Below are 131,912 nucleotides of genomic sequence, written 5' to 3' on the forward strand. Positions count from 1 at the left end.
TTGGACAGTATACAGACAGCATCTTTTTTTTTTTTTTTTTAAACCAGGACTGCCTTTTAGGCTAATTAATTTTTCTATTCATGCACATTTTTTTTGGTTTAAATGCTTTGTTTTCCATTTTGTGTTGTTAAAAGATAAAGTGTGTGTTATTCTTATTGTTCTTTTTGGTCATTGTAGTTTTTAGCAAACGTTACTCAAACAGGAGGACATACTGCATGTACTGGGGACTATTTTCAGCAGTGGAGTAATCCACTTATAGTGCTCTAGTGAGTATTTCCAGCTGCAGAATGGTGAATGTGGGATTGAGTCAAAATAAACTACAGGGTTCATGGTAATGAAGGAACATGTTACCCAGCGCAACAGTGAGGCTCATTGATGTGTTTTAATAGTTTTTGGACAACAATGGAGCTTTATGGCACAGAGGAAGAAGATATATCAGGCTTTGATAAACACACAACACTTGTTAGTAGATACATTCATTATTGGATCTGAACATGGGATTTGTTGTCAATAAGAAAGAAATACAGTATATCACCGATTTGTCTTTCAAAAAATGCGCTCAAAATAATCAACCCATCAGCTCATTAACAGCTGTACCGTTAGAATTTTTTAACACTATTTTGCACAATGTCTCAAAGAAATCCAAGCTCTTTCTTTCCTTTTTTGGGGGGCCTTTTCATATCTAACCAAATCTGATGTCCAGGCTTCTCTCTTGTTGCTGCATAAGTCATGTGTATCTACAAACCTGAAAAAGTATTTTAACAAGGTAAAAAAACTCCAAACAACTTCTTGCAAGCCCATTTCTTTATGCCAAATATGCAACATCCTTTGGTTGTATCAGACTTTTTTATTGTGTCTTCAGGGAATCTGTTTGGGGGATATTTGGAAGTATTTCACTCTATTTCCCATTTGAAAAATAAAAAAACAAAAACATTGCAAGTACCAATACAAGAATATGTGACTTGTTCAGTAAGATATTTTTGCGGTGACACAGCTGTGATAGGATACGGGAAGAGAAACACACAAGAGATGTTAGCGGTTACATCAGCCACAAAGGGGTTACATAATTGTGTTTAACAAAATTCTCTAACCTCTCACCATTTACTGTATATACAGTACATCTCTATAAATATATGTGCAGCTTTTTCTGTACAAGATATATCATTTTTGAACAGTTGGCATTCACATGAACAAAAAACATAGTCTCATTTACACATAGTTTATATAGCATAATGTTCTTGCCAACACTTCATCATTGAATCCTGACACTTTATTTTGCATTACTCATGCATCTTATCACTAAACTCTTACGTTTCTTTACTATTATCTCACAGTAGTGGAATTATGTCATTAGATTACAAAAATATAATATATCCATTGTAAATAGAATCTGACCAAAATACGTTTTTGAAAGCATGTACTACTATTGTCTCAATTTGGATTACTTGGCTCCACTGTATTACTTTGGGGTCGTGGTTATAGATATGAAAAGAAGAGTTACTAAAATATTTCTCGGCCTTATCGAACAAGCAAACATTTTTGAAGGAACAGACCGAATAAAAGCCACATATACGGCTGACTGTTCTTTTTGACAGTAGAGGTTTTCAACCAGTGTGGTTCATAACACTCTGCTGTTGGCAACAACCGGCTTATGGTGAATCAGCTGTAGTGCATTTATTTGGGTAGTTGAAAATTGATTGTGAAATAAATTCATGCTGTCGAAACAATTGGTTTGACCCATTCCTTCAAATTGTAGCGGCAGAGACTAAAAGTCTACACGTCCTGATTGGCCTGCTATGTCTATGCAAATTTCAGTGGGTGATGCGTGCGCTTGAGTATTACCCACAGAGTCCAGTGGAGGGTGGAGCCTGCGTGAGTTCGAACCTGAGTTTTAGTCCTTAGTATTGGTAAAGCTCCAAAATGGAAGTGGTTATTTAACCTGCATGGTAAACTTCACCTCTGCAGTTTCTAACACTTTTTTGTTGTCATAAATTTGTAGTCTCCCAGCCCAAGCCAAGATAACAAATGATGACATCACTATGACATCATGGTCATTTTCTCAGACTTGACAAAGCTTCTTCAGAGCCACATTATACAAGACATTATACAACTGTTTTCACAGTCTCCCTGTGACTCATTGATAGCATTTTATGCGTAAAATCATTGGAGCGCCCCTTTAACTGTAATCGATCTTTTCCTTTATACTACTGCAATACTGCAGACACATACACCAATCAGTGTTTTACATCCACATCAACAAATCTTTGCACTCCAGTTTTCAAGAGTGGTTTGTCTTTGCATTCATTGTGAGTGCAAATACTGTAGCTTCAGCTCTAAAAACAAATCTACAAAGCAATGCTGCAACTTAAACCCTTTTTATTGGGACTGCCACTAAAAACATTTCTACCTCAACAAGTCAATTTGTTATTTTCTTGAAACACATAAAAGGTCTGCCAATGGAATGAGATTATTTCACCCAATTCCAAAACAAGTCAACGTGTACCAGGAAATTTCCACAATCAAATGACATTTTCTTGATTCTAGTGGAATGATCCATCTTATTTCACAATGCAGAAACTCCTTTTAACAAAACTTCTATTACGAACAGAATTGTTCACCCCACTGACAGACCTTTTAGGAAAACATGTTTTCAACCCTTATTATGAAACCTAATAACTTCTTAAAACAGATGTTATTTTTACAGTGTGGAGTCATTGTGATTGGATATAATAGATAGTGAATAATCTAAACATCCCTTCATTAATTATCTCATAATACAATTTGGGTTAGTTGGTACTGTGTTAGTGAACTAGCACAATCTCAGTCTAAATGGCCACAAAAACTATTAAAACTAATGCAGTCTGATACAACAGCTCTTAAACCCTTTACCTTCAGTAGGTTCACTTTGTGTTGAAACTGTTTCAGAGAGTTGTTGATTCAACTTCATGTTCATTTTGGGGGTTGCAGTTTGGGCTGCTGCTGAATGTATTGGGTAATATATAAGAGATGTTTCTAATATTTAAGTCTACCCTTCCTCATATACTGTAAATGTGACACACCAACGTCTTATCGTTTCTTTAAGAGCAGCCAGAGTTGCCATTGTCCCTAGTAGCTGTATGCGTATCAGTTCTTATTTGCAGCGGTGGAATGCAACTAAGTACTCAAGTACTGTACTTAAGGACAAATTTGAGGTATTTGTACTCTGCTTGAGTATTTCTATTATATGCTACTTTATACTTCTACACCACTATATATATATATATATATACATCTCAGAGGGTAATATTTACCTTTTAATAATTTTTTTTATTTATTTGAAAGCTTTAGTAGCTAGTTACTATTCAGATTAAACATTTCCATACCCTTTTTGTCCAGTAAAAACCATGTATCTCCAAATTTCGTGAATGTGAAAGTGTTCCTTTATGGGTTCTTAAGCTAAATAAAGTATTTAAAAAGCTTCACGGGTCAGTTGGAAAATGCATCAGAGATGAAAACAGGGCTGTTTTTTCTGAGCTCATGAAAAGTTGACTTTTTCGAGATACGTGGTTCTCACAGGACAGCAACGCTACAAACATATGATGATCTTAACGAATATTATGTATTGCAACTTGGGATGCACTGATACCAATACCGGATCGGATATCAGGCCAATACGGACTCAAATACGGGTCTGATCTATTCAATACAATTCTATGTTTGTATAATATATACATGAAATACTGTAATTTGAATCCTTGTTTAAAGGTCCCATATTGTAAAAAGTTACATTTGCATGGCTTTTATATCATAAAGTAGGTTTAAGTGATATATAAATACTGTGAAAGTATCGAAACACTCAATCCACAGAGAAATACACACAACCCGTATTCAGAAACTGAGCTTTTGAAACAAGCCGTTAGGATTTCTGTCCATTTGTGATGTCACAAATCTACAATATTTAGACCATTTCATAGTTTTAAACGTAAACATTCTAAATGTGTCCCAGTTTACTTCCTGTTGCAGTGTATGTGAATGACATCAACTGACAGGAAGTAAACAAGGACCCAAGCTATTGCCTAGCAACGCAATTCTGTTGCAATTTCGTTGCAATTCCATTGAAATGTACTAAAACGGAGCGTTTCAGACAGAGGGTAAATGCATGTGTATTCAGGCAGACAGTATGAGGAAAATAAAGGGTTTTTTAAACATTAAAGCATGTAAACATGTTCTAGTAGAAACACAAAATACAAGTATGAACCTGAAAATGAGCACGATATGGGACCTTTAAGTTTTGACAATTTTTTTGCTGTATTAAAACCGAGTTGCTGGTGCACAGATTATTAATTTAATAGTAACAATTTAGTAAATTTATATCTATGTATTTATTTGTTACATTTTGTTTTACAAAGTTAAGAGAGCAATGTTTAATCCACTTAAAAGAATGATCACTTCCACACAGTGAGGCATACAGCTTATTAATTCAACACTGGTATCGGATCGGTATTCGGCATTGAACGATACCCAAAGCCCAGGTATTGGTATTGGGACTGAAAGTCAGCTCGGTGCATCCCTAATTGCAACTACCCAACAGTATATAAAGGAGATAAAATTAGCACAATGCCTTGGTTTTCATTGGTCTCTTGCAATCATCTACCTACACGTATGAGTATGTTGTCATGTTTAACTGCTTGTATTGATTATCTGCATATCATGTTTTGTTTTGTATTGACTACATTGAACATTTTCTACAATGTAACTTGCTTATTTTACATGTTGTCTGCTTCATTGCTATTTTAATGAATAGATTGACCTGGCCAAGGGTCCACAATTGGAAATTAACACTGGAAAAAAAATAAAGGTAGGATTTACTGCAGGGTTGTTATATTACAGTAAGCTGCATTAGTTTTAGTCAGGGAGACCTAATAAACTGGCTAGTCAGTTTAATTTTTATATGACCACAATGGGCACCCAACAGTTGTATATATATATATATATATATATATATATATATATATATCTTTATCTTTATCTATATCTATATATATATATATATATATACCAGATCTGTTAAGACAGTGGATAGTATGGCTTTCTGAGTCGTTCATGTCTTCTGCATAAATCTGAATGAGGGCCTGACTTCCTAACACCTAATTAATTATGACAGGATACTTCAATCTGATCAGTGTTTCCTGTACAGTGCATAAGCACCTCACTGATTCATTACTGAGTCTCAGTCCTCATCAGCATCCCACAGAGCGCAGGATATGCTCATCCATAGAGGACCTCCATTGACCTCCACCATGTAGGTGTTTGAACGTGGTTTCACATAGAACATGGCAACATCCTGCACTTCAAGCTATTTGAGGAAGACAGGACATGGAAATATGAGTGATTTGAAGTAGTATTCTAATCTTAGGGAATATTACATTCTACTGTAAACTATTTGATAGTATAAAAAGTTATGTAGTCATTTCAATCTACACTATATACAAACTATCACACCTTTAACGTTAGTGTTGTAGCTATTGAAGTGCATATGGCAATCTTGCTAAAATACTGAAGAGATGTTACAAAATGGACAAATTGAAACTTATTATGATGATTAAACATGTATATGCTCTGAAGAGAAAAGCACCAGTTTGGTCAATGTTAAGGAGCTGCTAATGTATAGATCTGTCTGATGTTTTTTTTGTTTAATTAGCTGATAAGTTAGTAGTCGAATAAAGAATCAAAGGCATCAATTGAATCCTCTGAATAAACTCTTATTTTAAGGCTGAATAATGGGTCATTTTGTTCTAATTCCCTCTGCCAGTTGAGGTCAAATTTGTTTCAAAAAAATTCTGTTTTATGACAACTTTGGCTTCATCAATCATTTTATGATAACATTTACACCAAATTAATTGCTGACATATCAAAATATGGTGACATAGTGTGACAGGTCAAGAAACATGAAACCATAACCATAAAAAAACAAAACAGTTCAGCTAGATTATCTACCAATTTATTTGGAGGTAAAACTTACAGTGAACATACCCAGAATGTCAGTAGTGTGCACAACTGTTTCCAGTGCAAGGACTGATTTCTATCGTTGTTTTGGGTGTGCTCACTTTAGGTGTTACCTCCAAATGAAGTAGTAGCTAATCAGGCTAAACTCATTGTTTTCAATGTGTCTCGTCGAGTTTGTTGCCCTGTCTGTCTCCATGTTCAGAGATCACAGTATTTAAACTGGGGAAACACAGTTTATCCTTTAAGAGCCATGTCTGCCTCCAGAGCAGCTCTTCCTCCCCAGATATTGTCTCAAGAACAAGAAATACAAGACACTTGAAGACTGACTTTACTGACTGTAATATAATTGGCTGTTTTTAATATAATTTGGTGTGACAACCACACTATCAGTGCTATTCCAGTCCTCCTGGTGAAACATACAATAACATTCAGGGTTTGAAAACTAATGAAACAGAAGCAAAAAGCATTTAATTCACATATGACTGTTATGGCAATTATTAATGTAGTATCCTTTACTAAATTTGAATTGTGCAAATCTTTGTAGAGTGCAATAAACAAATGTCTTTCCAACAATCCTTTCCCTGAAATTAAAATGAGGGCCATGATTATTGGACAACATCATGTGGAGCTGATACGGTTCCCTCAAAGCAGTGAAACAGTGTCTTTCTTCTTCGTGCAAAGTCCTCATACTAGAGTCCTGGCTCAAAAACCAGGAAGTCAATGTGGTCCTTCTCTTTGGTCTTGAAGGCTTCGGCAATGATCTGGGCAGCATCCTTGTGTTCCCGACCTCTCAGGGAAATGCCATTGACCTCCAGGATGACCTGACCCACCTTCAGCTGACCACAGTTATGAGCCGAGCCTCCTTTCTGTCAACGGGGACATGAAGGGAAGGGAGGGGGGGAAGGCAAACGGTAATTTGATATATTTAGGAAGAGAGCTCCATTCAATGACAGATGAGTGATGAGTCAGTAGAAAGCCAGTGTGTTTGCTGTTATATTTACAGTACAAGGCAACTTTCCTACAGTTTGATACAAACTAGGGTTGAGGGTTTTCCAAATGATTTTAAAATTATTACTTCTCGGGAAATATATAATTCTTCCCTTTTGTTCTTGGACATTTATAATTTATTTTAAATTTTTTGCTTTAGAAGTATGATTTGGGTATTTTTTACAGCCAATATTGTTAAATTAGGCCAAGGTACTGTAAATTAGGCAGAGCTATATGGAGCTATTTACTGGGAAAGGGTGCAGTAAACGTGGGGGGGTGAGGGGCTTGTGGATTGGACTACTTCCCCCGTCGCACCGCAGTGCTGATTAGACTGAGCTATAAATGAGCCCGACGTAAGGCTTTCATTTCAAATAATTTGAAAAGTATACAGCTATTAAGAAAACTAGTCAGTAAGATTTAGATATTCACAAAGCATATTTATTATTATTACAATAAAAATGGTCATATCAAAGAGGCATAGCCTGTGTCATACATGCTCATATACCAATCATGAAACCTTTATAAAATCCTTTGATAAAAAGTGCAAAATCAGAAGTCATCATAGGCCCTTGAAAGTATAAATATGTGTAGCCTACTTGAACAAGAGTCCACTTCTGAATGGAGGCTGGCTATTCCATATAGTCATAATTCTCAGAAATAAATTGCGTGAAACAGAACATGATCATGTCCATATCCAGCACCTTGGAGAGCATCGCGACGCACATTCCTGACGGTAGTATTGCTGTCAGAATGCAGTGAGGATAGATGGATAAAGTCCCTTCTCTGTATTATGTGATTTACATTCTTTTGCACTTTCATAGAGTTATGGAAATTTACTGAAATGGTTTCAGGTGGATTTTTCTTTATCAAACAAAGTGTGAAGCGAAGCTGTCGATAACAGTGTTGTAGTCAAAACCACCTAAACCGAGACCAAGTCATGACCAAGACCAGAGTGTATTGAGACCGAGACAAGACCAAGACTTTTAGGTGCTGAGACCAAGTCAAGACCAACACCAAGGCTGGGCGAGACCGAGTCAAGACCAAGATCAGACTAATGCGAATCCCACAGTGCATGACAAACTTACATGCAAACCATAGACACTCCTTAAATTGATCTGAAAGATCCACAGTCCCATAAAAACAGCCATTGAGAACTATTGCCTTGTGTGGGAATTTTCCTTTGTTTTCTATGAGCAAACAAATTTGGTTTCACTACCCCACAAATTTCACAATTATCAACCTTGTTTTCAGCGAAAAAGCAATTCAATATTCACTACTCATTACCAGATAGTGCCAGATATTTTACTCAGGAGTTGGTGGAGACCAAACCAGAGTTAAAAGAGAGTGAATGTTGGACTTATATTCATCAGGTGGACACAAACACAACTCCAAATGAATGTTAATGTTGCTCTGTGCTGGATGTATAAATAGGCATTTGTTTGCTAACACATTAAAACTTTATACGGTGATAATATGTCAGTGTTGTGTTTTCAGCTTGTTTCACTGCCACCAATTAGCCAAAACAAATCAATAAATACAGCCTTAAAATACTGAAATTTCCAATATTCACAAATCCCAATCCTTTCTAGTTCCTACTTGAAAATTACATTATTTGAATTCCTGTGCTTCAGATGCATTTAGAAAGTCAACTAGTTCAGCTAGTGAGCTGCTTTCATACTTGACATTTAGAAATGTTAGTCAGCTACTGAAGAAAGTGAAAGATCTGAGTCAATCACTGAGATGAGTCATCTGTCAGTCGAGTCTTTGTGTGTGTGTCTCTGTGTGTTTGTTTGTTCTTTTTCTAATATGCAGCCTAACAAAACCACATGGGTTAATCAATCCATCCATTCATTGATCCTTCCCCCACTCAGGGACAAACAGGACAACTGCCAAAACTGCCTGATTGAATTTAGCGCTATGTTTATTTGCTGTGACATTCAATAACAAAGGAGCAGCTGAAAGCATCACTGCAGGGCATACAGGCCAATCACAATGAATTTGAATTCTGACGACCGGCCAAGAACCTGAGTAGGGTAATGAATCAGACACACTTACAGCTGCTTCTACAACCATCACTAATATGCCTATGAGCAAGGTATTAACCCTGAGCTGCTTCAATGCAGGACCTCCCACAAGACAAGGCTGAGGTCATAACCAGCAGCTCCTCTTGTAAATCCCCGACACATTAAAGGGTTTCAAGCACCCCAATAGGCAACATCAGCATTGAGTTTATTACAACAGTTCAGTTACGCTAATACTTGACATTTCTGACATATTTCAAAGGAATGACAGGAAGAAAAAGACTGGTCAGCTCTTAAGGATAGACAGATATCTGAGATTTGATGAGTTATTTGTCAGAAGAATGTGTGTACATGTGCAGGAAAACTGTAGCAAATTTTGATGCCAAACATATTTGATTTCCAAACACAGCCATTGTTTTCTACTGCCAGCTAGACACTGACACTTTTTAGTCAAGCATCAATCTACCTATCAACGCTGAGGATGTAGACAGAACTGACCAGCTGTTCCAGCCAAGCTAGTCTAAATCACTAGATGTAGTAGACTGTGGGTATAAGCCTGTCATTGGCCGCCTTTTTCAGTCAGCATTCTCCTCCCTTCCTTTGCAAGGGCACCGTCACCTCATCCTACGCTTAGCGCCGCCCAAGATGATTGTGATTGGTTTAAAGAAATACAAAGAAGCTAGAGCGTTTTTTTCCCCCAAAAGCAGAATGATAATGTGTGGAGCCAGAATGTTTTAATGATATATTTTTTAGGCTATGTGAGACTATAGCAAAGCAAAACCAGGCCTGACTGCACACCATAAACAAGGTTGTTAAGTAAGCATACATATTTTCTGTGTTGTGTTTATTGTTGTCATATTCACTCAAAATAAGAACAAATTGGCTTCCCCACTTTATGGGTGAAGCCACTGAGTGGGTGGGCCAGCATATGTGTTTGATTGACAGCTGAGCCAAGAGGGGCACAGAGACACACTGTAAACAAACCTACACTGTTAAAGCTGCAGTAGGTAGAAATGGAGCTAATATGATTAAAAAAAGATATTTTTATAAAACGATCGCTATATCCTGACAGTAGTGCATGAGACAGGTAATCTGAAAAAAATCATGTGCCTCTGTGTCCTCCGGTGCTCCTAATGGCATCTGCAAGATTTCACAGACCGGAGGAAAACAAGCAGTAAGAGCTGATCTGGAGTCTGCCGTTCAGCTTCCGTCTATGAGAGCCGGCTGTCAATCACTCACCAACTCCGATCAGTCAAACTAGGCAGCGCTGATCAGATATGAATCAATATTCTGTTACTGTAATGCCTATTTCTCTCCTCAGATGTTTTCAGAATCATCTTGTAGTGCACGGTTTAGCTGTAAAATGAGAATGTTTGTGGCCCGGCAGCCATGTTGAGATCTTTTGAGGAAATACCAAGCACCGCCCACCAGCACAGCCAATAAGCACGATCTCAATGAAATGACCTGTGATTGGTCAAAGTCTCCCGTCACGGGCTAGATTTTTTAAAGCCTGAAAACAGAGCCATGAGGAGGTGCAGAAGTCTAGTTATCTCTCAGAACACTTGAATTACAATATGCTGAAAGGTTATGTGGAATGTTTTTGCCCAATGAGGCCAAAACATTTGTTGCCTACTGAAGCTTTAACTGTAGCTTACAAGCCTAGAGCAGACAGCCGTGTTAGCAGTTGTGTTAAAGAACAAGAACCACAACATGTTGCATCTAAACTGACTGATGCCAACATTAGGAGCTTTTAAGCAGTTTAATGTGCTGACTGACAGCTATTGCATTGAGCTAACGTATTATGACCGACTATGACTCTTGCACACTGGCTAATCTGTTAGCGGTTAGCTTGCTAGCTACAGTAGTATAGTTAGTTCACCAGCTAGCCCTACTACTAGCCCACTACTTCACACAAACTTCTAGCACCATACATTTAGCATTAGATACTTTACTGTGCCACTTTCTTGGCTATATGCAAATAAGTTTAAAATGAAGTGATTTGATTGACTATATGCAAAGACTTTCTCTGTCTCCATCGGTTTTACCCATCAACGTCTGTTTACAGGTGTTGGGGAGCACTTCTGCATATGTGAAAAACATTGTATAAAGCCTTTTGTGTCTCCAAAGGTGTCACATTCTGCCTCTTTACCCCTCCCTCCGGCCACATTCCCACTTCCCCAAACCCATTCATTGCTTTTCTCAACCAGTCCACTAGATGCCCACAGACTTTTCCACCTGCTCACTTGTTTCCACTTTCCCTCATCTGTCCATCTATCCATTCTCTTCCAGAGCTGAGTAATGCACAAGTCCTTCTCCCTAGGAACGTTTTCCAGCTCTTCCTGGTACCCTGAGGCGTTCCCTGGCCAGACGAGATATATAATCTCTCCAGCCCACATCACTGCTGACGCCGCACCAAACCACCTGTCCATCTCACGCTCCATTTTACCCTCACTCGTGAACAAGACCTCAAGATACTTGAACTCCCTTGCTTGGGGCAGTGACTCATTCCCAACCCGGAGGGTGCAATCCATCATTTTCAGTGACCTCCAGCACTTAGGGAACCGCCCTATGCTCGAACATGGTGTTTCTCTATCATTGCTCACGTGAGCGTTGAAGTCCCCCAGCAGAACTATAGAGTACCCGGTCTGTGTCTTTTCCAGGACGCCACCCAGAGAGCCATCCAGCTTCTTTGAGCTTCTGTTCAGTGAATAAGCACAAACAACTATCAGAGATCTGCTCCCAGCGACTCCCAGTCGCATAGAGGCGATGCTCTCAGTCCCTGGGGAGAACTGGGGCGCCCAAAGTTACACTTTCTGGCCAGAATTGTGCTAGTTAAGTGGTTCTCAAACCTTTTACATCACGTACCACCTCAGAAAATATTTGGCTCTCCAAGTACCACCATTATGACCGATGTTAAAATACAGTAGCGTAGGCCTACCCTAGTCAGCAATGCACAGTTCACTCAGGAGGCAAATTTATTCCTAATAATAATATTACTTAATGTTGACTTTTGTCAGCCACAGTGGTCATTTCACGTGTTTTGGCCAATCACCGATTAGCATGAAAAAAAAGAACACATTGAATTGATAGAGGAGGTTCCACCTCAAGGGTGGACAGTAGGACCCTGTCCTTCTCTCACCCCACCACCACCACTTTCTTGTCTGCCCTGCACGTATCGCTGTTGAAGCATTTTAATCAGAATTTCAATAATGTTTTATTTCTCCAAAGAAGAGACAAAATATTTCATAAATGATACTGAGATTTGTTAATAGTTTATTTCAACCAATTACTGTTTTTAATATTTTGATCTCCCCTCTTGCCTCTCAAAAATAAGAGGAGGAGCAACCTCCTCTGCCTCTATGGACCAGCGTCCTCTGTTCAACACCAACAATGATTCCAATGACTGTGTGCAACCTTTAAGAACGGAGCCAAGTGAGCGTTATTAGATTACAGCCCCTTGATATCACAGGAATATAATTGGCTAAATGTGCATGTGCAATGTCACGCTGATTATAAAGGACAGTGTGTTTGACAAGCTGCTAAATGACTGTGAGGGTCATCACTGAAGTTCAAAGTCATCCACTGTCCTGAGATTCACAGAGACGGGTGAAAGGAGCCATTGTTATGGAAATCACTCCACAGACATGAAAACTCCTCAAGGATGTCCTGCTCATAAAATGGTATAAATCACTTCTGTTATAGAAATTGGGTTTTTTGTACACTGTTGGACTTAACAGAATATGAAAGGTGTCAGAAAGAAATATCAAGAGGAGGATTTATATTTGCAGATTGCTTTAGAATGTTGTCTGTGCAAAACAAATGCAGGCAAATAATCAGATGGTGAATGAAGACAGATTTTCTATTGAAGCAGAAAGGGAAATGTTAATGCACTGGAGTGGATATTTTCTCTGCATAATTTTCTTTTCAATTCATAAAGGCTAGTTTTTAAAGACAAGACTCTGAACATTGGCACAAAACAGTGGCTTCGAACCATAAATCAGCCAAACACTCTTGTATCACTGCCTCACCTGAATGGTGACTATGCGCGGCAAAGGTTGGCGTGTGTTGGCTCCTCCCTCTATAGCGATACCAAGGGTGTTGGCATTTTTCACCACTCGTACCAAGGTAGCAGTGGGCACTGGGACCGGTGAGCCAGTCTGCTGGAACACAAAGTGAAGAGGGGTCAGAATTGAGAAACAATTGAGAGCAAGGTTGAACCTTATATTGTCACCTTTGCAAAATGATGTAGATGTAGATCAGACCTGCAAACTCGTCACCTTTTGGCAAAATTCTGATGTCGGAATTGGGGAGTTACCTCCATGCAAGCCCACTTCACACAATGATTGGTCAGTGTGTAGATGTAGATGTAGGAAAGGTTTGAGCTTCATTCCTCACACAACTATTTCTGTCACCTTGTACAATTGAGTGCAACACCATGAAAGCCTTTGAGTTAAAAACTGTCCAAAAGTGTGTGCTGTTATCCTCATTTGTACAATTCATTGCGCCTCACCCCTTGTGATGACAGAAGGCTTTTTCGCCCTGCCTTTGAGTGTGGCCATTCAGAAGTGGTTAAATGAAATCTTGTGCAAACTTGTTTGGCCAACAGTGAAACCTAATTGTGATGCAGGATTCTGCTTAGCCACCCCTTTTGATACTCAGCAAGTGATGCAAACTGATGTAAGCCTTTGTTTGTCTTCAGCTGCGGTTACTTGAAATGTTGCTGTTAAAACTAAGACACAGTAACCTCTATTAATCCAGATTAACTGAATGTTGAAGTGAGCTGACTTTAGCTTTTGTTTGGCCCAGCGACAGCAGCGTCTGAACATGGTTCAAAGCAAAGTTTGCCACAATTCATTTTTTTTATAGAACGCAAGCGATTGGATCCTCAAGGCATCGTAGCGGGCAATGTATTATACACATAAAAACATAGGCCTTGTTCCCACCTGGTGTTAACATGCGTCCTCAGTGATCCGATCACAAGTGGACAGCGTTAAGTACAGGTGTGAACACACTCAAGACGCATTGAAGACGCATTGAGATTGGATCTTTCAGACCACATTCAGAGGTGGTCTGGGCCATATATGACCACATTCTTTTAGCACTGTGTATGCGAATGCGTCCTGGGCCACATTAAGGACCGCCTACTCATATGATGTCCAGCTGGGCTCCGCGGGATCACCGCGCCCCTCAGGTGAATAAACAGGCAGACACGGGCGCTTGTCAGCCAGGAAACGGCCTCTGTGCTCTACTGTATGTAGACTGGGCCGCAAGGTGCATTATTATCATACTGTCGGAGATGTGTCGGTGTTTTTGTTCCGCTGTTTTGCGCGGAGCTGACACTCGACCGCCCACCTGTTCTCTGTCCTCCCCGGCTCTCTGGAGTAAAAAGTAGTAAAAAGGAGCTAGTATGATATATACTAAGTGGCTAATTATAAAATAAGGAGAAGGTGCACAGATGGGTGTAGAAGGTCAGGTGACTGGGAAAGGTAGCAACACTGGGGGGACATCTGGTGGGCAGGTGAGAAATGAGAGGGTAGAGGGGATTTTATTAATACAAGGAAGAGAGTCATTGATGCTGGAGAGGGAGAGTCTGAGGCTAAGAGGGTAAAATCCAACACCAGCTGTGTCTTGATGCATGCCAACTCTTCAGGAAAGCAGCAATTTGATCCTATTTGCTACCCGGATTAGCACCTTTGCCTGCATGGCGTATGCTACAGGTGTAAAATGATGACACACTTTTGCAAGACATCAGTGTTTATGCACTAAAATGATGATGTGCAGCAGAGAGAAGGAGAGAAGTGGCTGAGGGAGGAAAGAGTAGGAAGAAAGAGGCTAATCCACCACAAAAAAACACTGTATAATACAGTTGGACTGAATTACTCAGTCTGTGTCCCAACAACAAATACACACTAATTGTCATGTCATTGTCATAACCTGGTCATCTTATTATTACTATAATTCAATTAATATTATATTATATATATATTAATAATTATAACTTGCCAAAAATTATTTTCAAATTATGCAGAGTTCTATATTGTGGATAAACAGTGCTGGGTTCAGAAATGAGAGCACCCACACAGTGAGGCTTCTTACTTGCAGGTTTACTGTGCAATTGTTTGTGCATGAAATGTGGGGCCAAGTAACTTAAACATCTGTACCATGCATCTGTTTTATAATCTAAATTAATCGTTTTGAGTTTGTACCAACTTCTTCTCTTAATTTTTTATTGCAGCTTGCATGCTGTAATTGGATCAAGATTATCCCAGATATAATCACTCATGGAAACTCATTTGCATTGGAAGCAATTTTTTATTTTTTCTCAATTTGCTTTTTGTTCCAGTTCAATTTATTTTATAAATTCCCATTTTATTTTACATGACTGTAGTACTGTAGTACTGTAGTACTTTGGTGGCCAACAGGACAATTTAGGTTTCTAAATTACAACAGTAGACCCTGCTCTATTAAAAACTAAAAATCTTATTACAATTTGATAATGAATTGAATATATTTAAACTATTGTCAAATTCTTGACGTCTTTGTGTTACTTTGATGTGACTGATTTTCCACGACACAATCTTCTCTTTGTATGCAAATGAGTTGAGAGAGTGTACTTCATGTTTGTCTCTTCATCTGATCGTTTGATTGGATGAGTGGACTGAATGAAAGCAACAGAAGAAGTGTTCCAGAGAGCTGAAGTCACAAACTGATGAGTAATTGGGTTTACACAGTAAGACACATTGGGAGAAGACAATCTGAACTTGGTAAGAATAAACTACGAGCGACGGTGAATCTAATGACTAATTGTTGGAGTGGTTATTTATGACAGTGTGAAGCCCTCACTTGTCTCCTCCCTGGAGGAGCTCCATGGGTCCCTGGCTGTTCCAGATGGCCCTTCTGGTTCTTGCTGGGTCGAGGGCTGCCGTCCTTACTGAGGCCTCCTGCCTCGGCTATATCCACCCCGCTGTCCTCACTCAGAGTCTGGCCACTGTCTGACAGCTGGGACAGGGTGGCCCCTGGAAGAGACATTTTAATGTTAATATACATACAGCAGTTTAGTTTTATACAGTACAGTTTATTTTAGAGACAGGCATATCTCATGTCCCCTCTGAACATATATTTAATCACATTTCAATATGATTATGTCATATTGTAGTGTGATAATTTACATCGTGGACGGCATGGTGATACAGCGGTTAGCACTGCCGCCTCACAGCAAAAGGGTCGCAGGTTCAAACCCGGCTTGGGGTCCTTCTGTGTGGACTTTATATGTTCTCCCCGTGTTAGCTTGGGTTTTCCACTGTTTGAGGATCTGCTCTTGTGGCTGTTGATGATATTTATTGTTAAACCCGCAGTAGGCAGAATGTTTTCTCCTCATGACTCTGTTTTCAGGTTTTAAAAAAGACGGTTGACTTTGGCCAATCACAGGTCATTTCAGAGAAAGCGTTCCTATTGGCTGTTCATTCAACCGAGGCAGCTGTCAATCACTCGTGAATTCCGACCAAATGGTCAAACCAGGCAGCGCTGATCAAATATGAATCAATATTCTGTTACTGTAATGTCTATTTCTCTCCTCAGATGTTTTCAGAAACATCTTGTAGTGTACTGTTTAGCTCTCTATTTATCTCTCTATTTTATTTCCTATTGTATTTGTACTTATTTCATTCAAAACTTTATGTGATCTTACCATTCAACCTGTCACTGTGTAGTCTAACTAAATAACTAGAATGTTATATATATAAATTTATATATATATATATATATATGTATAGGCAGAATTTATTATGTGAGCATCCCACATGTTTTTAGGGCCTTTATTAGGGTCTAGACTTTAAATTCTAATATCTTTATAATTTTAGACTTTGAATATGTGACTTTTCTTTTGAGAATTTACACCAGCAGTAAATGAAGAACTCAGCAGCCAGATGGCTTTTTTATTTCATACCACCAGAGATATGTTACTTCATTTAATCACAATTAAGGCAATGTTGTTATGGGTATTGGTGACAAATTATAATTATGCCCAATAAATGTATTTAATGTTGAGGCATACATGAGATTTATTTATGCACAGAGAGACAACACACACAGTCACACACACACACACACACACACACAGACACAGACTTGTGTACCTCTTTGCTGTGGTCTGGAGTCTGCAGACAACCGGTTCATGTCTGTTATGATGAGTCTCTGGGTGAGGGCAGGTGAGCAGGGCCGGTCAGGACTACAAGGTGGAGCAGCAGGTGTTATGAGAGAGGGGCAGGGGGAGGGGCAGGGGGAGGGACGGGGCGAGGGACGGGGTGATGGATGAGGGGACGGCATGGGAGATGGCGCTTTGGAAGAGGACGCAGACTTTGACAAGTAAGAGGACTTCTCATAGGAGCTGGATCTGGAAGCGAGCTTGACAGATGCCTCTAGTTTCATAGAGTTGGAGGAGTCCCGATGTTGCAGGAAGCCTGGGCAGGTGTGGTGTCCTGAACTGGGCCGGCTGTGGTGGGCAGCGTGGTGGTGGAAGTGATGAGCAAAGTGGGGGTGGTTGTGGTGTTCAGAGTCAGTGTGTTGAAGGGAACTCTGGCAGGTGTGATGGAGCGCATTGAGGGAAGTGTGGTGGCTGGCACCAGTGCAGGTGTGGTGGGCCGAGGCTGGTGAAGGCTGGTGGTTGGTGGGGAGGGATTTGAGCGACTTGTGGAGGCAGTCCTGGAGGAGCCGGGTGGGGCCGGTGAAGAGCAGGCTGGAGCCGGGCTGCCCCCGCCGGGCTGGAGGCTTCCGGCTGACCTCCATCTCCTTGGATGGCCTGTTCTGAGCCTGAAGGGGGGCGGCCCTGAAGAATGGAGGAGATTCACCTGAAGCCTGCCTTTCATCCTGTCAATGAAAATAAGGCATTAGTATACATGAGTCCCAGATGAAGGGTGCAGCTCCTCTCTCTGAGCCTAATTGGCCAGTGAGCACAGTCCTGGAAGACACACGTAGGTCATTCTCATGTGAGAGGCACACAGAGAGGGCCGGTGAGAGACAGACGGGGCTGGACGTAAGGGGGAGGAAAATACAAATAAAATGAGAACCCTCAGTTAGCTAATGCAACCAGTTGGGCTAGCTACAGCTAACTAGCTAACCAACTACAAAGACAAACTGACAGACAGATAAACAGATTTATCGGTTTGCAGCTGCTCAGACTCAAGCGAGCATGAGTGCGCCTGCACAAACTTGGAGGATGACTTGCAGCTTCCACTAAAGTCATACCTCATATTCCCATTTTACCAATAACCTTTTTTTCACTTTGAAAATTAAGTTATTTGTCAAAAATAAAATTGGCAACCAGTGTGGCTAATCAACTGTGTCAGGAAATGACTCCAATAAATATGATATATCATAAAAATGTCAAAAAACACTGGAGGGGGGCTTTAAAGATGGACAAACATGGAAACCCATTTACAGACAACACAGTTATCCCTGCATATCTATCTTTTTATGGCAGATAACACAACGAATGACACATACCAGTGCAATGTTTTGTAAGGCATTAGTGTTTCCCTCCTGGTCTTTTTCTGTCCAGCCACCAACAGATCCGTCAGTCTGAAAGAAACAGTATGAAGCATTGTAGTACTGCAGGGCTAAATCTGTTAGAAAAACTTAGTATGGTTTACTTTAGCCTACTTAATAGCAGATGCCAGATGGATGGGATTTGCCCCACATGGTAACATAATGAGTCCAAGAAAGTTTAGAAAGAACAAAGTGATAAACAGTTTTTTTTTTCTGTAACAGCTGAATCATTTTGGGGCATGTGAGGCTGGAGGCTCTATCCTTTCCTTCCTACAGAGTAGTGGTTTCAAAAGTGGGCTTCAGGGAGCAGGAGTCCTTTAAGCAAGATGAGGAATATCATAATTTCACTATTTCATCCACTATAAATTAACCCCAAAAAAAGTCTTCAGTAAAGAAAACATAGCTCTGGAAATCTGTTTGGACCTTTACTGCTCTTCATTTCACAGAGCAATTTACTTAAAGGGGACATATCGTGCCCATTTTCAGGTTCATACTTGTATTCTGTGTTTCTACTAGAACATGTTTACATGCTTTAATGTTTAAAAAACACCTTTATTTTCCTCATACTGTCTGCTTGAATATACCTGTATTTACCCTCTGTCTGAAACGCTCCGTTTTAGTGCATTTCAATGGAATTGCAACAGAATTGCATTGCTAGGCAACAGCTTGGGTTCATGTTTACTTCCTGTCAGCTGATGTCATTCACATACACTGCAACAGGAAATAAACTGAGACACATTTAGAATGTTTACGTTTAAAACTTTGAAATGGTCTAAATATTGTAGATATGTGACATCACAAATGGACAGAAATCCTGACGGCTTGTTTCAAAAGCTCAGTTACTGAATACGGGCTGTGTGTATTTCTCTGTGGATTAAGCGTTGCGATACTTTCACAGTATTTATATAGCACTTAAACCTGCTTGATAATATAAAAGACATGAAAATGTCACGTTTTATAATATGGGACCTTGAAAGGTTCACTTTCAAATGGAAACGCCCACTCAGTCGTTTGCAAAAAAGCAGTGACGTAGGTTACAGCAGCAAGCTTATCAATAAGGTTATGAATAATGTGAACGCTAGCACTAGGTGACTCAACGCTGAAAAGGATAGTTGCGATTTTCTGATGTGGGGTTGTAAAATGGTAAATGGACTTGCATTTATATAGCGCCTTTCTAGCCTTCCGATCCACTCAAAGTGCTGTACACTACATGTCAGCATTCACACATTCATACACTGATGGCAGAGGCTGCCAAACAGGTGCCAAACTGATCTGATCTAATGATCCTACACACACACAGTATCTTGCCCAAGGACACTTCGACATGTGGACTGTAAGAGCAGGGGATCGAACTGCCGATCTTCCGATTAGTTGACAACCCCCTCCTGCCACAGCCGTTGTATGAGGTACTTATCCATAGTCAGTGTATTACCCACTGTAGATGGCGGTCGAAAGCTATATTTAGAATATTTTCACCGCTTTACTTCGCTGTGAGACAGCGCTTTCCGACGGGGAACTGGATCCGTTTTTTCGCTTTCTTCGAAGCAACCTGACTCATTTAACTTCACAGAACACAGGAGTTGCTGGTTCATTGCTGCCTCGATCGGTTTGTTTGTGTGTGACTTTCGGATCCAAACTAACGTGGCGTCTGCAGCAGTTCATTGCTTAGCTTCCGTGTCGGTATGGTACTCCTCTCTGCGTCTTCAAACTGTGAGCGTGCCGACTGCCTTCTGAGTTATTGTAGGTAATACACTGACTATGGATAAGGATATATACATGTATATGTAGCAACGTCATCATGCAGAATGTCAGGTCACATGAGAAAACGTTTTTTGAAGGGCTTGGGAAATTGCATTTTGACACTAAAGCATAAGTAAACCAAAATTTGAATGTTTGGATTTGAAAACTAAGGAACACCACTGGGAAGCTGCAGATTGATATCAAAACCTAAAACAAATGGATAATGGATTTTATTTCAACATTTAAAACCCTGCACTATAAACTATTATCCAGCAGGGTCATTTTGCCTGTCTTCTATCTATTTAGTTATCACTGACATAATAAGCTTTTAAGCTTTAGTATGAAGGGCTCTAACTCTTCATGCACATCTCCAAATACCCCTTCCTTCTTTCCTTGGCAGCTATTGGCTATTCTAAATGACTATTTTGCAGCCAATCTGCATAGAAATATCTATCTATGACAATAGTGTGTCACTTTATGGTGTTGCTACAATGAATCTTACTGTTTCTCACTGAGTGACTAAGTGACTGTCAATTAAATACAATTGGCTTTTTATCAGGGGTTGTAATTTCACAACCACAATAATGAACGTGTCAGCCCAGGCAATTACACAGAAATATGGTGTGCTGCGGCAAGCTTTTAATAGCACCACCAAACAACTAACCCTGACAAGACATATGCACCCAAAAAGCACCTGGCTCTGGGCACGGAGAGTTCGGTCAGGGAGTGGGTTGGAATCATGAAGCAGAGAGAAATAATCCATGCTATGTTCAAACTAAAACCAAACAGTGTTGTCCAATTAAGTTGCAGTGTTGTGTCTTCTAGGGGCCAGACTGCTGGAGGAAGTAGATCAGAAGCAGACTGTACCCTGGCACAATGAGGTCTCTGTGGATTGATGTAGGCCACAGTGAAACATCAATACTACATAGTCGCTGAACTGCCACAAAGACGAGCTGCTCTGTGTCAAAGACTGATGTCAGAAGGCTGAGACTGAGGGACAGGGGAAAAATGATATGTGCAGTCGCACACACACACGCACACACACACAGTTTCAGTGATCTATGTGGATCCTCTGAATAGATTTAAAATAATGCAGTGCAAGATAAGAGCGAGGCTGAAACATAATGAGAATAGAACAGAGTCACTGTGCTCATGTCATTCCCTATTCCTCAGTTATCCATCATGACCATGTATAAGACTGTCTGTTTTGATCATATGAACACCTACTGCAAATTATGTGGTGGAGAAAAATCAAAAAGGTATATAATAATAATCACAATGTTTCCTCAGACATTTTTGATACACTGGCATCTAGTATCAATATTTCTTTTAAAACATACGAGCTCTCTAAATTGATTTATCTGTACTAAGCCAGTCACTACCCTAAAAAAGTTTTATAAAAGTAAAATGTTTACTTATGAATATATACAGTATATTAATGAAAATGTGATTATCTTAAAGTGGGAATATCTGTAAAGGGGGAGACTTGTGGGTACCCATAGAACCAATTTCCATTTCCCTCACATATCTTGAGGTCAGAGGTCAAGGGATCCCTTTGAAAATGGCAATGCTAGTTTTTCCTATTGAAAAATAGGAAAAAATGTAGCGTAACTTTGGAACGTCATTTAGACTTCTTCCCGACAAGCTAGTATGACATGGTTGGTAGCAATGGCCGGGTACCAATCTAGCTTTAAAACTGAGCCCAATACAACCTAAGAATCGCAAGTTGCGTTAATGCGTTAAAGAAATTAGTGGCAATAAAACAAATTTGCGTTAACACGTTATTATCGCATTGACAGCCCTAATATATCCACTTTATTGATGTGTGGTGAGATCTGTCAGTACAGTAAAAGCCAAAATCTAGGCAGCGTTATTATACAAGAGTAGTTGCCCAATGAAAAATAACTTTATCTTCAGACAAACCAGTTTGACAGCAACGAATATTCAAATTCAACTCTTGAGACCAAAGTTTATCTTCCAAAAGTTATTATATCTTGTGTTTAAAAATCTATGGAAACGACTGCTCACACAGCAGGTCCTCACATTTCTGAAACGTCTGAGTACATTTTCAAGTGGCCGTTGTTTTTTGATATCTGGACAAAATATTCAACAACAACAATTTAAATAGTTAATTTCTTGCCTATCAAAATTGTATTTGGTGACACAGTAACAGTTGTAGGACAAAAATGATAATATACAGTATAACTGGTATTTGCAAAATGCATGCTGGGATACTTGTCTACACCAAACTCACAAGTCAGCTATCCCCAATAAAACAGGCTGAGCAAGAAAACTTCCAGGCATTTGGATTAAATGTGGACTTTGAATTGCAAAACAGATTGAGAAAGCCCTCATTTAACAACTTTGTTAATTTGTGAGTGAGTATTCAATGAGCAACTATTTTCACCAAATCATTTTACATCAGTATTTTTTGTTGTATGATTTTGTTATGCTTGCCAAAGCAGCTATGTAACATGAAGGTGCCACTGGTGGTCATTAGTGCAAAATAACCTTTACATAGTTTAAAATTCCAGTATGAGATTTGCTTTGTCAGTGCTTATTTTGCTCTATTATGACTTATTTATTATACATCATTGAATAAGGTCACGTTAAAGTGGCAAAATGGAGCACGGCAAGAAAATAGAAGGCTTATACCACACAATTGGATGGACAATTGGTATAGTAGATAAGTGATCTACCGTAGCAGGGATGGTGTGTCCTACATCATGGATCACGGGCGCCGAGTGGTTGCAGTGGCCCTGTGGATGCAGCACCCCCAGGCCTCCATGCCAGGCCTGGTGGGCCCCCCTCTCATGGTGCAACACTAGCCTGTCGTAGAACTCCAGGTCCTGGTGAGCCACCAGACTCCTCACATCAGACAACATGGACAACTGGAGGAAAAGGAGAAGAGAAAACAAATCTGAGAAAAGATGCATGCATGAGGGAAAGAGCAGAGAGTTGCTGGGGTCAGGCAAGGCTGTTTTAAAGTTACTATTTGTAGGATTAATATGTGATTACAGCATCTTTCAAATTATTCAAATCCTACACATTGTGCTCTAGGTTGAATAAACCCACACAATGTAATTTGCAAAGAGCAAGGTTAGTCTTGGGTCTTAAATGTAAGTAAACCAACTGAAAACTATGTCAACAGAAAAGAAGATGAACTTGTTTGCCATTTAAAGAAGAAAATATTTGCTTAACTAGAAGTGCACTCGGAGAGTGCAGACCTCCACCAAGGCAGGTTTTATGACTTCAGGACTTTTGGAGTTATCCTCCAAACGGACAAACCAACAAACCAACGCCGGTGAAAACATAACCTCCTTCCTAGGCCTTCAGCCTTGTTGGAGGTAATCAAGATTCTGACATGAAAAGGAATTACATTGCTGCATACTTTTCACCTCTTCTACAAAATACAAGGTTAAGAGTGAATTGGAAACCAAATAACTCTTTTACACAAAAAGAAAATGGATCATAATTTCCTTTTTAAAATTGCCAAATATTATACAGTAATCGTGATAAAGCCTTTCTTGTTGTTTTTTTGTACCAGTTGGTTACAATGGCCTCATCCCTGAAATCGTAAGTAATGCACCTTAGTTCTGAGGTTTAAAGATCTTGACTGAATTTCTTTCTTCCCTTAAGTTCTGTACAAACATATCTAATAAAAGGGAAAGTTAAGGTTCCATCTGGTTTAAACTGACTTGATTTCACAACTCTTTAATGAAGCCACATGGTTTGTTGCCTGGTCCTTTAGGAATTAGTGTTTCATGACCATAGGTGAGGGTCGGAACATAGATGGATAGAGCTTTGCCCTCCTTCTTCACCACAACGGTCCGGTACAACGCCTGCATCACTGGTGATGCCGCACCAAACCGGTTGTCCATCTCATGAACAAGAACTCAGACCTAGACTCCTTCGCTTGGTGCAGCAACTCACTCCCAATCCAGAGGGGGCAATCCACCATTTTCCCGCAAAGAAACCATAGCCTCAGATTTGGAGGTACTGACTTTCATCCTGTGCTTCACACTCAGCTGTAAACTGTCCCAGTGTGTGCTGGGGGTCATGGTTTGAAGAAGCCAACAGAACCACATCATCTGCAAAGAGCAGAAATACAATTCTGAGGTCTCCAAACTGGACACTCTCCTCCCATAAAACAGAATCTGTGACAAGAGACAACGCTGGCAGAGTCCAACACCCACAGAAACGTGCTTGACTTTGTGCCGAGTATATGGACACAGCTCTCACTTTGGTCATAGGACCGGATGGCTTGTACCAACAACCCCGGTACCCCATATTTCCCCAAGACTCTCCTCAGGAGATGGTCCACTCATCTGTTCCATGGACGGAATACGTATTGCTCGTCCTGGATCTGAGCCCTCTTTCGGCGACCTGGAATAAACTTTCCCGGGGAGGCTGAGCAGCTTGGAGCACACTCTCCGATCTCCTCTTTTAAAAATGGGAACCACCACCCCGATCTTCCCAATCTCCACGCAACACTGAAGAGGCGTGTAAGCCAAGACAACCCAACAATATCCAGAGCCTTCAACATCTCAGGGCGAATCTCATTCACCCCTGGTGCCTTGCCACTGAGGAGCTTTTCGACTACCGCAGTGACTTCTGCCAGGGATATGGATAAGTCTTCCACAGAGATTTCAAACTGTACCTCCTCCACAGAGGACGTGTTGGTCGGGTTCAGGAGTTCGTCAAAGTGCTTCAACCACCGCTCGACAATTTCCCCAGTCTGGGTCAGCAGTTCTCCCCCCCCTGCTGAACATTCCACACCTGGGTTTTGGTGACCGCCGCAGTCCTCCTGGGCAACCGCTACCCGTCTGCTGCTTTAGGAGACCCCTGGGTCAACCAAGTCTGAAGGGCCTCCTTCTTCAGCTTGACCAACCTAAAAACATGTTGTGAACATGGCCCACTCAGATTCCTTGTCCCAAACCTGCCCCGTGAATCGGATGCACAAAACAATCTTCTGCAGGTGGGAGTTGAAGACTTCACGGACAGGGGCTTCAGGAAGATGGTCCCCAGTTTCACCCAGGTCTGTCCCGCAGCCTCCCCGCCACCTGATCCAACTCACCACCAGGTGGTGATCATTTGACAGCTCTGCTGTGTCCAATATGGCCACAGATCTGATGATACGGTTACAAAATTGATCATCAATCTTTGGCCTAGGCCCTAGGCTCGAACTTGGTGTTTGTTATGACCAATCCACCAAGGAGTGTTTTCCACAACCTGGCAACCCATAATACCTTATACCTATCATAAGAATGAGTGGAAATACTTTAAGCAGAGAAGTACATTCATACATACAATTTGGAAATCCCCCGTTGCTGCATTTTGGGAAAAAATAGAGAGATTTGTGCCACTGGAAAAACACAACCTCTCCGCAAATACAATAAAAGAGTGGATGGCCTTAATGGCAGACATTGCCTCATATGAATGTATGTTAGCTAGGCTTAAAGGTGTTCATGTGAGTTTTTTTAAGCTCTGGAACCATTTCTTTCACATCTTTGATATTATTATGGAGGTTTCATGGTGATTTGTTTTGGACCCAGATCATCTAATTTAATGGCTGTAAATGAATAATGACTTTGAATTGATCTGATGTTTTCTTTTTAAATCAATAATAATATATCAATTAAATATTCTGATGATGATATAACTGATGTTTATTAACCATTAATAAAGCTATTCATTACAGCTTAAACCATTATTATGTATAGTTGGTCTTATTATCAGGCTATATATTCCCACATTCTGATACATTTAAGCTTGTTTTTACAATGTAACTTCTGAACATTATTTCACAAGCTCCAAACATATAGATCTTTTTTAGACCCCACACAGACCAGCTGTAGAGTCACCCAGCCGGTGCTGCAGGCTGCTGTACCTTTGCATGTGTGTTAAAGAGCTCAAACAGAGCCATGGTCAGTGGCTCCACTCCTATGTGTCCGTCCTGGTACTCCTGCAGGTAGTAGGCCATGGTCTGCCTCTCTGGCTCCGTCAGCAGCATGTAGGCCTGCTGCTCCAGAGACACCTGAGCTCCTGGCGGGCCTACGCCTCTGTATACTGCTGGCTGGACAAACAGATAGGTCGAAAGATCAGAAGAAAAATTAATGGGAAAGTGAGAAGAAAGAAAAAAATAAGGGTCACACACACATAGGATAAGAAGAGCTATCTAATTCTACAAGCCAAGTAGCATGCAGATAGAAAGTCTTCAGATGTGTGCCAACCTTCCGTCCCCCTTCAACTCATCCTGTGACTGAGCTCAGGGAAAAAGGCACCACTTCAAAGCTGCGGGGCAAGTCAGTAAGAACTTGCTTGCCTTTAGGACTCAATCATTGTTATCTTTCTAAGCTGCACGACTTGGAGACAGCTCTTCTCACTGTTGGTAGATTGAGTTTCAGCAAGGTTCCTTGGCTTTACGCCAACTGTGAAAACCTTTGTATGAAATAAATAGAATAAATAGGACCCTGCAAGAAAAGCTGCTGGGATTTTCCCTCCCACAAAGTTTTAGCTGTGAATGGAGCAAAACAAATAAACAGTTCATTAGATGGTGGAAATGGAATGTTTAAAAGCTTCTGCAAGATGCGCTTCAATGTTGAGACTTAAACAGTTCTGTGATGCTGAAGCTCAAGTCAAATATGGCAAAATAAATAAGACTGCAAAACACCATTAATGAGAAAGCTATTCTCTGTACTTAGGTTCAAATATATGCAGAAATGAAGGCTGTGATGCTTAGAGGCAACCCATGAGAGAGAGAGAGAGAGAGAGAGAGAGAGAGAGAGAGAGAGAGAGAGAGAGAGGACAGAAACAGAAACAAAATGAAGGCAATACAGGGATGAAGAGAAGCTTACTGTAGTTTGTTGGATTGAAAAGTCAATATTTTATAAGAATCCGTAGATTGAATTTGACCTTGAGCCTCCCTCTGTCAAGTTATAAGATTGGCTTTATGTGGACTGACACGATAAAAGAGGAAACAGATCACTTTTAAGCTCAGGGTTAGAGGGAATAAACACTTTGATGTCTCTGAGGGAGACCTACTATGATTGTATCTGATGGGAGGGGCCCGTAGCCGGGGACAAAATTGGATGAAGTCAAGTCGATCGACTAATGTAATTCCTCAAGACAACGAGGAGACAGTGTATCCAAATGCTTTTTGTTGAGGGCCATTGTGTCACCATTTACAGTTTTCCTCAATCGCTTTGGCTCATTATTCAAAACAGTCTTAACATTCTCTAAAATGCAATTGTCACAACTGTTTGATGGGACATCACAACTGTATTGCATGTTTGCAAAAAGCAGTAACTCACCCAGAACATTTCATTCATGCTTCAAAACCTCATTATTGGGTCAGTAAATTGGCCAGTGGCATCAAAATGAAAAGTTGTTTAGTCATCCTGTGAGCTGCACTGTTCAAAATGGTTAGACGTTTTTTTTTACCATGATAGTCAACCCTGGAAATATTTCTTTTGTACTAATCTCTGTATAGTTCTACTTTTTGTTGACTGACTACTAGTTTTTTTCTAGCTGAATGCTGTTGTGTATTGCACAGAGCTTTTTAGATTCCCATTTCAACAGTAGGTCAACGTTTACTGTAGAAAAGTCAATACTGTACAATACTGTAGTACACAGAAAAGGATATGCACATTTGTATACTGTAAATATATTTGTGTAGTAATATGTTACATGTATTATAAATAGAAAACTCACTTTTGATCTTTCATGTAAAGTCATAGAGAACTGAATATTTGCCACAAAATGACATCCATGCCAAAAAACAAACCCTTCAACAATGAAAAAAACTTACAGTAGCTCAGTAAAAAACAACAAACTGTACCTCCTCACAGTACGTAACACCATGTCATAGATATTTATGGAATATACATGTTTCAACACGGACATGTATGTCTGACAGATTTTGATAATTGAATGGATCATTTTGTATGTGATGGGTCAAACGACGAAGGAATGTTTAGAAGTTTTGAAGAGGACGACAGTTTCACTGAGATTCAACTCATCAGTTTTGATCAGCAAGACGTGTGTAAGTGGTTGTTGTGCATGTAGATGTGCAATTGTACTTAATATTTTGCACATATGCCAAAACATGTGCAATTTGCTTGAATGAATGAGAAATTCGAATCTGTTGTAAACAACAAATTGTTCAGAGATTTGAGCTCATTGTTCTGAAAAAAATAATTTGCATTCTGGAATTGAGTCAAAGCGAATGAGAAGAACTGTATTATAAAAATGTATGGGTGTAAAGAGCATGTACAGTATGATAAAACATTAAAGGTCCCATATCATGCTCATTTTCAGGTTCATACTTGTATTTTGTTTTTCTACTAGAACATGTTTACATGCTGTAATGTTAAAATAAAAACTTTATTTTCCTCATACTGTCTGCCTGAATATACCTGTATTTACCCTCTGTAAGAAACACTCTGTTTTAGCTCATTTCAACAAAATTGCGTTGCTAGGCAACAGTTTGTGTCCATGTTTACTTCCTGTCAGCTGATATTATTTACATATACTGCAACCGGAAATAAACTGGGACACATTAAGAATGTTTACGTTTAAAACCCGTTTAATGGTCTAAATATTGTATATTTGTGACATCACAAATGGACAGAAATCCTAACGGCTTGTTTCAAACGCACAATTTCTGAATACGGGCTGTGTGTATTTCTCTGTGGATTGAACGTTTCAATACTTTCACAGTATTTATATAGCACTTAAACCTGCTTTTAACTATAACAGACATGAAAATCTTACTTTTTACAATATGGGACCTTTAACTAAAGGAGGATAACCTGGAGAAATTCTACAATCTGTGGTCCAAATATTTCCAGTCTGTCTTCATCTTGTTTGATGTAATGTCTCCTTAGTAACCTTAATGAACGCAATTTTATCAACTGTATCAAGTTAGAATAACAGGTATGACATTCAAAGCTTCCGAGCATCTATCAGTCAATAGAAAGAGGTACAGGCACAGACTACTGGCTGCAACAAGTCCTCCAAACTAAAGGACACAATATGTTGTTTGTGATTACCTTTAAAGTCACATTGAAATGACAGTTAGAGAAGCTTTAGCTTCTGTACTGTGACAGTACTTAAGAGTGAAACGGAATATGCAGGCAACGTGTCATTTCAAGAGGGATTTGACCAAATCTTTCTGGGGTTTGAATGGTTTGCTAAAAAAGTGGCAGAGGCTTAGTATGGTAGACATTTACAAGACATGATGTATGATTTGTGCATTATCATGGTTTAGTATTTTGAGAGGCATCAGTTCTTCACACTTGACATGCTTTATGTGAGGAGGCTCTGGGTTACCGGAGGTAAAAATAAGATGAAAACCTTGCAGACGTTCCGACTACCTTGATAAACATGGGTGAGAAACAGTTTTAACCGAGGGTTACACATTGTTTGGCCTCCTCCCTGGTGGCATAATTATATGTGATTCTGTTTGATGTGGGACAAAGTTGAGCGAATGTAATGTTACTTTAAGTTTTTGGTATGACTGTGTCCATGCATGCTGTACCATGATTTTCTCTAACGTCAGATTTGTGTTTTAAAGAACATATATTCAAGTATGGACAACTGAGGCTCATCAAGTGTATTCTGTCATTTATCAAAGTAAGATTGACTAGAAGTACAAGTTTTCCACATCAAATGGTATTGTCGGTGGGATTTCAACAGAGCAAAAAAAATGGGTAAGTACAAAAATAAAATGATGCTTGACAAAATCAAAACAATCAAATGAGAAGAGAAAGTTGTTCTAATTAGTTTTCCAACAGTAGTTGGAGTATTTCCAACACATCTGATATGGACAATCTCCTATCGAGTGCTACATGAGTAAAAGGGCAACGCTGGACAATGTCTAGAGAATCAGTCAGGACAAGGATTCTCCGAACCTTATCCAAGTTCATATCAGAAAACAGCTTAAAACACATCGATGGTTTTGTGCGTTTAGAGTCTACATCACAAGGAATCTAATAATGGACTAATACATATGATTTAAACAGATAAAAAACAAAGCAAATCCTCTTTCCCACTGCACTACACAAAAACACTAAACAAACACGGCAAACACTATAGTTTTAACACCAAGAATATTATAATTTAATTTAATATCCCTGCTCTAGCCCCCTCAGCAGCTTCTCGCGTCCATGTTATGTGCATAAATATTAATAATAATAACAAATAAATATATTTCATTAACATATACAAGTACCATATTCCTTTAAAGATATAATATGCAAGAATTTCCTAAAAAACAATGTATCGACTGATATAAAAATAATCCCTCTCAATCATCACTTAGGCCTATGCTCTACTAGAAATGTGTGGTGGTGTCTGTTTCTGCAGAGACCCTGCATCCCTGTATTTTCTCTTTTCTTCTTATTTTGCTTTTCTACGGAGGCTTCTGGTCTAACCCCCAACCAATGATAGCGTGCAGTGTGTGCACCCATTCAGGTGGTCAAATATTGCTGCTCTGTCACGCCCCTCGGCTTCCGATACCGAGGCACATGTCCCCGAGAGCAGTGTTGAGCCACACACACAGACTTCGGCTGCATTCATTTAAAATCCAGCAACTCGGTTCCTTCCTGCAGTAGAAGTTAGTTGTGTGTTTATTTGTGTATTAGACCGCCGGGAAAAAAATCTGAAAATAAAGTTTTATTTCTCTAATTCACTACTTTTTTCTCACCAACGCCGCTCCCTCACTTCAGTCACTCTATAGCTCGCTCTACCATCGCTGCTCTCTCTCACTCCCTCGCTTGTTGAGCCAAGGAGGAGGGTGCCAACTTTGAACGCTTTGTGTGTACAAACAGCAAACGAAAACAGTTATTATATCTTTAAAAGGTCATGGAAAATTATTTTATAAACTACATTTTCATATGCTCACCCCACAACGCAGAATTAGAACAGTCTCAAACTACAATAGACTAACTTGATACTTTTATATTCGTGCTACAAATTTGTGGCCTGCTCTAGAAAACTTTCAACCTCTGTAGCACCAGTATTATGTGTTAACATACAGCGCTGTATATCAACTTGTTTCCTTGTTATGTCAATTTAGAGAGAGAGAGAGTTTGTGCAACTTAAATAGAGTCTCTCAGACGCCGTCTAAATTATGGCACGTCAGCAGTCATGTTCTAACCAATCAATCTCCAGAGCAGTGGCCCTAATTAATATACAGCACACTGCCTTCACTAACAGGCTACTTTACAATAACTATCCCAACTCGAGTCACTATGATTTTCTTTAACCTTTATTTAACCAGGAAATCCCTAGAGATAGAATCTCTTTTCCGATGGAGAATTGGGCTAAGACAGCAGACCGGTTGCAGTTTGAATAGATATAAAACACAACAGACAGGAAATACAGTCATCAAACACACAAGGAAGAGAATAAGTCCAGTTCAAATAAAGTAGTTGTATTTCTTTTTCATGTCTCAGTTACATGGCTTTAAATTTGTCCAAGGGGACTACAAGCACTGAATAGTATGTCTTGTCCCTCAGAGCCCATTCAGCTTCCTCCCACATGCACTGTCCTTAATTCATTAATGGTTACCCAGCGGCTGTTGAAATGCTTGTTGGACATGCATTAAATCAACATGGCCACTCATCCGATCTACAAACTACAAAGCTCATTAGACCTCGGCTGCCCGAGGCGCAGAAATTGGATCTATTTCTGAAGAATAGCTGCTTAATTATGGCACAGCCTTTGATGCAGACTGTGTTGGTTTTCTGCACATATTAGCATGTAGCTCAGCTGTTTACAGTGTCAATGGAGATCATTTAATAAAAGGGACATTGGGCAGGGGGTGGGTAAATGAGCACAGGATATAATAGATAGTCTTGATTATCATCATAACAGTTACATCAGAGTGTTTTAAATTCACCTATGTGGTGTCAAAATTACAATATCAGTCTATCCACTTTTATTTCTGATAGATTGTAGCTCACAAGAACCTCATTGACATTTTAACACAATGCCTACACTAGAGTTCGACACATTACCGGCCTGGATGATTATCGGCTGCGATATTCAGAATTTTTATCGGGAAATTTGGAATATATATACAGCTCTGGAAAAAATTAAGAGACCACTTCAAAATTATCAGTTTCTCTGGTTTTACTATTTATTGGTATGTGTTTGAGTAAAATTACATTTTTTGTTATATTCTATAAACTACTGACAACATTTCTCCCAAATTTTAAATAAAAATATTGTCATTTAGAGCATTTATTTGCAGAAAATGACAACTGGTCAAAATAACAAAAAAGATGCAGTGTTTTCAGATCTGCAATAATGCAAAGAAAACAAGTTCATATTCATTTTTAAACAACACAATACTAATGTTTTATCTTAGGAAGAGTTCAGAAATCAATATTTGGTGGAATAACCTTGATTTACAATCACAGCTTTCATGCATCTTGGCATGCTCTCCACTCGTCTTTCACATTGCTGTTGGGTGACTTTATGCCACTCCTGGCGCAAAAATTCAAGCAGCTAGGCTTTGTTTGAGGGCCTGTGACCATCCATCTTCCTCTTGATCACATTCCAGAGGTTTTCAATGGGATTCAGGTCTGGAGATTGGGCTGGCCATGACAGGGTCCTGATCTGGTGGTCCTTCATCCACACCTTCACTGACCTGGCTGTGTGGCATGGAGCATTGTCCTGCTGGAAAAAAACACTCCTCAGAGTTGGGGAACATTGTCAGAGCACCAAAGAAGCAAAGAAGAAGCCAGGCTGAGGTTTGCAAAAGACCATAATGATTGGACCATAGAGGACTGGAATAAGGTCATCTTCTCTGATGAGTCCAATTTTCAGCTTTGCCCAACACCTGGTCGTCTAATGGTTAGACGGAGACCTGGAGAGGCCTACAAGCCTCAGTGTCTCGCACCTACTGTGAAATTTGGTGGAGGATCGGTGATGTTCTGGGGGGGCTTCAGCAAGGCTGGAATCGGCAGATTTGTCTTTGTGAAGAACGCATGAATCAAGCCAAAGTACAAAGTTGTCCTGGAAGAAAACTTGCTTCCTTCTGCTCTGACAATGTTCCCCAACTCTGAGGAGTGTTTTTTTCCAGCAGGACAATGCTCCATGCCACATAGCCAGGTCAGTGAAGGTGTGGATGAAGGACCACCAGATCAGGACCCTGTCATGGCCAGCCCAATCTCCAGACCTGAATCCCATTGAAAACCTCTGGAATGTGATCAAGAGGAAGATGGATGGTCACAAGCCCTCGAACAAAGCCGAGCTGAGGAGTGGCATAAAGTCACCCAACAGCCATGTGAAAGACTGGTGGAGAGCATGCCAAGACGCATGAAAGGTGTGATTGTAAATCAAGGTTATTCCACCAAATATTGATTTCTGAACTCTTCCCTAAGTTAAAACATTAGTATTGTGTTGTTTAAAAATTAATATGAACTTGTTTTCTTTGCATTATTCCAGATCTGAAAACACTGCATCTTTTTTTGTTATTTTGACTAGTTGTCATTTTCTGCAAATAAATGCTCTAAATGACAATATTTTTATTTGAAATTTGGGAGAAATGTTGTCAGTAGTTTATAGAATATAACAAAAAATTTAATTTTACTCAAACACATACCAATAAATAGTAAAACCAGAGAAACTGATAATTTTGAAGTGGTCTCTTAATTTTTTCCAGAGCTGTATGTATATGTTTTGAAGGCAGTAGATATAGCTGAAGTAACATCACAATCCTCTACACTGAAGTTGCAAAAACAACTATTGTTTCTGTTGGTAAGAAAAGATCACAAGAGAAAAATGGTAGTTACTGTATGTACGTTAACGCCAGAGAGGAAGAGGGAGTGAGATGATTATCATAGGGGATACAGACATTTCATACACCAGACATATATAACACAGACCTGCCCATGCAAATTCAAGCTTAAGTCAGACCCAGCGCTGCCGCAGGCCACCAGCCCGCTGTTCGGCTCTTTTTCCATAATCAAGGCGGCACCAAAGCTTGGTGGAACCAGCCCAAGAGGTAACCAGCCAGCTGTCTGCTAGCTAGCTAAATATCCTGCTAATCCCATCATGCTCCAATGCCACACTGCTTAGAGAAAACGTAACAAACAAAGTTTTCACTCATCTGGCGATCGGAATGTGCTTTCCTCAGCTGTGACAAGAGTGTGTGGATGAAGCATTAAGTTGTTTAATATGGCTCATTTAAATTGTTTTATGTGCCCTTTAACGTTACTACCCCGCTGCTCATTTAGTCGTCGTTACTGCAAAACCTCACCTCAGTGAGTCCGCGACTTGTCGCGAGTCGGTTTAGTTTATGCGGAAGTCATGCAGCGTTCCGTTTGACCCGAGGACGGTGAAAAGAGGAGATGTCACGCGTCATCAACGTGTCCAATCTTTGGGGAACAACACATGCGCAGTAAAATCTGGTCTGCACTCGCCAAAAATGAGTCAATCACAACACATAACCGCAGCTCCAGTTACACTGTGCATGTGTTATACCCCAAGACCCTTGTCCCAGCCTCTTTCAGTAGGCCTTGATTTGAACTTGGAAATTTCAACTGAAATGCCCCCTGAAGTCGGATTTCCGACTCGGAAAGTCGGACAAACCTCAACCCCGACATCAAAATCCAAGATGGCTGCTCTGCGCAGCAATAGTAAAAAAAAAAGGCTTTAGTAATATAGTACTGTATATTAGCACTTCTGTCATCACAACTGGTATTTCTAACACTGACCTGGCTGGAGCAACACCCCAATAAAACAAAGAAGCAAAAAAGTGTATTTCCCAAACTGTCAAACCATGCCTTTCAATTTATTGAACTTTATGCCATGGCCACGCGGGCTGCTGCTTTCTCCACCGACTTAATGAATATAATATTGAATATTGACAGTATGAAATAGCATAGCACTTGGTATATGTTCTCCTCCAGAATTCCTGTTCTTCCTTGGATTTGTTGAGAGCTCCCTCATAAAGCAGAGCCTTTTTCACCAAATAGAAGTCTACATCCGATTACAAGTTATTGTAGTTCCTTGACGTTGTGGTGACCCCTGCTGTTGCTCATATAGCACGCTTTCACCTGGGTGTGATGTTTCCAGCCTATAAAACTTTGGCTTGATTACTCATTCTCCCTTTCTCTCTTTCCTCGCAGACACATGTGGCATGTGGCAGCCTTAGGTTCTCTTTGGTTATCCTTTTGTTTGTTTGATACATCTTACACTCTCCATGCACACCTTACACTACTGATACTACTGATATTCACACTCCATACCTGTTTGATCCTCTGGTCTGCACATTTTATTTTATTTTGTTAAATAATTGAATTGATTTAAATGTTACCACGGTGTGTCTCCCTATTTGTCATGGCTGGCCCCGAGAGCCTGACAACGTGTCTCTGAATGAACCTGAATGATATTAGAAACAGGGTTGGTGTTGTTGATTACATGACTTTCAGCAGTTCAGTTGGATAAAATTGAGTGAAACTGATATCATCAAATAAATTCTGTCCATGATCAGATCAAAGCCCTTGAACTTCTAAACTTTGAAGCCACAGAACCTGAGTGGAGAGAATGCAGCTGTGATTTATGCAACAGAGCAATATCAAGATATTACAATTAACGGGCTCTGCAGTCCTCACAGAGCAATAGCATGACTCTCATTACGGCCATGTAGCTGACCCCTGGCTGTATGGTTCCAGAGGAGCAGAGCTGTTCATACGTAGATAGGCACCCAGAATGAGCAGTGGCTGTGTAGCTGCTGTTTCTAAGGTAATACTTGTCAGTCTGCTCAACTGAAAAGAAGAGGACAGATTTAATTTCTAGATCAGAGGATTTTTTTGTTCGGTCCGTCAGTGGTGATGTGTGTGCTGCACTCCAATCCATGACTGCAATCAAAAATGTCTATCTTTAGAAGTTATTATTGATCCTTGAGTCCTTAAAATACAAAACCCCATCATGATGAGATGATGTCATATATTTCCAAGGAAGCTTTAGTTGTTGAAAGAAGTTTCCTCAAACACCTCAAAATGAGATACCACTGTACTTTTCTCAAAATATTTCATACTTCACTGAAAATGTCGAACGAACACGACGGACCTGCTTTTGATTTTGAAGGTCGAAATTTAAAGCCCTTTTCGATTGAGAATCAAAATCGTGACATCCCTATTCAAAGCTCAGTTATCAGTAAAATTAAGAATTCTTATGATAGCTTTCAATCTTTGGTCTTGGGGGAGGAGGATATCAAGTCATCCCAAGTTACAGTTCTCCTCAATCGTTTTAGCTCATTTTTCGAAACAGTCTTAACTTTCTCTAAACTGTGAATGCAATTGTCACAATTGTTTCTTGGGGCATCACAACTCTATTGCATGTCTGCAAAAGGTAATAATTCACCCAAAACACTTCATTCATGCTTCAAAAGCTTGTTATTGTGTCAGTAAACTGGACAACGCCACCAAAATGAAAAGTTGTTTTGTCATCGTGTGAGCCGTACTGGTCAAAATAGTCAACCCTGGAAATGGGACACTGTTTACCATTGACGGAGCATTTTGGCAAATTCTTCTTGGGCGCTACCCACATAATCAGCTGTGCTGCTCATCCCACAAATGCATGATCCTTACAAGTTGGACATCATTGCGAAGGTGAATAAACAGGCTTTCCAACGATGTAAAATACAATGCCAATTAGCATTGTAACAACAGAGAAATAATCCACCAAACACAAGTTTTCAAACTTTGTTTTTCCAGTTCATATACTAATCTCTGTATTGTTCTACTCTTTGTTGACACTGACGGCTTACTGTACTATACCAGAAGGTCCGTTTTGTCCTGCTGAATGCTGTTGTTTATCGCACTGAGCTGTTTAGATTCCCATTTCAACAGTAAGTCAAAGTTTTCTGGGAAAAGTCAATACTGTACGATACTGTAAGGAAATGCACATATCTATACAGTACATTTATTAATGTAGCAATGTGTTACAAGTATTATAAACACAAACACTTTCATATAAAGTCATATTGATCTGAAAATTTGCCACAAAATGACATCCATGCCAATAAATTGTTTCTTAAAAACCCAACAACATTGACAAAAAAACTGCAGTAGTTTTACATTTATGGAATATACATGTACGTCTGACAGATTGTGATAACTGAATGGATAATTTTGCATGTGATGGTTCAAACGGTGAAAGAGTGTTTGGAAGTTGTGAAGAGGACGACAGTTTCACTGAGAATTAACTCCTCAGCTTTGATCGGCAAGACATGCAAGTTGTTATTGTGCAAATTGAAGACAATTGTACTTTCTTTTTGCAATTTGCTTGAATGAATGAGAAATTCTAATCTGTTGTGAACAACAAACTGTAATTGTTCAGAGATTTGAACTTATTGTTTTGAAAAAAATAATTCTCATTCAATAATTGAGCCAAAGTGAATGAGAAAAACTGTAAAAGTCCAAGTCATGTCACAAGTTGTTAGCATTAACCTCAAAGTCAAGTTGCAGGCCTGTTTTTTTTGTCGAGTCAAGTCGTTAGAATATGACTTGAATCAATACAGTCCCACCTCTGGAGAGTAGAACATACAACATACATATAATTTAAAGAGTGCTAATGTGTTTACAGAGGGCAGTAATGCATGGCTGCCATTCTTACCTTTCCTGATACAGGTGTAGCTTTGGCTGAGGACGGTCTGCAACAAGGAAGAAAATATTTAAGATACAAATTTTCCTCCTACAAAACAAGTTCAACACATAAAAGTAAAAGGGTCAGCATAAATACCTTTATGCCTCACCAATTCTTATGCATGTAGAACATTACAACACAACAACGACCACACGTCGTAGCCCAGCCTGAGGCAGGGTTGAAACAACGTGAGTTTAATGACGTGTGAAGCAGAGAGCCATCTTGTATATCTTCCAAGGCAGCAGCAGGCAGAAGGAATATACCTCCCCAAATTCTCAATCAGGGTCAGCTCTATTAGGGCTGGGAGACAGATGGATGAGGGAGAGAGGGGAGTCTCCACACATTACTGTGTTGTCAAACACTATCGAGCTGTCAAATACAATCCTCAGCCGCAGGGAAAGGTTTCCTTATCCTGGACCCCCAGTGATGGACCATTAGATGAGGGTTTGTTCAACCATACGGCAGTGTTTCTGTCGTAATTGAAATAGTTTTGAATAAACTGAATGAATGAATTGATCCCCTGTGATTTTGTTTCACTTCTCCACAGATTCCAAATTAATTAATTCAATTTATTAATTTGATAACAGGAATAATCATGGAGTGATAATACACGTGTAGTGTATTAGTGTAGTGGAGTGTAGTCCCACTCGCGGCTGAATGAAGCACCCTTCTTTAAGATGTAAGGTATAAACACGGTGGCAACCTTTGGGACAAACTTCCCTCTCTCCAACGGAAACAGAAACTCTCGTAACGTTTGGTAACCATGGTTTCGTATGAAATGGCAGCTGTTATATATACAGCACTAATAAGAAACATAAGTAACAGTGTCATCAGTGAGGTGGCAGACTTACATCCACTCCACATCAATTGACAAGTAGGTTTTCACATTGAAGGAATTTGTTTTGGTGTTTTGGTGCATACACAAGAAACATAAATATAGAATAGAAAAAACATTACAATAAAAATATTTTTTTTAAAAAGAGGCCTACTATTTAAAAATATGTACGATGTATCTGTTTAAAATGAAATAGCTTGGCAGGGATGTACAAAGGTATATTCTAGGGGATGTGCAAAGGTTCACAGTATTGTTGTTTATGAGCTGCTTGGTTTTTGCAACAGTCCCTGTAGGCCAAATATACATTTTAACACTTTACAATCAAATGAACACGTCTACCGTTTTCTAGACTAGACGGAATTACATTTGTACAAAGCGTGTTCCATGACGAACACAAAACGCCATTGCACATGGCCAGTAATTTGGCATCGATGTAGGCTCCCTGTTGGAGGGTAATACTTCCACTCCCTACTAATTGGTTTGGGATGGCACTTAATATGTGGGTAGGGAGAGGGTGTAGGGGGTGGTTTAAGTAGGGATGCACCAATCCAACTTTTTCAGTCCCAATCTCGATAGCGATACCTGGGCTTCGGGTATCGGCCGATACCGAGTACCAATACCAGTGTTTAATTAATCAGCTGTATGCCTCACTGTGTGGAAGTGACTGGGATCATTCTTTTATGTGTAATGCAACATCAGGACTGACTTAAACATTGCTTTCTTAACTTTGTAAAACAAAATGTAACAAATAAATAGATAGATATAACTGTAGTGAATTGCTATTTATTATTAAAATGAAATTGTACACCAGCAACTTGCTAAAAAATCTTCAAAGTTATCAGGAATTACAATTCAGGTGTAACCTCTTTAAATGAAGCAACCAATGACACATTGGTCAAAACTTAAACAAGAATTCAGATTTCAATATACGTATAATGTATATAGTATATAAACATATAATTGAATTTAATAGATTGGCCCCATTGCCACCAATATCCGATCCAGCTATTTGAGTCAGTATTGGCCCGATATCCGATCCGGTATCGGTATCGGTGCATCCCTAGGTTTGAGACCCATATTATGTGGTTTGTTCTTTTTTATTTTAAACTAAACAGTTAGGTCAATGATACAGCGTGCTTCAGTTTAGTAGTAACTTCTGCTTCATACCAGCTCTTGCTGGTTCCAGCTGTTTTGTTCAGTTCAGTACAAAACTAGTTGGCCTCCTAGTCACCGGTGTCGGTCAGTAAAACTGATAATTCATTACACTCAGTTCAACTTGAGGACTTGAAGTTTAGTTTGTTCATATACTGCACGAATAATTTAGTTAAAGATATACGTTTTTAGTATATATTAAAATATTGAAATCGTGATTAATCGCATGATTGTCCATAGTTAATCGTGATTAATAAAAAAAAAAATGTATCTGTTCAAAATGTACCTTAAAGAGAGATTTGTCAGGAATTGAATACTCTTATCAACATGGGAGTGGACACATATGCTGCTTTATGCAAATGTATGGATATATTTATAATCGGAAATCAATTAACAACACAAAACAATGACAAATATTGTCCAGAAACCCTCACAGGTACTGCATTTAGCATAAAAAATATGCTATGCAAATTGACTATAACTTGTCCAAAACTGTGATTGTCATAAAGAGGACATGTCAGTAAAGGGGAGACTCGTTGGGACCCATAGAACCCATTTTCAGGTCAAGGGACCCCTTTGAAAATGGCCATGCCAGTGTTTCCTCGCCAAAATTATTGTAAATTTGGTGTGTTATTTGGCCTGCTTTGCAACACGCCAGTGTGACATTGTATCAATGGATTCCTTAGGTTTTCTAGTTTCATATGATACCAGGATCTTCACTCTAGCTTTACTTTAAAACTGATACAACCTACGACCGCTACAACCTAAAAATTGCAAATTGCATTAATGCATTATAGGAAATAGCGGCGTTAAAACGAATTTGCGTTAACATGTTGTTATCGCGTTGACAGCCCTAGGTTTTAGTTATCGTCTATCGTCCATGGCCAGTGGCTGATAGTCATCAACCACTAAGCCCCCCCCAGACAACAATATCATCATCCATCACAATGTTTCACCGTTTATATCGTCATATGCATTGCCCAATCGCTTAGTTTTTTTTTGTCAGTGGAAAAAAAATAGTATTTGACCCAGATCTGTAAACCACACGGGGAAATAAAGAAGCACAGCTAAATTAGCAATTACAATGATGTCTCTGCTCCACTGCCACCGACAGTTCTAGCACTCATTTTATAGAGCAAATAGTCATTCTAACTCACTCACCTTGAGCTGCAGGTGCTGCCACTGACGCCGACGTGGATGCCCGCATTGACAGCGGGGTTGGTGACGGAACTTGGGTTAGCCGTAGCATTGGTCTCAGCTATGGCCTGACTGCAGATCCATTTGGTCTCATCAACCACTGTGCGTGCATGAGGCAGACGACCCACATCCCTCACCTTCATCAGCAAGTGGCGTCCTGTTTTGAGGATGTGAACTGCCTCATCGTGGGAGATGGTGACAAAGCTCTGACTGTTCACTTCCAGGATCTGGTCACCCACCTGCAACAGACCAGTTCAATTAAAGAGAAGCACTACATGCTCATATTCCCTATGTACACCAACTGTAGACAGACACAGACATCAGGGTAATAATTATTGTCACATATTTTGGTATCCTTTAGGGCATCTATGGACTATTACAGTTTTTCTCATTCGCTTTGTCTCAATTCTTGAATGAGAATTGTTTTTCAAAACTATGAGCTCAAACTTCTGAACAATTAGTTTGTTGGTCACAACAGATTAGAATTTCTCATTCATTCAAGCAAATAGCACACGTGTTTTGGCACATGTGCAAAAGAGTCAGCACAATTACCACTTGCACACGTCTTGCTGATCAAAACTGATGAGTTGAATCTCAGTGAAACTGTCGTCCTCTTAACAACGTCTAAACATTCCTTCATCGTTTGAGCCGTCACATGCAAAATGATCCATTCAATTATCAAAATCTGTCAGACATGCATGTTTATTCCATAAATATCTATGGCGAGGAGGTACAATTTGTTGTGTTTGAACTGAACTACGGCAGGTTTTTTCATGACTGCAGGGTCGTTGTTGTTGTTCTTTTGGCATGGGTGTCATTTTGTAGCAAAATTTCTGTTCTCTGTCTCAAAAGAGATGTTTCTGTTTATAATACATGTAACACATACTCGAATAAATTTACTGTATACATACAAATTTGCATATCCTTTTTCTGTGTAGCTACTACAGTATTGACTTATCCCAGTAAACTTTGACCTAGAGTTGAAATGGGAATCACACAGCGATACACGACAGCATTCAACTGGACAAGACTGACATTCTTTCTTTTATAGTACAGTAAGCCATCAGTGTCAACAAAAAAGTAGAACAAAACAGAGATTAGTATATAAGAAACATTTCCTGTTCTCGGTGAGTTACTGTTTTTTGCAAACATGCAATAGAGTTATGATGTCCCATCAAACAGTTGTGAGACTTGCACTCACAGTTTAGAGACTGTTTCAAAAAATGAGCCAAAGCGATCGAGAAAAACTGTAAACTGAAAACAACCGCAACATCTCTTTTCAGAAACATGTTGCTCTTTGTCTTTGTTTATTACTTCTGGTTTTGTGAGCCCCTGGAAAAAATAAGCAGTAAGTTATGAAGATAGGTTACTGGAACTGAAACCTGAGGCCTGTACTACGAAGCGATTTCAACATACCCAGGGTATCTTCTTGTTATCTGGCTTCACTAACCCTAACAACCGAGATCCCACAAAGCGGTCCTACGAAGGTGGTTATCAACTTGGTAAATCAGCCCAGGGTTTCTCAATCTGGCTATGAGCGCGTTCACATGAACGGGGTGGTGTTTACAGCATCTGGCCAATCACAGACATGGACAAGTCTACTGATTTGCAGACAGATAGGCAGAGTAGCACATTTTACAAAGAGTAAACTATACTAGACAAATAGGAAGAAGTTAAACACTTAATCCAGACTAAAAGCAACACAGCTGTAGCTGCCAAATTCAAGATGCTGAATGAAGTGCTGTTTGCATTACTGTTCCAAAAATTGTCTTTGACAGGTGACTCGCTTTAAAAACTGTTGCTGCGTTAATGCTGGGGGGTTGGATGCGAGTGTGTGTGTGTGGGGAGGGGACACAGTCCATTTACAAGCCTAACCGCTTGTGGGAAGAAGCTGTTCAGCATCCTGCTGGACCTGCAGCAGATGCTCCTGTACCTCTTCCCAGACGGCAGGAGGGAGAACAGGCCGTGAGAAGGGTGGAGAGGGTCCTTGATGATGGAGGAAGCCCTGCGAATGCAGCGCTGCTGGTAGAGCTCCATTAGGGAATGGAGAGGGGCATCAATGATTCCGCTGGCTGTCTTCACTATTCTGTTTAGCTGCCGTTGTTCGTATGCCCTGCAGCTCCCAAACCAGGAAGTGAAGCTGTATGTTCGGATGCTTTCAATGGTGCCCCTGTAGAAGGTGGTGAGGTGAGGAGTCTCCGGAGGGGGTGGAGCCGCTGCTGGGCTTTTTTGATGACTGTTGTGGTGTTGATGGAGGAGGACAGGTCATCAGCTAAGTGGACTCCCAGGAACTTAGTGTTGCTGACCCTCTCCACAGCAGCCCCATCAATGTTTAGCAGTGTGTGATGGTGTTTGCCAGTCCTCCTAAAATCAATCACCATCTCCTTCGTTTTGTCCACATTGAGGGCGAGGTTGTGGGATCTGCACCGGGCCGTAAGCTGCTCCACCTCCATCCTGTAAGCGGACTCATCGTTGTAGCTGAAGAGACCCACCACTGTTGTGTCGTCAGCAAACTTTATGACGTGGTTGGTGCTGAGTGTAGCAGTGCAGTTGTGGGTGAGCAGGCTGAACAGCAGGGGGCTCAGGACACAGCCTTTGGGGTGAGCCTGTGCTCAATGAGATGGGTCTTGATGTGTGGCTGCCCACCCTGACTGTCTGCTGCCGCTTTGTCAGGAAGTTGAGGACCAAGTAACGGGTGAATGGATCACTCCTAATCAAGCCCATTATCAATGATGCAGCATGTATGATTATTTCAACCTTCTTTCAGCTGCGTCCCTGTCTCCGGCGGTGTGAAGCGGATTCAAGACCAAGTAAAAAAAAATGAATATATAAATATAATTAAAAACGGAAAACCCTGTAGGGTTAACCCTGAAGTTACCTCACCAACGCCAAATCCTTCTTCGTAGTACAGGCCTCTGGTTTCTTTTGTTGACAATTGGCCAAAAATCTTGGAAAAATTCAGGCCAAATGTATATATAGGTCCACCACTATCGCAGCAACTCAACACAGAGACACATATACTCACTGAATACCTCTGTGTTTTCTCTGAGGTTATGAATGCACCACTCTGCGTGCCATGCATCCCAATCCCTGATTCAGACACTATTTTCTTCATTGTCACAACCTCAGGCCACACATTTAATACCAAACAAGGGGTGTGATATTCAAGGTCGTCCCAACTTTCCCAACTCGTTGAGTTGTCCGCCGGGTGCCACCCGCAGACACACACACATAAACACTAATGCTGCACTGAAGCTAATTATCCTTGTTGAGACAGCCAGACAATAGGCAATGTCCTGGCCCTTCTCAACACAGCATGTCAGAGGATGAGATGAACTTTTTATTCATCAGACCACAAGAGAGGAAGACCAATCAGTGGTCACCACTCTGTGGTCTGAGGCGAAACACTTGTGGCTCTTTCATAATCAGTGTCCCTCTTCAATTTCATTATCAATAGTATTTGGGTCTTGCTGTGAGAGATTGTGCAACAGTGCTGCTGTTATGAAACCTTTTCCATACATTTACAACCCGTCCTCACTCTCAACTCGTCCAATACCGCCGCTTGGTCAGCGCCGCCTCGGCATTGGAAACCGATGCATGGTGGCGCCCTTTAGCAACAGTACTTGACGAACCCACCCGCTGTGTTACTCAACGGTCAGAGCAAGTGATGTAGTATTAATAGCGTGAGAGTCCGGTCACGGCGGGCGAGAGGGAGGGGTGGTGGATGGGTAAAAAAAACACAAGACGTTCAACCAGGAGACCGGTGCGGTGTTCGTGTCCCGAGTGAAACTAAAAGAAACGTTGACTTATTTTGTCACGTCAGTTTTTAGTCACGTGACTCGTTGATATCGTAAGTCCTGTGAGTCACGTGAGTCGCTACTCAGTGAAGTTAACCTCAACCACGACCGTTTCCTAATCCTAACTAAGTGGTTGTGTTGCCTAAACCTAACTTCCTGTGAAAACAGAAGTTTATTTTGAAAGGACACTATGCATGTAATGAGCGTATATTGACACGCCGTCCCTAGTCCGTCCAAAAGTAACAAAAGTAAGAGGGGTACCCCGTGCGTCGGAGACCGACGCACGGGGTACCCGCTGACCAAGCGGCGGTATTTGACATGTTGGTAGTGAGAATTTGTTGACAATTTAAGTGCAAGTTTGCAATATATTTCAACAAGACTAAAAGTCTGCAGCAAGTTCTGATGTTTGGCAGGTATAATGTTCAATGTTCACTCTATTAATTTAGCATGTTAGTATGCTAACATTTAATAATTAGCACTAAACACATAGTACAGCTGAGGCCCATGGGAATGTCATTAGTTTAGTATGTATGTCACAGCCTCTTCTTTCACCTAGCCTGCAGTGTCTCTCTCTCTCTCTCTCTCTCTCTCTCTCTCTCTCTCTCTCTCTCTCTCTCTCTCTTTCTCTCTCTCTCTCTCTCTCTCAGATGTCTGTGAGTTAATTGCAGGAGTGGAGAGGTGTGCAGCGTTCCGGCTACCAGCTGCCACTCATCATGATAAGCCCTGCCATAAAGAGACGTTTCAAACTCCAACACATCACCAGATCGTAGACTCTGTTGAAGCAGTCAGCCACGTTTCCAGGCCCTAGTTATTTCTACCATTCGGTCATTGGCCTATTTGTCTGTTCTAAACATGTATCCCTGTGCCTACAGTCATCTCAGCCTGACTCCAGTCCCTGCTCCTGGTCCTTCTTCCTCGCCTGCCAAGTGACTGCTCCCCAGCCTCGGTCACCTCTGTCCTTGGCTCACCTCTCCACTGGAACCCCCCTCGCCCCCCCACCCGCCCTCACGCTACCAGCTCAACGCTAATAAAGCCACCTCCTAACCTGCCCTCTGCCTCCTGTCTCTGTGCTTGCTCTTGGGTTCACTAGTCTAGCCTTAACAAGGTATTTGGTCACAAACCAAAGTATTGGACACATGGAAATATGATCTGATGATATTGCTAAATGAAAAGCCAGGGTCATCACCAAAGTTGTTACAAAGAATTATCTGGAGACCTTTAAAGGCTGTACCAAATTTCATGTCAATTCATCACATAGTTGTAGAGATATTTCACTCTGGACCCAAGTGGTGGAACAGCCGACCGACATCCCTGGATTCACCCGGCTACTGCGGCTAAAAAAGTGCAGCTGAATTTCAATTCAATTTGCTGTGAATATTCATGGTAAGCATAGCATGAATCCTAATGTTTTTAATGACCCCAACTCCATTCGTCATACAACCACCCTCTTTATACATTGGAAATGTCCAAATTTAATGTTTTCTATTAAAATTTTAAAATGCACATTAAAACTTCAGTAGGCAGTATATTTTTGGCGTCATTGGGCAAAAATTCCATAATAACTTTTCAGTATAATTAAAGTGTTCTGAGAGAAAACTAGAGTTCTACACCTTCTTTTGGCTCTGTTTCAGGCTTCAGAAAATCTAGCCTGTGACGGGAGACTTTGACCAATCATAGGTCATTTCAGAGAGAACGTTGGCTCTGATTGGTTGTTTTCCTCCGGTCTGTGAAAACTTGCAGATGCCATTAGCACCGGAGGACACCAGAGGACACCAGAGGACACCAGAGGACACCAGAGGACACCAGAGGACACAGAGGCACATGATTTTTTTCACATTACCTGTCTCATGCTCTACTGTCAGGATATAGTGACTGTTTTATAAAATGACTTTTTTTAATCATATTTGCTCCAACCTGCCTACCCCAGCTTTAATGCTTCTCAGAGGATGATCCATTCATCAGCTCAGGACAAATGTAAAATAGGCAGTTTGCCATGGACTTGAGCACATTGATGCTCCCAAGGGGATGAACCCATTTGAATGTATTGACTCATGGCACGTAGCACCCTCAGGACAAACAGGAGACATCAGTATGCTTCAAACAAAGTGCTTGTCGGATTGTCAAACAGCATCTGAAACTCCCTCCCCCACTCACATTTCCCATAGCGGAATTGGAGGGACACTGACTTTGTACAAACGAGATCCTTTTTTGGCAATCTTGTTAATTTTGAAAGAGAGGTTAGCACTTTTTTTGGCTGATGAATTACTACGATAGATAGACAGACAGACAGACAGACAGACAGACAGACAGACAGACAGACAGATAGATAGAGGCAGAAATTAGTTGCTTACTTCTCTCTTTCTCACCTCCCCGCAACATCATGATTATGTGAAGCAGATGCAACTTCAATAACTTCAACAAAATGCTGGCTATAGGGTCTCAAGATGACCAAGTCAATATATTATCCTCTCCAACTGCAAGTCTTCCACTTTACCTTCTCATTGCTGTAATGATTTTTTACAAGTTGAGTTTCATTGAGTTTGAGTTTGAAATAAAGTGTGTGTGTTGCAGTGTATAATGTATTTGTCCTTTTCAAAGAGAGAGGGCAAACTGCCTGCTGTGACATCCAGGTGGTTACAGAGAAGGGAGAGTGGCTGATGCTGACACAGGGACCATCCAAAATAAGATGTTAAAGGAACAGACCATGATCTGCCTAAGCTGTCATTTTTGGGCACTTTTTAATCCAGCTTTAAGTCAAATGCATTCTTTGCATTCCTGTTATTTTAGCCATTAGTGTTAAATCTATACCATGTTTTGACTAATTTAAGCTACAATTGATTAGACTGCTGAACTGATAAATCCATTATCAAAGGTGCAATGTGTAAGATCTGACACATGCTCCTCTACTACTGGGTCCATACAATCTAAATTTACAGTCATCAGTTATTTAAAAAAAAAAGCCAGCTACTAACTAACAGAACGGCAAGAATATGCAAAATGCTGAAACTCTGAGAGCCGGTCAAATAACACTGGTATCTTATAATCTTCACGTTTGGCTTCGGCCTGTATTGTGTTTACTGTGCCACTAAGCGTGGGCCGTGTATGCTTTGATACTTTGTTTATTGGATTGAATCCAAAGTGGCAGAATCGAGACAACAAGTTGTATGTTTGTTTCGTCCTCCCTGCCACCAGCAGACTGGACTGGGAGGACAGCGAGTGGCAGCTCCAGGAGATTGGACCTTCACTTAGCGGCTATGTAGCAGTTCGAATTTTAGCAAGCCTAAACCCCAACGCCTGGAGTCACAGTGGGCTGTGGCCAGCAGCAGCACTGGGTCTAACCTGTGTAACGGCAGCAACAGAGAGTTTGCTGATCCGGCAGGGAGTCTAAAGCTTGGTTTATGCTCGCCGTTGTGAAGCCGGCGCGAGGTGCGCGTGACAGAAAATGACGTCATCATGGCTGTTGCGTGGTGCGCGGAGGCTTCACAAGTTGCCGCGGTGCTCTGTTGTGCACCTCTGAATTTTTCTAAGTCAGCGCCGACTGCACGCGCTGCGCCAACTGCGCCTTTCATTTCAACATGGATGGCTTCGACATCTCTACAACTGTACAGACATCTCTACAACTGTTCATTAAGAGACCACAGGGACAGTCACATGACCACAGGGACAGTCATATGTCATTAAATACTTGGAAAGAAATAGGCAACACACTGAAGAAAGAAGAGGCTTTCTGCCGCAGGCTGTGAAAGAATCTGGGAGACCGTTTTATAAAAGATAAAAAAAAGGTCTCATGGAAAGAGTTGTGACCCGAGGGGAAGCACCAAGAGACAGAAAGTCATTTTGATTTGGAGGTAAGCGACAGTAATAATTACAGAACACAAATGCAATGTTTGGCGGTACGTACGTCGGAGTTTAGTGTTAACTACTGTTGCCAGGCAGCCTACTTTGGTACCACTCGTTGACTTCTTGCTTATCCACAGATTATTTTGTTTGTACGTCTACTGGCGTTTCGGAGCATATTGCAACGAACAACACGCTGAGCATAAACGCCTCTTTGCATGCTTGTAGTGCGCGCGCCATCTACGGAGGCTCGCGTGAGTATAAACAGTGACTAACTGCTGACTGCTACTGAAGGCCCATCTCTTGGAGCTGCCGCCCGCTCTCCTCCCAGGATAGTAGTCTCCTAATGGCGGGGAGCACAAAACGAAAATATGAGATGTTTTCTAATTTCTGCCACTTTGGTTTTAATCCAATAAACAAACTATCAAAATGTACATAGCTGCATTTTATCAAAGGTTGGATACTGACTTAAAATAAACACTGAAATTAAATGACTGGCTGTAATCCATGTATCTGTCTAATCTCAAACCAGCAGTTTCAGTTCCCCTACTCTGATCCTCTTTTTATGGACAAAGAAGCCAGACACATTCTAGTGCAGGATGTGATGGACAAATCTATGGTTTGACCCCAGGCAAGAGAGGGGCTGACACTAATTAAGATCAAGTCATAGCATGATACTGGGATGTAGTACACACACACACACACACACACACACACACACACACACACAAAGACAAAAAAATGTAGGTCATCACTAAAGGAGAGGCAGAATTTAAACAATATTTAAACTAGGGATGTCAATGATTACAATTTTGTCCATAGTTAATCAGGATTAATCGCAAATTAATCGCACATTTTTTATTTCTTCAAAATATACCTTAAAGGAAGTATTTAATAAATATGGGAGTGGGCAAATATGCTTGATGCAAACTTATGTATATATTTATTTTTGGAAATCAATTAACAACACAAAACAATGACAGATATTTTCCAGAAACCCTCACAGGTACTGCATTTAGCTTAAAACAATATGCTCAAATCATAACATGGCAAACTGCAGCCCAACAGGCAACAGCAGCTGTCAGTGTGTCAGTGTGCTGACTTGACTATGACTTGCCCCAAACTGCTTGTGATTATCATAAAGTGGGCATGTCTGTAAAGGGGAGACTCGTGGGTACCCATAGAACCCATTTTCATTCACATATCTGGAGGTCAGAGGTCAAGGGACCCCTTTGAAAATGAAGATGACAGTTTTTCCTCACCAAAATGTAGCTTCTTCTTCTTCCTTCAGGACAAGCTAGTATGACAGTTGGTACCAATGGATTCCTCAGATTTCTCTAGTTTCATATGATGCCAGTATCTTCACTCTTGCTTTTAAAACTGAGCCCGCTACAACCTCAAGTAGATCAATTGCGTTAAAGAAATTAGTGGCGTTAAAACAAATTTGCGTTAATGTGTTATTATCGCGTTAACTCTGACGGCCCTAATTTAAATATAATATTCATACAGAGTGACAAAATAATTCTAATCCAAACCAGCTAGAGAAATAATATTCAACAATACACGGAAACACTAAATTGAATTTTTTCATCTGCATATTTCTAATCTGGCGTCAAAGCAACCTCTCCAGGGATAGGATTTAAAACAGATTTATATCACTTTCTAATGGATATGGCTGAGCATTTCACTCTCTTAAAGTAATGAATGGGCAACACCAAGTGTCACTGTGTTGCACAAATACAAATGAGTAATGTGGCTTTCAGCCGTGCCTATTCATATAGAGCTGCAATGATGGATGCTGTAGTTTCCCAGCAATGCTGAGTTCAGGAATATTTAAGATCACACTTTATGACTGTGTACAAGTGTACACTTCTGCTTTCAGCTTTATAAGAGAAAACTATACATCTTAATAAGTCATTTTATACTAATCTGCCTAGTAGTCTTTGGTCTTTTTTACCTATAGGTGGTGCTGGATTACCGAGAGAGTCCAAAAATTAAAGGGTTCATCCTCCGGGAAAAATTACTGTGCTTAGTACGTTTTGGGGGTCACCAAAAACAATCAGAATCATCCTCTGGGGACCATTTCAGTGAAACTGAATATAACATTGACTTATTTTGTCACGTCAGTCTTTAGTCACGTGAGTCGCCAGTATCGTCAGTCCCACATGAGTTGCTAGTCAGTGAAGGTAACATCAATCACGACCATTCCTCCTCACTAAGTGGTTCTGTTGCCTCAACCCAGCTTCCTGTGAAAACGGAAGTTTATTTTGAAAGGACAAAATGCACGAGCGCATATTGACAAGCCGTCCCTTGTCCGTCCAAAAGTGGGCAAGAGGGGTATCCCATGCGTCGGTGTCCGATGCCGAGGGGCGCTGACCAAGCAGCGGTACGTGACTAGTCGGGAGTGAGAATGTATTGGTCAAAACTCCTGCCTCCTTAAAGACATTCATGGTGTTGCACTCACTTGTGCACACTAAAAGTGACTGAACTAGTTCTGTGGAGGATGAAAAAATAAAACTTGAAAGAGAAGTTTAAAGCCTACCTACTTTCACACCTTCACAAACCTGGTAAATCACTGCATAAAGTGGGCAAGATTCTCTGATTCTGTTTCAGAAAGTTACAGATCCTGCCGAAGGAAAGGGGGTTTCAGATTCTGTTAGAGTTCTAGTTTATAGTAAATGAACTGGGGAAGAGCAGTATCACAACTGTAGTTCAAAATAAATCATAAAGTGAAAATCCTTAGGGTATGACTTGATATTATACTTAGTAGTTGAAAGCTAAATTAGTATCAAACTGATGTATTTGAATGAACAATGAATGCCTTATATAAAAAAATATATAAAGATGGACACAAACAATGAATGGCTGCAGACTAACATTGAATGGAGACACATCTTTGAGACTTGGAGAGGTGAAGAGAAAAAGATCCACTATATTTCCCTTTGTATGGGCCTCCTCTCTTTGCTCTCTCCACCTTTCCTGCTTTCACATTTTCTTTCATAACATGTCAAAAGCTCCAGTTCTGCAGCGTGACCAGCCAATCCTCCATGGTAAAAAAGTACCTCTTCATCTCTCTCTGTCAAAGAACCTGAGAGATGTCACACTGCGTCTTTTAAGGGACAACATCTGAATTTGCAGAATGACTTTCAAAGCTCTGCTTTTTTAAAAACCTTCTTTCTCTCTGTGTAAGGCTATTTATTCCAGGTGTCCCAAAGGGATTGGTAAAGTAATCAAACCATAAATGTGATGTTTTATTTTTATCCCCAAGTAGGACACAGTGTGATATTATCATGAAAGCCATATTGAGGTTTCAGCCATAGTGTTTACAGGTAGGAAACACTGGCTTCTTTTCTTCTTGCCTCAGGCAGGTTAAAAAATAGCACAGCGTTAGAGTGGCCAGCTTGTTGAGGCAGAAAGCTGACCTGAAAGCACGCAGCAGGGATTTAGCATGGCTAATAAAGCATTTTTGTAGACCTGTCATGGCAGCGAATTCAACCGCATGACTGAAGCTGTAAGGCAGGTAGCAGATGTTAGCGATGCTGGTTTGCCAATCTAATAGGAAGCAGGTGGCAAGAATGCTAACAGGTTCATTAGAATCAGGTTTACCAGATGTTATGATGACAGCTGGCACAGTGCCGTCTACAACTTAATCAATAACTAAGACTTAAAGAACCATCCCAGAGTTTGTTAATGTGTCAGGTAGGGCTGTCAAAGTTAACGCGATAACGCGTTAACGCAAATTTATTTTAATGCCACTTGCAACTTTTAGGTTGCTTGAGTGAAGATACTGGCATCATATGAAACTAGAAAACCTAATGAATCATGTCATACTAGCTGGTTGCTAAATAACACTCCAAACTTACGCAACATTTTGGCGAGGAAAAATTGGCATGGCCATTTTCAAAGGAGTCCCTTGACCTCTGTCCTCCATGTATATGAATGTAAATGGGTTCTATGGGTACTGACGAGTCTCCCCTTTACAGACATGCCCACTTTATGATAATCACATGCAGTTTGGGGCAAGTCATAAGTCAGCACACTGACACACTGACAGCTGTTGTTGCCTGTTGGGCTGCAGTTTGCCCTGTTATGATTGCAGTACCTGATTGCAGTACCTGATTGCAGTACCTGAATGCAGTACCTGTGAGGGTTTATGGAAAATATCTGTCATTGTTTTGTTTAGTTCCAGTAATAAATATATACATACATTTGCATAGGCCCAAAGCAAACACATTTGCCCACTCCCATGTTGATAGGAGTATTACTTACATGACAAATCTCCCTTTAAGGTACATTTTGAGCAGATAAAAAATATGTGAACAATTTGCAATTTATCGTGATTAACTATGGACAATCATGCGATTAATTGTGATTAAATATTCTAAAGGATCCTCTACCTCAAAATCAAATGTACTTGACATTGCTGCTGATTTATAATTTGTGTAATTGTATGCTGTGCATAGTTTCCAAATCAGTCTGCAATTACAATTGTATGGCCACACAGCGTAAGGTAGCTTTGACGAGAAAGAAAGCGGACTGGATGTTAATTTTGATGTATTACCATATCTTCCGCTAATTTCCATATCAATCAGTATGATGAGAATATTTCAATTAATTTCACCACAAATCAGCTGCTTTGTACAAAATTGTATAAATGAAATTGCATTTTATAGGTGCAATGACCTGTCATTTGGAAGCTTTAGTTTTCACCCCACTAGGCTGTAGCATATCAGACAGACAGATATCTCATCAACAATTGGATGGATTGCTATAAACTGTGTTTGTGGTTCACAGAGGATGAATTGGAATAAGTTGGTGATCTGCTGATTTTTCATCTAGCGTCATCATCACCTCAAAATTTCTAGTTGTCCAGTCATTGGATTATCTCTAAATACCATCTAATGATATTCCCAATCTCCCGTACTGTACTGTACTTTGTGTTTAGTTTTAATTTGCAAAAACATTTTAGAAATGCTAATATCCTGACGATGGTTTACATTACTGTAACTATTACGCAAGTATTTTTTTCTTTGTGAGCACTTAAGCACACAGGCATTCAAAGGGGCTCACAGCTTTTACACAGATTGAGGACTGAAGCTGCTGCTGCTCCTCTGCTAACGTGCTGCTCACGTTACGCCTCCTGTGTAGACATGTACACTTCAGATCTGAAGGCTTAATAGTGAATATCGTCTCTAAGTCACGGATGGCAGCCTCTGTGTTGCGCTCTCTGGTACATGGTCCAAGGCCCAATGTCCATAGGTGAGGGTCGGGACATAGACGGACCAGTAAATCGAGAGCTTTGCCTTCCGGTTCAGCTCCCTCTTCTCAACAAGACCCCGGGAAGCACTGATTAGTTTGGCCATGAGAAGATTTTAGTTTAGGAACTTACTGACTAAACAAGGATGTGGAGACAAGAATGCCTTGAGTGAAATTTAGAATCATTTATTCGTATAGATCACTTCAGGTAATATGATTCTTTGCAACCATCTCAAAGATTAATCGCTCTCATTAGATTGGTTATGTGAGACATGTTTTGTGGTGTAAAATAGTAAAGCTATCAAGAGTTGGGGTACCTTTAGTGCACCAGCATCTGCAGCAGAACCAGGATCCACTCCAGTGATGTAGATCCCCAGTCCATACTCAGCACCACCTCTGATCATTAGACCCAGAGAGCGACCATCGTCCATATTCAGGTTTACCTGTAAGGGAGACATGACGTTAAGATTCTCAGTGTTCTCAATAAATCTAACTATTAACTGTAGTAATGGTGCAACAACATGGGTCATGCTGTTAGGCAACCATAGGGGTCATTTTGTGGTGTCTCAATGTGGACTTGAGTCAAGTGGGAGGATGCAGCAGGATGTGTCTGTAACAATCAATGAGGTTTGGTGTCACTATTACTGTGTTTTGCACTTGCATGTCAAAGATATCACACACACTGCTGTTTAGTGGCTTTACCAAGCAGCCCAGTCGCCAGGAAAAAATGGTGGCATTGGACGTTTCTCCAAACCAGTGATATGTTGAATGGTGACGTTTTTGCATTTGGTCAGAGCAAGTAACGCAGTTTAAAGAGCGAAAAGAGACACACCGGGCAGGAGTGAGGGAGGGAGGGAGGGAGGGAGGGGAGGTGGATGGGTCCAACAAACACAAGGTTTTCATCCAGGAGACCGGTTTGTGTCCCGTGCGTCACGTTACAATCAGTGTCATTTTCACTATACAAACGTTTTAAGCCCAACCATGTAGTTCTTTCCAAAACCTAACTAAAGTGGTTTTCTTGCATTGTTACGGTAGTTACGCTACGTTTTTATTTTGTATTATTTGAACACAAACCATGATCTTTTTTCTAACCTTAAAGTTGAAGTAGAAAGGTTGGAGCAAATATGATTAAAAAAAGTTACCTCTATAAAACGGTCACTATATCCTGACAGTAGTGCATGAGACTGGTAATCTGAAAAAAATTACGTGACTCTGTGTCCTCCGGTGTCCTCTGTGAGAAAGTTTTTGACCCGGCCGCCATTTTGAGATCAGTTGAGGAAATACCAAGCAGCACAAACCAGCCGGAGCAAACTTTCTCATTTTACAGCTGAACAGTACACTACAAGATGTTTCTGAAAACATTTTACGCGAGAAGGTATTACAGCAACAGAATATTCATTCATATTTGATCAGCGCTGCCTTGTTTGACCGTTTAATTGGAGTTTGTGAGTGATTGACAGCTGTCTCCGTTGAATGAACAGCCAATAGGAGCGCTGTCTCTCTGACATGACCTGTGTTTGGCCAAAGTTTCCCGTCACGGGCTAGATTTTCTAAAGCCTGAAAACAGAGCCATGAGGAGGTGCAGAAGTTTAGTTTTCTCTCAGAACACTTGAATTACAATATGCTGAAAGATTATGGAATTTTTCTCAATGATGCCAAACATATTCTGCCTACTGACGCTTTAACCAAGTAGTTTTGTTGCTTAAAGGTCTCATATTATGCTCATTTCCAGGTTCATAGATGTATTTTAATGTTGTACTACAACATGTTTACATGCTGTAATGTGAAAAAAAAACTTTATTCTTCTCATAGTGTCTCTCTCACTCTGCCTGCATTGAGCCTAATTCAACCTCTGTCTGATAGTCCCTGATTTAGAGTTTGTCTCCTCCCACTCAACTCTGATTGGTCAGCGTTTCTTGCTGTCCTGTCACTCAAACGCCCTCAACACAGCCTCACTTTCTCCCCCTCCGTGCAGCAGCTCAGCTCTCCGTTCAGCTACACACAGAGAGAAGCAGCTAGGAAGAGTTTATAAAATACTTAAAAGTTTATAAACCAGAAACTTCACCCAGCGCACGTTACCGGAGGAATCGGATCAGAAATCGGCGGCAAATGAACAACATCTGCGGTCAAGACTTTCTCAGGTAAATAATGCTATTTATAGCTCTGTTAGTTAGCTCAGTATTTACGTTCTGCATAAACTCTGTAAACCGTAAACATACACTCTGTTTTACGTTTGTCTTTACAGATCCATCTGTGAGAAATGACCGACAGAATCATCCCAGGGAGAGCAGACAGCTGTGAGCAGACAGCTGTGAGCAGACAGCTGAGAGCAGACAGCTGAGAGCAGACAGCTGAGAGCAGACAGCTGAGAGCAGATAGCTGAGAGCAGACAGCTGTGAGCAGACAGCTGAGAGCAGACAGCTGAGAGCAGACAGTTCTGTTTACATGTAGCTACATGCTAACGGGTTAGCTACATGCTACTGCTATGAGACGGTGTGTAAACACAGCAACCATCAGGGTGGAAAATAGAAGATGTGAAACAGTAGCCAGTTCATTATTTCTGGTAAAAGACACCTGATAAACGTAGGAAAGTAATCAGAGTAATGGTATTATTTACTGTAGGAGCTGTCTCTGTGTTACCATGACTACAGGCCGGTTAACGTTACACTCACCGGAGCTTAGCTCACCGTAGCTGAAAGACTTTCTCCTGTACCATGTCACATAACTGCAGGTGGGATAATTAAAAATGCTGTGAATAATTAATATCGTCATCTGTCTACTCAAATAAAGTTTGACTGTGAAACAGAAATGTGTTGTGTTGCTTACAGTCACTATTTACTACCTGTACTCTTCTACATGCATGACATCAAATATATATAATATATAAATATCAGCTGTTTAAACAGTGTAATTACATGAAGCCTTTGTGAAAGAACATGTTATATTTAGATGATGGGAGTACATGAAGACTGTTCTGCTGGTTCTTGCAGACTTTGCTTATAGTTTCAAGTCGGAGGAGAGAGTGACGCTCTGTGGGTGGGGTCAGCTAGCTGGAGGTTCTAACCGTTGTTCTAACAGGAAACCCTTATATGGCTTGCAATTCGCCACCGACATCACCAGTGTAAGGAAAAGCTGCACAGTGTAATAATAATAATAATCTGTTAATCATGTTATTGTGGGTATATAATGAAAGAGTCAATACTGAGTATCTGCTGACAGTGTCCCACTCTGATATTGAGATTTCCCTTCAGTTGTTCAGTACACACTGAAGTAGGCCTGCAACAAAATAAGTAAATCAAAGAATGGGCTTCATATAATATATAACACTGATTAAGAAGTATCTTAATTATACCAAATAATTCACAATCCCATAATTCAAACATTACCTGCCCGAGGGGTCATGTCATCATTTTTCTCGTCATTGTGTTTTCAAATATTCTAATGCATTTCCTTGCCATAAAACCTTAAATTGCAGCTGTGTTTAAAAGGCTCTGTGGCACTAAATGAACCTGCGTCGCCTTAATCTAAACTAATTTATACTAATCCAAATGTCCACCCTCAAACTCCAGACTGAGCCCTCATAGAATTCAGTCGTACGACATGTTCCCCAACATCACATTAAGTCTGCGAGGGCGCGAGACAGCAAAGCTACAAAAGCCGCTTAAAGACAGTTTTAAGCCCCAGACACACCACGAACGTCAGGAGCACGTGGCAGCTGCGTGGCGGCTGCGTGATTCACGCATCTGGCGTTCACACCAGCTGCATTTCAGCAGTGTGTCAGCTGCGTTTCAGCTGCTGCAGCTGCCAGCCCTGTACTATATTCATTCATGGAGCTCTCCAAGTTACTGCATGTTCTAGAACACTGTCTGGCACATATTTCAGAATAAAAGCCTCGTGCTAACAAATGAAGGAATTCTGTCCGTAGAAAAAATGCTTGAGGGCTTTTATTTTGAAATGAAAGCAGGAAGTGTTGATTTAAAAATAAGTCTTTACTTTTTTTCATCTCCGTAACATATTCTATAGATATACATGTAAACTGGAGTGATGTTGCTGGTATTATGTCAATATACTGTCAATAGATCACTTTCACTGTCTGTTGTTGCTGTGAACCACGCGGCACGCGTAAAAAATAGGCGAGACCTATTCTCTAGAAGAGGCGCAGCTGAGACACAAGAGTGAGACGTCTGGTGGCTGTGTGGCTGCTCTAACCTGTTAACACGGACGCCGAAATAAAAAACAACAGGTAGCGCAGCTGCCACGTGCTCCTGACGTTCCTGGTTGTGGATGAAGCCTTAAAGTCGGTTTCACTCATTTTGATTACTTCTACATATTTCTGTATCATGATGTGGTTGAATATTTCTGGCCTACATGATTCAAGTAATGCTTTAAAATACAGTAATTGTTTTACACATTCATAATAGTCTGTTTTATTTTCTTAGTCTGCAGTTGAAAAAACTACGTCACGTCAGTGTTGCAATAAATTGTGGGTGATTAAATCATTGAAGTCTGCAACACAAGCAGACTCTCTGGATGTCTGCAGAAAGTCCGCTTGAGGCCCCTTGTGAACTGGATGATTTGTGGATTTGGACAGCCCTCAGCACTCACAGACTTCCCGGGAACGTGCTTGCAAAGTCCTCGAGTCTGCAAGTGGGATGAAGTCCAGACATTTGTGTCCAATCCCAATGTCCAAACTTGTGGACTCATGGACTTTGAGGCATGTTCCCACAAAGTCTGCGAGGGTCTGTCCCACTGTCAAATCATCAAGTGCTTGAGGTCTCTCTCACAGAGATTTCGAGCCCTTTATGCACACTTTCTGTAACTCTGCATTTCTGCAGACTTTGCCTGAGGGAATAACCCATAATTCATAGCTTTGTGACCAGGGTTACCAGGGGAAGCCCGGTGGTGTTCAAAAAAAGGTAAACAAAGAGGACGGCACATTTACACACAGGCATTCATTTTAACATTATTGAAAGCTTCAGGAGGCAACATGTTTTTGGCATCATATAATTCCATAATAACCTTTCAGCATATTGTAATTCAAGTGTTCCGAGAGAAAACTAGACTTCTGCTCCTCCTCATGGCTCTGTTTTCAGGCTTTAGAAAATCTAGCCTGTGACGGGATGGTCGGTGGACTTCAGATCAGCTCTGATTGGTTGTTTTCCTCAGGTCTGTGAAATCTTGCAGATGCTGTTAGGAGCACCGGAGGACACAGAGGAACATGATTTTTTTCAGATTACCTGTTTCATGCACTACTGTCAGGATATAGTGACTGTTTTATAAAAATAACTTTTTTAATCATATTTACTCCATTTCTACCCACTGCTGATTAAAGATGGTACACAAAAAAACACATGAAATCATTGGGGGACATTGGGATGGGGCCCTGGATTCATCATAGTAATCTTGCAAAATGTCCCTGAAAGACAGATATGCGCAGGTGTTTTTTAATTGAATTATTTTCTTTGGATGATGAAAACGTAACTCCAGACAAAAACCTATATTTGGACCAACATATAAAATCTCCCACTCCTGCTCCTTTTCCTATTTGAGGCTTTCTGTGGCCTGAAGGACGGACTCCTGCCACTCAATTGAATGACTCTCCTACTGCTGCTCAGCCTTCTTGAGAGCAGCCATGATGGTGCTTTGTTTCATAATGGCTGTCCCGGAGAATAGGAAGAGATCGGTGCATCAATGCTTATTGATATGCTGGAGGAAAAAAACACAACTGTAAAGGGTATGTCTGTGGGTGAAGGAATGGCTACTCGAAAAGTAAGACCAATGGATCATTTCACACCCTGCATGGGAGCTTGATCCAATGAGCCTCCGGTGAGGGAATTCTCCCTTTGATTCAAGCTGCTGCAGGTTGTTTTACTTTACCAAAATCCCAAACCACATCAGTTCAACGTACAGCAATATACAGAGCAATGCAAGAATGGAATGCACTCCCAAGGGTATTATAGGCATTCCTTGTTAAATGATGATATTTATCTGTTAGACCATGATAGAGTCAGTCGGAGCCGCTCTATTCTCTTGGTGTTTGTGTTATTTAAATTGTGCCAATCGTTATTGTTTTATGTCCAGTAAACGTGCATTATAATGTGTTATGTTAGTGTATTATGATGAGTAGTGTGAATGTGTATTTTTGTATTATCACCATGTAAACTGTGTGGACCCCAGGAAGAATAGCTGCTGCTATGCAAAAGCTAACGGGGATCTAAATAATCAAACAAACAAACCAAAATGAGAAGTTGTTTTGTCATCATGTGAGCCGTACTGGTCAAAATTACTTACTGTACTATACAAGAATGTCAGTTGTGTCTACCTGAAGGTTATTGTGTATCGCACAGAGCTTTTTAGATTCCCATTTCAACAGCAGCAAAAGTTTACTGGGAAAGGTCAACACTGTAGGCTACAATACTTTATAGAGAGAAACAGGATATCACATTTGTGTTAACAGTAAATGTATTTGTGTAGCAATGTGTTACATGTATTATAAACAGAAAATTCACATTTGATCTTTCATGTAAAGTCATATAGAGTGAACAGAAAATTTGCCACAAAATGGCATCCATGCCAATAAAAATAATTTAAAAAACCCTGCAACAATGAAAAAGATGCGGTATTTCTGTACCTTCCCAAAGTACATAACACCATGTCATAGATGATGTTCATGATAACTTCTGTTACGATTTGACGCTATATAAAAATATATTGAATCAAATGTTGATGTGATGTTTGCATGTGATGGCTGTGTTGTGAAGAGGATGACAATCTCACTGAGAATCAGCTCATCAGTTTTGATCATAAGCCGTGTGCAAGTGGTTATTGTGCAAATTGTAGACACTTACTTTTTGCTCACATGTGCAATTTGTTTGAATGAATGAGAAATTCTAATCTGTTGTGAACAGCAAACTACTTGTTCAGAGATTTGAGCTCATTGTTTTGAAAAAAAAAAAAAATTCTAATTTGAGAATTGCGCAAAATGGATGAGAAAAACTGTAATATTATTTCACTTTTAAACCCATCCTATAGCTCTGTATGGATCAGAGTACATTCCAGACTCTACTAAGTATGGTGGCACCTCACATCACAAAAACAGACACAGTGATGAGGGAGCCTATCAGCACTGCAGAGAGACATCTGTCTTTCTAGAATAAGTGGTCCTGCCATCTCTGCCATTGTGATTGAGACCTGCACCGCAATCTACAAAGTCTTTTTCCCCACAATTTTTAGCTACTAATTTTGTTCAATATTTTGATCCTTAAATCAAGAAACTGAATGGGAATAGAAGGGAAAAACTATCAGAGGGCTTGTTGGTAATACTGTATACCAGGATGCACATCTGTCTTTCCATCTATGTGCACAAGGTCCTGAGGATAGACTATCTGAAAGTAGCCAGCAGCAGACCTGAATGGAGCATAACTGCCTGGGGGGCTTTGAGGAACAGGGGCGATTCCCCAACTGTCTGCATGCACTGGATGGGAAGCACATCGTAATGTAATATATCGTAATGTAGTCACCTAAACATAGCAGGTCTCATTTACGCAACTACAAGAACACCAACTGAGTCGTGTTCATGGCCCTTGTGGATGCAGACCTAAGATTTTTTAATTTTAATAAATGCATAGTTAACTGTTAAAGGGACTGTTTGTAAGAATCAGAAATTGCTTGTTAACAGCAACACCTGTGGCTGTTAAGTCAACGGAAGTCAGCGTCCTGTTGCTCGCGCTTGTGCTCGCTCTACATAAACATGAACAAACAACGCTCAAAACAGTGAGGCGACACACGTCAGCTAAAAGCACAATATCACTCTATATTTCAGCTGCTTGGCAGTAATGTTAGCTGACCAGACGAAGGTCTCTCCATGAATCAATGCTGATCCTATTGTTGGCTTTTCCTGCCTCAGCCTCCCGACCGCGGCCGGAGGGAACAGGGGAGACACCGGAGTTTTGGAGACGATAACGTTTCTCTCTGCGGAGCCCCGTCACTTCACAAGACACGGGAAACCTCTGTTGGTCTGGAGGAGCTGCTGCAGTTATTTCTGCACAAACGTCCAGATCACTAGATATTCTCAGAGCTAAACTAACTCTTCTGCAGTGTGGAGTGTTCGCGCATGCACGTGAGAGTGGAGCGAAAGAGCGAGAACGAGCGCGGTGTGTGAGTGAAGGCAAGCAGAGGAGCAGAGTACAGCAGAGACTCCGGTCCTGGAGACCAAAGCTACGGTCTCCCCCGCGTCCTCCGACCGCGGCCAACACTGTTTAACAGACGGGCTTCACTAGATACAACCAAAAGGTTTTGGTGCTTCCGGGTAGTTTGTGTTGGAGGCTTTAAAAAAATGTAGCTTGTGACGGGAGACTTTGACCAATCACAGGTTATTTCAGAGAGAGAGAGCGTTCCTATTGGCTGTGCTCCGGCTGGTGGGGTGGTGCTTGGTATTTCCTCAACTTGATCTCAACATGGCTGCCGGGTAACAAACCTTTTCATTTTACAGCTAAACAGTACACTACAAGATGATTCTGAAAAAGATTTGAGGAGAGAAATAGGCATTAACATAACATAATATTGATTCATATTTGATCAGCGCTGCCTAGTTTGACCGTTTGATCGGAGTTCGCGAGTGATTGACAGCCGGCTCTCATAGACAGTAGTTGAATGTCAGACTCCAGATCAGCTCTGATTGGTTGTTTCCCTCAGGTCTGTGAAATCCTGCAGATTCCATTACGAGCACCGGAGGACACATAGGCACAGGATTTTTTTTCAGATTACCTGTCTCATGCACTACTGTCAGGATATAATGACCGTTTTATAAAAATAACTATATATAATAGTTATTTTATAATTATAATTATGTAATCATTATATTTGCTCCATTTCTACCCACTGCAGCTTTAATAATGATTGTATTGCTTCCGCTAAAGAACTGCGTCCATAGCAACTGTCTGTTATTCAAAACAGTGGTCTGTTTTTCAGAAATAACAGGCCGTAGAATGCCGTGACTGACCAATCAGAATCGAGTATTCAACAAATCCATGTAATAAAAACTGTTAACAAGTTCTTATAAATGTTTTATAATCTATCAATAAACGGGTTTATGATGCTATTATTAACATGTATATATTCTTATTGATGCATAATAATGTTAATAAACATCTTATAAGGGCCTATTACCTATTAACTAACACTTATTACAAGGACCTTAATATAAAGCGTTACCGTATTGGGTATGGCGGCACAAAAGCAAAGATTGCAGATGATGTGGAGTGGTGATTGTTGCAGCTGATTGTGAAGGGTTTGGGATTAGAATCTGTATCTTTAAATCTGAGGCCATGTTACCCTGCAGGAAATGATGAATTAGTCTCTCTGGGTTCAGGGTGAGTTTCTGCCAAGAGGTTCAGGTGTCTTGGGATCTTGCTCACTAGTGAGGGTGAGCTACACCCCACCCTCACCTATAGTCATGAACTTTGGGTAATCAGGGAGAAGGACATCTGGGCTACCTTGCTGAGCTTGCTGCCACCATAACCTGTAACTGGATAAATGGGTACAAGATAGAGGATAGATGGCGGATGGATACATAGTACCGATAATGTATGACTCAAGACTTATAGAGAACACAGTAACACAGTAAGCAACTCAGAACACATCAATTTTCACCAAGTGGTGATATAAAATTAATTGTGCTGATAATTAGATGCAACATTCTACACATTGTGTATTAGATGTGTGGAGATTCTGCAGCTCATAATACACAAGGACGTTAGTCTCCTCCCGGGAGAAGCTTTTATAGCAGAGCCTCTCTGGAGTGCTTCCTGCCACCACCAAATTGTCAGTGCTGCGGCACAGAGTGCACTAGAGAAGTTATTTGATTGGTCATGATTGAAGCCAGGGCCATCACACCTCTTTCTCCAACACTGTTTTCAAACTGTATCACAGGAGTACAGGTTACTTCTGCCTTGGAATTACCAAAAACTATGTGCTCCATACACTCAAACTATGCACCTCTGACCATGCGCCACTAATTACTATTCACTGAATCTTTGCAATATGTCATGTATGATAAGTAGACACTAATATAGTGTGCCATTCAGGGCAAGAGGATAGTTCACTAAGGACAATTAATAAACGGACCTGCATACACATTTCACCGGACAATACTTTTCTCATATTTTATTAAACGGCATTGTTGAATTCTCAATCACAGCGTTCTACAGTCTTTTATTTCGTTATAGCAGACCGTTGCTATGTATAACAGACCGTTGCTATGGGCGCAGGTCTGATGTTGGATTCTGGCAGACCTTTTTTTGTGTCAGATTATTGATTTCTTAAATGGTAAAAGGTAAATGGACTTGCATTTATATAGTACTTTTCTAGTCTTCCTACCACTCAAAGAGCTTTACACTACATGTCAGCATTCACCCATTCACACACACATTCATACACTGATGGCAGAGGCTGCCATGCAAGGTGCCAACTTTGCCCATCAGGATCTATTCTAAACACTCATTCACACACCGGTGGCTCAGCCTTCGGGAGCGATTTGGGGTTAAGTGTCTTGCTCAAAGACACATCCACATGTGACCCGGAGCAGTAGGTAGCCGTATAATAAGCGGGATAATGTACAGCTGGCGTGTCGGGGTTTCTTTCACAACAATGATCGGCTCGCTGTACATTATTCTTTACAAAATATATAATAATATATCATAATACCATAATACATAATATATCAAGTTGTGTACAGAGTCAACTTTATTCACATTGTCTTGTGGCATGAAACAACATTTAATTAGGACCCATTGGGATCTATTAGCAGAAATGGAACATAATATTCATAACTATGTTTCATTAGTGTGTAATCGCCTGAAACTAAGAATTAGAATGTAGAATTTATATCTACATAGGGAGCGGGTCCTCTTCACCTCTTGACAGAGTTTATACCACCATGTTTCTACAGTAGCCCAGAACGGACAAACCAAACACTGGCTCTCGAGAGGGTCTTTTGCATTTTTTAATTATGCAGAGTGCAAAATTGTGGAGCTGCTAGTAAGGTTATTATGGTAAGGATGGCCTCTGAGCGAGGTGAACGGTGTTCCCACGGTTTGGCACTGGGAGTCTCACGTTACTCACGTTTGAGTGGAGGGCTACCCAGTTGCTTGCAATCTGCAACCACAGTGCTAGATGCCAACAAATCCTACACACTAGATTAAATAAATCACCACTTCTAAAGCCACTGTTGAAGGTTTCTTTTAGCCAGAATTCTGATGTAACTATCACAAAGTGATAGGGATTAACAATTGTGAGATTCTGTGCGGGGCGGCTGTGGCTCAGACGGTAGAGCAGGTCGTCCACCAATCGAAAGGTTGGTGGTTCGATCCCTGCCTGCTCCGGGTCACATGTCCTTGAGCAAGACACAGTGTCCTTGAGCAAGACACAGTGTTGGCATAGAATGTGTGAATGAGTATTTAGATTAGATCCTGATGGGCAAAGTTGGCACCTTAGCAGCATCAGTGTGTGTGTGAATGGGTGAATGCTGACATGTAGTGTAAAGAGCTTTGAGTGGTCGGAAGACTAGAAAAGCACTATATAAAGGCAAGTCCATTTACCATTCTAGATTCACACAAAAAGCCTCTTTGCAGATGGGAGGACAGGGTTGCAGGGTTGCTTAGCTCTATGATTCTCACACAACAGAACCATTTCAATGGACATGATTCATAAAACAGACAGCTGGCATATTGTAGATCAACTTGCATACATCTGGCACGTTAACTGACAAAGATTTATATGTTCTCCGAATAAGGAGCCAATAAATCATACCTCCCCACTGTATATATCTGGCAGGCCATTTTGCCTCTAGTAACAGCTTCTCAGACCTCTGCTCAGAAACCGCTCCTTACCCTTTAATCAGCTCTCCTCCAGGTCATCCAGGCACATCTGAATACATGCAAATATAAGCAGTTTTCTGAGGTATCCTCTTGCCCCCCATGCTGTACCAACATTTACTACAGCAGGCGTAAATCAGGTCCTGAGCTTTTGGATGGATCACCCATCAACTGAGCCCCATTCAAATCTGCAGAGCTGTGCAGAGCTGTGCAGAGCTGTGCAGAGCTGCGTTCAGAGGCACTAGCCTTGGCTGCATTGATCTGCTTATGCAGCAGTATTAGCCATGCAGCTGCTGTAGGATGTTTGGATGCATCCTACAGTAGCAATGGGGACATTGGTTTTCAGTTCCCCCGTTCTCCAGAAAACTGTCTAGCAATGAGGCAATTACAGCCTTGTTCCAGCCACGTAGGGAGCAACACTGGTCTGCCTCAGTGGACCATTGATCCTGTGAGAAGAGTTGGCACACGGATAGTGTCTATTTGGTGACGTAATTACCATGACGACGAGTGTACACTGAAATCAATCTCTGTTGGACTGATACAGTTGTCCTAATCCAGTTCAAGTGTGGAGGTCTGCATGAACAATGCTGAACCATATTTATAAGCTACCTTTAGGGGCTAACAAGTCCACTGCTGAGTTCTTAAAATGTTCTAAACCAAATTCAATGCTCTCACTATATTGCCCTGTAGGAACCAGGTTCATTAAAACATACTTGTAAAAGTAAAACAGGCTCTTGATTAAAGCTTCAGAAGGCAACAGGTTTTTGGCATCATTGGGCAAAAATTCCATAATAACCTTACATCATATTGTAAATCAAGTGTTCTGAGAGTGAACTAGACTTCTGCTCCTCCTCATGGCTCTGTTTTCAGGCTTTAAAAAAATGTAGCTCGTGACGGGAGACTTTGACCAATCACAGGTTATTTCAGAGAGAGAGAGCGTTCCTATTGGCTGTGCTCCGGCTGGTGGGTGGTGCTTGGTATTTCCTCAACTTGATCTCAACATGGCTACCGGGTAACAAACTTTTTAATTTTACAGCTAAACAGTGCACTACAAGATGATTCTGAAAAAGATTTGAGGAGAGAAATAGGCATTACAGTAACAGAATATTGATTCATATTTGATCAGCGCTGCCTAGTTTGACTGTTTGATCGGAGTTCGTGAGTGATTGACAGCCGGCTCTCATAGACAGAAGCTGGACGGCAGACTCCAGATCAGCTCTGACTGCTTGTTTTCCTCCAGTCTGTGAAATCTTGCAGATGCCATTAGGAGCACCGGAGGACACAGGGGCACATGCTTTTTTTCAGATGACCTGTCTCATGCACTACTGTCAGGATATAGCGACTGTTTTATAAAAATAGCTTTTTTAATCATATTTGCTCCATTTCTACCCACTGCAGCTTTAAAATGCTAATTTGATGTACAACATGTTTTCCATACTTATGTTACGTTGTTTCCGTACGTGTTTTGCTTGGTTTACGTACTTATCGTATGCCCAACGATTTGACGTTTTTCCTAAACCTAACTAAATGGTTTTGTTGCCTAAACCTCACTAAGTAGTTTTGTTGCCTAAACCTAACAAAGTATTCCCAGCAGTTATTTTAACCCAAACCATAATCTTTTCCTAAACCTAACTAAGTAGTTTTGTTGCTTAAACCTAACTATGGACATTACTGTGACATGAGAAAAGCCTAAAATGCATCCTGACACACGGAATGTTCTTGTAATGTCATGCTATTTATATGCCTTCCTGTGAGACTGAGTTGTTGTCTTCAAAAATGTCACAACACCAAAGGTCATGATGACTGTCCTCCGAGAACAATATTCCAGTCCTGAACTGACTGCTGTCAGACATGAGCAGAAGGACAATTACAAAAAATATCATCCTGGATAATAAATTGTATTGAATATGACAGATGACATTTCAGAAACATGCAACACTATATTCGCTTTCAGAGAAAAGTCTTCACTGCACTTATCCATCTGTTCTTCAGATGTTTTCATTTTGAATTGTTCAATACATCATCTACTACATCACTGGACCTTTTTTTTTTTATCTTGTACCACCACCAACAAACACATATTGTTCTTACCATCCTGTCCTCCATGCCATGTCCTTGCCTCTGGTTGGCCTCCAGACTGTCGGGTGGCGGGGTGACGCTCCGGCCCTCAGGGTCCACCCAACTGTACACGTGGTTGGTGATGTAGCCTCCAGGGATCCGACCCATGGAACACACTGAAATGGCCAGCTTCTTGCATCCCTTCAGCACCTGCATCATGAGAGGAAGGTAAGGTTGTGAAAGCGCTATATACGGCAGAACTCATGAACCTACATAGCAATCCTTTCGCAATTTAGCAATCCAATCATGTATAGGCCAGATACACCTAATGAAACCAATAAATACTGTCTTTTATGGCAGAGAATTGTGGCCTTGTACATAAGAATATCAATGATGGCTCTGTGCTTGTATCATTTCTTGGGACTTTGGTCCCCAGAAAAAGCGAAAACATTTCCAGCTGATTTATTAATCTACTTTTCAGCTAGCGATTTCCTCTAAATTTTAAATAAGTTATGTTTTGATTTTTTGAGTTTTAATACATACATACACGGACAATCCCAGACCGGACAATGCCGTGGTAGCAACCTGTCAATCACAAGATAGCCACGCCCTAAAGCATACCCTGCTTTATCGTTTATTTTACTCTAAATAGGACTAAAATTTACTAAATGAACATCATGCTGTATTGAAGAAGACTTGAAACTACAGATTGAGACGATGAACTCATGTTTACAACGTTTACTGAAGTAATGAAGCCCTGTGATAGTCTGGCGACCTGTCCTGGGTGTACCCCGCCTTCGCCCAATGTCAGCCCGCAACCCTGAATAGGATAAGCGGTTACAGATAATGAATAGATGGATGGAATGAAGTAATGAGTCATGTAAGAAGTAGGTTCATTTTCTTACAGACTTCTATACAATCAGCCCTATTTTTGCAACTGTCTTCCGTCTTCACTGGAAACAACTTGGTTAGGTTTAGGCAACAAAACTACTTAGTTAGGTTTAGGAAAAGATTGTGGTGTGGGTTAAAATAATTATACTTGAAAGACTTGGTTAGGTTTTGGCAACAAAACTAGTCAGTCAGGTTTAGGAAAAGATTGTGGTTTGGGTTTAAAATAACTACGTTTGAAAGACTTGGTAAGTTTTGGTAGCAAAACTACTTGGTTAGGTTTAGTAAAAGATTGTGGTTTGGGTTAAAATAACTACACTTGAAATATTTGGTTAGGTTTAGGAAAAGATTGTGGTTTGGGTTAAAATAACTACGCTTGAAATACTTGGTTAGGCTTAAGCAACAAAACTACTCAGTTAGGTTTAGGAAAAGACTGTGGTTTGGTTTAAAATAACTACGCTTGAAAGACTTGGTTAGGTTTTGGTAACAAAACTACTTAGTTAGGTTTAGGAAAAGATTGTGGTTTGGTTTAAAATAACTACGCTGGAAATACTTGGTTAGGTTTAGGCAACAAAACTACTTAGTTAGGTTTAGGAAAAGATTGTGGTTTGGGTTAAAATAACTACAGAAGTGACGTAACTTAATGAAGTTACGTGACAAATAATCAACGTTGACCTGTGGTTTCACATGGGATACGAACACTGGCCTCCTGGACGAGACTTCCTGGTTCATGATTACGTGGGATATACGAATTACACTGCATTACTTTTTATAGGTAAAGCTACGAACGGTGTATAAGAACAGCCTGCTGGTTGCCACTGAACATTGATATTGTACGTAAATGGTGAGGTGCATAATCATCCAATATGAACAAAATTCCAAATATAGTGGGCTGGTCCGGGCTAGCACACAAACAATACACCACAATCCTCTGCCAGCAGATTTGTTCTTATTTGATCCAGGGGTATTGTACCAAACAGTGACTGTGAGTAACAATGCCCTCCTGTTGGCACAGATACATTGTGTTGATCCTTTTCATAAGTTCTCCTTGGGTTATTTCATACTCCTTTCAGCTTTGCTATTTAAATCACTGAAGCTCCCTCGCCTTGTGCATTTGCTGTCACATCATTTAGTTGTTTTATGAGAGAGGGACAGAATTAGCAGAGGCTTTGGGGCCAAAGCAATGACTATCATTGTGACTCACACAGGCGCCGGCGGAAACACAGCAGCAAAGACACCAGGAAACGGAAAGAAAGAGGGTCAGGGACAGGTCTTATATGGATGAGGTTCCTCTCTTAAATAAAAGTAACCTTTGGAAACAAAAACTTTTTCAACAATATATAAAAACTTAACAATAATACACTGCGTCCAAAATCACATACTATGCACTACATACCAATACGTGTACTTTTGTTCAACATACTTGAGTGAATAAACAGTAGCATGCATCTTTTTGGACGCAATGAGCAGTATTTTATGTCGTGACTTTTTGAGAGCCTCATGCCGGTTGGAGATATGTAACCATGGTAACCCATGCCAACATCATGTGACCAAAACGACGATTTATGAGAATCAAAGTCTGAACTAATTTAAAAAGTATATTACACCTAGTAAAGTGTAATCTTATACTTACAGTTAAAATGAAGTGTTACCGATGTTACAGAGCCGTCCGCCAACGTCTGTTATGAACGTTATCGTCACTACCGCATTGCATTGTGGGATATTTATGCTGCCGTAGTGTCCAGCGTTTGCATACTGTAAAATTTCACCAGAAATAGTATGTAATTTGCGTATTATTGGTTTCATACTAAGGTTTCGGACACCCTAAAACATCTCACACACCGTTTTAGCCTACTAAATCTCATGTTAGTATGGAATTCCAGACACAATATAGCCTAAAGGGAATGTTGTTTTTTGTTTCCCAAAAATCAGAGGCTCTTTGTTTTCCCTTTTTTAAAATCTGTCTAATCCAATAGAGACACATTATACACTTTTCACCGTCTCCCACGTTTCCGAACAATGTGGCTCAAAAACAAAGGGTCTGGAGGATGTATCTTTGCACTATTTTTAGTCAGTGTGATGTTTATCTGAAAACAAGTGCTGAAATGTCTGCCTGTCTGCATCAATGTGAACACATCTGGCAGTTTCTGAGGCATGAAAGCTGCTAACTTTTTGCCATTTTTCTGTCCCTGTTCCTTTCACTATGGCTTTTGTTACTGGTCATTCCTGTTTTGGGCTCTTTTCTGACACTCTGGTCCCCAATGAGTGATCATGATAGGGCACAGTGACTTGCTGAGGGGCACTACATCATGAAACATGGCTGAAGAGGCTGCTGTAGCAGGGGTCAGAGAGTTGAGATGGTCCCCGTAGACATCAGGGCAATGTGCCACCCTGTGTTTAGATGTTCTTTCTTATTGTCTGCAACTGTCTGCCGTTGCCAAGAAAATAATCTTGGATTACTCACATAGTCCCGGGCCAGATTTAAAAGGTGTCTGTAATCTGAAGTTGTCATTTAGTGTTTTATATGATTTATGAAGTCTCTCTAATGACTGTTTTTCTCTTGGCCAGAATGTCATGCATCACCACTTCCCTGATCACTCACCCTGAAACCCCTTCAGACCACAACTGCCCCATGTCTTTCCAGCAACCCTGATTGCCTAACATTATGTCTATGTACAGAGCCCAAGTGAAACTGAACTTCTGGGTTCTGTTAAAGTCACATTGGCACGTGTAATAATTACACAACTCATTTAAAGCTTCCAGGCCTGGAACATTAAACTTGCTGACCATTAAATGCACAGTGTGTAACAGTTAGGGGGATCTATTGGCAGAAATTGAATATAATATTAATAGGTTTGTTTTCTTTAGTGTATAATCACCTGTAAATATGAACCGTGTTTTTGTTACCTTAGAATGAGCCGTTTATATCTACATAGGGAGCTGGTCCTCTTCACGGAGTCCACCATGTTTCTACAGTAGCCCAGAACGGACAAACCAAACACTGGCTCTAGATAGGGCCATTCACATTTTCACGTTGTCACGTTGTCACGTTGTCAAGTTGTCAAGTTGTCACGTTGTCACGTTGTCACGTTGTCACGTTGTCAAGTTGTCAAGTCGACCACCGTAGTTCTCCTACACCAGGGGTCAGCAACCTTTACTATCAAAAGAGCAATTTTAGGCAAATCTAATAAATCTAAAATAATCTGTCTGGAGCCGTAAAACATTTGAGCACTGTGATGAAGGTAACACAGTTCATAGTCTAAGTATATAGTATATAAGTCTAATGCAGTGAGGGCCAAAGAGCAAATGTACTACGGAGTATTAGGGCCACATTGAGGGGAAAAAACATCTGAGATTTACAGAATAAAGTCATAATATTATGAGAATAAAGTCATAACTTTACAAGAAAAAAAGTCATAATATTACGAGAAAAAAGTCGTAATATTATTAGAATAAAGTCATAACTATATGAGAAAAAAAGTCGTAATATAACAAGAATAAAATCATAACTTTACTAGAAAAAAAGAAAATACGTAAAATTGCTACTTTATAATATTGTGACTTTATCCTCTTAATCTTAGATTTATTTTTTTTCCTCAATGTGGCCCTAATACCATAGACCTACAACAATGATAAATAAAAATGAAAATGTAAACAAAAAACAATTATTCATTTCCATTTTTATAAATCCACAGGGAGCCACTGAAGAGAAGCTAAAGAGACGCATGTGGCTCAGGAGCCACAGGCTGCTGATCCCTGTCCTACACGTTTGGAGAAGTTTTAGTTGGATGCAATCTGCAACCTCACCGCTAGATGCCGCCAAATCCTACACACTGCACCTTGTAGTTGAGCAGTTCACTCCATTTGCCAAGACGGGGATGGTAAATTCTTTAAAATATATATATATATATATCATTGTTTACTGACCTGGCCATTTCCCAAAAGTCCAAGACCGTTGTGGGTTAAACGTCACCCGTTTGACAAACTGAGCCTGTTGAGTGGCTGCCAACTGCAACATGATGCCAAGATTGAGGATGAAAGGGAAAACAGGACACAAAGGGCTAAATATTGTCGACATTTTTCTGGCAGAAGAGATTACAAATAAGATGTTGGAAAGATGACTGTAGAAGAGAGTATGGTTGGATATAATGGATCCATGAAGGGATCGAATTCTATTAGCAAATACTGTATCATTTGATTAGTTTCACTACAAAATTTTCTCTACGACAACTAAAGTATGGTTATGTTAAGGCAACTTACAGTAAAACACTTGATTGAGGTTGGGGAGAGATGGTGGTCTTGATAAAGTCTGCACTGACCTAAAGCTCAAGAAAGATTTGCGATCTCACTTTGTTCTCTGTCATTATCATTGCTTCTCCTTTAGTCCTGCTGGCAGCCCGCCCTTCTAATAAAGGATTCAGGTTTGACCCTAATCTTGGAACACATCTGCCCTGCTGAAGTGTCCTTGAGCAAAACACTCAGTCCCCACTGGCTCAAGGGGCTGCTGTTCAGCAGTTGAGCGTGACCTTTGTCCTCCCTGTGGATGATTTCACTCTGGCATCAATAAAAAATGACATTATTAATGCATTTCTTTTTTTCTCCTGTCCACCACAACTTATCTAATTACAGAGTATTTTATGTCTAAAACCCGTCCTCTTCTCTGCTCGCCCCCTCCCAACGGTTTGGTGCTGTGAGGTTTATGGATGGCTGTCCCTGCAGTGCTAATGGATGTTCAGTGTGTGTCTCAGCACTGCGACTGTGATGTGTCATTCCAGCAGTGCAGTGGCCATAATTCAGTGCTTACTGAGCTCCTTTATCACCGCCAGAAGTCGCAGATGCACCCAAGGACTATGTGTGCCGGGTCAACGGGTCGAGATGCTCCACCACTGGACGTCTGTTCCTGCTTGTGAACACCATCACATCCAGACACACTGGCTGGATTTTTAACACTGTGTACTACGCCTCGTGTCTACACAGATGTACAGCTAGCTGAGCTTCAGAGCCCCCCCCCCAGAGCTGTACAGATGATGAATAGTTTCAGGTAAGTGAGGTGAGATTCCCACCTAAATTCAATTAGTCAACCACCCCTCCTGTCACCGACAAACAAGCGTGGAGCAGTCTGAGGACAAACAGGAGGCCTTCACCTGCACTCCCGTGAGTTATATTCCGCAAAATCAGCTAAGCCTCCTCCTCCTGAGTTGCTTCCAAACTTTTCTATGTAGCCATTCTCTTAGCAGTCACTTTCAAGTGTTTCTCTGTGCTTTTTATGGACCGTATTTAGAAGAGACACAGAATCATGAAGTTGATCAAGAAGGTTGGATCTATTATTAGCTTGAATCCAGATTCTCTGGAGACCATCACAGAGCAGAGACCCAGAAGGAAGCGTAGGAGAGTTCTGTCCCGGGACGACCATCCTTTGCACAGTACCTTCAAAGAGTAGCAGGAGCGACTGGCTCCTATTGCCAAAATGCTCCACTGAAAGGTTCAGGATGCCTTTTGTTCATGCAACAGTTAGGCTTTGTAATGAACAATGTTGATACAATGTCCCTTCCACTTTTTATTCATTCACTGTATGCGGCAACTACTTATGCTTTTATTGTCTGCATACCATTTATTAGGGGTAGGAAAAAGAATTGATTCACCTTGTATCGATCACGATTTTTTTTTTTTTACGGTTTTGAAATAAATTTTTTAATGCCAGAATCAATAATGTGACATCATATCCGTTCCGTATCCGTCAACCAAAACAAACCGCTGCGAGCCACTGCGAGAAAGTAGAAAACGGCGGAGGGTCCACGTGGATACGACCTGCAGCCTCATATTTAAATCCAGCGTGGTAAACATTACACATCCAGTAAAGGATGGAAACACTTTGGGTTTCACACATTGACAGGAAAAGCATAGATAGACATCACGGCTACAGCTGCATGCTAACTCTGTCATGGACAGGAAACGTTATCGTATCGCGGTAACATGCGGTCAAGCCGGCCGTCACTCTCATCTCCTTGGTCAAATGGGCCGACGCTACAACTGTAGAGCACCCATATACTGACATTTATGTTAAATACATTCAAACGGACCCAATGGAGCTGACCGTGGATGTATAAAGAGAACGGAGCTGACCCAGGCTTCTCTGTGCTGGACCATCAGCCATTCTGTGACGTCTCTCTGCCTCTCTGGTGGTGCCTCATTCCACATGACAGACCTGGACCTCCGTCCTCCAGGAGATTTAGCCTCTCTAACAACTTACCTCAGTCCAAGGAGGCTTATTGGCATGGGTAACATAAGTTTAGATTACTAAGCAACTGTGAACTAAAAACAAAAATCTGGTCCTCTCTCTAGGTTCATGGTGGAGAGGAGGTTGTGTTGCTTGGGCTCTATCTATCTGGAGTGGAGAGGAGGTCGTGTTGCTCTGGTTCTACCTATATGGTGTGGAGAGGAGGTTGTGTTGCTAAGGCTCTATCGATCTGGAGTGGAGAGGAGGTCGTGTTGCTCTGGTTCTACCTATATTGCGTGGAGAGGAGGTTGTGTTGCTAAGGCTCTATCTTGTTGGCGTGGAGAGGAGGTCGTGTTGCTCTGGCTCTGTTTGGCGACGCCTGGAAGCTGCTTGACATCCTTCTGGATTCACCTTCTCACTTATATTCACATTATATGTATTATTTTTTGTCATGGGTTGTCTATGTTGTATTTTCATTATGTTGTTAGTCTGTACACACGACATCTTTTGCACGTCTGTCCATCCTGGAAGGGAGATCCCTCCTCTGTTGCTCTTCCTGAGGTTTCTAACATTTTTCTCCCCGTTAAAAGTTTTTTTTTTGGTTAAGTTTTTCCTTATCCAATGAGAGGGTCGTACTGTAAAGGTCAGAGGGTGTCGTATCCTGTACAGATGTAAAGCCCCCCAACGCAAATTTGTGATTTGTGATTTTGGGCTGTACAAATAAAATTGACTTGACTTGACTTGACATGACGGGAGAGCTAGCGACGGACTTGGCCATTTTAGCGGAAGTATACACGTGACTACGTTTTCAAAATAAGTTGTTAACAAAGGGAACTGTATGTACAAAATACATATATGGAAATGATATTGATTGGATTATATTCACCAGAAGTATAAAACATTACATTTCCCTTATAAATTAAAAAGAAAATACCACTAATTCGTGAGGGAAATGTCTTTATTCTTTGATTTTTGGGATACTGGAAAAAAAATGTGATAAATACTGCCTGATAAATTAGACTTCAGGGGATCTCTGACTACATCCATGATGAAAATCAAACATTATTACTTGATTCATTTAGATATTTTCCATAGTAAAAGTCCCTAGAAGTGTATAATTCAACTTTTTCCCATGGTCTAGTGTTAAAAAAGTCACAAATCGCAATAAATCACTATATCGAATTATACTTGTACTGAGTAGAATCGCAATACTTAAAAATCACAATACATGTCGAATCAGCACCCAAGTATCGTGATATTGAATTGTAGTATTGGTACTAACCCTTTTATTATTGTTGCAATGGAACTATGTATTTCCCTTCGATGACCCTGCTAACTATCGTGTAGATGACATATTGTGTCTTCGTCTTGGTCGGTGTGTTGTCTATGTCTTTGTTTATGGTGGCAAACCAGTTTCCCCTTTGAGTATTAATAGAATTCATCCTATATCCTAAAAGTAGAATGTGAATGTGCATATTGGTAATCTATTGGAAATGCTTATGCCAAAACTGTTTTTCCAAAGAAATGTTTTCCATTTGAGGCCAGAAACAAAATTGTGCAAAGCTCATTTCTATCTGTATTAGACTATGGTGATGTGATTTACATCATTCCTACTTAAAAAAAATAGATTCTGCATATCACGCTGTAATACGTTGTGTAACAAAAGCTTGCATTTGCATTTTATATATATCTTTAGGATGGTCCTCTCTGTACCAGAGGAGAAAAATGTTGCAATTTATTGCCAAGACATTTGGTCTCATGCAGCAACATTCTCTTAAATTTCTCTTATATTTTCTCTTAATTTTCTGTTAAAGGACCTGTATGTATGTGTTTACACTTAAATTAAAACAAATTATAATAATTATATATATATATATATATATATATATATATATATATGTATGTTTTTAGTATTTTTTTATTCCCAATGTGTGAACAGGTTGTAACATAACCTAAAAAAATTAGTCCTTCCACAACTTTCTGGGTTTCCTCTACCAGCCTGTAGACCGCTTTTAATATGAAGAATGAGGGCCGTTTTTTCTGGGAAAATCCAACGGATGTGTCGTCATGTGCACTCGCGAGTGCCTTTATTCTTTTCAGCTCCACTACAGGGCTAACAGTGTGCAACGATAGCTAAAGCTAACAAACAACCAGCCCTCACCACAACTCCAACACAAACTCCACGGAAGAACAAGCTGGCAAAATTCCAATTGGACAGGTAAGCTAACATTACTGCCAAGCCGCAGGTGTCGCTGTTAACAAACAATTTCTGCCCCTTTAAGGAAAAAAAATACAGTAAGAGAAGACAACTCCAGATGCACCAAATGTTCTTAACTATCCAAATCTGCTTTTACCCAGGTGAGCTGAATGATGAATCCCACTTGATCACAAATTGGAGGTGTGTGGCCGATTGTTTATTATTGGCATAGGTAATGCCCCTCAAACAGAAATCAATGGGTACTAAAAAAATAAGAAGAAATCGTGGGTACAAAGAAAAATAAGAGGAAATTGGTTCTTAAATGGCTTCCTGCATGAGGCCCATTGTTAGGCAAACTACCTTCTTATATCTCCAGCCATTGATCCGTTCATAACAGCAACTGTAGCACTAGATCTATAAATCAGATTCTTTTAAATGTCCCCAGTGTGCACCCTGAGCTTTCTCTTTTCATGCACCCTGGGCATGGAACGAGCTGCAAAATATCATTACCTAAGAAGTACTCCCGTCTTTGAATGCCTTTAAAGACCTTTTGCGAACTGCCCTGAAGGAAACACGTTGCTGTTTTACATAATCTTTGACTCAGGAGGAATGTGTTATGGATATAGCTGGTATGGCCTGTATTGTCTTGCCTTCATGTCTAACATGTGAAATTGTTTTTATGTGAAACTGTTTATGCTGCCATCTTTACCAGGACTCCCTGGAAGGAGAGGTCTAGTATTTCAGTGGGACCTTCCTGGCTAAATACATGGATAAATAAATATAGAGGCCGATAGACACCTTTATAAGATGATACTGTTCACAGCTTGTTCTGCTGACCCCAAGTGGCCCAAAAATATTATTGCTGCTAATACAAATCCTATAGCTAAACTACAGATTATGAATATGGTCATGAATGGCTATATATAATGTCATTTTAATTACTGCATTAACCCCCCGAGACCAACAATAGACCCGTTTTTGTCTTTCTTAGTGGGGTACAGGGGGTCAGATAGCAGGTCAATAGTAGATGTCACATAGAAGGGGTGTACATCATCTGAAAGCTGGAACATGAAGATTAATTTGAGATGCAGCTCAGCACTGTGTGTCAAATTGTTCTAGTAATAAATCAGAAATAATCTCGAATTAATGAATGAATGAATTCATTCATTCATTCATTAAAATAAATTGTTAAAGTATATAAGGGCTTAGAACATTATGATCGAAGTATAGATGATGGTCATTCTCAAGCTCTATTATGTCTCATAAATTGTTGCAGCAATGTTTGGGTTGATACCATTTGTAACAGAGATTTGGAGAAAAGTTTAACCATTTTTTACCACTGGAGAATTGATCAAAATGATCAATAATCCCTCCAAAATACCACATTAAGACACGAACACCATAAGGAACACCATAGAAAAAGCCATGCTGTGATTTGGTATCAAAAAACTTTTGACATTTGGAGTTTTTCTGTAAGAATTGCCTTTTTTGGCGATTGGATGGCGAGCACTTCTGTTGTGTAAACTGCTCAGAAACCCCCTTATTGTCAATCTAGATAGGAAAGCCATCCATCCTCTGAATGCTCTAGGTCTCTAGTTTATGGGCTCATTGGATCCACAAGAGTCTCAGCTTTACAGTGATACCCAATTTATGTAATTCAAGACTGTTTAGGGACCCCAGCATGCAGAAATATTCAAACACACCATTTTAGAATAGGCTAAAATAACACATCTACACTGCATTAAAAAAACTGCCTGTTTTTTTCCCCATAACTGCATGTGATTATCATGAAGTGGGCCTGTCTGTAAAGGGGAGACTCGTGGGTACCCATAGAACCCATTTCAATTCACATGTCTTGAGGTCAGAGGTCAAGGGACTCCTTTGAAAATGGCCATCCTACATCCTCTGTCCTTCAGTTTGCCCTTAGCTAATGTGCATTTCAAAAACATATGGTGCTTTGCCTCTAGCTATACGATTTATGCCAAGAAATAGAGTAATTGTGCCTCTAGAGCAGCTTTGCTTCCAGCTTGAGGCTGTCACGTTCATGGTGCAATAATATGACAGCAGCCGATACAGAGCAGAAAATGAACAGGGACGGACAGCTAAACACAGCTATTTAAGAAAGTCTTTTAATAGTTCCATCATTTGTGTCCTTGTCAGGCGTGAGGCTACGCACTGTTCATTAACCCTACTCCAGCTACAATAACCTGCCCTGCACTGTCCCATACACAGACGTGATGAATTGGCTTGCTACATTGTTGGCTGAGCCCAAGGCTGCAGTTTGTGCAGGCTTTGACAGGGTATAATTCACCCTGCCAGCCTTTTCAATAACACTAGCTGTATATCAACATACTCTCCCAGAAAACAGGCTTCACTTCAGTTTGTCTTAGCAGGCCGGGCCAGTCATGTAAACCAATATTGAAGGAGACGCAGCCTGATAAACAGAAAAGATTCGCTCTAAATTTAAACATCCATCTTGTGAAAATGTGAAATGTGAAAAATCTACTTTCCAAAATAATCAATAAGACAAAATTTAAATTGAATGTCTTTTTTATAGAAGAGTTGCCAAATTATGTATTTGGTTGATATATTTTGATATATTTTTGATATATTATTTGATAATAATTGCAGCATTTGCAGAAACTTGTATTCTTTATATTAATGCAAAATTGATGATAGTTGCACTTGCAAATAGAGAAACATGCTTGTTTTAGAGCAAGAGCTAGATTTGTTATTGCACATCTGAAACGAAGCAGCTGGGTAATGTGGATGTGGAAAGTAAGTGAGTGAGTAGTACCTCACTGCTGTACGGCAAGTCATCTTAAAGGTCACATATTATGCTCATTTCCAGGTTCATAGATGTATTTTAATGTTGCACTAGAACATGTTTACATGCTGCAATGTTCAAAAAAACCTTTATTCTTCTCATACTGCAGCCTGAGTCTGCCTGCCTCAGAGCCTATACTAATTCAGCCTCTGTCTGAAAACCACTGATTCACAGCCTGTCTCCTCCCACTCTGCTCTGATTGGTCAGCGTTTTCTGTCAATCAAACTTCCTCAACAACAACAGCGTCACCCTCCCCCTCCCTCCCGGAGAAGCTCTCTCAGGAGAGACGAGTGGAGAGATAGCAGCTAGAATAGAGCTTATAAACCACTTTAAAGTTTATAAACCAGAAACTTCACCCAGCGCACGTTACCGGAGGAATCTGATCAGAAATCGGCGACACATGATCAACATCTGCGGTCCAGATTCCAGGTTTTCCTGACGGTTTCTCTCAGGTAAATAATACTATTTATAGCTCTGTTGGTTAGCTCAGTGTTTACCTCATGCATCAACTCTGTAAACCGTAAACATACACTCTGTTTTACGTCTGTCTTCACAGATCCATCTGTGAGAAATGACCGACAGAATCATCCCAGAGGAGAGCAGATAGCTGAAAGCAGATGGGAGATACAGAGCTAACCCGTTAGCATGTAGCTACATGCTACCGCTATGACACTGTGTAATGGTATATTATTTACAGTGGTAGCTGTCTCTGTGTTACCATGACTACAGACCACCGGAGCTTAGCTTACCATAGTTTACCAGAGCTGAAGACTTTCTCCTGTACCATGTTAACATAACTAACAGGTGGGATGATTACAAATGCTGTGAATAATTAATATTGTCATCTGTCAACTCAAATAAAGTTTGACTGTGAAACAGAAATGTGTTGTGTTGCTTACAAGTCACTATTTACTACCTGTACTCTGCTACATGCATGACATCAAATATATATAATATATAAATATCATCTGTTTAAACAGTGTAATTACATAAAGCCTTTGTGAAAGAACATGTTATATTTAGATGATGGGAGTACATGAAGCCGGTTCTGCTGGTTCTTGCAGACTTTGCTCAAGTTAGGTTGAGGAGGAGAGACAGTGACGCGCTGTGGGGCGGGGTCAGCTACTGAAGGTTCTCTCTGGTTCGACCAGGAAACCCTTACATGGCTTGCATTTCTCTAATGACGTCAGAAGAGAAGGAAAAAAAGCGATTTTTTTTTCTGCACCCATTTCCGGACAAACGGAGGAGGAGAAAAAGAGAGAGGATGGTCTTTTATGATACTATGGTGGCCTGTAGACACACTGGGGACAGATATTGATGTTTAAAAGACATGGAAAAGTGCATTTTGCATAATAGGTGACCTTTAACATTTAATAGATAGACAGGATATTCATTAGAGATATCTGCAACGTCATTTTGCCTACTCAAAACTCTAATTCAACATATCACTATTCTATTTTGACCAGTACAATTCAAACTACTTTTGACATTCATGTGTATGGGGTTTCTCATTACGGATATCCACAATTCAGTTGCGGATATCCGTAATTCACATTACGGATATTCGTAATTGAATTATGACTAGTCGTAATTCCAGTTTCAGAAATCTACAATTTAAGATTGTGTTCAAGATATCTTTATTTCCCCTCAATTGAAGATATCTACATTGTCCTTGTTAGATATCTAAAAATAAAATGTGACTATTCAGAATGACGTTGTAGATATTGTCACGGTCTAACTGTCTGTCATAAGTTGAGTCATAAGGATGGGCTAAAACAATTGGCTGCTGCGGTTAGGGGTAGGCTTAGTTGGTGAGCAGGAAGTGATTTAAGCAACTCGCGGGAGAGCGAGAGGCCAGCCGCGCAGGAACGCCGGAGAGACCGACCTGAATGCCACAGGGGAGGACTTTGGCGTGGTGTGTTCGGTAAAGTTGAATGACGATCCTGAGAAGACTGACGAAGTGACACCGTGAATGAACAATGCCCCGTGAATGTTTGTGCCGTCAAGTTTGTCAACAGTTCATCGCGTATCGTCTACATCTCGTCTTAACGAGACCTTATTGAACTACGAGGCCGACCGTCGGCCCACCGCTGCTTGGGTTCTCCCCAGAGCCGCCCAGATGCACCGGTGACGGGACTGAGGCGGAGTCGGGAGCTGGCCGAGCAACTCGGAGAAGCGAGCGGTAGCAAGCAGGACCAGGTTGTCCAGCCCACACTACACGCCGCAGCAGGTACGCTAATAGCCCACTCCTTCTTCACATACTCACGGCTGACTAGCTTTGTGGTTAACCCTAGAGAGCTGTGTGAGTATCGACAGACCCTTATTGAGGCAAAGCTGGTTTGACCGTGACAATATCTCTAACTGGAGTTATGGATAGTCAAAATGTAATTACAGATATCTAGAATTAGAGTTTTGACTAGGCCAAATGACGTTGCAGATATCTGTAATACGTCGGCAGCTACGGCAAATGGGAGGCGGAAGCTATGGCTGCTGCACTGCAACCGTATGGATTTATAAAGTGTATCTGGAACAATGAATCCACAATACGCTGTACATTTCTAGAACAACTCTCTAGTGAACAAAGCTTTCATTGGCCACAGATTCCTGATGATGAGCTCGTTCTATTTCATGTCATTTTCTATCTATCTGATCCACAGCGGTCCCTGACCACTCGTCTCACAGCCGGATGCACATAGAGGCCGATGTTACGTGTCCGGCTCGGAGGACTAAAGGTTTGTTGCGATTCAAATGAGCTTGTAGCTCGTTGTCTACCTCACTACGGTTAGAAAGAGCCCTCGTTGGTGTTTTAACTATGTTTCACTGATGAGTTATTGATCCGGGAAGTTTGAATCTGTGAATATCTTTCACACTTTACCGAACTATCAAAGTTAGCAAAAGCTTCTACTGACACTGTTCAGATGCTTTGTTGGGCCGATATCCAATGGGAAGCCTTGATTAGCAACGTCATGACAACAACTCTGACTAGTCATAATGAGGTTTGAGATGTCTGTAACTGTTATTTAGGATAGTCAGAACTGAATTACAGATATCTCTAACTGTCGTTTTGACTGGTCAGAACGATGTTATAGATATCTTGAAAAAGAACTCTGACTAGTCACAATGTAATTACGACTCGTCAAAATGCCGTTGTAGTTATCTCTATTATTAATTCCAAATAATCCAGTTTAGCTATTAAAAGTTAAAACGGCTTGCCATACTGCTGAAGGGCCCTTTAGCAGCGTGAAGAAGCTCAGTGAACAGCAGCATGTGACTTTGTTCTTACTTAGAGGCTCACAGTCCCTTATAACAGCAGTTATTGGTCATACTGGTCAGCTGCCAGGAGCGAATAAATTGGCTGAAGAAATAAAGTCCTGTTTTCTGAAATGAAAACATACTGCAGAAAGGAGATTGTTCTTGACTCTATTTCACACAGAGAGATTCACAGCAGCTCCAGGCTGCCAGAATGCTGCAGCGAGGCTTTTTACCAGGACTCAAGAGAAAGACCCACACTCACTCCCGCTGGCATCATTACGTACATTTTTCATTTTTACATAACAACCTCTAAGGCTTGTCAAGAAACTGGTGTTAGCTACATTTTAGACCTTTTAACCTCCAACATGGTATATAAAGATATTTCACGTGGGCAACGGCATTAAGCGGACAATCAATTATCTGGTGTGTTTTGGAAAAGAATGAATTTCGCAGTGACCTCGAATGTTATCTGACTCAGCTGAAGAGCTGCTGGCGCTGACTCTACCAGGCCTCTTACTGCAATCCCTGCACTCAGTCCGCAGCCTCTCCCATCTACAGGGAGAGACAACGCAACCCCTGCAGATGGTTCCAGTACACTAAGTAGACTGTTGGCACACTCAGCGCCTTCAGCCTAAAGACACTGCAGTCCCACAAACACCATTTAAACAGAGAGTGAAAGGGACAAAAAGCATGGACACATTTCTGTACAAAAATTTCATGTAAAGCACTTTTTTAAATGTGTCTATAATATACTATGTTATTTTGGATACAGGAAGAAAAGACTGGGACCAGTAGTGGGCCAATACACTTTTCATGGTAGACAGTCCAACTTGTCAAAGCAGGAAAGGCATCGGTGGAATAAGTGACATCAACGATGGTTGCATTCCATTTAGGTGAGCCAGTTCCAGGCCTCTGGTTTTGTGCATGCTCACTCACTGACGGTGGGCTTCAACTTTGACATTGTCTTAACTGAAGTCACAATTTATCGAGGACGGAACCTGCCAAAATAAAAAATGAATAAATAAATAAATGACCATGAATATGAATATATGAATATGTCATTAAATGTACCATAAATAATATTGAAAATAAATGTCGCCATTAATTAATTAATAATATATTACATAAATTGATACTTCTGTTTTAATTTGCTTCTTTATTATTTACCTTTGTATTAATTCCCCTATCTATGTACTTTTCTATTTAATTTCCCCTTTTACTTATTTATTTATTTGTTTTATGAATGTTTAAATTTGTTTTTTTTATTTATTTTAAATTAATTTTTACATTTATTTATGAATGTATTTATTTATTTATTTCTGCATTCCCTCCCTGCCCCCCCCCCCCCCCCCCCCTATCTTCTCCCAAAACTTATTTATATCTGTATTCTTTTCTTTATTCCTTTATACATTTCTTTATGCATTTCTGCCTCAGTATGGAAATGAGGGTGCTAAATAAATAAATAGAAGGGTGGATGGATAGGGGAATTATTACAAAGGTAAATAAAAAAGAAACAAACAGAAATATAAATTTATGCCTACATTTATTTGTAATATTATTTTTGCTACATTTAATGGCATATTTATTTATTTATTGAGTCATTTATTTATTTATTCATTTTTTTTATTTTGGTTGGTTCCATCCATAACAGTTGTACTGCACAATGAGCAATTATTAATGACATTGCAGATGCACTCGATTTCAGCCTGAACTCCAAATAAAGAGGTTAAGATAATATAGATAAACTGTGGGTTTTTTCAACCTGTGTTATTGTCCAACTGTTCCTGTTTCTTGCCCTGTTGTACCTAATTTAACAATGCTGCTTGGGTGAATATAATGTTACTGATAAAGCCAATGGCTAGAACTTCCAAAAACAAATTGTAATTAACCATAGATTGTATTTTTGTAATGTTGTTATTTTTGTTATACAATGTTACGTAAGAAAGTTACGTTGTTACAGCTGTTCCGTTCAGTTGTTCTGTAACGTTGTTGCGTTCCGTTGTTGCGTTCCATTGTTGTGCTACGTTGTTGCGTTACGTTGTTGCGCTACGCTGTTGCGCTACGTTGTTGTGCTACGTTGTTACGTTATTATTTTAACGAAAACAATCTTTTTTCTAGCCATAATCAAGTAATTTTGTTGCCTAAACCTAACCAGTCGTTTCACTTCTGCAGGTGTGATACAAGGCTCATATGAAACATATTTATGAAACATATTTTTGGTTCAGAAACATCGGTATTCAATTTATTCAACGTATGCGTATACCTGGTTTGCAGGAACGTACAATGCCAACATTTTATCTGGCGACTGGATTGGGTTTATGAACTGTATGTTCCTACATTGCATGATAATAACAATATCCAAAACATGTACCTCAGTAACCTCAACTTTATTTATCTTTGAATGACATGTTCAATTGATTTTGGAGAAATACAAATATAAATTTAAGCAAAGCAACACAGCGCTACTTCCTACATGTACATGCAGGATCTGGGTGCTATTCAGTAGGATAGTTTAGTACTCCTCTTTGCTGGAAATTGGGTCTGCTCTACACCTCTGTCCATAAATATGTGATAGATGATCCTCATCCCACAGCTATCCCAGATATGTCACCATTACGGCAGCACAACAGCTTTTTGATGGGACACGAAAAGTTCCCCATTTTGTGTGACAGCTCCGTTGGGTCTGTTTGGAGAGGTATGAGGAGGGATGATGGACGGCTGCTGTGACAGCTGATCAGTCTCTAAGAGGAAGTCATTATAGATAGTTTGGCTGGTGGCTTTATTGCCTCAGAGCAGGGTGTGAAATGTAGAAGAATCTGCAGGAGCCACGTATACTTCTCTAACTGTTCACACATCTGTCAAAGCAGCCCAACAGAAGACTATAAATAAAAGGTTAGCAAAGTCTTGTTGTTTCAGGTTAAGGTGAAAACCACAAAGCCAGCTGAGATAATCTGGGTATGGAAAATTAATGACACTTTTCCCTCGCTCATACATTGCTCAGGCACTATGGACCTGTACGTTTTGTGAAATGAGCAACACTGAGTCCCGTATGAAAGCAAAAGTCAACGTTGACTTATCTTAACTTGCGTACTGAACTTACGTAACCTAAGTTGTGTAACACACATTTATTTGAACCCTAACCATGATCGTTTCCTAAACTTAACCACATAGTTTTGTTGCCTAAACCTAAGTTTTGTTTCAATTCATGACGTTAACCAAATGTTTGATACTGCATCCGTTTCAACCCATGCGCCTGTCGCTGGTACTCTCCAGCGGTCATACATATATGTTGTTCTGGGAGTCATTGGCAAACAACCTGTTCTGTTGTTTAGGTATAAGAACGTGTTGAGCAAATCGCTGTGTAAAGTCTTCAAAGTCATGTTGCTATGACCATGCCATGGATTGTTCCTTAACCCCCTGAGACCCGCGAACTGAGCGATCCCAACCGACTTTACTGTGTTTCAGAGGCTGAAGCAGGTTCAGTTTTAGAGCGAAGGTACGTCATATGAAACTAGACCTAAGGAATCCGTTGGTACCAACCATGTCATGCTAGCTTGTCGGGAAGGAGGCTTAATAATCACACTCCAAATGAAAATCTGACATGGCGATTTTAAAAGGGCTCTCCTTGACCTCTGACCTCCAGATATGTGAATGAAAATTGGTTCTACGGGTACCCACGAGTCTCCCCTTTACAGACATGCCCACTTTATGATGATCACATGCAGTTTGGGGTAAAACCCATTCAGTTTTCTGAATGCAGTAAAAATACTATTCTAAAATGGTGTCTTTGAATATTTCTGCATACTGGGGTCCCTAAACAGTCTTGGAATTGAATAAATTGGGTATCACTATAAAGTTGAGACTCTTGTGGATCCAATGAGCCCAACTGTATTCATGTGTGATGATGTTAATCTCCAAAGTAGCCATTTTATATAATGAGACCATTTTTTTAAATTACCTCACTGTATAGAACGACCTGTGGTGACCTCTAGGATAATCACAGCCTCATGAAACTTTGCAGCCACAAACTGGAGACCTAGAGCATTCAGAGGATGGATGGATCAAACTAGAGACCTAGAGCATTCAGAGGATGGATGGATCAAACTAGAGACCTAGAGCATTCAGAGGATGGATGGATCAAACTAGAGACCTAGAGCATTCAGAGGATGGATGGATCAAACTAGAGACCTAGAGCATCAGAGGATGGATGGATCAAACTAGAGACCTAGAGCATTCAGAGGATGGATGGCTCAGACTAGAGACCTAGAGCATTCAGAGGATGGATGGCTTTCCTAGCTAGAGTGACAATAAGGTGGTTTCTGAGCAGTTTACACAACAGAAGTGCTCGCCATCCAAATCTCAAACTGTCAAAAGATTTTGATCCCAAATCACAGCATGGCTTTTTTTCTATGGTGTTCCTTGAGGTCTTGTCTTAATGTTGTATTTTGGAGGGATTATTGATCTATTCTCGATTGGTAAAAATGTTTATTTTGCACCAAATCTGTGTAACAAATGGTATCAACCCCAAAATTGCTGCAACAACGTATGACACATAACAGAGCACGGGAATGGCCATCATATAACCCTTATACACTTTCACAATTTATTTTGATTAATAAATCAATTAATTAATTCATGTTTATTTCTGATTCATGACTAGAACAATTTCACACACAGTGCTGAACTGCATCTTAATCTTCATGTTCCCAGCTTTCAGATGATGTACACCACTTCTATGTGACATCTACTGCTGACCTGCTATCACCCCCTAAAGACCCCTGTACCCCCTTAAAAAAGACAAAAACGGGTTTATTGTGGGTCTCAGAGGAAGATAGTATGTAATGGCTGTGCTCAGAGAGGTGAGGACCCTCATATAATTATCTTGTACCTGCTTTAGCACCACTTACAATGTAGTGGCCAACACAACAATTAACAGAAGAACATTATGGTGCTAATTATGCGCTGACCCATCGTCAGTCATCATTACAACCCATTATCAATCCACAGGCAACAAAGTGTTGAGTTCAGCTCATTCCTCGGCCATGTGTCCTCCAAGACGGGACCTCGAACCTACTCTTGACCGCACTTGTAAAGAAAGACATGGCATTAAAGAATGTACCGGCACCAAAATATCTCCTCTACCCAATTACAACCCAGATAATTTGTTTAAATATCAGGCTACTCAACAGACTCCAATAAAAAGAGCGACCCAGATAAAATCAAGGGAGCGATGGTAGTCTGCAACTAGAGCTTCACTAACAAATGGTAGACAGAAATGCTGCATGACAAAGAAAGTCTCCGCAGGCGGGTCCATTGACTTTATTCAGCGTTGTATCACAGCAGTGAATTAGAGGTTGAGGCAGAAGTAGCTGCTTTCTATTCCGGGCCCAACATTTCTGCAGGCTCAGAGCAACGCAGAGCTAGAGAGAGGCAAAGATCAGCGCCGTAGCTGGCAGAGACGAGTGAAACTCAAGTGCAATTTGGGCTATATATGCATTCCCATGGTGCTCGAGCCGGGATGGAGTGGGTGGAAGAGGAGCTCTTAGCGGAACTTGCGTGGGGCAGGATGGGTGGGTGGATGAAGAGGGAGGGGGAGGGGGAGGGAATTGTTGCTATGTTAAAGGCAGTGGATGGGTTTATTTTTAAGCTAGAGGAGAGATGATGTATGGGACGAGAGGGCAGTGCATACTGTACGTCAGTCTTGGTCACTCTACGGTCCACAGGGGCCTCTGTGAGGGCCCCTTCGGTGTGACTGAATCACTACTTCAGCCTCTAAGCATCGTTAATGCTGAAGTCACTGCCAGTTTATTCTCTGTTCTGTCTGGAGATGAACCTATGGTCCAATATAGTCCAAATGATCTGGAGTGTGTTTGCCTCACAATACCCTGGAGAGGAAAAACAGCCCAGTTTAAACCATCTTCTTTTGACTAATGCTGCATTCATGTTATATCAGACTTAAGTCTGGCCCACACTAATAGATTTTTCAAATCTCAACAGATTTTGAAAATGTGAGAGACCCCACACATGATATGATCAATTTAACAGTTTTGTTCCTGTAGTGTGTGGAGAGCAATGATTTGGCCAAAACAGCCCACCACACACTAACAGATTCCATTCATGAACAACAAGAGTCCCGACTAAAAAAATGGAAATCTTGCAAAATCTCTGGCGATCAAACGTGACTTTAGTGTAAACAAACATGGTGGACGACGGGCAGGAAGAATTAGCGATGTTAGCTTTTGCACTACTTAGTACTGAAAATTCACAAAGGATGGATGGATGAAGTCATGGAGGCACGTTAAATAAACACTTGTGTTTTTGCCACAAATCAAAAAGTTGGTCATCCATTTCTGAGGTCCATCTTACTACTTTATGCTTTGCATTTTGCATTAGCTCAAGCATTAGCTGTGGCCGCCATGACGGTACTGGAAGTCCATCCATCAGCTTGGTTCTCAATTGGCTAACGTTCTTTGCCACTTGACACTTGTCCCATCGGCTGTCCTCGGGGTTCCCCTAACACACAACAGGATATCTGATCGTAAATATTGAACATGTTTAATATTTACGATTTGAGATCGGTGCGGCCAGGATGGACATCCGATCCGATTGGGGGATGTAAAAAACATTCTTAACATACCTCACACACCAGGAATATCTGGAAAGATAATCTTTAGAACCATCAAAAAATCTGGGCTTTGCTGATGATTGTCGGGAGGGGGGAATCAGGCCGAAGAATTGTCTTGATTCTCGTGTATTAGACTCACCAGTCAGGACAGTCTCCCTGGTTTCATTGCTAAAACTGAGTTGAAACAATTATAGAGTTTGGGGGCGGTGACATGCAGAAGTTGTGTGCATGTAAAAACTGTCAAAGCGGAAACACATGCACAGAACTGTTGTTGCTACAGATGCTCTGCTAACGTGCTAACAGACACACAGATGGTTCACTCACTGTTGCTGCTGTTTCCACCAGAAACACGGGCTCCCTCCCGGTTCTCCCAGACAACCGCAACCTATAACAGCACGTTATCCCCACGTGGCACCCCTGTATGTTCCTACACATGTAGATAAATGGTTGTGACAGGCCTGTCTGAATTCAGGACATGTAAGGGACGTAGGTTTCTTAGTGGCCATTCTCACCACTGTTATAGCGACAACTTTGCATTTAGAAATTCCTCAGACATTCGGTAGATCTCCGATTGTCTGGTATCGTATGTCTTCAACTGTAATCACAATCAGGAAATGTAGGAGTTTCTATTAAAGTTGACATCTCCCACTTACCATCATGAGTTGTGGAAATAACATCACAAAAAGAGATTTTCAAATGTATGCAAACAATAAAGTTATAGATCTGGTACATGTAGAAGTATTATGTCAGTTTTGACCCAGTTGTTGCAGCATCTACAGTCCATAGCAGCATGATTTCAAAACTCACACCTCACCCTCAATATCAAGAAAACTGTTAGTTTGCTTTTCTTCCAAGACTCAGCCCTTGTCAGAAGTAATAGGTTAAAATTAGGCCTGTCAATCGATTAAAATATGAAATCCCGACATAATTGTCCATAGTTAATCGTGATTACCCACAAATTAATAGCAATTTTTTGTATCTGTTCAAAATGTACCTAAATGGAGATTTGTCAAGTATTTAATACTCTTATCAACATGGGAGTGGGCAAATATGCTGCTTTATGCTAATATATGTCTATTTGTATTATTGGAAATCAAGTAACACAACAAAACAATGACAGATATTGTCCAGGAACCCTCACAGGTACTGCATTTAGCATAAGAAATATGCTCAAATCATCAGACAGACAACAACAGCTGTCAGTGTGTCAGTGTGCTGACTTGACTATGGCTTGCCCAAAACTGCATGTGATTATCATAAAGTGGGCATTTCTGTAAAGGGGAGACTCGTGGGTACCCATAGAACCCATTTACATTCACATATCTGGAGGTCAGAGGTCAAGGGAGCCCTTTGAAAATGGACATCCTAGTTTTTCCTCACCAAAATTTAGCGCAAGTTTGGAGCGTTATTTAACCTACTTTTCAACAAGCTAGTATGACGTGGTTGGTACCAATGGATTCTTTAGGTTTTGTGTTCGATGTGAGACCAGAGGCCTGTACTACGAAGCAGGATTTGGCGTTATCGAGGTAACTTCAGGGTTAACTCTGGGTTTTCCGTACTACTAAGCTGGTTCACTTCTTACCGAGGTAGATCTCCATGGTAACTTATGCTGAACGGCTAACCTGCTCCGGAGCAGGTTATGTTCCAGATAAGAGATCAACTCGTATTAAAGCACTTCCTACTGACCAATCAGAGCTCAGTGCGGTGATTATATGATAATATCACACACATATGAAGATGTTTAAGTCATAATCCAGGCTGAAAACAACACAGTTTAAACTGACAAATGCAAGAAGGACAGTTGGATTTTTTGCAGGGGGTGTTTACCGCTTTGAATTATATTTTTATATTTATTTATTTTAACTTGCTCTTGAGTCCGTTTCACACCATCAGAGAAGGGGGACGCAGGTGAAAGGATGTTTAAATAGTCATAGACGCCAAATTTAAACCGCAGGGTTAAAATAGGTGAAATCTATTCATATATTACTCTTTAAAGCTATTTATATTTAGACGACTATATCTGACTTTTGAGTGTTCCATTAAATTAATAAGTCTGTTAATTTACACATTCACACCAGGAGTTTTTTCTTTTTCCAGCTGTTCTTCCTGCATTTGGCAGCTTCAATTGTGTTACTTTTAGTCTGGATTATGTGTTAACTTCTTCGTATTTGTCTAATATAGTTTACTCTTCCTTTGTTAAATGTGCCGCTCTGCCTGTCAGTAGTCTTGTTCATGTCTCTGATTGGTCAGATGCTGCAAACACCGCCTCGTTCATGTGAACGCGCTCATATCCAGACAGAGAAACCCTGGGTTGACTTATCGAGTTGATAACCACCTTCGTAGTACAGTTTAGCGAGATCTCGTTTGTTAGGTTAAGTGAAGCCAGATAACGAGAAGATACCCTGGGTATGTTGAACTCGCTTCGTAGTACAGGCCTCAGTATCTTCACCAGCTTTAAAACTGAGCCCGCTACAACCTCCGAAATATAGAAATGCGGGTCGGTGTCCCATGCGCATTCGCCTGTGGCTACGCTGTTCAGACTCAGACTCCAACACAAACTACACGGAAGCACCAAAACCTCTTGGTTGTATCTAGTGAAGCCCGTCTGTTAAACAGTGTTGGCCGCGGTCGGAGGACGCGGGGGAGACCATAGCTTTGGTCTCCAGGACTGGAGTCTCTGCTGTGCTCTGCTCCTCTGTCTGCCTTCACTCACACACCGCGCTCGTTTTCGCTCGCTCAGCTCGTTCCACCTCACGTGCATGCGCGCACACTACACACTGCAGAAGAGTTAATAGCTCTGAGAATATCTAGTGAATGTACAGTGGACGTTTGTGCAGAAATAACTGCAGCAGCTCCTCAAGACCAACAGAGGTTTTCCGTGTCTTGTGAAGTGACGGGGCTCCGCAGAGAGAAACGTTATCATCTCCGACCAAAACTCCGGTGTCTCCCCTGTTCCCTCCGGCCGCGGTCGGGAGGCTGAGGCAGGAAAAGCCAACACTAGGATCAGCATTGATTCATGGAGAGACCTTCGTCTGGTCAGCTAACATTACTGCCAAGCAGCTGAAATATAGAGTGATATTGTGGTTTTAGCTGACGTGTGTCGCCTCACTGTTTTGACCGATGCTCGTTCATGTCCATTTAGAGCGAGCACAAGCGCGTTAGATTCACACCTCAAATTTGAGAAACACAACAAACGAACATACATTTAGACAGGCCCGTCGCGTGTCTTGCTCGTGCCCAGAACAAGATGATATCAAACGCCACAAACATCCATTCCTCCACTTTGTCAGGCAGAGGTAATGTACAGGCATGAAACACTATTTAATTGTTTTGGTATGATGACGCACGCAGTGAATTGACTTTGTCTTCAAACTTTTTATTTTGATAACCACATATGGCTATTTTTTCAAGACACAAGATTTCTTAATCAAATTTTACAGGTTTTGGGGTTGCTGTTTTTCCAATGTGTTTGATGTATCTGTTCATTAAAGCAAATATGTAATAGAAGCAAACACATACACATCCTGCTACTATCACTGTAAACTGCTAGTAATCACACAGATGCAGTGTGCTGAAAATGTGTTGTTGTCTTTCCAGCACTTTCTCTCTCTCTCTCTCTCTCTCTCATCCTCCCTCTACTTGTGACTCATTCAGTGATGTGACCCATGGTACATTAGCTTCACATAATAAGCGAGTGTGTGCGTAGAGAACCAGACCATGTATTGTACAGCAGCACATAGAGAAGCGTACAGTGTGCAGAGTAACACAAGCTCTGGCAGCTGACACCTGCATACTGTCTGACTGTAAACGTATTGACATTCACATATAGAGATAAACGGATAAAAGGTTAAGTAATGTGTGTGTGTGTGTGTGTGTGTGTGTGTGTGTGGACGAGGTATATTGAGTTAAATTGACTGTCTCCTCAAATCTCCTGTGCCAGCTGCTTTCCTTTAGTTGTTCATCTATCACAGTTACTGCACCTGATTCCTTCCTCTCTCTCTCTCTCTCTCTCTGTCTCTCTCTCTCTCAAACACACAAACAAGGATGTATGCAGGCATGTGTACATCTGCATACTGTATAATATATGTCTATATTCTTAACATTGTTCTTTGTAGACTTGTATACATTCCGGTTTAATGTAACTTGGGTCTGATTTGTGTGGACCAGTTGTAATGAGGCAGAATCATCCTTAAACCTGTTCCCTAACTCCTTCGACTTTAACCCCAGTGAGTGTTACATGTTCACTATCATCCTGTTTCAACCTGGCTTTGATGCCTGTGCACAGTATCCAGGTGTACTGACTGTAGCATGTCAACCTAAAGCATTAATGCAGCTCTGGCTGCCCAAACATTCTACATTTACCACAAAGCTAGATTTGGCATCTCTGTGTTATCCAGTAAAGTAAGAGATATAAAGAAATAAAAAAGTTATAAAAAAATAATTCTACGGTGAATGTAAATGCAGTGACATCAGAGTGAACCGATACATCTGATCAAATCCTCCCCCACAGAAAACATGAAGGCATGTGGACTGTACATGTGTGAACACACTCACACACACATATAGCATGGCACACAGCACAATACAAATGCATGTCAAACAAGGATACACACTTTCACACACGCAGAATACACACATCTATGGTCTCTTGTGCTCTCACACACACACACCTACACACACCTACACACACACACACACACACACACACACACACACACACATTATTGTGACAGCTGTTCTGCTCTCTGATCTACTGTAGCTACAGTACACGTCAGACTGTTCCTCCACATCAGGGAGCTGATTCCCATCAGCTTCTCCCACACACTGAAGCCTGTTATCTAGAACATGGGCTTTGCAAAATGGAGAGCTGCATTCAAGTACACTTGACAACAGCAGCATCCAGCAGTTTTCGTAGGGAAAGCAGCCAAGGGAGCCGAGCAGTCAACAAGGTTTGTTCTAAAAAAAAGCGGCCACGTCACGTTGGCCTTATCAAACCAGAGGAAAGCAAAGGATAACTTCCGGCACGGAGCAATCTGAGGGAGAGTTGCTTTTTTTGGAGCTTGTTAAGGGCCTGATGTGCAAGTAGAGTCATTTGGCTGTGATTATGTAACGTTGTTTCTCCAAATACAAGTAGAATAAAGCAGTCATTGTTTAAAAATAAAAATAAAAAAAATAAAATGGCTAAGGTTAGATAAACAGCATACTAATGTGAAATATCATATTCAAACAAAACATGGCATCAGTATGGGCACGTAATGCCAAAGGCTTATACCCCTTTTTTCAAACACAGACAATTCTTTTAACCTTAAAGCTTCAGTAGGCAACAATTCTTTGGCATCATTGGGCAAAAATTCCATAATAACCTTTCAGCATATTGTAAATCAAGTGGTCTGAGAGACTTCTGCTCCTCCTCATGGCTCTGTTATCAGGCTCTAAAATATCTAGCCCGTGACAGGAGACCTTGACCAATCACAGATCATTTCAGAGAGAGAGCGTTCCTATTGGCTGTGCTCCGGCTGGTGGGCAGTGCTTGGTATTTCCTCAACTTAATCTCAAAATGTTAATGAAAACGTCTGAGAAGAGAAATAGGTATTACAGTAACAGAATATTGATTAATATTTGATCAGCGCTGCCTAGTTTGACCGTTTAATCGGAGTGACTGACTCGTGGCTCTCATAGACTGAAGCTGGACGGCAGACTCTAGATCAGCTCTGACTGCTTGTTTTCCTCCGGTCTGTGAAATCTTGCAGATACCGTTAGGAGCACCGAAGGACACAGAGGCATATGTTTTTTTTTTCAGATTACCTGTCTCATGCTCTACTGTCAGGATATAGTGACCGTTTTATAAAAATTACTTTTTTAAATCATATTTGCTCCATTTCTACCCACTGCAGCTTCAATTAACCATACAGAATAAAGTCCTATTAAGATTGAAATTAAATTAAATTAATTAGATATATCAGTCCGGACCAAAGTTGTGGAGTGACTGACCGACCAACTTTGCCGTCCCTTAATCCACTCCGTTAGCATGGCTAATGATCATCTGAAACAGCATTTACACCATCATCTGACAATGCAACAGTTTATAAAAACCAAGTAAATGGAACTGTATTTGTGTTATGAGCTCTTTATAAGGCTGGCTCACCACATCTGTTTAATAGTAGAGGAAATCTTAGCTATATGGCTGCATTTACATAAATACCTAATTTACAACACAAAAGGTAATAACAATTAAGAGTGATTAAGTCCTGCCACGTGTGGACAGTGGAAACAAATAGTGAACATAACATTGACAAATCACTGTTTAAGTTGTTGGCAAAACAAGTGAAAAAATAAATTTATTACACGGTGCACGATAAAGTTAGAATTGTGGAGAGTCTTAGGCCCCATCGTGTCATATTCAGGGGATAGTGATGCCATAACATTAGATTCCACCCAACCTTAAAAGCCTCAGGACATCTCGCTGTGCGTGTGCAGCTGGTTATCAAGGCAGCGAAAATTTGAGACACACAGCCGGTGAAGTTATTCTGACTACTGCTGCTGGCCAGTGGCTAACGCTGTGATGCTGTAACTGCTATCAGTCACACCAGAAGAGCCGGGCCACGGTTCCAATATTTAGAATTTGGACTGCAGTACCCATTTTAAAACGCTAGCTGTCAGTACTACATATTGCTCCTTTACCTTACAATAAATGTCCATAGTCAGCTGATGGAGTAGAAGCTGGAGAGTGAGAGACAGAGAAATTAGTGAATTAATGAGAGCGTAAAAAAGAGAGATATCCCTGACTGAACTTTCGCTAAGCTTCATTTACACATCCAGCAGTTCCAGAGCAACATGATCATTCATTTGGAGTCGTGCTTGTGTTCACCTGATGAATGTAAGTCCAATTTTCACTCTCTTGTAGCTCTGTTTTTGGGAGCCTGAGTCTGCCTGCCTCAGATCCTAATTCAGCCTCTGTCTGAAAACCCCTGACTCACTGCCTGTCTCCTCCCACTCTGCTCTGATTGGTCAGCGTTTTCTGTCAATCAAACGTCCTCAACAACACAGCGTCACCCTCCCCCTCCCTCCCGGAGAAGCTCTGGAAAGAGAGGAGCTAGAATAAAGTTTATAAACCACTTTAAAGTTTATAAACCAGAAACTTCACCCAGCGCACGTTACCGGAGGAATCTGATCAGAAATCGGCGACAAATGATGAACATCTGCGGTCCAGATTCCAGGTTTTCCTGACGGTTTCTCTCAGGTAAATAATGCTATTTATAGCTCTGTTAGTTAACTCAGTGTTTACCTTATGCATCAACTCTGTAAACCGTAAACATACACTCTGTTTTACGTTTGACTTTACAGATCCATCTGTGAGAAATGACCGACAGAATCATCCCAGAGGAGAGCAGACAGCTGAGAGCAGATGGGAGATACCCGTTAGCATGTAGCTACATGCTAACGGGTTAGCTACATGCTACCGCTATGACACGGTGTGTAAACACAGCGACCATCAGGGTGGAAAATAGAAGATGTGAAACAGTAGTCAGTTCATTATTTCTGCTAAAAGATAAATGTATGGAAGATCAGAGTAATGGTATATTAGTTACAGTAGTAGCTGTCTCTGTGTTACCATGACTACAGACCACCGGAGCTTAGCTTACCATAGTTTACCAGAGCTGAAGACTTTCTCCTGTACCATGTTAACATAACTAACTAACAGGTGAGATGATTACAAATGCTGTGAATAATTAATATTGTCATCTGTCAACTCAAATAAAGTTTGACTGTGAAACAGAAATGTGTTGTGTTGCTTACAGTCACTATTTACTACCTGTACTCTGCTACATGCATGACATCAAATATATATAATATATAAATATCAGTGTAATTACATAAAGCCTTTGTGAAAGAACATGTTATATCTAGATGATGGGAGTACATGAAGCCTGTTCTGCTGGTTCTTGCAGACTAACAGTAGGAGCTACTTTGCTCAAGTTCGGTTGAGGAGGAGAGACAGTGACGCGCTGTGGGGCGGGGTCAGCTACTGAAGGTTCTGCTCTGGTTCGACCAGGAAACCCTTACATGGCTTGCATTTCTCTAACGACGTCAGAAGAGAAGGAAAAGCTGCGCAGCGTTTTTCAACACCCATTTCCGGACAAACGGAGCAGGAGAAAAAGAGAGAGGATGGTCTTTTATGATACTATGGTGACTTGTAGACACACTGGGGACAGATATTGATGTTTAAAAGACATGGAAAAGTGCATTTTGCATAATAGGTGACCTTTAAAGCTAGAGTGAAAATACTGGTATCATATGAAACTATAAAACCTAAGGAATCCATTGGTACCAACCATGTCATACTAGCTTGTCACGAAGGAGGCTTAATAACGCTCCAAACCCAAGGTAATTTTGGCAAGAAAAAACTGGCATGACCATTGTTAAAGAATTGACCTCTGACCTCCAGATATGTGAATGAAAATGGGTTCTACAGGTACCCACGAGTCTCCCCTTTACAGACATGCCCACTTTATGATAATCACATGCAGTTTGGGGCAAGTCATAGTCAAGTCAGCACACTGACACACTGACAGCTGTTGTTGCCTGTTGGGCTGCAGTTTCCATGTTATGATTTGTGCATATTTTTTTAGGGTTTCTGGACAATATTTGTCATTGTTTTATGTTGTTAATTGACTTCCAATAATAAATATATGCATACATTTGCATAAAGCACACACATTTGCCCACTCCCATGTTGATAAGAGTATTAAATACTTGACAAAACTCCCTTCAATTAAATATTTTTTTTAATTGACAGCCCTAAAACATATTGACAGCCGCTCCAATGATAATACAATGTCAGGTTGTCCTGGATTTTTTTCTGTAGCTATTCTCATGTAGATAGAGACCATCATCATAATTAATTTGTTATTTCATTATAGCCATAATTCCCCTGTTCCCCCACCCCCCAGTATTTCTCACAGAATGTCTCCATATCTGTACGTCTCAAGGACAGCATCCAGGAGACACCTGCCCACGTGTTAAAGCTGTGGGGAGACATTTAATGAATATGAAATCCCAGAGACATCTATACCATTGTACCATTGTACTATCTGCCAGACAACCTGATTACCACAACAGGATTAGCATGGCAAGGCAACAGCCATTAAGCCCGGCTGTTTTGTTACATTGTACCTGTTTGGGAGCAGTGCTGCTCTGACAAGCCTCTATTCAAAAGGATGACAACAAATCCCACAAGGCCGTGCATGTGCTGTCGAGGTGGAGGGATGCGGCTAACAGAGCACTGGAGGAATTATTCCCCTGCAGACTGCACAGAAAGAATTATGTATGTTTGATGTTAAATGCAAATAAAGCGCAGTTGATACAGGCAGCTTAGTTAATGCATAACTACTAGGTGTTACGTGCTGCACAGTAACTATGCACAGTACCTATATATTACTGATATGCTGTACATATCCGTGATTTATAAATAAATAAATCACGGATATGTAAAGCATGGATAAGTAACTCAACAACCGTATTCAAACAACATAGTCATCCTGAACAAAAAAAATCGACCCAGTTATCGTGAAACATTGTCACAACCATCATCACCAACATCATCATTACCACCATCCTCATCATCAAAGAATAACACCATCACTACTACCTATACCTCCCCCGTGGCCTGGCCTGAGTTCACAAGGGAAATGGCTGGGTGGGAATGAATGAGTGCCATCTATTGCTTTTTACAGAGGGGAATCTGAGCTGGGAGCCAGAAGGTATAGGATCTGAAACTCAGAGTTAAGGGGGTCAGCACCGACTGATAGGATGGATTTAGCCGCACTACCTGTCTGTCCGTGAGGTTACTTTGCTGGACACCTGGGATTTTACTGCTGACCTTCTCTATTTTAGAAAGAGCAGTTTTGGCCTTGAGATTGTCATACCAGCAGAGAATACAGACTATGTAGGTTTTTTAAAAGAGGGTCTTATCCACATGGAACTAAAGGGGTGACACGGGGTGGCCCACTGCCCACCCCTGAAATATGATTGCCCCCCCATTGGTGCCCCCCAAATGCCATTGGGCTAGAGTACCACGGGCAATTCCAGGTCTCGTGCAGTGCCACTTGATATGTAATACCACCTTTACTAGGACATAGGGTACTGCACAAGAGCCTGAAGATCGTGCCCAATGTTTTCTAAGCCAATTGTCAATACTGGATTTATTTCTGATAGCGTTTCCCCTGATTGGTTCTTGGTCCCCCCGTGTCACCTCATTTAAAAAATCCTGCCAACACCCCCTTCTTCTCCATACACTTTTACTTTACTAATTATTTACTACTCAACTTTAGCTGGAGACATAGCACACAGTGAATCTCGGATACCAGTCTCCCAATTTCACACAGAAATAAATAGGCAGATTGATGCTCTCTCTGTAGAGCAAACATCACTGAAACGCCCCACGAATATCTATCCCATTTTAAGTTTCATGTGGCGAGGCGGATTTTGTTGATACACATTCCTCAGTGGAGAGTCTCCGGGTTTAATATTCTGTCAGAGTTCCTATAAAGGATACACAACTCTCACTAGGGAAAGAGAGAAGGCTGGAAATGAGAGTCAGAGGTCTGAGAGGCAAACAAGAGTTTACTCAAGTGTCACAAGTCAAGTCAAGGTGACAGCTCAGACAAAGACTACAGAGTGTACAGGGACAGTGACCATAATGACCATGGTGAGAGCAACAAATAAAGTAATACTCAGGACACTACACTGTAGATAAAGGCCTCAAATGGACTAGGTCGTATCAGCAAAAAGGCAAAATTGTTAATACTTGAATGGCTACACTCAAAAATGGGGATAAAACTCTGCTGTCCTATCTTCCTCCCGGCTGCATCCCGTTTCCTCTTTGATCTCTCTCTAAGAATTACGTGTCTTTGTAGTTTCGAGGCGATGAATCGTACAAATGGGAATAACATAATTCTTGCACCTGGTGTAGAAGTTCAAACTCTCTTCAAACAAGCCTTCTTATTCACCTCCCCACACCTGGCCAACGACGGCGTGAAGTGGGCATGATAATCAGATTGTCTGTGTTAGAAAGTTACAAAGCTACGCAGCTTCCCTCCGTATCCCTGCTCGACCTTCAGACCAGACTTTCAGGGCCAGATTCACTAAGAAAATGGCATTGCACAAATGTGCACTGCAGCAGCTCATTATGCAGTCAACTCCGGGAGTGATCCTGGTATTGCCCTCCAGACGCACTAATGTGAGAGAGCTAATGTAGTTGTAATTCAGCTGTGGGAAATCTGTGACATCACCAAACACAGAAAAGAAGCGACGATGTAGTGATCTTAATTACAAAAGATTTGCTTTGGCTGCAATTGAACTCCACCTAAGAAAAAATGTTGAACTATTAGTCAAAATATCACAAAATGATGACATTATTATCTTCCAGCAGCTGAGAGTGGAGCCGGGGGGAGAGGGTGCTGAGATGGATCTTAATACTGCAGCCACTGCATCTCACTTAAATGTCTTAACAAACAAAAGAACATTTTAATTGCAGTTTGTAGTGATTTTACATTGATGGTCAAGTTGAAATTGAAGTTTGATGAAAACAAACCAAAGCTCCTCATACACTATTCATTTGTCGTACAGTAATCACATTTTGTGTTAATTAATAATAGTCCAATTGCTTAATATTTGTTTCTAATAATGTTTTAATATGTTTTTTTTGTTAAATACCAGGCTTATCTATTCCTGTTTCTACCACAGCCTTGCTTGTGGCTCTAGTAAATCCCATCTGCACTGTGTACACCTGGTCTGCAGAGGTAGAGAATTTCAGTGACCATCGCAAATTGCGTGACCTCAGTAAATCCAGCAGAATACATAATCAACCTCTGTTAGCACGTCTCAACCTTCCCTTGAGACATCAGCTGCAGCAAATCTGCCCCTCAGTCTTCTCAGGTCCACTCAGTTCTGAGGAAGTGAGATCCCGACCTGGAACCCCAGTTGGTCTGGGTCAAATATTAAACTCTAATCAGTACAGGGTATTGTTTTACTGCTACTGGTCTCAGGTCCCTGTTTCAACATACACTATATTTAATATGTGAGTGGTTCTGAATGGATCTGAGCATTGTCAGTATTAGCTCTGATCATGTGGTACACCATAATCACCGCACGAGAAAGTATTTTTGGAAATCATAGCCTATGTAAGATTGATAAGATTTCTGCTGTTGCTTTTGAAATTTGATTGACAGATAGAAAATTCTGTCGTGGTCCGGCTGTGCCTCTCCTTCATTCCTAGTTGTTTCTGTTGTTTGGGGTCCTTGTGTTTCTTGTTTGGTCCCCTGTTAGTTCTTCTCTGTCTCTGTGTGTTTGTCTGGGTGTGGCACTCCATCTCACTCCTGCTGCCAATACCCCTGCGCACGTTGACCACTCATCAAGCTCCTGCAGTATACTGTATATACTCCGACTCTACACTCCAGTCTTCACCACATCCTTCTGTTTACCAACATGCTACTAACGCTATTTCAGTCAGCTTAATCCTTGTGTTTGCCTGAACTCTGAATAATTTTGTATTTACCTGAGCCTCAGGTCCATTCTCCACTTGCCTCGCCCAGCGCCTCACCATGGATGTATATAGAGAACTATACAGCATTGGAGGCCGGCTCCCATTCATTCCTATGAGAGCTGCTCAGTGGCGCATGAAGCCAAAATGGCCCAATGGCCGAGTGATAAAGTACCCGGATCTTCAGGCGACCTTCTGACTTACCGCCCATAGAGCAGGCGCAGTAGCATTTCCTTTAACCCCGCCTCCTAGCCCTCGTTCCAGCCACGGTCTCGGGCTCATTCACATGAACGGAGGAAGGGAAATAACTCGGGATTCGAACTTTTAGGACCTAATGATTTAAATAAGGGCTATAAGAGTGTTCATACTGGGTAGTTGATACCTCAAAAAAAAATAGTTAGACGTCTCTTTCCGAATGTAAGTCTATGAGAAAAAATATTTTTTGGCTCTATGGCATCACGTGACGGACACAGAAGTTGTAGTACCACCGTTTGGCCACTACGAACATTTGATTCACGGCCCGGTGTCTTCCTGGGGGCTTTGCTTCCCAGCCAACGACTCAGCTCCCTCAGCCTGCAGCGCTCCATTGCAATCCCCGGATCAATTCTATCCACATATATCTCAAATGAAGCTGTTTTTGAACTTTTGCAGACTTCTGTCCAAGTTCTCTTATGGGGTCCAAAATCCATTCTACACAACAAATGTGTTATTGGTAAATTGGTCTATAACCCAGATTGTTTTAGTGGTGGTGCAGGAGGGGAAAATGGGCCTTTTTTCTATAAATTTCTCTTTTAAGCATATAAACAAAATACTTTTGGAATTAGTGTCTATGACTTTACATTCTGTCTTAGGACTTTAGGACTTTATTTACTTTTTTGTTGCTCATTTCTTATGTGGCTGCAATATGCTTCTGCCAGTGTTGGTGTTCTCTCTCTGTTATTTTTGAGTCTAGTTATCCTTGGGCCCCTTTCAGCACAGGTCCCACTTTATTAGAAATACATTTCTGCATGTTATGTTCAGGAAAGGTTTTCCGCAGGTCCATTTTGGATCAGGTTCAACATTTATGACCTAGGAAAACCTCTTTCAGATGCAGTTAGACGAGCTAACAAGCACTTTGGTTGAAGCATACTGAGGCTTTCAGACTGATATTTCTAATAGACAATGTAATAGAATAGATTTGACAATTTCACGACAGAGCTCTATCCTTGTTCGGGAAAAAAACATATGCTGATAGTATACAGAAAAAAGACAAGAGTGATATGGAAACACTGCCTTCATATCAGACATTCGAAAAAAAAAGCCTTCATGATAAATAGAATCATTTTATATTGTCAGACTCCTCTCTTTCATGCCTCTCAGAGGGGTGGACTACAAAGTGAGATAACTGTGGTCAAGCTAGCCTCCACGCTGTTTTGCGATACGTGTATATCCTCAGAATTACCGACACATTTTCATCCCAACTTGTCACATGTGGACTGGTCAGGACCCCTTGGTGTCACTTTTTAACGCACTGGGTGCCCCTTTGCATCATTTAGGTTTGGGCAACAAAACTTGATTAGGTTTAGGAAAAGATCATGGCTTGGGTTAAAATAAGTGCATTTGTTACGTAAATAAGTAGGTTTTCACCCCTTGTCCTCTTCGGTATGCCAAATAGGCTCGTTGCTGACGGGCAGGTGTTTTTTAAGAGGATAAAGAGAGATGTTGTGTCAGTAAGCCAGGAGCCGTATCCTGGGGTGCCGTAAAACGAACATCTTGGAGCTAGAACAAAAGAATGATTCGTAAATTATGTGATGTTTCGATAGCCTAATTTATATACAACTTTTGTGCGAAAGGATTGTCCCATATAGACGCTGTGGGATATATTTTCTGTGATTATGCATAACCGATAATCAATCAATGTATCAAGTCCAGTTCCAGTAGGAAATAATTGCCTTATTTACCACTTAGTTTGTTTTCACTGTTTACATCTATAATATCTATAAACAGTGTTAGAGCACTGACACTGTAGTCAAGTCAAGTCAATTTTATTTGTACAGCCCAAAATCACAAATCACAAATTTGCCTCGGGGGGCTTTACAATTTGTACAGGATACGACACCCTCTGACCTTTACAGTGCGACACTCTCATCGGATAAGGAAAAACTTAACCAAAGAAAAAGGTACAGTTTTTAATAAGATGAAGCCATGGGAAAATGCATGGGAGGTTTGACCAAGAAAGAAAACTTATTGGAAATTCACAGTTCTAGTTTCAGAGCGCTCAGAGCATCCTCTGGACACTCAATTTTTTTTGTTCAGCTACAATGAACCAACCCACTCCTCCCTCTACTATCGCTGGTCCAAGCCAAAGACAAGCCCAAAGGCCCTTCACGATTGCAGCTAGTGGGAGGATGACTGAGGAGAGGGTGAATGAGTGCCACCTAGCTGTGACCCAGTTCATAGTGAAAGGCCTTAACCCCTTTACAACAGTGGAGTCCAAGAGCTTTAGGTAACACTCACAGTCAGTATATAACATGTTGCATTAATTTTTTAGGATCTAGTATTATAAAAGGGTCTTGTGTTAGCCCAATGGTGTTGCAGTTCCTAATCGAATGTTTATATTAGGGCTGTTCCGAATACCATTTTTTGGGCTTCGAAGCCTCGGTGAGAAATATTCGAAAGGTATTTGAAGCTTCGGGAAAGTGCCACTGCCGCACTACTGTACACACACCCACCTCTACCCATAACTAACAGCGATATCCATCTGAGAATAACTAATAATAATTAATGTTGAATATAAATAATGAATAATATTGTAGCGTAACGCTTTCTGCACCTTTTTATAAAGGTAGCGCCCTGTGTTCGTAAAACTTAATTCCCAGGTTGGCTTTAGTTAAACCCTTATTCCTGTTGTTGCTTTATTTTAATAACCCATCATTATTTCCTCCCTATTTCTTTTATGTGACTGCACTGTGATTATGTTTATACCATTAAAAATCACATAACAAATATGTCCCCAACAATTTACTCAATTTATTAACTAAAAGGTAATGATATCAAAAATATGTAAAATAAAAAAGGTTCACAATACTCTCAATAATAGTATACCAAGAAAATAGTACTTTGACCTTTGACAGAGGTAAACAAGTCAGTATTAACCCAAGTCAATCTTCTATGTTCCTTTAACCTTCTGGGGTCACTAGCATATATGTCACCCTTTAATGTACTTGGTCTAGCCAAAAATAACATAAAGCAGTACCAAAGGATATGCAATGAACTCTTATGGTTTCTTCTACTTTCACCAAAAATAACCTGGTGGGCCCACACACACACTCTCACACACACAAACACACAAGCCAGCAAACAGAAAAGGACCATTAATGAAAACAACCCCCGTTGCAGGCCTGATGCTTGGGAACGTGGTGGCCAAAAACAGTTGAGACCGTTTCGCTCTAACAGCCAAATAAAAGCTGAGTACTCACGTTAGCATAGCAGAGTTTGTATCACAGAGTCCTAATGTTGCACCTCCAAGAGTAGTGCAAAAAGCTAGAAAGGCTGATAGCTGACCATGGCAGTCCGATGGGTGAAACCTTCTTTCTCGCATGTTGCCAGAGGAGCTACCAGGCCTTATCCAGGTCACCTGAAGCGCTATCTGGGCAGTCCAGAGTGTCCTTCGGCGGTAGTTAGCTTGGCTAGTTAGCTGGAAAGGCTAACGGCGCAATATCAGCTACTGCGTTGATAGCCACTTAACTACTCGCAACGTATACATTCGGCGTTTCGCTGGCTTGCATTCCTAGGCTCTAGTTTTTACAGCACTATAACTTACAAACACACTTTAAACCATAAATCTCTAATTACTACATCTCTTTTCGTTCCACTGGCTTCTCTCCAACCTCTCCGTTGCGCCGCTCCCTCACTTCTCTCGCTCGACCACCCGCTCCTCGCTAGTCCCGCCCCACAGCCAATCACAACCAGGTAAAGTGACATGACACATAAACAACCAATTATAATACAATTAAACACGTAGGTTGAACTCAAAGTAAACCACATGCTCACCAAGTACACTGCAACCAGCCTATTTAAAGGGACACAACATACTGTATGTGTATATTGAACTGAACATGTAAATATTAACCAAAACATATTTATTCTGAGCAGAACCACCAGGAAACTGGTAGTAGACCAGGAAACCAGCCACAATGGCACTCAGGGGCAGAACAAATTGCCCTGGGGCTACAGTCGGATTATTCCTTATTTCATGGGCTATCTTGGGATATATATATATACATATATAAACAAAAAAAACGAAGCATTCGAATACTGATTTGGAGTTTGATTACCATAGCAACGGTCGAGGCTTCAAAGCATTTGGGTAAGCCCTAATATATATACAGTATATATATGACAAAATAAAACAATGTTAATTCGGTTGTTAATTTGTTTAAATTTTTCTCTTAGAAAACAACTAAAAGAACCGTTAAGCGTACCTTTTAAAGTACCGGATTGATAAGCAGTATCAGTAATTAGTAGTACCATTAAAATCTTAACAATACCCATCCCTAGTAATAGCACAGGTCAGTGCTCTAACACTGTTTATAGATATTATAGAATATAAGCAGTGAAACCAAACCTAAGTGGTAAATGAGGCAATTATTTCCTGCTAGAACTACTTAATACGTTGATTGATTATCGGTTATGCACAATCACAGAAAATATATCCCACAACGCCTGTCCTGAATGTATGCAGTTGAGTTCAGTAATTGAAGCAAATAAAAAAAAAAATTGCAGTTTTATGGTAATTTGTTAAATGAGATTATAGCATGTTTCAATTGTTGAAATGTGTAGTTTTTGTTTGTTGAAAAATGAGACGGTCCCAGTGAAAATCGGTGCAGTCTATAAGCTTCTTTGAGATTTGCAGCATGGGGAGGTATCAAATAGCATGCCTGAATTCAAACAGGTCGGCGTTGGCTTGACTCAACTTGCAAAGGCGTAAATAGCTGTGGAAGTGGATGCAACTACCATTAGAGGGCGCTAACGTTGCGACTTTTCAAATTATAGAGACAACTCTTCAGTTGTGTTAATGTTAATTCATCTCTTATTTATCTGGTCCAAAAAATGAAAGACTGGGCCTTCAATATGACCTAAACTGGCAGATTTTGCAAAGCATTTCTTCTTCCTCTTTCAACATTAACCCACAGCACCATGCTTGTCGTATAAGCAAATTTTACAATGCAATAGACAATTGTAACAATTTCAGTGGTGTTAAATTTCACTTTTACTTCTACATAAGTGATTTAGTTAATAAGGTTCAAGTGGGGATTTGTTTAAAAACCTATAGAGCTGCGAAGTGGGAGGGGGCACTGTTATTGGAAGTGTTTTTCTCCATTCTGCATTCCCATTTGATTGAATTATTTAATTTTTTAACATGTGACCCGGATATAGTTCATAATTCATCCAAAATTGACCACAAATGTAAAACTGAATTGATTTAATTGCAAATCGTGTTGTCAGTTTTCTCAACACTCAGCTTTTTTCCTGCCATTAGAGGCACACGTGACAGAATCCTTCCGTTATGAACCTTGGGAGTCGTAGCTAACTTCTCCAAAGTTTTTATGTCCAGCTTTAATTTTTTTTGTCAAAGAACCAGATATTTTCTAACGCAGTTGTTCATATTTTGTGCTGATGATTTAACTGGGAGAGTTTCATATCGATCCAAGTGTTGGACGTGCTCCAACTGTGAGTCACATAACAATGTTCATGGGAAAAATGAATGAGATTTTTACTGCAGGAACTAGGGGCGCCAAAAATAGCTCCACCCACTACACTTTACTGACCATTTGGGTCGCTGCACCACTGGACTGCACTGTAAAACTGTGGTGTCACTATACCCAGAGCTAAAGTGAATAAAATAGTGAATCTTCCTCTCCAATAATAATTCTCTAATCTTAACTTTCCAGTAACTTGAACCTATTTAATTACTTTTAATAAAGCCTAACATCCTACCGTGTTCAGGGCAAGTCCACTCATTAATTTCCCACAAGTATTTCTCCACAACACTGTTGTAGATTAAATACACTTATCTTCACAAATGAGGTCCTCTGTGTATGCGGCTACCTTCCCGGCCTTTACCACCCTGCTGGTAAACAGCTTTGAAGTCGTGCTTCAGACGAGGCAAAGCTCCTTGGCGCAAGGCCTTAAATGTTAGGAGCTTCATTAAAAGCTGTAATGAATTACTCAGCTCTTGATGAGAGCGGGGATCTGGACCTGCAACAAGGGGAGAGCCCCGGCCTATAGCAGGGGCTTAGCTTCACACGTTCACATGCCTCTGAATATTAATGGAGTCTAATAATGAAACGGCACACTTGTCCCAGGGGAGCTATGTATAATTATGGATAAACAGTAAACATAGATTATTTTGGCTGCAACAAAGCTGGACAATATTGTCTACATTTATCAAGAGAGAAGAAGAAAGAGATGGTTTTGTTGAATGTATTTATAGAATCAGGTGTCTTTCTGTGGCCATTTCTGATAAAGTGATATCACACTAAACAATATGATCCTTTACCTTAAAGGAATAGTTCCACATTTTGAGAAATACATATTTGCTTTTTTTCCGAGAGTGAGATTAGTAGATTGATATCAATCTCAAGTCTGTGTATGAAGAGCTGGAGTCAGGATGTGATTAGCCTAGCTTAGCATAAAGACTGTAAGCAGGGGTAAACAGCTAGCCTGGCTCTGTCCAGTTCAAAATTCTACCTACAATTACCTCTAAAGCTCACTAATTAACGCATTTTACCTCATTTCTTTAATCTGTGTACAAATAGAAATTTAAAAACAACAATTCATGATTTTAGCTACATGCTAAAATTATTTCTTGAAAGAACAATAGCCGAGTGCAGTGACTTCCCAGACTTTTGTCATCACAGTGAGGTTGCCAGGTTTTGTACCATTGTGCCTGTACAGATATCAAAAGCTGTGCTAACCTACCATATCTGGCACCCCCTTTCTATAGATTAACAGTGTGTTCCAATCCACGTACTTCTGTACCTACACTTACTACTTTGAGTGCATAAGTGCGTTCACACTGGGAAGTACGGCAAAATGCAGTGCACTCAAAGTACCCGGATGTTGTACTCAAAACGGTCAGATCGTTGAGTGTGGAACGCTGGACACTTTCCACACTCAACTGTCGCCATCTTGGCTACGTAGCGGAAGGGGCGGAGCCACAACCACTATTCAAACAGACGTAGATAACAGAATAAAACAATACAATACGTAAACATACCGGTGCATTTTCAGCCAACAGGAGGACACATCGTAGGCGTAGGCGACGACGTTGGAAACGTAATTTCTACTCTGCTTTCATTTTTTTTCAGAAGATATTTTGGCGGGTAGCGAGCCGCGGTCAAATGTTGCGATCGTCATTTCCGGTCAGTGCGCCGCAGAGTATTTGATTTGAGACGACCCTACCCCGCTAAAATGTACGCACTACCTAAGTGAGTACAGAGTGCACAAAGTACACTACATTGAAGTGTACTTCTGGAAGTACGTGGATTGGAACACACTCCTGGCTTCACCAAATCTTTTCTGATAGTCGCGGCTACCCAGCACACATTTCATCGACCCGGGGGTTGACAGCAGGTATGACACAATCTCTCACGTGAAGTGGGTTGAAATGACATCCAGGTTGCACCTAAACCACAGAACAACTGGACTTACAATAATTTAAAATGTTATTGAGTGTAAATTCAAACACTAACAGTTTTATAGAGAACTTTTATATACAAACTGAAAGTTATGTCTGCATAATAAGCGATATAAAGTTATATAGAATTATTGTCCACCCAAGTACAAATTCCAATCTACTGCGCATGTCTTCATCATTCGAAGAGAACTCATGGAAGCCACGGCTGACTCGAGCAGCGCAGACAGCACACGACGAAGGCTTCTTTACACATTTATCGGTAAGTTGTGAACATAATGTGCACTGCGATTTATGGAAATGTTAATGAGAAGAGTTACGAGTGGGTATTTATACTTTTTAAGTGCTAAAATTTTCAAATAAAGGCATAATGCAATCTCTGAGCTAGCTAGCTAGCTAGCCTCTGCACTAAAATAACCTGCTGTTTTTTTGTAGTGTTTGTCTGCAGCCCAGTTGCACAGCAGTTTGTGACATAGTCATGAAATTTAATGTATTGAATCATGTACATAGACACAAATTTCCCATTTATTTAGTGATGGTCAGCACAAAATCAACTTTTATGTAATCCACGTAATTGTGAACCGGGAAGTATAAAGAGTGTTTTGTTGCCTAAGCCTAACCAAGTCAATCTTTTCCTAAACCTAACTAAGTAGTTTTATCTTAAAAAGACTGGAGCAGAAATTGACACGGGTCACCTGTTGCTGGATTTTTGTAGGAAAACACACAAAAAATATGTTGTTGAAAGTGAAGTGTCACGAAAAAAGGGAAATCATTTTCTTCTTCTCATGTCTATATACACGAATCAAATAGATTCAATCTTGTGACCATTTCACGAACTGCCGCGGGACTGTGTTGGTGTCTATGTGGGAGCTGCCTGTAACGAGCCATTTGTATGACTGACCAGAAACATTACATATTCTGTTCCTATTGAGATAATAAATGGATGAAAGAGCCTCCCGCTCATCATTCTCCACACAATGACAGAGTCGAGGGGTTGCTTGAACATGCAGTAACAGTGAGTTACGACTAAGCATGGTTACACTGGACTTTTGGACTTTCTATGAGATAGTCTTTTTGATTAATTCATATATAGTCGCATGTGTATTATAATGAATATATCTGTAATATGTAATTGATTATTATTTTACATTACACGGTTATTCTGAACAGATGTTGTGCACAGTAATTCTTGAATATTGAGTGGTTGTGCTTAGCCCTGATGTCACCGTAAGTGGTGAAATTCTTGCAAGACAGTTATTCACAAAACATGTCAGGATACATAGATTGAATAATTTGTAAAAGTTGAAGACTGTACGTTGAGACGGCGTCTACATTGTGTCCCGATGTTGTAGAGACGTTGATGACTGCACTTTGAGACGTCGCCGTTGCGACCTGACGTTGGTTCAACTTTCATTTTGACTATATATTTCAACCCCATGACGACATCTAGGTTTAGACGTTGTTTCAACTTTTTTCCAATGTCAAAATGTTTGGGGGCATAGCTAATCCAGTTACTACAGCACTTCACACACAGGGAGATTGATATCCATCCTTTCAACTCACTCTCAGAAAGAAAGAGAATTAGGTGTATTATGTTAAACTTTACCTAACCAAAAGATCTGTGCAATGTCTGCCCTTCTATTAAAAAAACCTGACAGCTATTCTGACAAAAACAGCAACTGCCTCTATATGCCTCAAATATCCAGGATTGTCCGTTTGTCTGATGGGGTGAACAAAATAAGCTGCAACGCACAACACAAGGAGCTGTTTGCCTTGTTTTCCCCTCATGCTGGACTGATTCAATAAAGCCTTGTATATATAGACAGGTGGAAAAAGACACTTTATTTACTCTTAAATAAGACGTCACCCAAGGACCGAGCCATTCAGCCTCCAGAAAAAGTGTTTTTTTCTGTTTGAAAATTGTTTTAGGTAGAGTCTAGTCTGACAGTAAGAAAAGCTTGCAAGGTCATAAAAAAGCAGACAGTCCAAATACTTGTGGCAAATAAAATAATAATGTCTTGAAACAGTAGCCTACATCATAAGGGGTATTTTTAGACATGGTGACAACAACTGAGCAACACATTTACTTGACTGCCTTGAGACCTTTGTCTCATCTATTCTGTTAAATATCTTTCCTCCCACATGCTTTTCCTTCTCTCACATCATATCTGCATCAAGAAGAATAATCAAAGTCATATCATTGTGTTTCCTCTTAAATTAAATCTGTACTAAAGTGGCTGGCGCTCTCGCACAGGTCAGCTCCTAAAATATCCCTTCTAAAATGGGCAAAGAAACCTCATTGTGAGTGCAGGGACATCACAGAAGGTGACAAAATTAAAATATTTAGTTATTATTATATAATAGTTTGTATACTTCTCAACTTGTGGAATACTGCTGTTAGCCTGCTAGCCCTGTAGCTTATGTTTATAGCCCCGTGCATATTATTTCATGTCCTACCCCATTTTGTGGGGTGTAGGGATGTCACAAGAACCGATACTTCGGTACCAAGTCAATGCCAAAATTCTAAAAACGTGACGGTACTCTTTTTCTTTTACAGTACCGAAGTTACCGTATGATGCCTGTAATCTGTCATCGGTACCGGAGGTACTGGAGATGCGATCTTTCCGCATCTGATGGGGGCAGCATACAGTATACACTTACAAGTGTTCTCATCTGCCGTGTCATGAAGAGGAAGAACGTATAACAGTACGGGGAAAAAAAAAAATACACGTGAAATATGGCAACAAGTGCAGCTACAGCACTAGCTCCGCCTCGACTCGCTGAGAAGACAAACAAGACTCGGGTATGTAAGTACTTTGCATTTGAGGCGGATCATCAAGGAGTAATAATAGATTCGCAAAAGCCAATATGCAAACGGTGCCGTCGTACTTTTCAAACCAAAGCATGAAATACTTCCAATTTAGCAAAGCACCTCTAAGACAGACATCCAGATCTGTTCACAGAATTCAAGGTGAGTGAGTTTTAATTCATGTTAATGTTAAATTAACAACTATATGTTAGTGTCTCGGTAAAGATGAACATTACTTATTTAGAATACTCAGAATCACAGCACTGAAGCAAATAACAAAAGGGTGGAAACAAACTAAACCCCCAGATTTTATAAAATGGAAAAGTTTAATCCAAGAAGTAAAATTTATGGAAAAGGGAACTCACAAAATAAGGAATATGGAGGATGTTTTTGAGAAGAGATGGAGTCTAACAGAAAGAAAAATATACATATGTCTGGAGGTGACCTGACATGTGAAGGCGGACGCATGTGTTCCCATGTAAACGATATTGCTATATCTCTGCGCTTCTCTTACCCCTTTTTTTTCTATTAACTTATTTGTTTATTTAATTTATTGTTATTACTTTCTTTTCTTTGTATATATATTATATATTTTTTTATTTTATTTTATTCTATTCTTTCTTTTATTGTTCTTATTATTATTATTTTTATTTTTTCTTAATTTTATTTCAATTTTGAATGCTGAAGTTGTTTTCTCTAGTGTACGTACTGTATTCGTCGCTAAGCTCAACTACTTAAAAAAATGGTTTATAAACTATTGTAATTACGAACTGTAAATTGCATATATGAAAACAACCTAGAAAAAGGCAAAAATAAAGTATGAAAAAAAAAAAAAGACTTGTTACACATGTTATCTTTATCCCGATATAGCCTACACGTCACCATTATTTTTGTCTGGACCGCTGGCATTGTTTTGTAGCCAAGTATGTTCCATACAATGCTTGCAATTGCAAAACGCTGAAGGCTACCGTGTTTTGGCTAACGTAATGTAACCATAGCTCGTAGTAGTAGGCTATCGTCCTAACCGGTCTGTGTCATCCGTCATAAATATATATAACATTAGCATTTTAAATAAATATTGAGTGGTCTAATGGTCTGTCACCATGTCAGTGAATTTAAACTACTGCTTGCAATCTGAGGATATTTAGAGAGAGTGTGTGTGTGTGTGTGTGTGTGTGTGTGTGTGTGCGTGCGTGCGTGCGTGCGTGCGTGCGTGCGTGCGTGCGTGCGTGCGTGCGTGCGTGCGTGTGTGTGTGTGTATGTGTGTGTGTGTGTGTGTGTACAGCCTCTGCTGTTTTCTTACAGTCATTGAGCTATACCTGAGGAATAAAGTCTCATCATATTCCATTTCTTTTTACCATGGTAACGAATTGGGTATCGAGAATCGTGGAAATTCACTGGTATTGCTATTGACTAGTAGATTCCTGGTATCGTGACATCCCTAGTGGGGTGGAATATAAAAAGGTTGTTATTATATTATTTACATTAAACTGTTGTTGTTGAAGGAAAAAATAAGTTATAATGAAAGCATTTTAGTACTGGGTACCGATGGGGTATTTTAGAGGAAAGGAGAAATCTTTTATACTGTAAGTATTTTTTGTATGGGTAGGCTACCTACAGGGTATTGGAGAAAATACTTATACTGTAAGTATTTTGTAAGTACTGGGTACTTACGAAGAACAAAAGAAAGAACTACAAGAAGAAAAGCAACAAAAAAGAAAGCAAAGAAATATATATAATATAATATCAAATAATAACATGGCAAACTCACTTGACTATGACTTAACCCAAAACTGCATGTGATTATCTTAAAGTGGGCAATATCTGTAAAGGGGAGACTCGTGGGTACCCATAGAACCCGTTTACATTCACATATCTGGAGGTCAGAGGTCAAGGGACACCTTTGAAAATGGCCATGACCGTTTTTCCTCTCCAAAATTTAGTGTAACTTCGGAGCGTTATTTCACCTCCTTCCTGACAAGCTATGACATGGTTGGTACCAATGGATTCATTATGTTTTCTAGTTTCATATGATGAGATGCCAGTATCTTCACTCCAGCTTTAAAACTGAGCCTGGTACAACCTAAAAATTGCAAGTTGCGTTAATGCGTTAAAGAAATTAGTGGCGTTTAAACAAATTTGTTAATGCGTTATTATTGCGGTAACTTTGACAGCACTACTAGAAACCACTAGATAAGAGTGAAAATATGTTTGGGTGAACTGATCCTTTAAATATATGTTTGACCTTTAACATGTAGGCTAATTCATTTGAAACTTCATTACAGAGTGTAGAATACTGACTGTAATAGATGTAGCCTACTGTAATCTCTACTATCTGTGCATCCAGTGTAGTTCATTCAAATTCTTCAACAAATAGGCTAAAACCTTCCCATGCTGTTCCCAAATCTCAAGGATCCCCGTGTCTGTGACATCAAAACATTTTACTGTTGTTTTCTTTAAAAAAAGAAAGAAAGAAAAAGGCCTTCACTCCATCTGCTCATGAACATTTGATTCCAGCTTGGTACAGAGCATTGCATAGTCTAGTTGAAGAATTCATAAAAAAGGAAGTAGTTGGACTGGAGGCAGCTTTCAGAGGAGGCACTGTCACAAGCTACTGTTGTTTTTTAGGGCAGCACTGCATGGCCTAGTGCTTAATGCATGTTGTCTCTGCCTGAAGCAGTACATTTGGAACACACACACACACACACACACACACGCACACAAACACACACACACAGAGAGAGAGAGAGAGTCGGCAAAAATAGCCTATAGCCTCCACACATGAGCAGGCTCACACACACACTGTTATTGGATTCTTCCTCTCATGCAGATTAACCTGAGGTTGTTTTACAAGTAATTAGGCCTATGAGATGAGCGCTCAGACTCACGCACGCTCACACATGCATAAAATCCTACCTTGACCGCATCTATGTGTGTGACATGGTCAAACATCATGTCGTTGACGGTCACTATCTGGTCCCCGACCCTCAGTCCCTCTCTCTCGGCCGAAGAGCTCGGCTCCACCAGGGACACGTAGATCCCCACTCCGTGCTCCGAGCCGCCGCGGATGCTGAAGCCCAGACCCTCGTGGCTCCTGGAGCGCGTCAGGCTGACTTTACGCACCTCTCCAAAGGGAAGCTGGAAGAACGGCGGGGCCATGGAGGCCGACAGCTCCGCGGCGGCGCTGTAACCGTCCGGACAGCCAGAGGAGGTGAAGCCGTCTGGACAGCCGGAGGAGGTGAGCGGCTGCTCGTGGAGAGAGCTGACATATTTCTGCAGAGTGGAGTCTCCTCCGTCTCCGAAGCCCTCCGCGCTGCCGTTGCTGGGCAGCAGCTCGGTCTTCAGGTAGAGTCCCTCGGAGGTGTACTGGTCGAACAGCAGCTGGTCGGACCTCGGGATGACCAGGCGCAGCATGGGCAGCAGCTGGCGTTTACCGGGCGTGCTGAGAATCACTTTGAGAGTCTGGACCAAGTCGAAGACGTTGCGCTTGGCGTGGTACACATTGAGACAGTGGATGAAGTGCTCTCTCTCCAGGTCGCTGAGCAGCAGGTTGAGCGCGTTGTGGAGCCTCCGGACGTTCGCCGACAGCGCGCGGCCGCCCGGGCCGGCCGAGGTCACCGATGTGTTGAGCGAAACGCGCTCCAGATCCGCGCTCATCCTACAACATAACCGGGACTCAGTGCATCAGACAGACCGGAGGAGGAGGACGGATCGATCATCTGTTATAAAGCGCTGTGTTCAAGTCGATCCTTCCGTTAGAATGAAATCAAAGCGTGAAAGAAGCTCACCGCCGCGCATCGGGCAACTCCAACAGGTGACCGGAGATCTACGCGCGTAACGGAGCTGATGTGCACCGCACATGGTGTGTCAGCTCCAAACAAAGCAGGTTCCCAGTCGAAGGTCTTGAACTGAATAAATCATACATGTTCTTTCGGTCCTGTTGTCTTTTTATTCCATGCGCAACTAAAGCTTCACCGCTGCCTTCACCAGGGAGAGCTTCAGATAGTGACCGGTGTGATGGATGAAACCAGGCAGAGACAAATCCGTGGGAGGCTCTCTTTATAAAACGGTTCCTTTTAATAACAGAAGACCTTCTCCGGGTTTATTCTGTCCACTGAACAAAACTCTAGAGTCTGTCGGAGCCTTCTCTGTGCGCAACTGGCAGGGATCTCTGAACATGCTCTCCGACCCTCTGAGGATAGGAAATGACGCAGATGTGTGTGTGTGTGTGTGTGTGTGTGTGTGCGTGTGCGTGTGCGTGTGCGTGTGTTGCTTGGAAACTGACAACATTACTCACCCTTATTTAAATGATTATTTTTGGCATGGCATATCTGATGTCATGCATTGTTGAGTAAGAGAAGCAGTTTACACTTCAAACAACTCCACTTAATTACAGAATTCACATATTTCATTAACTTCTTGGACAAAAGCGGGTGACCCATGGGTAATTCATGTGGCCAATTTAAAAGCATATGAATGCATTGCTTTGGGTCCATCTCTTCAAACTGTGTTGGTTGGCTCATGTGGATGCAGATGACAGTACAGTAGGTGTCTGCTTGTCAGCCTTTAAGCTGATCAAGCTGCATTATAGCAAATGCCGCCCTGAGACTTCTTGTCATAACTAGAACCTGAGGCTATTTTTAAACGGCTATTTATAGGAGCCTAGAGTTGTCTTCCTCCTCATGACAGCTCCTTCTGTGTATGGCCCTTTTGCATAATGAGAGTCCCTGGAAACATTCCTGTCACACCGGGCTTCTGACAGGACGCAGCACAGCTGAGCCCTCCCATCCTCAGGAGGTGTTTGGTCAAAGCTCAGCTGTTAATCAAAAATAATCTCATAAACGACTGTATTTGTCATCGCGTCAACATGGGGTCGTTGACGCTCCTAAAATGTGACCCTGCTGCCACTGATTGTCTTCCATATCCAGACGGTGGTGAATTTTAGAAAATGTTTTTATTGTGAACAAATGCTGAATAGGAAATGTGTACTAGTAGAGAAAATTCACATTTTAACATTCCTCACTACCATCACTACCTAGAAATCAATTAACAACACAGAACAATGACAAATATTGTCCAGAAACCCTCACCGGTACTGCATTTAGCATAAAAAAATGATGCTCAAATCATAACATGGCAGCATGTTAACAGCTGTCAGTGTGTCAGTGTGCTGACTTGACTATGACTTGCCCCAAACTGCATGTGATTATCATAAAGTGGGCATGTTTGTAAAGGGGAGACTCATGGGTATCCATAGAACCCATTTACATTCACATATCTTGAGGTCAGAGGTCAAGGGACCCCTTTTAAAATGGCCATGCCAGTTTTTCCTCGCCAAAATTTAGCATTGCATTATTTAACTTCCTTCACGACAAGCTATGACATGTTTGTAAGTTGCGTTAATGCAGTAAAGAAATTAGAGGCGTTAAGACTAACTTTCGTTAACAGGTTATTATTCAGTTAACTTTGACAACCCTAATTAAGACATTTAAAAGGAAATACAGCATAAAGCATTAAGTTCAAATTAAAACATTAGAAAACTATTTGCAGATAAATCAAAAACATAAAACAATACATAAATACTTGTTAGGTGTAAGAGAAAGGTGGACAATGATGAGGGCTGAAAGCTCCATTCATTGATTGTTTTGGCCACTTGGGAGCAGTGCAACGCAGCACTGAGAACGCAACACTGACATAGTATCACTTTTTAAGTTGAAAACTTTTCTCCAAACAGTTGCCTATTTAGCATACTCTCTGTCGCCCTTCTTCTTGTTTTGATGAAGAAAATGAATGGAAATTTGTAAAATAAAAGAAATGAAAGTGCTGCAGTAGCTGAATGTTTGCAGCACATGCCTCATAACTGCAACATCCATGGTTCCAATACAGCCAGGGACCTTTGTTGCATGTCCTATCCCTTTCTCTCCCCTTGTTTTCTGTCTGCCTGTTCACTATCGGCTGTCCAATAAAGGTGTAAATGACAAAAAATAATAAAAAAGGAAAAGTCAAATGTCCCATTAAATCTTCAATTGTTATTTACAATGTAATTTAAAGCGAGACCATATTACTTTAAATGTGACCCGCTCTATCAAAATGAGTCGGATGTCGCGGCAGCGCATTCTTGTAAAAACACGTTTTTTTATGAAAAAGTGTGTTTTGAGTTTTTTTTTTTTTTATGCGTTTCTGAATAAATAAAGTCTCAGCTTTAATACAAAGTAAGAATCGATGTAAAATTCAAATGATAAGTCTAGTTTTGAAGCTCTTAAACATAACGTTGTCGTAAAGTTTTTACCGGAAGTCCGCTGTGTATTGACGCGGCTCAATAGAGCTGGTTGACAGAGGAGATAACGGGCTTGACAAGATGAATTCACGTGAGGAAAACATTGCTCGACTTTTAAATTAAATTCTTGTTAGAGGTGCTACATCTGACGACAACTGGACCGACTTAAATTCAGATTATTTCACCGCACCGGGTGATGAGGACAGCGGGTGCGCCGAGTCGGGTCGGACGCCCTGCTAACGCTAGAGGCTAGGCTAGCTCTCAATCCGCTGATCAGGACGGAGAAAGAGAGTTGGAGGAAGGCGAGGAGGAAGATATTCCACTCATGGCTGAGCCGATGATGGCACACAGTGTCTCTGATTAAAGTTATTAAATCAGGACAGTGTTAAAGAGACTGAGATCGCCCGGCCGGGAGTACCAGTGTAGCTGCAAACTGTAAAACAGCGCCGCTCTCTACTCCGGAGGAGATGAGAGAAGACGCGACCAGATGAAAGAAATGACTGATGGTAAGTTCTGATAGTTAAACTACACTATCCTTATTTTATCTGTTTGTTTTAAAGACTTTTAAATCACTATAGAGCAGGCAAAGAATATAGCAGCTACTAATGTGTGTGTCACTGTGTGTAGTCTGTCTGTCTCAGGTGTGTCTCTCTTGGAGGATATCATTTTAAATAGCAAAAGAAATAGCTTAACATATAGTAAAATAATATGTTGTATATTAATCTGATATCACATGGTGAATAGGCTATGTTAATTAATATAGGGCTTTATTTATATATGATAATGATCAGGCCTCATTCAACAATGATTCAACATGATTTAGCCAGCTTAAAATCTTTGAGATGACTTGATTTTTCACTTTATGCTTTTCCCTTTATGTCATTTTGTAGATGAGAAACATCTGGATCTCCTTGAGAAGATCAGCTCCCATATGACCCTGTCAAAGGATACAGTGAGCTCCAGGAGAAGCCAGCAGAATGAGTACAGGCAACACATTTCATAGTCTTTCTATTATGTCTATATTTCTATTATATATAATATTATATAATATTGTACATACATAATATGTACATAATATTTGTTAATATGTTATCCATTTTCTAGTATGTTTTTTTATTGTTTGGATATGGACTTGTAAGTTTGTGCATGTACCTGTGTGCACATGGCTCCATATTTAATATTTTTAATTGTGTATTCTTCATATAATTATTATTATATTGAAATAAACATATATACTATATATTATATCATATGTACAGTATATTTTTTTATTATGTTTTATCATTTTTATTCCATACATTTTGGATTCTTTTCTACATGGACTTCTAGCCCTAACTACTGTACTGCTTGTGGTCATACGCGTGCACGTGGCCACGTGCACATCACGTGCTCGTGACTATGTGTGTATGAAAGTATGTGTAGGCTAAATTATGAAATGTTGGTTGTCACTTTTGACCAAAACATATTGTGTTCATTTAGACTTGAGTCTTAATAAATGTGTTTTAATCAATGCAAAAAATGGCTGAAAATGACTTCTTATCTTTAATGCCCTTTTTCTCAAAAGTAATGTTTCATGACAGTCGAACTTTGAAAGAGCATATCTCATCGAATATGTGTCGTAGAAAGATAATCTTGGTATTGCCATAAAGCTGAGACTTTCCTCTTTACAGTCAGACAGATAACTCAAAATGTGTTTCGGGGTCAATGTGACTCATAATGATGGAGCAGGTCACAAATGAGCAGCGGGCTCTGCTGCCACAAGTGGTAATTACAGGATGCTGGCACTCGAAATTCTGTTGATATCTGAGCGATGAAGCGTCCTGCGCTATTCTAACAGGATGGAAACAGAATTTGTCACAAGACCGGGATGGAGAAGAAACATGTCTTCGAGTGAGGTGAAAAGACCTTTCCTTTTACTGTTCTGACGTTCCTTGTTGTGCATATGGCTGATCTGATTACTGTGACCCAAAAAATCTAAACCCGAGTGCTAAAAATGCAGTTGCTAACAGTTAGCGTTACTCACCAAAAAGTCCACTGATGACCATTCTAACCAGGGCAACAGGCTGTTGGAGAGTTACTCAGCATGTGAATATGTCCCACTAATGTTATGGTCCACACCACATCTTCACACACGGCGGAAAATACAACGTGATGGCTGCTAGTAGGCTAGCGAGCGACTATAATTCACCAAAGGACTGATAAATGAATGAACGCAATTGGGAAATGTCTGGGAGCGGTTACTATTAGTGGTAACATTATAAAATAACAAAATAATTGTCAAAAATAACAAACAAGGGTATGCTAGACAAAGAGGTAAAAAACAAACAACCAAACAACCAAAAATGTCTTCTCCTCAGCAGCCAGACTCCTTCCAAAGCGGTCTGGGTGTGGTCCGAAGTAGGACTAGGCACAAGGCCTGCAACGGGCCAGTGCTCTCCTCTGGTCCTGGGCGCGACTTAAAGCAAGATCTCTCTAAAACTCAAAACTTGAACTAAACGAACAAAGGAAGGGGGTGGTACTTCGCTGACCCACCCTGTCTTCCGATGGGGCTTCTGGGTGTGTTGCTGTGGGCCCCGGGGAGGGGCCTCACTCCTCATTGCTGTATAAATGTAATGTTAATTATTATAATAGTTATTACGTAGGGGATAATGTACAGCGAGCCATCATTGTTGTGAAATTAAACACCCTTCAAGCGGAGGGGTCTTGCATCGCCCTGAAGGGGGTTTATTTCACAACAATGACTGGCTTGCTGTGCATTATCCTGCTTTTGACACAAAAATGGTCCACCAGAGTCCAACATCAGGACTGTTATACATAGCAATGGTCTGTTATATACAGCAACGGTCTGTTATACATAGCAACGGTCTGCTATACATAGCAACGGTCAGTTATACGTAGCAACGGTCTGTTATACGTAGCAACGTATATCAATAAAGTACATACAGTATCTATCATATTGTATTGTGAATAATGATGATAATATAATAAAGTATTATTATATTATTGTATTATATTATTATTATTTTCATTATTTTTGCAATGATATTGCTGTTACATCATATTTATTGTCACTATAACATGAAATCTTTCTCTCTGCCACACATCCCATAGTCTACTCCTTACTCCCCACACCAACCTGTCCAGGATCACTAAACACAGATCACTGTCTCTCAAACAAATCCAAAATGTTGATGATTACGGGGATAGAAAGAAATGTGTAAGAATACAGACTATCCGCTAAATTAAACTAACTTAAATGTTAGTTTACTTTGTAGCAGTCACCATCCTAACGTAAGGATATTGAATGATGGCCACAAAAACTGTAATAGGCCTAAAAGCATGTAATGTAATGTGATCTCCACATTAGACTGCCGCGTCAACATAATAACCAATAGAGAAAAGAAGCCAAAGTTAGATGTTGTGTTACCGGTGGGTGTACAGAGGGGGAAATAGGCATTACAGTAACAGAATATTGATTCATATTTGATCAGCGCTGCCTAGTTGACCATTTGGTCGGAGTTCGTGAGTGATTGACAGGCGGCTCTCATAGACAGCAGATGAACAGCAGACCTCAGATCAGTTCTTACTGCTTGTTTTCCTCCGGCCTGTGAAATCTTGCAGATGTCATTAAAAGCACCGGAGGACACAGAGGCACATGATTTTTTTTTTTCAGATTACCTGTCTGATGCACTGCTGTCAGGATATAGTGACAGTTTTATAAAAATAACTTTTTTTTATTTGCTCCATCTCTACGCACTACAGCTTTAATTGTAACACCTAACAAAAGTAATAAGCTCAAATTGCTCCTTTAGTATGCAAAAATGAAATCAAACTTTCAGGAGCAAACTCTCCAAGAGCTGAAGCAAAGCTCTGCTCAGCACCTTGCTTTGCCTCCCCAGACAAGGATAAGGAGTTCCACCTGGAGGCGAGCTTCTCCTCCCACTGCCTCAGCACCGCCGTGCCACAGAGATATGACAAATTCTAGCCATACAATATAATTCTGTACAATATAATATATAGATTTACAATTTATTCTAGCCATACTGCCTGCCTTTTCTATCTTGCATCATTTAGACCCACCACTTAAAAAACACTTAACACGTCTCCTATGGTGCTCCATAGGTCCCTCTTTCTGCAACTACATCCACCTGTCTGTCACTATTTCCTGCGATACCCTTTTCTACATGTACTCCTACCTCTGTCTACCTACTTACCTTCAACTGTTCACCTCTTCACACACAAACAAACAAAGAAATACACACAAACTGCACTGCCAGAGACAAACAGGCACAACAAACCTATGAATCACACAGTGAAAGTGCACAATATCCCACCAGCCACTCACAAATAAACACAAGCACACCTCCATTACCCACCCACTATCACTCGCAAGGACAACTACTAATCGTCTAATTACTTTCTAATTGCTGTCCAAACTCCTCAAAACCCCACAAAGCTGTGAGGTGTGCTATTGCAAAATGAGAGTTGACAGTCCTGTCTAATTTGGATGAATGAGTGTGCTGAATATTGTAGAATACTGCAGTGATGAGAGAGATAAATGTCCATCGCCTATAATATAAAACACAAATCGATGGTAGATAGATGTTTTACAGTAGCCTATAGATAAATTGAGCAGTCCCCGTACATATAAATAAACATAAATACACACAGGTACACACATATACACACTGATAAACAGTCTCTTCATATCGTTCATCCGGTTCCACAGCAGAGAAACAGCTGAATAAATATCAGGAACACACTTACTGAAGGCCAGCAGATGAAAATCAGCTCGACCAAAGACTCTAGAAGTCCCCCCTGTACATCTGTACTTGGTACCAGAACACCACAGGCAAAGGTCGATGATCGACTTTCTATATCATCAGATCTGTGGCCGTATGTCTTGGCGAAAAGAGGAGCAGAGCTCACTGGTGACGGATGGCGGCGGAGGCTACCGGACAGACCTGGTAAACCCAAACGTGTAGTGAGGGTGAACTGGGAACATCTGGCTGAGGCCCATGTCCGCAAGGTCTTCAACTATCACCTCCGGAAGAAATTTTCATGCATTCCACGAGAAAGGCTGCAGGTCCTCCATTGTGGAAGCCGCCGCTAAGAGTTGCGTTCAAAAGTTCATCGGCGCCTGTCGTGGCATGGCGTTTCTCGGAGCGTTTACTGTTGCTTTTAAAATAAATCCTCAAACTAAATGCCTCATTCTTTTACCTCGTTGAAGGTAATGCTTCTATAACTACTTTAGTAACATTTGTGGATGTTCAAATCCATTAAAGAGAGGGAATAATATTTATCATAGGCATTGGAATAGAGCAGAATAAGGGCAGGTGGTTTTATGTACATCCAGTACTCACTACAGTAAATTTGGGCCTTGAAATCAACATTTTGCCCTCTTTCAGCTCCCTCTGGGCTCTGTAGATCCGGATTCATCCTCCTCCTTGAACTTTTTATAAGTAATAAATGTCCACCTTTATTAGGAGACCTCCAGAAGACAGTGAAACCTCTTACTGTTTAATTGGATCAAACGGAGTCATGTTAGAGCACAGGGTTTAGTTTGAACTTAAAGTGGAGTGGGTGAGGGAGGTTTTATCTTGAGACAACATTAATCCACTCCCTCTCTGACTTAAAACTCTCATTGACTCACCAGCAGAGCCGCCCGTCGGTCTTCTTATCCAACTGTTCACACGACTCGATGGAAAAATACAAAGATTAAGAAAACAATCACCAGGAAACATGGGTCTGTCTCCAGGGAGAGAGATGGAAAGCGCTCTGAACACTTTTATAATAAATGGAGTACAATTATTACACAGCACAAATGAACAAATCAATATTGTGTTGTTTGCAAAACTGTGCATTAAAACATGGCATTGTTGTATCGACACTGTGCAGTGTCTATTCAGACCAAACTGAATCACGCTTTGCAGAAGAAGAGAATAACAGTCAAATCCATTTGTGGTTAATGTCTTGCTTTTTAAAGCAGCACTTATCATTACTATTTTGTATTAAAAATGAATGAAATGACTGATTGTGGTCAAAAGGTCGTCGGTGCCTGAAGTGGCGGCAACCTAAGAACCAAGTGGTGGACACCAGCGGTGAAGGAGGCTATCAAGCTGAAGAAGGAGGCCTTTAAAGCTTGGTTGGCCCAGAGGTCTCCGGAAACAGCAGACGGGTACCGGTTGGCCAGAAGGACAGCAGCTGCAATGGTCGCTTAGCAAAAACCTGGGTGTGGAGTTTGGGTTTCAGTTTGACGTCTCAGAAAGGGACAGCAGGGTTGGCTCAGTCTGTGTTCAGCAGGGGAGGAGAACTGCGGACCTGGACTGGGGATATTGTTTAGTGGTGGAAAGAGCACTTTGAGGAACTCCTGAACCTGACCAACACGTCCTCCATGGAGGAGGCATATTTATAAGACTCGGGGGGGGGGGAGACTTATCGATTATCCTGAGGTAGTCAAAAAAGCTTCTTGGCGGCAAAGCACTAGGGGTGGACGGGATTCGCCCTGAGATGCTGAGGGCTCTGGACATTGTCAAGCTGTCTTGGCTGACACACCTCTTCAGAGTTGCGTGGAGGCCGGGGACAGCATGCCTGTGGAATGGCAGACAGGGGTGGTGGTTCCCATTATTAAAAAGGGGGACCGGAGGGTGTGCTCCAATTATTGGGGTATCACACTGCTCAGCCTACCCAGGAAAGTTAATTCTCGGGAGCTGGAAAGGAGGCTCCGACCGATTGTTGAACTTCAGATCCAGGAGGAGCAATGCCAATTCCGTCCTAGCCGTGGAACGGTGGACCAGCTCTTTACCCTTGCAGGGCTGTTGGAGGGGTCATGGGAGTTGTGTTTTGTGGACTTGGAGAAGGTTTACCACCGTGTATGGGATACCGGTGTTCTTGCTACAACCCATCCGGTCCTTGTATAACCAAAGTGAGATTCTGTTTGTGATATTCATGCACAGGATCTCAAGGCGAAGTCAGGGGGGATGTGATTCTATTGGATGAGAGTCAGTACCTCCAAGTCTGAGGCCATGCTGGGGAGAGGGACATCTGGAGTACCCTGCTAAGCCTGCTGTCCCTACGACCCGGCCCCGGATAAGCGGAAGAGAATGGATGGATGATTGAAATGAATATCCATCCATCCATCCATCTTCAACCGCTTATCCGGGATCGGGTCGCGGGGGCAACAGCTCCAGCAGGGGACCCCAAACTTCCCTTTCCCGGGCCACATTAACCAGCTCTGACTGGGGGATCCCGAGGCGTTCCCAGGCCAGAGTAGAGATATAATCTCTCCACCTAGTCCTGGGTCTTCCCCGTGGTCTCCTCCCAGCTGGTCGTGCCTGGAACACCTCCCAAGGGAGGCGCCCAGGAGGCATCCGTGCTAGATGCCCGAACCACCTCAACTGGCTCCTTTCGACGCAAAGGAGCAAGGACTCTACTCCGAGTTCCTCACGGATGACTGAGCTTCTTACCCTATCTCTAAGGGAGACGCCAGCCACCCTCCTGAGGAAACCCATTTTGGCCGCTTGCACCCGCGACCTCGTTTTTTCGGTCATGACCCAACACTCATGACCATAGGTGAGAGTAGGAACGAAGATTGAACGGTAGATCGAGAGCTTTGCCTTCCGGCTCAGCTCTCTTTTCGTCACAACGGTGCGGTAAAGCGAATGCAATACCGCCCCTGCTGCTCCGATTCTCCGACCAATCTCACGTTCCATCGTCCCCTCACTCGCAAACAAGACCCCGAGATACTTAAACTCCTTCACTTGGGGTAAGGACTCATTCCCTACCCGGAGTAGGCAATCCACCGGTTTCCTGCTGAGAACCATGGCCTCAGATTTAGAGGTGCTGATTCTCATCCCGACTGCGTCACACTCGGCTGCGAACCGATTCAGTGAGTGCTGGAGGTCGCAGACCGATGATGCCAACAGGACCACATCATCTGCAAAAAGCAGCGATGAGATCCTCAGCACACCGATCTGCAAACCCTCCTCCACCCGACTACGCCTCGATATCCTGTCCATGAATATCATGAACAGGATTGGTGACAAAGCGCAGCCCTGGCGGAGGCCAACCCCCACCGGAAACGAGTCCGACTTACTGCCGAGGATCCGAACACAGCTCTCGCTTTGGGCGTACAGGGATTGGATGGCCCTGAGAAGTGCCCCCCTCACCCCATACTCCCGCAGCACCCCCCACAGTATCTCCCGGGGGACCCGGTCATATGCCTTCTCCAAGTCCACAAAGCACATGTAGACTGGATGGGCATACTTCCAGGCCCCCTCCAGGATCCTTGCGAGAGTAAAGAGCTGGTCCGTTGTTCCACGGCCAGGACGGAATCCGCATTGTTCCTCTTCGATCCGAGGTTCGACTATCGGCCGAACCCTCCTTTCCAGCACCTTGGAGTAGACTTTACCAGGGAGGCTGAGCAGTGTGATACCCCTGTAATTGGCACACACTCTCTGGTCCCCCTTTTTGAAAAGGGGAACCACCACCCCGGTCTGCCACTCCTTAGGCACTGTCACCGACTTCCACGCGGTGTTGAAGAGACGTGTCATCCAAGACAGCCCCTCCCCACCCAGAGCCTTCAGCATTTCAGGGCGGATCTCATCAACCCCCGGGGCTTTGCCACTGTGGAGTTGTTTGACTACCTCAGTGACTTCCACCAGGGTAATTGATGATGGTCCCCCATCAGCTTCCAGCTCTGCCTCTACCATAGAGGGCGTATTGGTCGGATTCAGAAGTTCCTCAAAGTGCTCCTTCCACCGCCCGATTACCTCCTCAGTTGAGGTCAACAGTGTCCCATCCTTACTGTACACAGCTTGGATGGTTCCCCGTTTCCCCCTCCTAAGGTGCCGGATGGTTTTCCAGAAGCACTTTGGTGCCGACCGAAAGTCCTTCTCAATGGCTGCTCCGAACTCCTCCCACACCCGCTGCTTTGCCTCCGTCACGGCAGTGGCTGCTGCTCTTCGGGCCCGTCGGTACCCTGCAACTGCCTCCGGAGACCTCTGAGATAACATATCCCGGAAGGCCTCCTTCTTCAGTCGGACGGCTTCCCTGACCACCGGTGTCCACCACGGTGTTCGAGGGTTGCCGCCCCTTGAGGCACCTAAGACCTTAAAACCACAGCTCACCGCCGCAGCTTCAGCAATGGAAGCTTTGAACATCGTCCACTCGGGTTCAATGCCCCCAACCTCCACAGGGATGCCAGAAAAGCTCCGCCGGAGGTGTGAGTTGAAGATCTCTCGGACAGGGGCCTCCTCCAGACGTTCCCAGTTCACCCTCACTACGCGTTTGGGCTTACCAGGTCTGTCCAGAGTCTTCCCCCACCCTCTGACCCAACTCACCACCAGATGGTGATCAGTTGACAGCTCCGCCCCTCTCTTCACCCGAGTGTCCAAAACATGCGGCCTCAGATCAGATGATACGATTACAAAATCGATCATCGACCTTCGGCCTAGGGTGCTCTGGTACCACGTACACTTATGAGCATCCTTATGTTCGAACATGGTGTTCGTTATGGACAATCCATGACTAGCACAGAAGTCCAACAACAAACGACCACTCGGGTTTAGATCAGGGAGGCCGTTCCTCCCAATCACGCCACTCCAGGTGTCTCCATCGTTGCCCACGTGCGCGTTGAAGTCTCCCAGGAGAACTATGGAGTCCCCTACTGGAGCCCCATACAGGACTCCATTCAGGGTCTCCAAGAAGGCCGAATACTCCGAACTGCTGTTTGGTGCATACGCACAAACAACAGTCAGAGTTTTCCCCCCCATAACCCGAAGGCGTAGGGAGGCGACCCTCTCGTCCACCGGGGTAAACTCCAACGTAGCGGCACTCAGCCGGGGATTTGTGAGTATCCCCACACCCGCCCGGCGCCTCACACCATGGGCAACTCCAGAGAAGAATAGGGTCCAACCCCTATCCAAGAGTACGGTTCCAGAACCGAGGCTGTGCGTAGAGGTAAGCCCTACCAGATCCAACTGATAGCGCTCCACCTCCCGCACAAGCTCCGGCTCCTTCCCCCACAGAGAGGTGACGTTCCACGTCCCCAGAGCCAGCCTCTGCCGCCCGGGTCCGGTCCGTCGAGGTCCCTGGCCTTCACTGCCACCCGTGTGGCAGCGCACCCGACCCAAGCGGTTTTTCCCGCAGGTGGTGAGCCCACAGGATGGAGAGGAGGGGGGTGCCACGTTCCTTTTTCGGGGTATCCCCGGCCGGGCTCCGTGGCAAGCCCGGCCACCAGACGCTCGTTGACGGGCCCTCCGTCTGGGCCTGGCTCCAGACGTGGGCCCCGGGCTTCCTCCGGGCCGGGTAACTCCTCCTCTGCCTCGTGTCGTCATTGGGTTTTTTGTGAACCATTCTTAGTCCGGCCCCTCACCTAAGACCAATTTGCCATGGGAGACCCTACCAGAAATGAATATGTGTAATGTAAAAGATGTTGCATTTAATGATGGACCCCCTAGAGGATTATCACCAACTCTGCAGTTCCTCTCAGCTGCACAAGGCTGTTCAGCCTCTTTTGCTCATTGTTTTGTTTTTCATACGTGCAAACTCCACTCTCATCGCCATCGTTTCCAGCCACAGCAAGCAGATTTTGTTCATAAAAAAACAAAAAACTAAAGAGCCAGATATGTTTCTCAAGAGTTAGTAGTCATTCAAGGTCCCCAGATGATGAATCCTCCTTCATCTTACCAGTGTGAAGCTGCAGTCACTCAACGAAGGAGTCCACTTTACCCCTGTACTCAGCTTCCCTCCCTTCACTGACGCAGTCTACAGTTGTAGAGTCGTCAGAGAACTTCTGCAACTGGCAGGACTTAGCGGTTGTATCTGAAGTCCGAGGTGTAAAGGGTAAACAGAAAGGGTGACAGGACTGTCCCCTATGGGGCCCCAGTGTTGCTCACCACAGTGTCACACCAAGGCATCGTCTACCTTCATTGCTGTCAGTTTGCTCCCCAGAAGGGCAGGCCAGATGGTGTTGAGCGCACTGGAGAAATCAAAGAACATGACTCTCACAGTGCTACTTGGCCTGTCAGGTGAGCATAGGCACAGTGAGGCAGGAAGATGATGGCATCTTCCACTCCCACCTTTGGCTGGTAGGGGAGGCATGTATGGAGTTGTACTGTAAGGGCGAAAAAGGTGGGGAAGGGGGCTATTGTTTGTCTAGTCTGCTTGTGGCTAGTGATTCTCCTCATGCCACTCTACACATCCTTGACATTGTTCCGCTGGAGTTTTTATTCCAACTTCCTCCCATAGCTGTCCTTACCCTGCTGAAAGCCTGCAGGACCTCATTGGTTTCCTGTGACCATCTCCTCACGGTCCTACAAGTCAGAAGGCTGCTGCTGGACTAGAGTTACCTTGCACGACAGCTGGATTCTCGTGATATCACAAAATCATGTGAGAATCGCAGGATCACATATAACGCGAAAATCCATCTTTGTGCCTGGAGCAAATATTAGCACGCTAACATGCTAAACTAAGACGCGTTAGCATTTAGTTCAAAGCATCACTGTGCGTGGCTGTAGACTTAGTCTTTTTTTAATAAGATACTGCACTCTGCGGTTACAATTGACATTTCAGGGAGGATGTAGGATAGAATGACATTATATCCGCACATCTTCCCAGCAAAACAAAGAGAAAGCACTTGGGGGTGTTTCCTCTCTGTACAGAGAACAGTCATTTGTTGACTGACTGCTTTCAGTGATATATAAAGCTGATATAACTTCCACTTTATTCGTCCTGGCTTCTAGCAGCTGTGGCAGTGGAAGGTGGGTGTTGATTATGTGCGTTGGAAGAGCAGTGCAGTAATTAGAGGCCTCTGTTTCATAGGCCATTTGAATGGAGCTCTCAGCGGTTCTGGTGCCCCCACCTCACTGTGTTTTTTTTCTTTTTTACATCTACCATTTGTGACGACAGCTAAAAGCACCTGACATTTCCCTTGCTGGCAATTAATGCCCAAGCCGGTGAACTTCCCACAGTTCTGAGGGAGTCAAGGCCTTCCGTCCAACTGTGCTTAATAAACAGAGACTTGGACTGCTATCTTTAGTCCACCACCCAAAGACACGGTAAGGAGGATGTGAAAGGTACCTGAATGCATGCTGTACTGCTCAAGTATAAGACTTTATATACTTTGCTCTAGAGAAGTGTTAATTTGATTTTGTAGCTTTTAGTATTGTAAAAGGAAGCAAAGATTAGGTGATTATGTTACATGTCAATGTGTGAAAATTATCCGTTTGCATTTTTAAAGCACATGTGGAAACATAGAATACATTCACATCACTCTTCTGACTTAAAATATTAATCTAATTCATAATACTGAATAAATTAAGTTATTATTGCTCCGCTTTGTCTTCCGAAATTGAATGCCTGAAAAATGTTTGGAGGTTCAGCAAATGATATTAGATGCTTGGAGTTTTTTCATAACTGTAGGTTTAATGAATGGCCACTGCCTCAACATTATTTGTCTTGGGGGTTTATTTTATACACAAAGCCATCATAACTGCATAGGTTTTGAATGCAGCTGCTTGATCCAACTTTATTAATGTCTCATGCACTTTAATATGGAGGAAGCACAGAGTCCCTGTGTTTTGTTTCCTTGACTTGATCTTCCGAAGCCTTCTAGGCCCTGCGGCATACAATAATGCCACCAACATGCTTCATCA

General features: G+C 41.3%; 1 protein-coding gene across 2 annotated transcripts; it reads right to left on the minus strand.

Moving 5' to 3' along the window:
- Nucleotides 1-6,217: 6,217 nt before the first annotated feature.
- Nucleotides 6,218-117,232, minus strand: LOC141768774 (whirlin-like). 2 transcript variants are annotated; one of them, XM_074637122.1, is made up of 12 exons: nucleotides 115,896-117,232; nucleotides 67,979-68,155; nucleotides 54,332-54,457; nucleotides 41,089-41,363; nucleotides 37,911-37,947; nucleotides 26,167-26,352; nucleotides 22,976-23,167; nucleotides 18,495-18,569; nucleotides 17,129-17,858; nucleotides 15,837-16,009; nucleotides 13,022-13,153; nucleotides 6,218-6,851 (listed from the first exon to the last, which is right to left on the minus strand). In XM_074637122.1, the coding sequence occupies exons 1-12, from the start codon at nucleotides 116,634-116,636 to the stop codon at nucleotides 6,675-6,677; spliced, it is 3,021 nt and encodes a 1,006-aa protein (XP_074493223.1). In that variant the 5' UTR covers nucleotides 116,637-117,232; the 3' UTR covers nucleotides 6,218-6,674. The 2 variants fall into 2 exon arrangements, with proteins under 2 accessions (XP_074493223.1, XP_074493224.1); XM_074637123.1 differs by having other exon boundaries at nucleotides 13,022-13,150; nucleotides 115,896-117,230.
- Nucleotides 117,233-131,912: the final 14,680 nt, after the last annotated feature.

The sequence above is a fragment of the Sebastes fasciatus genome, chromosome 6, assembly GCF_043250625.1.
Source record: "Sebastes fasciatus isolate fSebFas1 chromosome 6, fSebFas1.pri, whole genome shotgun sequence".
NCBI classification, from domain to species: domain Eukaryota; kingdom Metazoa; phylum Chordata; class Actinopteri; order Perciformes; family Sebastidae; genus Sebastes; species Sebastes fasciatus.

What these genes read in the sequence shown, in the direction of transcription:
- LOC141768774 (XM_074637122.1), bottom strand. Translation starts at nt 116,636, where the DNA reads ATGAGCGCGGATCTGGAGCGCGTTTCGCTCAACACATCGGTGACCTCG. An exon ending in ATGGCATGGAGGACAGGATG is followed by an intron (nt 54,458 to 67,978) that starts GTAAGAACAATA and finishes TCTCCCTTACAG; the next exon opens with GTAAACCTGAATATGGACGA. An exon ending in CAGATGCTGGTGCACTAAAG is followed by an intron (nt 41,364 to 54,331) that starts GTACCCCAACTC and finishes GGTCTGTTGCAG; the next exon opens with GTGGGTGACCAGATCCTGGA.